Here is a 144179-nt window from a genome sequence, read left to right as displayed (position 1 = left end):
ACCAGCTTCAGGAGAAATGATAAAGAGACTTATTTAAGTGGGAAAGAGAAGACCACCAATAGGAATTAGAAAATTATCAAAAGAAAAAAAGAGGCAATAAAATAACTGATAATGGCAAAAATAAAGTTAGAAGATACCACCTATGAAGAGAATATGAAGGTCTAAAGAAAAGGTGCTGGGGCTGCCCCGCGGCCGAGTGGTTAAGTTCTTGTGCTCCACTTCAGTGGCCCAGGGTTTCGCTGGTTCAAATCCTGGGTGCAGACATGGCAGCATGCATCAGGCCACGCTGAGGCAGTGGCCTACATAGCACAACCAGAGGCACTCACAACTAGAATATACAGCTGTGTACTGGCGGGCTTTGGGAAGAAAAGAAAAAGAAGATTGGCAACAGTTGTTAGCTCAGATGCCAATCTAAGAAAAAAAGTGCTAAAATTCCCTGTTTCAATGATAGGAGGATAATGGATACATGCACACAAAATGAGAGGTTAGATATGATCAAAAACATAAAACGTGGGCAGAGAGGAATAAAAGAGAAGAGCTTTTATAAAGACGTCAAACTAAACAGACCATCAACTCAATATAGATTTCTATATACATAGATTATTATGTATGAACCTCATGGTAATCATAAACCAGAAAACTATAGTAAATACACACATAATTAAAACAAGGGAAACGAACATAATACTAAAGAAAGTCATCGAACCACAAGGGAAGGGAGTAAGAGAAGAAGAAAGGAACAGAGAAGAACCACTAAAACATCCATAAAAAAGTAACAAAATGGCAGTAAGTACATATCTATCAATAGCTATTTTAAGTGTCAGTGGACTAATGCTCCAATTAAAAGGCATAGGGTGGACAATTGGATAAAAAAGTAAGACCCACATATACGCCGCATACCAGAGACACACTTCAGACCTAAAGACATTCACAAACTGAAACTGAAGGGATAGAAAAAGATATTCCATGAAAATGGCAAAGAAAAGAAAACAGGGGTAGCAATACTTATATCAGACAAAATAGACTTTAAAACAAAAACTGTAACAAGAGACAAGGAAGGACACTACATAATGATAAAGGGAACAATCCAACAAGAAAATATAACACTTGTAAATATCTATGCACCCAACATAGGAGCACCTAAATATATAAAGCAATTATTAACAGACATAAAAGGAGAAATAGGCAGTAACACAATAAAGTAGGAGATTTTAACACTCCACTTACACCAATGGACAGATCAGCCAAACAGAAGATCAATAAGGAAACACTGGCTTTAAACCACACATTAAACCAGATGGACTTAGTAGATATAAACAGAACATTCCATCCAAAAACTGAAGACTACACATTCTTTTCACATCCACATGGAGCATTCTCCAGGATTGATTACATACTGGGCCACAGAACAAATATCAGTAAATTTAAGAAGCTTGAAATAATACCAAGCATCTTTTCTAACCACAACAGTATGAAACTAGAAATCAACTACAGGAAGAAAACCAGAAAAGTCACAAATAGGTGAGATTAAACAAAATCCTACTGATGAATGATTGAGTCAATGAAGAAATCAAAGGAGAAATCAAAAAATACGTGGAGACAAATGAAAATGAAAATAAAACATGCAAAAACCTGTGGGATACAGCAAAATTCGTTCCAAAAGGGAAGTTTATAGCAATACAGGTGAAACTCAACAAACAAGAAAAATATAAAATAAGCAATCTAACAGTGCACCTAAAGGATCTGGAAAAGAAGAACAAAAATATCCTAAATCAGTAGAAGGAAGGAAATAATAAAAATCAGAGCAGAAATAAACGAAATGGAGACTAAAAAATATCAATGAAACCAGGAGCTGGTTCTTTGAAAAGATAAACAAAATTGACAAACCTTAGCTAGACTCACCAAGAAAAATACAGAGAAGGCTCAAATAAATAAAATCAGAAATCTAGAGGAGAAATTTCAATGGACACCTGAGAAATACAAAAGATTATAAGAGAATACTATGAAAACCTATATGTCAATAAATCGGATAAAGTAGAAGAAATGGACAAATTCTTAGAATCATATAACCCTCCAAAACTGACTCGATAAGAAACAGAGAATTTAAGTAGACAAATCACTAGTAAGGAGATTGAAAGATTAATCAAAAACCTGCCATGGGGCCGGCCCGGTGGTGCAGTGGTTAAGTGTGCACGTTCCGCTTCTCAGCGGCCCAGGGCTCACCAGTTCAGATCCCAGGTGCGGACATGGCACCACTTAGCTAAAAGCCATGCTGTGGTAGGCGTCCCATGTATAAAGTAGAGGAAGATGGGCATGGATGTTAGCTCAGAGCCAGTCTTCCTCAGCGACAAGAGGAGAATTGGCAGTAGTTAGCTCAGGGCTGATCTGCCTCAAAAAAAAAAAAAAGAAAAGAAAAACCTCCCAGGAAATAAAGGTCAAGGACTCCATGGCTTTCCTGGTGAATTCTACCAAACATTTAAAGAAGAACTAATACCTATCCTTCTCAAACTCTTCCAAAAATTGAAGAGGAGGGGAACCTTCTCAACTCATTCTAAGAAGCCAACATCACCCTGATACCAAAACCAGACAAGGACAACACAAAAAAAGAAAATTACAGGACACTATCACTGATGAGCATCGATGCAAAAATCCTCAACAAAATACTAGCAAATCAAATACAGCAATACATTAAAAAGATCATACACCATGATCAAGTGGGATTTAGTCCAGGGATGCAGGGATGGTTCAACATGTGCAAGTCAATGTGATACACCACGCTTAACAAAATGAATAAAAATCATGTGATCATCTCAATAGACGCAGAGAATGCATTTGACAAGTTACAACATCCATTTATGATAAAAACTTTGAATAAAATGGGTATAAAAGGAAACTACTTCAATATAATAAAGGCCATGTATGACCAGCCCACAGCTAATATCATTCTCAATAGAGAAAAGCTGAAATCTATCCCTCTAAGAACAGGAACCAGACAAGGATGTCCACTTTCACCCTCTTACTTAACATCATATTGGAAGACTTACCTAAGGCAATCAGGCAAGAAAAAGAAATCAAAGGGATCCACATTGGAAAGGAAGAAGTAAAACTGTCACTATTTGTTGGTGACATGATTTTTATATATAGAAAACCCTAAAGCACTCACTAAAAAACTTTCAGAAATAATAAATGAATATAATTTACAGGATATAAAATCAACAAAGAAAAATCGGTTGCAATTCTATACACTAACCATAAAGTAGCAGAAAGAGAAATTAAGAATATAATCCCATTTACAATTATGACAAGAAGAATTAAATATCTAGGAACAAATTTAAGAAAAAGGGGAATGATCTGTACACTGAAAACTAGAAAACATTGTTGAAAGAAGTTGAAGAAGACACAAAGAAACGGAAAGATATTCCATGCTCTTGAATTGGAAGAATTAATATAGTTAAAATGTCCATACTTCCTAAAGCAATCTACTGATTCAATACAATCCCTATCAAAGTTCCAGCAACATTTTTCATAGAAATAGATCAAAGAATCCTAAAAGTTATATGGAACAACAAAAGACCCCAAAGCAATTGGAATCCTGAGAAAAAAAAGAACGAAGCTGGAAATATCACACTCCCTGATTTCAAAGTATACTCCAAAGCTCTAGTAACCAAAACAGCGTGGTACTGGCACAAACAGACACACAGATCAATGGAACAGAATCAGGAGATCATAAATATACCCAGACATCTATGGATTATATCAGCTAATTTTCAACAAGGGAGACAAGAACCTACAATGGAGAAAGGAAAGTCTAATAAACGATGTTGGGAAAACATGCAAAAGAATGAAACTAGACCACTATCTTAAACCATACACAGAAATCAACTCAAAATGGACTAAAGACTTGAACATAAGACCTGGAAATATTAAAATTCTGGAAAAAAACAGTCAGTATGCTCTTCAACATGGGTCTTAGAAGCATATTTTCAAGTATCATGCATGATCAGGCAAGGGAAACAATAGAAAAAATGAACAAATGGGACTACATCAAACTAAAAAGCTTCTGAAAAGCAAAGAAGACCATCACCAAACAAAAAGACAACCTAACAACTGGGAGAAGATATTTGCAAACCATATATCTGATAAGGGGTTAATATCCAAAAAATATAAAGAATTCGTACATCTGAACAACAAAAAAACTATCAACCCAACTAAAAACTGGGCAAAAGATCTGAACAGACATTTCTCCAAAGAAAATATACAGATGGGCAACAGGCACATGAAAAGATGTTCAATATCATTAGCTATCAGGGAAATGCAAATCAAAACTACAAGATATCACCTTACTCCTGTCAGAATGGCTATAATTAACAAGACAGGAAACAAGTGTTGAAGAAGATATGGAGAGAAGGGGACCCTCATACACTGCTGGTGGGAGTGCAAACTGGTGCAGCCACTATGGAAAACAGTATGGAGATGCCTCAAAAAATTAAAACTATATCTACTATATGATCCAGCTATTCCACTGCTGGATATTTATCCAAAAACTTGAAAATACAAAGGCATAAAGATACACACACCCCTACGTTCATCACAGAATTATACACAACAGACAAGATTTGGAAGAAACCTAGTTGCCCATCAAGGGACGAATGGATAAAGAAGAGGTGGTATATATACAGAATGGAATACTACTCAGCCATAAGAAATGATGAAGTCCGGCCATTTGTGACAACATGGATGGACCTTGAGGGCATTATGCTGAGTGAAATATCAGAGGGAGAAATTCAAATACCATGTGATCTCACTTATAAGTACAAGATTTTAAAAAACGACAGACAAAAGCATAGAGACAGAGATTGGATTGGTGGTTACCAGAGGGAAAGTGGGGAAGGAGAAAGGCAAGTGGGGTCATTAGACACATGTGTGTGGTGATGAATTGTAATTACTCTTTGGGTGGTGAACATGATGTAATCTACACAGAAATAAAAATATATAACAACGTACACCTGAAATATGTATGATGCTATAAACCACTGTTACCACAATAAAATAAATAAATAAATAAAAAATAAAAAAAAGAGAAGAATGTTCCTGCTGAACTCTGATTCCTGGTAGGTGTTAAAGGTTTTGTTTCTAGAAGAGATTTAAAATTTTCTTTTAAAATTGCCACTACAGCTGGGACACATTATCTGTAACATCCAGTACAGTGCTGAGAAAAAACTCCTGCTTATAGTTCTTTAGGATGATCTCATAGTGACTTTTGATAAGTTCCTGTTCAAGTTTACACACAGGCTCTCATTTTTATGTGAGGAAGAAAGACTATTGCTGAACTCAGCCTGCCAGGAGCAGGAAGTGAAATTTCCCAGGAGAGTTTTTTCTTTTTAAAGATTGGCACCTGAGCTAACAGCTGTTGTGTTGACAAAAATAATCCATAACCAATCTATAAGTAAAAATTTGACACAGTGTATTCTGAGCTGAAATCTGAGGACCATGGCCCGGGGCCTTTCTTCCCGAAGGAAGAAAGGGCACCAAAGAAGTGGGGTGCACAGAGTGGTTATATACCCCCAGAGAGGATGTTTCACATAGGATTGAAATGTCCCTTTTACAGTAGTCGCGAGACTGCTCTGTCCGCACAGCGATTGATGGAAACAGCAGGTAGGTCTGCTGTCTCAGTGAACGCAGCAGGGTGACAGTCTGTTGTCTGTAGCTGGGTTGTCACAGGTGAGCTGGTGGTCCAAGGTGAGTGCAGCAATCAGTTCCTAGCCTAAGGAAAGATGCTTATCCCTAAGGAAATGCCAATGTGAGGGGAAGTTGCACCTTTATCTCAAGGGCCTTTGTTCTTGCCACAGGAAATGTCTAAGCAGATATGCAATGCGTGCTCAACAGCCACAGTCAGGCCCTTTTGGAAAAAACAAGGTCAGGCCGAATTAGGTTTATACCAAATGGCTTGCTCATATACTCCAATATATCCTATTGCTTGCCATTTTTATTTGTCAGTTGCCAATCTTTTCTTTTTCTTCTGCTTTTTCTCCCCAAATCCTCCCAGTAAATAGCTGTATGTTTTAGTTGTGGGTCCTTCTAGTTGTGGCACATGGGACGTCGCCTCAATGTGGCCTGATTAGCAGTGCCATGTCTGCGTCCAGGATCCGAACCAACAAAACCCTGGGCCACCGTAGCAGAGCACGTGAACTTAACCACTCGGCCGCGGGGTTGGCGCTCCCAGGAGAGTTTTTAACCATTTCTCTACAGCTGGGAGAGAATATCTATAAGCTCCATTAGAGGAAAGTGCACTCTGCAGAATCGCCATGGCTTCTAGCTGCTTCAGATCGCCTAGGTAAGGCTCACACAGTGCAGTTCACCGCTTTCACTCAGGCTCTCCCATGTCATGGAAGCATCTCCCTGCTGATCTCAGTTGCCTGTAGCTGTGAGGGGACTTCTTCCAAGGAGAGATTTAAAAGCACTCACTGCCCCTGGGACAGATGAACTGTCTGTTCATTCAATGAGGGTACGTGGTGGAGAAAATCTCCTGCTTGTGGCTTCTTAACATCTATTGAAAAGTGACTTCTAACACATTGCAGTTCAGTCTACGCACAGGCTGTCACTTGTATGTAGTGAAGGAAAACTGTTGAGAAGCTCAGCTTGCCAGGAGCTGGGATTGACATGTTCCTAGGAGAGCTACCAAAAGTTTCACTACAGCTGGGAGAGAATAGCTATCATATCCATTCAAGGAAAGGACACTGTGCAGAAAATCTCTGGCCTGTAGCTTTTTTGGATCACCTGGTTAAGTGCCTTCTCACACATGGAAGGACAGGGGCTTCACTCAGGCTCCCTCTCCTCTGTCATGAAAGCACGCTCCTGGTGAACTCAGCTTTCTGTAGCTGTGAAAAGTCTACTCCCAAGGAGAGGTTTAAAACCATTCACTACAGCTGAGACAGATTATCTGTATATTCATTCTATGAGGTCACATGGTCAAGGAACTCTCCTGCTTGTGGCTCTTTAGGATTTTCTTGATAAGTGACTTTTAATTCAGTGCCAAGCAGTTTACACCCAGGCTCAAGGACATGTGATGAATGAAAACTATTGCTGAGCTCAGCTTGCCAGGAGCTGGAAGGGACACTTTACTAGGAGAGCTTTTAAACATTTCACCAGAGGTGGGAGTGAATACCTATAACATCCATTCAAGGAAAGCACAGTGTGCAGAAACGCTCTGACCCGTAGCTGTTTAGGATCATCCTGGTACGCTCCTTTACACACATTGCACTTCACGGCCTTCACCCAGCCTGCCTCTCCCCTGTCACGAAATCATATACTGGCTGAACTCAGCAGCCATGTAGCTGTGAAGGGACTTCCAAGCAGATATACAATGCGTGCTCAACAGCCACAGTCAGGCCCTTTTGGAAAAAACAAAGTCAGGCCGAATTAGGTTTATACCAAACGGCTTCCTCGTTTACTCCAATATATCCTATTGCTTGCCATTTTTATTTGTCAACATTTTATCAATACAATGAAACACTACGTAGCCAGTAAAAAGAGTGATATAGCTCCTATGTGTACTTTAGAAAAGCATCCCAGATGTTTTATTAGCTGAAAGAAACCCAAGGTGCAGAATTGTATGCACGGTAGGGTCGTATTTGATATTTTCAAAGGACATTTATATGTCTTGATAAGCATACATGATTTCTGGAAAGATACACATAATATGCCTAGTTACTTTGGAGAGTTTGATAATGGATCAATCTTTTATTGTATAGCAGTCTCCCCTTATCCATGGTTTTGCTGTCTGTGATTTCAGTTACTTAAGGTCTCTCACGATCTGAAAATATTAAATGGAAAATTCCAGAAATAAACAATTAATGAGTCTTAAATTGTATGCCATGCTGAGTGTTGTGATGAAATCTCACGCCATCCTGCTCTGTCCCTCCCCCCGAAAATGAGCCATCCCTTTGTCTAGCGGGTCCACACTGTACCCACCACCTGCCCACTAGTCACATTAGCAATCTTGGTTATCAGATCAGCTGTCAGTATTGCAGTGCTTGTGTTCAAGTAACCCTTATTTTGCTTAATAATAGCAAAAAAGTGCAAGAGTAATGATGCTGGCAATTTGGAAATGCCAAAGAGAAGCCATAAATTGTTTCCTTTAAGTGGAAAGGTGAAAGTTCTTTACTTAATAAGAAAAAAAGTCATATGCTGAGGTTGCTAAGGTCAATAGTAAGTTTCATTACAATATGTTGTTATCATTATTCTATTTTATTATTAATTATTGTTGTTAATTTCTTACTGTGCCTAACTTGTAAATTAAACTTTATCATAGGTATGTATGTATGGGAAAAATCATAGTATATTTAGGGTTTGGTACCATCCGTGATTTCAGGCATCCACTGGAGGTATTGGAATGTGTCCCCTGCAGATAAGGAGGGACTACAGTATACTATTTTATAATGATTAATATTTTAACTATGCAAATATTAAGTAGTTTCATTCAACTTAAAGAAACTAGTTAATAGAAAAAAACAATAAATATAAACGAGTTTGCTTGTTCAAGAAGTGTTTTGGTTAACAAACTGTGAGCTAGTATGGACTACAATTTTAGTTGCTAAACTGTGAAAATATTTGGCTATGTCTAATAGAATATAAGGTTAAAAAAAGTGTGTTTTAACTGGTTTTTTAAAAATAGTGGGAAAACTTTGCACATACTTAGCTGAAAGGAAGCAGCCTGAGAAGAGGAGGAAGGGATGTGCAGTTAATGAAAGAAAGTCTCTGATGACCCGAAAGGAATCTGTTCAAGAGCACAGAGGAGGATCAGCCTTCCACAACTGTGCTCATGGTTGTTGACATGGTTGTCTATGTTGTCATTGTAGCCACTCACGTTTACTGAAGATTTACTATGTGCCAGGCACTCTGTTATATGCTCTACATATGTTTTTTCACTTAATTTTCCAATTATGTTCATCAAGAAATATTTAATGAGCACGTACTATGTGCCAGATGTGATTTTAGGCTCAGGAGGCACCTGGTCAATAGAATAGAAAAGCACCTGCTCTCATAGAACTATGATTCTCTGAGGGCGATGGATAGTGCACAAATCTCTCTCTCTAGTCCTATCTCTATCTCTGTCTCTATCAGGTGGTGGTGAGAAGAGGAAAAGCCAGATCAGAGGAGAGAGAGAGTGATAAGGTGGAGGTGGGGTGAGGGTGATAGTTTCTTATGAAACACATTCTTGTGGGAAGAAGCAGACAATACAGAATAAACATGTAAGTAAAATAACATGATGAGAAGAGAGGCCACTTTAGATGGGGTATTCAAGAAAGGCTGAGGGAGGGGACCTTTGAGGTGAGACCTATATGATAAGAATTAGCCAAACTTAGCAGGTGGGAGAGAGGGCTTACCAGACAGAGGGACAAGTAAGTCAAAGAACCCAAGCTTGTAAGTTTGCCATGTGTCTGAGGCACTGAAGGAAGAAGGCCCCCATAGCTGGAACATTTTGGGCAGTGGAGAGAGGTAGATGGCGCCAGGTCCTGTGGGGCCTTGTGGGCCATGATGAAATGTTTGTATGTTATTCTATTGGTGAAGGGAAGCCTATGGAAGATTTTAAGCAAGGGAGTGAAAATGGATTCACTAATTCCTTCCAACAAGATTTTCCTTTCTATTTCACTATGAAAGTAGAAGCAGCCAGAAGAAACTTTGCACTGACTCCTGTCAGCCTGTCTACCCACCCACTTGTCTGTGCCCATTTCCCTCATCTTCTAGCTTGCAATAAGTTGAACAGCCGTCTTCCACTCTGACAGTCTCCCCACCGGTGCACTGGATCCTACCCCTTCCTGCATACTCTTCTCTCTCTTGCATCATCATTTCCCCTGTTCAATTAAACCAGTCACATCAGCAAACAGGTCTTAATTTCTCCCTTCTTGGATACCTAATAGATACTGCGAACTAAAAATGTCTGATACTAAATTCATGATCTTCCCCTCAAATCCACAGTTTTCCCCTGCTCAATCCACAGTTCTCTACATCTTAATTGATGGCAAGTCCAACCTTCTGGTTACCCAGGCCACAAACGATGGAGTCCTGTTGCTTAACTTCTTTCTCTCCAAGTTCACCTTCAAAGCACCTGAGAATTCTGTTGTGGCTACCTTGAGAATATTCCAGAATATGACCAGTTATCACAACTTCTGCTATCCATCTGATCTCAAACAGCATCATCTCTCTCTGAACTCACCTCCATGTTTCCATCTTTGCCCACCCCCACTGCCAGTCTATTCTCACCACACCAGTTTGAATGATCCTTTAACAATGAAAGTTAGGTCATGTTAATCCTCTCTCAAGATGCCCAGGACCACCCATCCCAATTTTTCTCAGAATAAACCCACAGTCTCACTGTCGCCCGAGCCTCACCATAACCCTGCCTCTTGTTACCCCCTGGCCTTACCTCCACTCTCCCTTTTGTTCTCTCCACTCCAGCCACATCAGGTCTCTTGGCACTTTCTTGAATACTAGTCAGTCTCCTTCTCTTTTTGCTGAGGAAGATTCACCCTGAACTAACATCTGTTGCCAATCTTCCTCTTTTTTTATATGAGCCACCGCCAAACATGGCCACTGACAGATGACTGGTGTGGTTCCACACCTAGGAACCGAACCCAGGCTGCTGAAGTGGAGCATGCTGAACTTTAACCACTAGGCCATCAGGGCTGGCCCGACAGGCTCCCTCTTAATTAAAGGATTTGCACTGGCTATTCTCTGCCTGTTAGGCCCTTACCTGAGATAGCCATAATTTTTTTCTTCCATTTAATTCTGGTATCTACTCAGATGTCACCTTCTCAGAACTCAGTACAAAATAGCAACTCTCTTGTCTGCCACTTCTGTTTTTTTACTCTTCTTTTTCTTTTAAAAATTATAACTTTCAGACACAATATCTATGTATTTATTTGTGTATATATTATCTGTCTCCTCCCACTAGAGTGTCACCTCTATGAGGTTAAAGACATAGTTTTTGTTTACTCCTTATTCCATGCACTTAGAAAGACTCTTGGGGTATGGTAAACATTCAATTAAAAATTTTGCTTATTCAATCACTCAATAAATTTGTATTGATGTAATTTCTGGAAAGATACATAGAATACACCTAGTTTCCTTTGGAGAGGAGGACTGAGTTAGAAAATAGACCTACCCTTGGTGGTGGCACCTGTGACCCCAGCCCACTTGAAGTGGCGATGATGCCTGCAAACCCAGAACCCCCAGTAGTGGTGGTGCCAGCACCCCTAGAAAACCCAGGAACAGCAGTAGAGGCAGCACGAGTGACTCCAGCCCCCCTAGTCACAGTGGCACATGAATCTGCAAAGAGCCAGGTAGAAATGGCAGTGGAGCCTGTGACTCCAGTCCTCTCCAGCTAGAGCAGTGCCTGAACCCTGGCCCCTCACCTGTGGCAGTAGCACCTCTGGACCCAACAACTTCAGATGTGGCAGAAGTGCCCATGTCCCCAGCTCCTGCCTCATTCTCTCCCTGCCCCCATTGCAGGGGAGAACCCACAAACCAGGTAACACTGGAAGCAGCAGAGGGACACGCCAGCCTGGACCTTGGTGGTGATGCCTGCTACTGCTAAGACACCAGCAGCAGCAAGCCACCAGCAACATCGGAGGCACAAGCAGCACAACAAGGGCACCAAGGACACTGCTAACAGAGGCAGTGGAGGGTGAAAGTACCGGTTCTCAAATACAACCAGAAGCAGCTCAGAATCAAAGTGAACAAAGCATTACCTGAATAAGCAAGATACTCACTATTACAAATGCACCAGCAGAGGAAAAACTCCTCAAGCACCATGAAAAATTATGGTGACATGTTATTACAAAAAGAAAATGACAATTCTCCAGAAAGCAAACTTGAAGTTATGGAAGATTGTAATTTAACCAACAGAGAATTCTGAATAGCTGTCATAAAGAAACTCAGTGAACTAGAAGAAAACTCAGAAAGACAGTTCAATGAACTCAGATATAAAATTAATAAACAGAAGGAGTACTTCATCAAAGAGATTGAAATTCTAAAAAGGAACCAAGCAGAAATTCTGGAGTGGAAGAACTCAAAAAATGAGATGAAAAAGATAGACAACACTGGAAATAGAGCAGACCATGTGGAAGGGAAAATTAGAGACGTTGAAAATAGAACTTAGAAATGATGCAGGTAGAAGAGGAGAGAGAACTAAGATTTTTTAAAAGTGAAGAAATTCTATGAGAAATATCCAACTCTATTAGAAAAAGCAACATAAGGATAAGGGGTATCCCAGAAGGAGAAGAGAGGGAGAAGGGAGCAGAAAGCCTACTTAAAGAAATAATAGCTGAAGGGCCAGCCCCATGGCTGAGTGGTTGTGTTCACGCACTCTGCTTCAGCAACCTGGGGTTTTGCTGGTTCGGATCCTGGGCACGGACATTGTGCCACACATTGGGCCACGCTGGGGCGACATCCCACATGCCACAGCTGGAAGGACCTACAACTAGAAATACACAACTATGTACCACGTGGCTTTGGAGAGAAAAAGGAAAAAAAGTAAAACCTTTGAAAAAAAAAAAGAAGTAATAGCTGAGAACTTCCCAAACCTAGGGAAAGAACTGGATATATAAGTATGTGAAGCTAATAGAACACTTAAATATCTCAACACAAAAGGACTGTCTCCAAGACATGTTATATTAAAACTATCAAAAGACAGGGACAAAGAAAGAATTTTAAAGACAGCCAAGGAAAAGACAGTAACCTACAGAGGAACCCCCATTAGGCTATCAGATTTCTCAGCAGAAACTCTACATGCCAAGAAAGAGTGGAACAATATATTCAAAATATTGAAAGATAAAAACTGTCAGCTAAGAATACTCTATCCAGAAAAATTATCCTTCAGGTATAAAGAAGAAATAAAGACTTTCCCAGACAAATGAAAGCTGAAAGAGTTCACCACCACTAGACCTGCCTTACAAGAACTGTTGAAAGGAGCTTTACTACCAGAAATGAAAAGGCAAAGGTAAAACTTTGAGTAAGGTGATAAATAGAGAGAACCAGGTAATTTCAAAGCTATTACAGAATAGGGTGTTAAACACTTAATTGTAGCATAAAAGTTAAAGGAGAAAAAACCATTAAAAATAACTAAAGCTACTTCAATATGGTAATGAACTCACAACATAAAAAGAGATAATTTGAGACAACAAAAACATAAAAGGGGAGGAGGAAAACCTGTATAGGCAAATCAAGATATGATGTTATCAACAGATAAAAGACTATTTTATCTCTGAGACATTGTATACAACCTCATGGTAACCACAAAACAAAAATCTAGAGCAGAAACACAAATACAAACAAAAGGAGAAACTGAGAAACACATCACAAAAAAACCACCAAACTAAAATGGCAAGCAGAAACATAAGGGAAAAGAAACAATGGAAATATAGAACAACCAGAACACAAAAGATAAAATAGCAGTAGTAAGTCCTCATATAACAATAATCACCCTAAATGTAAATAGATTGAATTCACAATCAAAAGGCAAAGAGTGGCTAGATGGATTAAAAAACAAGACCCAACAATATGCTGCCTCCAGGAGACCCATCTCAGCTCTAAAGACAAGCATAAACTCAAAATGAAGGAATGGAAGAAGATACTCCAAGCAAATTGCAACCAAAAGAAAGCAGGTGTAGCCATACTTATTTCAGACAAAATAGACTTGAAGCTAAAAAAGGTAACAAGAGACAAAGATGGACATTACATAGTGATAAAGGAGACTCCTTCAAGAAGATATAACGTTAATTAATATTTATGCACTCAATGGGAGAGCACCAAAATATATAAAACAACTATTGACAGAACTAAAGGGAGAAATTGAAAGCAATATAATAGTAGGGTTCTTTAATACCCCACTAGCATCAATGGATAGGTCATCCAGGTAGCGAGTCAACAAGGAAACATTGGCCTTAAATGACACATTGGACCAGATAGACTTAATAAATATATACAGAACATTGCATCCAAAAGGAACAGAATATGCATCCTTCTCAAGTGCACATGGAAAATTCTCAAGGATAAAACATATGTTGGGAGACAAAACAAGTCTCAATAAATTTTAAAAGATTGAAATAATACCAAGCCACAGTTTTTCTGACCACAACAGTATGAAACTAGAAATCAACTACAAGAAGAAAACTGAAAAAAATCACAAAAATGAGGAGACCAAACATCCTACTGAACAACTATTGGGTCAATGATGAAATCAAAGGAGAAATAAAAAAATACAGAGAGACAAGTGAAAATGAAAATAAGACATACCAAATTTATGGGATGCAGCAAAAGCAGTACTAAGAGGGTAGGTTACAGCAAAAAGGGACCTACCTCAAGAAACAAGAAAAATCTCAAATAAACAGTCTAACCTTACACCTAAAGGAAGTAGAAAAAGAAGAACAAGTCAAGTCCAAAATCAGCAGAAGGAAGGAAATAATAACAATCACAGGGGAAATAAATGAAATAGAGACTAAAAAAATCAGTGAAATTAAGAGTTGGTTCTCTGAAAATATAAACTAAACTGACAAACTTTTAGCTAGACTCACTAAGAAGAAAAGAAGACTCAAATACATAAAAACAGAAATAAGAGAAGCCGTAACTGATACCACAGAAATAGAAGTGATCATAAGAGACTACTACAAATGGCTATACACCAACAAATTAGAAAATCTAGAAGAAATGGATAAATTCTTGGACCATACAACCTTCTGTGACTGAACTATGAAAAAAATAGAAAATCTGAATAAACAGAACACCAGTAAGGAAACTGAAACGGTAATGAAAAACTTCACAAAAAATAAAAGTCCAGGACCAGATGGCTTCACTGGTAAATTCTACCAAACATTCATGGAAGATTTAATGCTTATCCTTCTCAAACTCTTCCAAAAAATTGAGGAGGAGGGAATGCTTCCTAACTCATTTTAAAGGCCAACATTACCCTGAAACCAAAACCAGACAGGGACACCACCAAAAAAGAATATTACAGGCCAGTATCTCTGATGAACATACATGCAAAAATTCTTACCAAAATATTAGCAAACTGAATACAACAATACATTAAAAGGATCATACAGCTCAATCAAGTGGGATTTATTCCAGGAATGCAGGGATGGTTCAAAATCTGCAGATCAATCAACATGAAAGACCACATTAATAAATTAAGGGATAAAAGTCCTTGATCATCTCAACAGATGCAGAGAAAACATTTGACAAGATTCAGCATCCATTTATGATAAAAAAAATTCTGAATAAAATGGGTACAGAAGGAAGTACCTCAACATAATAAAGACCATATATGACAAACCCACAGCTAACATCATACCCAATGGTGAAAACTGAAAGATATCCTTTTAAGAAAAGGAACAAGACAAGGATGCCCACTCTCACCACTTTTATTCTTTTTTATTGCGATAACATTGGTTTATAACATTGTATAGGTTTCAGGTGTACAACATAATAATTTCACATCTGTATATACTACAGCGTGCTCACCACCAAAAGTGTAGTTTCCATTCATCACCATATAATTGACCCCCTTTGCCCATTTTGCCCCCACATCCTTCCCCTCTGATAATCACTAATCTGTTGTCTGCTTCTAAGAGTTTGTTTCTGTGTCGTTTGTTTTGTTTTGGTTAATCAGCTGTGGGCTAATATAGACAAATTTTTCATAGCTAAATTGCGAAGATACTATGCTGTATCTAATGAGATAATACAGAGTTCAGGAAGCTATACTTTAATTTAAATTGAGTGGTCAGGGAAGGCAAAGATATTTGTTAAAAGATAAACTGAGGCACATTAACATTTTTTAGTTTATTTGTGCAAAAATTGATTTGAATCAAGCATCATCTAATTTAGACTGGATTGCAATATCTTCAAGAGTTAAGGAGAGCTTCCTGAACATAGCCTCATTTGCACTTACTCCTAGCCAGGGGAGTAGAGATCTGCTGAAGGAAGTGAACTTTTTAAATCATGGATGCCTCCTGGCAATTCCAATTTTTGTCTGTGGCTCAGGACTGGAAAGTTGACAGCCATGGAGGTGAGTAAAACTTAAGGGACTGTAGACTGCATGGGTGGTTTTATTCTGGTTGCCTTTATCTTGTGTCCCTTTCTTTGTACAGAGCCTAGAAGCAAGGTCCCCTGGGTTTGGAGCTGTTAACCAGAAGCGGGGAAATGGACCCCCAGGTTTGGAGAGTCTGGCATGATAGAGAAAGGAGTCAGATTGTCCCGAGAAATGGAGGCATTGGAAATCAGGGAGAAGTTTGTGAGGGCAGGGTCAACACCACTGTGGCAAATCCAACAGCCATGTTGAGGTGGGAGTACCCTCCTCTGCAGTGGCCTGAGATGTGTGAACAATGATATTATTTTTCCAGGCCAGAGCAAGACAAAATGTGAACAACCGCAACAACAAAAATAAAGACATTCATGGTGTAAAAATTAGGAAAAGGAAGGTCAGAGAGGGGAGGAGGACTGGAAAGAGACGTTCTCGATCTGACATCTTGGGAGGAAGCATCTACCTCGATGTTGGCCACTGCTCTTCCTACTTAGTTTGATTTCGATGTCTCCAGCATTTGCACAGGACCAGATGTCAGGTGGAGCTTTCTTCGGTTGTGAAATGTGCACCCAAGTTTTGACACTTTGTAATTTGGCAGCAGAGTCATGGTCCAAGAGTACTTGGTAGGGTCCTTTCCATGAATCTTCCTTTTGCAAAAGCATTAGAGTAAAATAATATCTGTTTGGAAATGACAAAAGACTTAAAAATCCCCATGGTTAAAGATCTGATCAGAGTTCATTATAATGGAATTGACAAGGAAATTTTGTTATGTCTGTGACCTACGACATTTTAAGACAATTAGTGGAATTACAACTGATAACATTATACCAGGACATATCAGATTTTTAGGAATTTCATATGGCTTCTAGAACACATATTAATAACATGTGTCATACGAATATAATCTGAGTGTTTATCATCTGTTATTTGACAATGCTTCTGCTGTAATTTTTTTTTTTTAAAGATTTTATTATTTCCTTTTTCTCCCCAAAGCCCCCCGGTACATAGTTGTATATTCTTCGTTGTGGGTTCTTCTAGTTGTGGCATGTGGGACACTGCCTCAGCGTGGTCTGATGAGCAGTGCCATGTCCGCGCCCAGGATTCGAACCAACGAAACACTGGGCTGCCTGCAGCAGAGTGCGCGAACTTAACCACTCGGCCATGGGGCCAGCCCCTCTTCTGCTGTAATTTAACATACCAAATAAGCCTATTAGTTTAATATCTCTCTTTTACAAAGTGAAAGACAAATCTTTTGAGATTTTTCCAGGGGCCATCTGAGAAATTTCAAAGTTATGTTGCATTCAAAAAGATTCCACTTAGAGTCTGATTTGGGGAAGTTGTCAAAACATCTAAAAGTTTGAACCATTGACTTGGGATCACAAACCATTATGAAATAACACTTCATTATCCATTTAACCAAAGTGACAATAGAAAAATTTAAAGTCTAATACAGAAGGTTACATAGTTGTAAACAAAACTTAGCTTTTTTAATATTGAGAAGATTGGGTTTTCTTAAGTAATCAAAAACCTAATAAAGACAATGTGAAGCACAGTAAATCATTTTGGTAAGACACAAAATCTTTGCTTTCAAGCTTTCCAGTTAGATTTAACCAAAAGGTAAAACAAACAAACAAAAAAAACCCAAAAAACAAAAACTTTCACAACCTCTTATCAAGGGCAGACCATAGTCTAAGAAAACTTTGTTCTCTTAACAGAGTGAAACCAAATTCTAGTTTTGCACCAGTGCACTTTTGATATTAAAATTCATTGTTAAAAAACTTAAATAAATCCATGCCGAACACATAAAATTTCTTTCCCAAGATTCCTTTTTCTACAAACCTATAGCTTTTGATATCCATTCAGATTTTATCCTATGCTGTTTCCTCTTTCTCGTTCTGGAACAATCAGTCATTTTGCTTTCCTTACCTACTTTTCATATGCATTGTTTTCTTCCACTCTTGTTATTTCTAAATAGTTTTAATTAAATGTATTTATTAGAATTCTTGGCCCTTAGAATCCTTTATTCCTAGTGATAACTTAGAAGTAAGCAATTGTGGACTATTACACAAGCATTCTGTGAGTCGGCAAATTTGTAAACACATTTCATAATTTCTGGAAGTTTATCTTTCTCACAATGAATTTTTCAATGTGGCACAAAACATTGTGACACATTCCTTGCTAATAGACCACAATATCTTTAGTTACTTTGTAAAAGGAAGCCAAAAGTGGATAAACCTATGTTCAGTAATTAATGTTTCAGTATTTTATTTCATTTGGAAATGATCTAGACGTTCAATTAATACCCATTATTTAACATATTTCAGTATAACTTTAAGGTTTCAAGTTACCAAAAAAGATTTTGGAAACTATTTTTAAATAGATATACTATAAAGAATAATTATTGTTGAAAAGTTCACTTATAAACTTTTATCTTATTACATTTATTTAATTCATTTGCTTCCTAAAAATTATGCTTAGATTAGTCATTAAAACTTCACAAGATATTACACAGCTAATCATCATCTTAAGTTATCTTTCTTGCTGACAAATTCTGTAACAGAGAGCACATGAGCTTATTTGACTTTTGCTAAACCTAGGTAGAATAAAAGTTTTATATTTAATGCTGATAACTCTCAAGAAATGCCTGTTTTAATTAAACCAAAAAACTTAAACTAGCTTTTATTTACTGAAGATTATTCTAGATCACATGAAATTGAAAAACATTTGGGTTAGTTTCTATATTTTTGAGAGTACACTTGATTTATATAAACTCTTGTTTGCCTTTAAGCCAACTAAATAGAGCTCTTTACAAATTAATTTTGGCAATACCGATGCGGGGTTGGTGAGCCGAGGAGTCGAAAGAAAGATTTCTTGGATTCTCAAGGTCTGGCAGTAGTGTTCTTTTATTTAGAGAATAGTGTGGAATAGCATGGGGACAGGATCCATGGGCAGTCAGAGCTGCTGTGTGGGGACAGGACCCATGGGCAAGAGGAGCTGCTGCTGCCACTTCTGCTACAAACATGGGTGGAGAGTAAGGCTAAATTTAAGGCATAGGTATGTGAGCCATCTCTTTACAAGACAAAGGAAAGAACATGTAAAAAAGTTAAAATGTTATCAGTGCAGGTGGGGTCTGGCCATTGGGTGGTCCCACAACTTTTAGATAAGAATCAAATCGGATTCAGTAAAGGCCAGAAGCCACCACCCTAAATCAGTTACATGAGGTTGCCAAACAGTAACCAACTTAAGTCCTTGCCTTCCCCATTAAGAGTTCCCAGAGATAAGGCCATCCTGCCTTCTTCCTGACACAGAGAGGAGGCATCTTTACAGATGGAGGTTTCCCTTACAAATGTAAATGTTTCCCAACAAAGGGCAAGCAAACTCCTCTCCTGCTCCTCGGAGCCTGCTTCTCATCTTCAGTTTTAAAATTAACCAGCCTAAAACCCTCATTAATACCATCTGGAGGTAGAAAAAAATACAGATTTAAAACATACATACATAGACAAACATAAACACGCAAACAGATCAAACAAAGATCTCCTAGCTTTTATTTTAAAATTTTAGCTGAGAGACAGGTATGGTAATGCAAGACTCACTAGTTTATAAAAAAATCAGTTTCATCCAAGTTGTGTTTCTGGCAGAGGGAGTAAATTAACTGCTCAGATGGCTAAAGCTTTTTACTATTATTTGTGGAAGAGATTTTCAATAAGCCTAGTTTTCAAAATTGCCTTTTCTTTTTCTTTCTTCTGATATGAATGACCTTGGTTCCTAGAGAAGACCAGGTAGAATATTTACATTTCAAAAGGCACAGAGAAAGAATACAAGTTCCACTTAGAAGGACTTTTGTTTCTGAAGCCCAGATCCTTTAGAATATCTGCAAGCCTTCTGAGATGAATATCGGAGGTTTTGGATTGGTAAAAAAGAGAGATGGGCTTTGAATTGTTTCTAGATCCACATTTCTGTTCTTGTAAAGACTCAATTTGTAAGACAAGTATGGTTGTTTTTAATTTCTCAGAGAATGGGATTGCAACCAGATTAATATCAAGGAGGGACCCCATCTACCAAGCACATTATCCTCAGTTTGCTTCTTTATATCAGGGAGAAGATCATCAACTAAGATGGAAAACAAAAGATCCCTATGTTCTAGAGTTAGAGCTGTGTGTCTTTGGAATATTTTAGTAAATTCTTCCACAAAGATTTCAGAATGTTCTTCTTTCCCTCTGGGTATATAGTTTCATTCTAGCTTAGGGGAGAAGGCCTAAAAAAATTGTTTTCTATCAGGCTCTAAATATCAGCTTCTTATTGGGCCAACTTTTGACCATAGAGATACTTAAAAAAATCCTTTTGAATATCTTGTCAGATTTCAGCCAGGGCAAATAGTAAATATTCCTGGCAGTACTGAACAACTCCATGGACACAAGAGGTGTCCTCAAAGAGGAAAAAAAGATACTACCTTCTCAGGATCCAGAGCCACTCTCCAAGATAATCAAAGCAAGAAAGAAATAATTCCCCTGAGAGCTGGCAACAGTGGGTAGAATCCCAGCTGCAAGTGGAGTGCAACCCACATTTCTGTCCAGCCATGTCCAGCTGCAGATGGGGTGCAACCCACATTTCTGTCCAGCCATATCTAGCTGCAGATGGGGTGCAACCCATATTTCTATCCAGCCATATCTAGCTGCAGATGGAGTGCAACCTACATTTCTGTCTTGCCTTATTGTAGGGGTCCACAACCCGATGATTGCCAGGCCAATTTCTCTGGCCACTAAAGGAGACAAACAATAAGGCAATAGTTATCCCTAGGAGGGAAAGGATCAACAACCAATGGGTACCTGAAAGCAGATTCATACTTTCAGTCAAGATCTAATTCTTACAAATGTTTTGTCCTGCCAATCTGAGTTTGGAATAGAAGGAATAATGTGAAATTTTACCTTCCTCTCTCAACCAGGCACCACAGATAGAGATCTGGAGGGTGACTTTGGTAAGAATTCTCACCCTTTGGCAGCTTCTACCAGTTTTCCTGGATCCTGTCTGCAGGCTCTGGAGCGAGTGGGGTGTCCCAGCAGGCCTCATCCTGGTACCAGACACAGTAGAGGAGGAAAAATAATTTTCCCTCTTCGTGTTTTGTGTTTGGCTGAGACCCCTTTTTCACCAGGGCATCTTCTAAATGGATAATCTTAGCTAGGTTAAAAGTTCTCCACCATGGCCACTATAATTCAAGACTGTCTTTGGCAAGGTTAACTTACTTGCCCATCCTTGAAAGAAAATTTTATCCACTCAAGGCCTCACACTGGACCCAGTCCAGCTTAAGTCACGTCCAGTCCAGACCCAGACCCAGCCCAGGTTTTTTTTTTTTTAGATTTTATTTTCCCTTTTTCTTCCCAAAGCCCCCCGGTACATACTTGTATACCTTCAGCTGCAGGTCCCTCCAGCTGTGGCATGTGGGACGCCACCTCAGCATGGCCCTACCAGCAGTGCCACCGCCGTGCCCAGGATCAGAACCGAGAAACCCTGGGCTGCCAAAGCGGAGGCGTGAACCCAACCACTGGACAACAGGGCCAGCCACCCCCTCCCCCGCCCCTGTACCGCCCAGCTTGTAAGTCGGACCCAATCTGACTCCCGTAAGTTTCCAGACCCAGTCTGGAAAAAGAAATGTTCAAATAAAGTTTGAAAACTCATAATGCAAGAGCTGCAGAGCTAGGATCCCAGAAGGACTTAACAACCACCTCCAGAGGCAGCGAGAAAGCAGTGAGCTCAAGGGGCTCCACACACACCCACCTGGTTGCTCATTTCTCGGGGGCAGGCACCTTCAGGGTCTCCCTCAGTTCCCTCATTTAACACCAGGACTGTCAACAGGTACAGAACTGTTAAAAGACAAACTTAGGGATACTTAAAAATTTTAAGAGTTTATTTGAGCAAAAATCAATTTGAATTGGGCAGCATCCAATGTAGCACATAGAAAGGAGCCCCGAGGGGCTGTACAAGATGAAAAACCTTTATAGGCTGAAGGGAGTGGGGACAAGGAAGTTATACTAGGCAAGCAAATTAGTTATTGAAAAGTCACTTTCCTTTAGAGGATGGAAGGGGCCTATCAGGCAGATTACCTAACTAGTGCTGGTGGGGTGATTCCTGGTTGAATGGTGTAAAGTTCCTTCTCTGGGAAAGCTGAACCTGTAATTAAGTTAAGTCTTGGTTTGATGACGTGGGGCTTAGTATAAGTGACTCCATTTTGGGCCTGTTGTCTTGTTTTGAACAGATTAAAGAACTTCAGTTATGGAACTTCTGGAGAGGGAGGCTTGAAGTTTGGATGCAAGCTATTGCTCTAAGTGGTAATTAAAATTTTTGTTGATTAACTTTTTTCTTGCCTGAAAGATTAATACATGCATATGATAAAAAATTTAAGTAGTACAAGAAGAAGCACAGTGAAAAGTAAATATTCCCACATCTGATCCCTGAGTGCCAGTTTGTCTCGCCAAAGGCAACTGTGCCATTTCCTAGAGTGTTACCCTCAAATTAATCTGTAGATATGGACCTATATGTATCTTTTTCTGTATTGCATATCTTTTTATATAAATAGGTACCTGCTATACAGGCTGTAGTATACTTTGCTTAAAATATGATCTTTACATAAATATCTTCATTCAATTCAAGAAGGTAAAGTGAATTTCTGAGGCATGTTAATTGCACATACTTGCATGTTGGTGTTCTCATTATTTTTTCCCCCAAACTGTATTCATTTCTGCTAAAGCTGCAGAGGGCACCGTGGTCCTTCCAGAGGGAGGCATGGCCTCACATAGTGTTTGGCAGTTCTTGATTATGGTGCAAATTTTAGGGGTCAGAGAGCTCCTGGTATTACAAATATACATGAATTTGAAATACTTACCTGTGCTCACTTACTTTATGAATTTCATATAAAATTAATTGCAATGTATATTTATATCATTCCATCCCCTTCAACAGGAGTAATTTTTGTTTAATAGATAAACAGTGTTTAATTTCAAAAGCACAAGTCTTTAATCTTGCAACAATTATCTGCAATGATTACACACATAGTGTCCCTTTCCTTTTAGTCATGGTTACACAGGAGTTCAGTGGCAGATGGAAACTGTACTGGCTTGGGTCAGTCCAACTCCACCATTTATAAGCTATGCCACACTAGAAAATCATTTATCTTGTAATTCACCATTGTCCCATCCACAAAATGAGAAAATTGTATGAGAATATTTCTAAGGTTCCTTTCAGCTTCAATAAGTCTATGACATCTTCATAAAAAAAGAAACTTGCTAAAATTGAGTATGGATGAGTGTCAAATAGAATACAGATGTATGAGAGGAAGGGAAAAGCAACCTAGGTTACAGAGAAAATCTAAGGTAGTCAGAGTGTTGCAGAGGCTGATGGCAGTCCACCAAAATCCACTCTCCTCTTTCCAACCAGAAAGCGAGACTACATTCCCAGCTTGTGTTTGACAAATAAAAATGGCAAGCAATAGGATATATTGGAGTATATGAGCAAGCCATTTGGTATAAACCTAATTCGGCCTGACCTTGTTTTTTCCAAAAGGGCCTGACTGTGGCTGTTGAGCACGCATTGCATATCTGCTTAGACATTTCCTGTGGCAAGAACAAAGGCCCTCGAGATAAAGGTGCAACTTCCCCCCACATTGGCATTTCCTTAGGGATAAGCATCTTTCCTTAGGCTAGGAACTGATTGCTGCACTCACCTTTGACCACCCAGCTCACCTGTGACCACTCAGCTGGAGACAACAGACTGCCACCCTGCTGCGTTCACTGAGACAGAAGACCTACCTGCTGTTTCCATCAATCGCTGTGCGGACAGAGCAGTCTCGCGACTACGGTAAAAGGGACATTTCAATCCTATGTGAAACATCCTCTCTGGGGGTATATAACCACTCTGTGCACCCCACTTCTTTGGTGCCCTTTCTTCCTTTGGGAAGAAAGGCCCTGGGTTATAATCCTCAGATTTAAGCTCAGAATAAACTCACCCAAATTTTCATTTATAGATTGATTATGGATTATTTTCCTTGACAATGTCAACCACTTAACATATTTATTGGCATTTAATGTGTTTTCAGTCATTTGCTACTGTCAACAATGCTGTAACTGATAGCCTGATATACATGTCCTTGCACAGTCATTCAAATATATGTATACATTCTTAAAAGCAGAATTGCTCGCATAAAGGGTACATGCGCCTTCCAATTTTTGATATTGCCGAATTACCTTCCAAAATAGTTTTATTAAATCAATAGTGTTTTCTACTCCTAAACAACGAACAATTATTAGCAACTGCAGGTCATGTTTTTGGTGAGAGAAAGGAGATAATTCTTGATGCTTCTTAAATCAACTAAGAAAAGGACTGAAAGGAAATGAAATTGCCTAAAGAAAATGTTAATACTTTACTGGGATACATATTTAAAACAAAGGAAAACCAAGCACTATTTCTGGGAAAGAATTCAGAATCACTTTTCCACTTTCGCTAATAAAAGTTTGAGCTCATTACTAAGTGAGTTTTTCCACTCTTCAATAATTCTTTTCCTAAGTCAACCTTTTAGGAACTTACAGCCAATGGGAACAGGAGTTCAAACAAAAAGAAAGAGGAAAAACCTAAAACTCACAGTTTCTAAGGAGCACAAGATTCTTTTGTTTCTGGGCTGGGTAGTAACTTTCAACTCTTGTCGTTTTAAGGGTTTTAGATTAAAACAGGAAAAAGTATGACTGCTTAAAGGTGGTAATTCTCTTTTGATTGTGGAAAAAAATTTCTCTGCCGTGTTTTCCCACCGATTGCGAAGTCTTCAAGGATGGGCGACGGACGGCGTTCGTACCGGCTGCCCGCCCTCCAGAGGCTTCCAGCAGACGGCCGTCGTCTCCGCTGCCGCCAGGACAGCCGCCCTCCGCGCCCCGTGGCCGCCTCTGCTCCAGACGCTGGAAACGCGCCTCCCCCGCGGCGAGCGTCCGGGGACGCAGGGGACGACGCGTGACGCCACGGGGCCGCCGCCCAATCAGACGCGGCGTCGCGGAAATTTTGACCTTTAAGGCTGCGCCGGCGTCGAGCCGGCCGGCGCTCGGCGGGATGGAGGAGGAGGCGGCGGTGGCCGTGTGCGTGCGCCTGCGGCCGCTCAACAGCAGGTAGGCCGTCGGCAGCTCGGCCGCTCGCCCTTGGTGCGCGGTCCCGGCCCGGGCGAGAGACGGGTCGGCCGGGGCTTCTCTCGACGCTGCGCAGCCGGCTCCCTGCGCGCTGGCCGCTGGCCCGGCCGCCCGGTGTCCCGGGGCGCGAGGCCCAGGCTGCTCGCTGCGCCCAGGCTTCGCTCCGGCGGCGGCTGGCTCAGCGTTCAGGACGCTGCGAGCCTGATATTCGCCCATTTGGAATTCTTTCCTTTTGGTACAGTGTAGACACTACCGTCGTTGCCCCGTGGATCTTACATTCTAGAGGAGGAGACACAGAGGTCATGAACCCTATAGAGAGAGCAGGAAGGGCAAGAAATGATGTCTGTTTGCTTCTCTAGTCTCTGCCCCTCCCTCAGAATACTAACACATTTTTGCATTTGAGAAATATGTGTTAAATGTTACTGTGTTAAATAAAGGGGAATATCAAGACGAGGACTTCCCTCTTGTCTAGGAGCTCATTATCTAATGCGTTAGAAGACAGCTCCGGAACAAAACCATCACGACACTGTGACAGGTGCTGTGACGGGCAGGTGGGGAGTGTGCCGGAGGGGTCATTAGCCCCACAGCGAGATGACGGCGTGGGAGACGGGCAGGGCTGGTGTCAGGAAAGTCCTGACACTTTTCAGGGAGAAAGAATAGTTACGTTACTTGATGGAAACGGAAGTCGGGGTATTCCAGGCACAGAGGGATTAAATCTCTTCTCTTGGGGGAACCTTCAGATAGTTGATTTGTCTTGAGTTAGGGTGTATATAGGAAGTCAGAGGAAGCAAAGGTTGAAGAGAGAAATAAACATGATCGAAGTCTCACGTGCCGTGTGTTGAGGATTTCGGATGGTTTTGAAAGATGTTAAGCAAGAAGGATAATCGGAGTTGCGTTTGAATGTATCTTTTCAGCATACAGTGCTGGGTGGGGGAAGGGCGTGAAGACCTTCCCAGGGACGCTCCGGTGAGAGGGCAGGAGGTCAGGGAAGCCCCATTGAAGAGTGGTGACCCCTTAAAGGTGGACTTTCCACATTTCTCCCAATTATAGTATAGGTCATTACCATCCTTTAAAATATTCTTCAGAAGACGAAATCTTTTAAATTATCTTTCATATAACAGACTTCAAAACTAGTTATAAAATGCACTGTTTTTATTCTTTTAGAGAAGAAGCTCTTGGAGAAGATACGCAAGTTTACTGGAAAACTGACAATAATGCTATTTATCAAGTTGATGGAAGTAAATCCTTCAATTTTGGTAAGCTTATAATAGCATCAAAAGTAAACATATTATCCTTTTCCTTTTAAGAGTACAAAAGGCTTATCCAGAATACTGGATTTGACATTAAAGATAAGACTAAGCCGTCTGTAAACTGCTTCAGTGGAAGATTTGAAAAATTGCTCATCCATCCTTTATGATAAGTAAGATAATGAATTGATGTTTAAAACACAGTTACAGTCATAATGCCTTATGACTGAAACTAACATTTTTCCTCTTATTCATTAGTGTATTTGTGGCCTAAGACTCCGTAAGCCCAAAATATGTTGCTTAATGTCAAGTCATCTTTAAGATCTTTCAGTTAGGTATATTCTTTCCACAATTATTTTCAAGAAAACTCTTTAAAGAATAAATAGTGAAGATATTCCTTCTTGGCTAGAATACAGCGGGTACCTACTGCCCCTTTTGTGGAGCTTGTCATATGGTGGGAAGAAAGACTTTAGACTACTAATTACACTTATGATGACATGGCTTTGTGGGAGTTTCTAGCAGGGGATCTAACTAGCTTAGGTACCCGGCACCTGTAGGATGAGCGAGAGCTAGCTAGGGCAAAAGGACTTGGAGGCCCTCAAGGTTGGCCAGGCTGATTTGTGTATTGATTTAGCACATTCTGTATAGTGCTGACCATGTGCCGGACACTGTTCTAAGCACCTCATATATATTAACTCATTTAATCCTCCTAACAAGCCCATGTGATAGGTACCTTCCCATTTTAATGAGGAACTGAAACGCAAATCACACAGCCAGCAAATGGAGGAGTCAGATCTGTGTTCCAGCCACACTGCCATGCTGCCACGTAGGCACCACAAAGCACAGTAAGGTCCCCTCAACAACCTTAGGAGTGAGAGTGATTAGGTTGTTGACTTAGTGTTATGCTAGAAAGCCAATATCTAAGCCTTTAGAGTAAAGATGTATAGAATAGAAAATGATTCCTGGTAAAGGACTATTTGATAGTATCAACATAAATTTTTAAAAGGTAGAACAGTATGTTCCAGAGATGATAAAACCAAGAACAAGGGATACACAGGCATTCTGACTCAAGTGCTGCAGGTTCTCAGTAGCTGTGTATGCTCACAAGGGGTTTGGACTCACCTACCTGTCTGAAGCAGCTGGTATTAAGATTTGAATCATCCTGCCATCTCTCCTTGCCCTGAACTCCTGACCCCTGGCAGCATTCAGATGGCACTTTGGTTTCCCATAGGGTTCTACCTGCAAGTGCAGATGTTGGTCATGGTGCAAGCCGTGTGAGCACTGAATTTCTCAAGACAGTTGATACATTTCCCTCCTGACTGACAAATCCATTTCTTGGGGGCTTTCTAATGTGAGCCCATCACTGAGAGAGTGGTCCATTTTTGATGCACCAACAAAGGAGAGACCACATCCTGGACTGGTGGATTCATCATGGCAAGTGCTACCTAACCCCAGCCCTCAGCAGCCAGCCAACCAGCTGTTCTCTGTAACACTTCAGCTTGGCTCGGTGCTTTTCTTCCAATTGTCTGTGTTTCTTGGTTTAGTTTGAGCCAGGCCTTCTTGCTAGATATGTTATAAACACTAAAATTTCTCAAAGAATAGTAATAGTTTGCATTTCCTAAGTATTAACCATATGTTCACAGTAATTCTCTAAGGAAGATAATATATATTCACTTTACAGGTTAGGGAAGTGAGGCACAGAGACATCATCCACGTTGCCCGAGGTCACATAGCTTGTAAGTGACAGAACCAGGATTTGCAGGCAGTCTGATTCCAGATCCCCAGGTTCAGCCACTATGCCTCACTGCCTCTTGAAAGCACATAAGATAGCTGACTTGTGTTTTTTTGTGTGAGAACCAGCACATTTTACTTTATAGAGAAGTGTATTTTCAGAGGACCAATAAGTTGAAGAAAATATTGTGAGTTAAATATTTTATCATACCATATCCTGACAATTTTATTTCTTTGGGCAGCTACTAATTCAAAGTGAAAACACAGTTGATTTGTTTAGTTTAACTTGTGTGGTTTTTTTTTTAGATCGTGTCTTTGACAGTGATGAATCTACTAAAAATGTGTATGAGGAAATCGCAGTACCAATCATAGATTCTGCCATACAAGGCTACAATGGTTTGTATCCACTGCAGAAACGTTTTATTTAGTCTTGGGTGTGTGTTCAACAGTATTGATAGTTTTACATACTCTCGATGCTTTTTCAATCTTTGTGTGTGTGTGTTTTTGTGTCCCCAGGTACTGTATTTGCCTATGGGCAGACTGCTTCAGGAAAAACATATACCATGATGGGTTCAAAAGATTATTTGGGAGTAATACCCAGGGCAATTCATGACATTTTCCAAAAAATTAAGAAGGTAAATAGCCAAATTTCCGGTACATACGGGTAAAAGCAGTCACCTCTTGTCATGGTGGAAGGAAGCAGGTTTACAGTTCTCTTTCGATTATCCACGGGGAAGGAAGAAAGGCATAGCGTACATTTGCTTTCCCCACAGCCTTGCTTTAGAGCTTAGAGTCCTTTCATTCTTTCCCTTGAATCCTGAAGCAGTGCTGCTCCTGTCACAAAGCAGGCATTGAGGAACAAGAAATCTTAACCCTGCCTTTGAGGAGCTGTCCGTGATCGTTCAGGAGCAGGAGAGGGTAGATGTGGTGAGAAGACCAGGATAGGCAACCTAATCAGTTAAGGCGGGTTTTCAATTTGTTTTTTCCTTACTGTTTTAATGATTTTTAATGTTCTTATTTGAATTGAACATCTGTTTGTAGGGTTTTATTTTAAGCTTAGAGAGTTGGACTGGGCACCCTCTTCTTCGAATTTTATGATGCCATACTTTTCATTATTTCTGAAACAATGCTTTTATATTTCTTTTTTTTTTTTTAAAGATTTTATTTTTTCCTTTTTCTCCCCAAAGCCCCCCGGTACATAGTTGTGTATTCTTCGTTGTGGGTTCTTCTAGTTGTGGCATGTGGGATGCTGCCTCAGCGTGGTCTGATGAGCAGTGCCATGTCCGCGCCCAGGATTCGAACTAACGAAACACTGGGCCGCCTGCAGCGGAGCACGCGAACTTAACCACTCAGCCACGGGGCCAGCCCCAATGCTTTTATATTTTTGTGTTTACTTTTGTCAATATAGAACCATAGGATTTTTTTTGTTTGTTTTACAAAGATAACTTCTCAAAGAATATTTTAATGTTTATTATGAGCACATCAACATTCAGTATTAGGTTTTCATAACTGGGTGATCTCTGATGTTTTTACATATGTTTTCCCCTAGTTTCCTGATAGGGAATTTCTCTTACGTGTGTCCTACATGGAGATATACAATGAAACCATTACAGACTTACTCTGTGACACTCAAAAAATGAAGCCTTTGATAATTCGGGAAGACTTCAATGTGAGTAACAGTGGCTCAAACAATACAGTTACTTATTGGGATTATAGTTCATGAACATTAACCTTTACTTTCCATTATTTTTTAAAATGTCTCCTGTTTCTGTGATTTGTTTTTTGTTTTCTTTCTTAAATGTTTATGAGATCATCTTTTAAGTGATGTGTATCATTTTGAAATGTTGACAGTTGTAATATTTTTGTGTAAGGGCCTCAAAAGAACAAGATGGAAGTATCAGGTTAGAATTTGGTGTGCTTTGGTATAGGATATAAATTGTAAATATCATAGATTTACTTCTTATTTTTATACAGAGTAATATTCTCCATTTTCTACTTTTAACTTCTACAAATTAATTCTGTAATAGTTTGCACCTTCTCTTGAGATGCACACTTTTAAGTGACTTCTATTTCTCTACTCTTCCCATCATTAACCTTGTTTCAGAGGAATGTATATGTGGCTGATCTCACAGAAGAAGTTGTTTATACACCAGAAATGGCTTTGAAGTGGATCACAAAGGGAGAAAGTAAGACTTTATGCTGTATTTCCTCAAAACACTTGTAGAATAGTAAAAACTATTCACTTGAATGTATTTAGGCTTCAAATCACACTTTTCACTTTTAAGCTACAGTAAAAGTTAATGTTTTTCTTTGGATTTTAATATATGCCGCTGAAATATGACTCATTTTTACAGAGAACAGACACTATGGAATCACAAAGATGAATCAAAGGAGCAGTCGTTCTCATACCATTTTTAGGATGGTGGGTAATTCTCTCTCTACTTGGTCTTTCCAATTAAGAAGACACTAATTTTTCTACAAGTTGCCTTTTCTGTCTAGATTTTGGAAAGTAGAGAGAAAGGTGAACCCTCTAATTGTGAAGGATCTGTCAAGGTGTCCCATTTGGTGAGTATTGGTAAACCCTGCTAATGTACTCTATGGGCCAAAGCAAAATTTAATTCAGCTGCTGGATGTTTGGTTTCATAAGAACTGTTAACTAAATAGGGAAAAACATCTATAAATTGGTAGTTTATTCTTATCGGTAGCATGAGATAACTAGTTAAAATATAGGAAAAATTCGGGGGTCTTTCTTCCTGTTATGTTATGGCTGCCATCTCCTAAAATTTAGATGTAATGGTTGTAGGAGTTGAGGCCTTTCCTAACCAGTAACGAAAGAGGATTTGGGTTTTTTTTTCCAATCTACATTTAAAACTTAAAGTAATCTTGGAATTTGGTGATTTTTTTTTAACTTAGTCTCAGCCAGTAGAATTGAGACTTGTGAGATCAACAGAAACCTAGATGGGATGGTTAAAAAATAAATCACATATTCAAGTTCGTTCTTAAGTACAATAAAAAAATACGTTTTATATTATGAGCACAATGTTTTATGGTTTTTATTTTTTTTAATGAAAAAAAATTACATTTATTTAACCGATGGAAATGTTGCCACTGTTGACGATGTATTCAAAGTATGCATTCTGTAGATGGCACTCTCTTTGGTTTACAGCACAGGCCTTCCCATGCATCCTCCAAGTTGTGTTGGATCATATGCTGATTCACCCAGAGTTTCTTTTTGTTTTCAAATGGAGTGTTTCTTCCAATAAACTTTATTTTTCCCCCAAGGTAGTTTCTTTCTTTCTTTTTCTTTTTTCTTACTGTTCTGTTGGACATGCGTGTCAGTGAAAGCAAATTAAAATGAATTGAGGGGGTTTGCGGCATTCTACAGATCTGAAGAATTTATTGCAACAGGAGAAACCATTGTGGTCTTTCTTATCATTTAATTTTAACAGTCCGTAGATACTGGGACTTTTTGTTCCCCCTTAATTGCAATTTTTCTCCCAAATGGTGGGTTGAATTTATTTATTTATTTATTTATTTTTTATTGAGTTAATGATAGGTTACAATCTTGTGAAATTTCAGTTGTACATTACTGTTTGTCATTCGTGTTGTAGGTGCACCACTTCAGCCTTGTGCCCACCCCCCACCCCACCTTTCCCCTGGTGGCCACTAATCTGGTCTCTTTGTCTACATTTTTAAATTCCTCATGTGAGTGGAGTGAATCAGAGATTATCCTTCTCTAACTGGCTTATTTCACTTAACATAATTCCCTCAAGGTCCATCCATGTTGTTGCAAATGGGATGATTTTGTTCTGTTTTGCATCTGAGTAGTATTCCATTGTATATATATATACCACATCTTCTTTATCCATTCATCTGTTGATGGGCACTTAGGTTGCTTCCATATCTTGGCTATTGTAAATAATGCTGCAGTGAACATTGGGGTGCATAGGACTTTTGGAATTGCTGACTTCAAGCTCTTTGGATAGATATCCAGTAGTGGAATGGCTGGATCGTATGGTAGTTCTATTTTTAATTTTTTGAGGAATCTCCATACTGTTTTCCATAGTGGCTGCACTAGTTTGCATTCCCACCAGCAGTGTATGAGGGTTCCATTCTCTCCACAACCTCTCCAACATTTGTTAATATTAGATTTAGATATTTTTGTCATTCTAATGGGTGTAAGGTGATATCTTAGTGTAGTTTTGATTTGCATTTCCCTGATGATCAGTGATGATGAGCATCTTTTCATGTGCCTATTGGCCATCCGTATATCTTCTTTGGAGAAATGTCTGTTCATGTCTCCAGCCCATTTTTTGATCGGGTTGTTTGATTTTTTGTTGTTGAGTTGTGAGAGTTCTTTATATATTATGGATATTAAGCCTTTGTCAGGTATATGACTTGCAAATATTTTTTCCCAGTTAGTGGGTTGTTTTTTTGTTTCAATCCTGTTTTCATTTGCCTTGAAGAAGCTCTTTAGTCTAATGAAGTCCCATTTGTTTATTCTTTCTATTGTTTCCCTTCTCTGAGTAGACATGGTGTCCGAAAAGATCCTTTTAATACTGATGTCAAAGAGCGTACTGCCTACGTTTTCTTCCAGAAGCCTTCTGGTTTCAGGTGTCACCTTTAGGTCTTTGATCCATTTTGAGTTTATTTTGGTGAATGGTGAAAAAGAATGGTCAATTTTCATTCTTTTACATATGGCTTTCCAGTTTTCCCAGCACCATTTGTTGAAAAGACTTTCTTTTCTCCATTGTATGCACTCTGCTCCTTTGTCGAAGATAAGCTGTCCATAGGTGTATGGTTTTATTTCTGGGCTTTCAATTCTGTTCCATTGATCTGTGCACCTGTTTTTGTACCAGTACCATGCTGTTTTGATTACTGTAGCTTTGTGGTAAGTTTTGAAGTCAGGGATTGTAATGCCTCCCGTTTTGTTCTTTTTTCTCAGGATTGCTTGAGCAATTTGGGGTCTTTTGTTGCCCCATATAAATTTTAGGATTCTTTGTTCTAATTCTGTAAAGAATGTCATTGGGATTCTGATTGGGATGGTGTTGAATCTGTAGATTGCTTTAGGTAGAACGGACATTCTAACGATGTTTATTCTTCCAATCCATGTACATGGAATGTCTTTCCATCTCCTTATGTCGTCATCCAATTCTCTCAAAAAGGCCTTGTAATTTTCATTATATAGGTCCTTCACTTCCTTAGTTAAATTTACCCTAAGGTATTTTATTCTTTTTGTTGCTTTTGTGAATGGTATTGTGTTCTTGAGTTCTTTTTCTGTTAGTTCGTTGTTAGAATATGGAAATGCTACTGATTTATGCAAATTGGTTTTATACCCTGCAACTTTGCTGTAGTTGTTGATTACTTCTAAGAGTTTTCCAATGGATTCTTTGGGGTTTTCTATATATAAGATCATGTCATCTGCAAACAGCGAGAGTTTCACTTCTTCCCTCCCTATTTGGATTCCTTTTATTCCTTTGTCTTGCCTGATTGCTCTGGCCAGGACTTCCAGTACTGTGTTAAATAAGTGTGTACAGTACTGTGTTAAATAAGTGATGATACATGTCTCGTCCTGTTTTCATGGGGATGGTGCTCAGTTTTTGCCCATTGAGTATGATGTTGGCTGTGGGTTTGTCATATATGGCCTTTATTATGTTGAGATAGTTCCCTTCTATGCCCATTTTGTTCAGAGTTTTTATCATAAATGGCTGTTGGATCTTGTCAAATGCCTTCTCTGCATCTATTGAGATGATCATGTGGTTTTTATTCCTCAGTTTGTTGATGTGGTGTATCACGTTGATTGATTTGCGGATGTTGAACCATCCCTGTGTCCCTGGTATGAATCCCACCTGATCATGATGTATGATCCTTTTGATGAATTGCTGAATTCGGGTTGCCAAAATTTTGTTTAGAATTTTTGCATCTATGTTCATCAGTGATATTGGCCTGCAGTTCTCTTTTTTCGTGGTGTCCTTGTCAGGCTTTGGTATCAGCGTGATATTGGCCTCATAGAATGTGTTAGGAAGTGTTCCATCCTCCCTAATTTTTTGGAATAGCTTGAAAAGGATAGGTATTAAATCCTCTCTGAAAGTTTGGTAGAATTCCCCAGGAAAGCCATCTGGTCCTGGGGTTTTATTCTTTGGGATGTTTTTGATTGCTGTTTCAATCTCTTGCCTTGTGATTGGTCTGTTCAAATTGTCTGCTTCTTCTTGAGTGAGCTTTGGGAGATTGTAGGAGTCTAAGAATTTATCCATTTCCTCTAGGTTATCCATTCTGTTAGCATAGAGTTTTTCATAGTATTCTCTTATAATCCGTTGTATTTCTGCAGAGTCTGTTGTTATTTCTCCTCTTTCATTTCTGCTTTTGTTTATTTGAGCTTTCTCCCGTTTTTTATTTGTAAGTCTGGCTAGGGGTTTGTCAATTTTATTTATCTTCTCAAAGAACCAACTCTTTGTTTCGTTGATCCTTTCTACTGCCTTTTTTGTTTCAATAGTATTTATTTCTGCTCTGATTTTTATTATTTCTCTCCTTCTGCTGACTTTGGGCTTTGTTTGTTCTTCTTTCTCTAGTTCAGTTAGGTGTAGTTTAAGATTGCTTATTTGGGATTTTTCTTGTTTGTTAAGATGTGCCTGTATTGCAGTGAATTTTCCTCTTAACACAGCTTTTGCTGTATCCCATATGAGTTTGTATGGCATGTTATCATTTTCATTTGTTTCTAGGTATTTTTTCTTCTTTAATTTCTTCAACGATCCATTGCTTGTTCAGTAGTGTATTGTTTAGGCTCCACATCTTTGTGCCTTTCTCAGCTTTTTTCTCCTAATTAATTTCTAGCCTTATAGCATTATGATCGGAGAAGATGCTTGTTATTATTTCAATTTTTTTTAAATTTGTAGAGGCTTGCCTTGTTTGGCAACATATGGTCTATCCTTGAGAATATTCCATTTGCACTTGAGAAGAATGTGTATTCTGCTGTTTTAGGATGAAGTGATCTATATATGTCTATTAAGCCCAATTGTTTTTTCATTTAGCTCCACTATTTCCTTGTTGATTTTCTGTCTGGATGATCTGTCCATTGATGTGAGTGGGGTGTTGAGGTCCCCTACTATTATTGTGTTGTTTTTAACATCTTCCTTTAGGTCTGTTAATAGTTGCTTTATGAATCTTGGTGCTCCTGTGTTGGGTGCATAGATATTTATAAGTGTTATTTCTTCTTCATGAAGTGTCCCTTTGATCATTATATATTGTCCCTCTGTGTCTCTCTTTACCTGTCTTATTTTGAAATCTGCTTTGTCTGATATAGGAATTGCAACACCTGGTTTTTTTTTGCTTGCTATTAGCTTGAAGTATTGTCCTCCACCCTTTCACTCTGAACCTGTGTTTGTCCTTGAGGCTGAGGTGTGTTTCCTGGAGGCAACAAATTGTTGGATCTTGTTCTTTAATTCATTTTGCCACTCTGTGTCTTTTTATTGGAGAGTTCAGTCCATTTACATTGAGAGTGATTATTGATTCATGTGGACTTAATGCTGTCAATCTGTTGCTCGTTATCTGGTTTTCCTGTGTTTGTCTTCCTGTGTGCTTTAGCCTACCCATTTAATACTGCACTTTCTTATGCTGGGTTTCTTAGCTTTTTCCTTATTTATGTTTTGTGGCTTTGTTGTGTTTTTTAGTTTAGTGTCTACCCTGAAGTTTGTATTTTGAATCTCGTGTATAATATAGTCTATTCTCTGGTGGTCTCTTACTTACTTGGCCTAGACTAATTTAGTCCCTTTGCTCTTCCCCTCCTAAATTATTATTTTCATTTCTTTTTTTTTTTAAGATTTTATTTTTTTCCTTTTTCTCCCCAAAGCCCCCCAGTACATAGTTGTATATTCTTCGTTGTGGGTCCTTCTAGTTGTGGCATGTGGGACGCTGCCTCAGCGTGATTTGATGAGCAGTGCCATGTCTGCGCCCAGAATTTGAACCAACAAAACACTGGGCCGCCTGCAGCAGAGCACGCGAACTTAACCACTTGGCCATAGGGCCAGCCCCGTTATTTTCATTTCTTATTCCAACTCGTGTTATGAGTTTGTAGTTAGAGTGATAAGATCCACTTTGCTTTGGTAGTTTCCTTACCTTTGTCCTAATGCTATAGGTGAATATTTGCTATCCTATTCTGGTTCTATTTATCTGTCTCCCTACTCTGTGGATTGTGTCCCCTTTCTCCCTTTTTTCTTTTTTCAGGTATGAGAGCCTTCTTGAGGATTTCTTGTAGTGGAGGACTTTTGGTTACAAATTCCCTTAACTTTTGTTTGTCTGGAAAAGATTTAATTTCTCCCTCACATCTGAAGGATATTCTTGCTGGATAGAGTATTCTTGGCTAAAGATTTTTATCTTTTAAAGTTTTGAATATGTCACTCCATTCTCTCCTAGCTTGTAAAGTTTCTGCAGAGAAATCTGCTGAAAGTCTGATAGGAGTTCCTTTGTAGGTTATTTACTTCTGTCTTGCTGCCCTGAGTATTCTTTCTTTGTCTTTCATTTTTGCCATTTGTACTACTATATGCCTTGCAGTAGGTCTTTTCACATTGACAAATCTAGGAGATCTGAAAGCTTCCTCTACACACATTTCTCCCTCAATCCCTAGATTTGGGTAGTTCTCTTCTATAATTTCATTAAGAACACTTTCTGCTCCATTTTCCTTTTCCACGTTCTTGGGAATTCCTATTATCCATAAATTCTTTCTTCTCATTGAATCCGCTATCTCTCAGAGATTTTCCTCATTTTTTTTAACTCTTAGTTCTCTTTCTTCCTCTGTCTGGAGCCATTCGGCCTGTATATCTTCAATTATGCTAATTTGCTCCTCTCTGGTGTCTACACAGGCATTCAGGGAGTCCGTATTCTGTTTTATCTGGTCCATTGTGTTTTTCATCTCTAGTTATTCTGTTTGATTCTTCTTTATAATTTCAATCTCTTTTGTGAAGTAACTCCAGAACTCGTTGGCTTGTTTCTCTATCTTTCTCTCTATCTCATTGGGTTTTTTGATTATAGCTGCTCTGAACTCATTTTCACTTAGTTTACCTATTTCTAAGTTCTCAGGACTTAATTCTGTGTTTTTATTGTTTTCCTTCTGGTCTGGAGCTTTTATAAATTGCTGGATGGTAGAGGAGCGGTTTTTTCACATGGTGGTAGAATTGAGTTGCAGTTACAGCCTGTTGCCACTATATGGGGGTTGAGAGCCACGTGTTTTGAGCTCTCCGCCTTCGGACAAGATGGCAGCACCCAGCATTGTTTGCCAGGGGGAGGGGCTGTTTTTCTGGCTCGCCGATCTGGATTTGGATCAGTTCTGTTTTCTGGTCTCCTGAGGCCCTGGGTTTATGGGGTCCCCACACACGGAAGCTTTCCCCCATCAGCGGGTTTCCACTATACCGGCGGCAGGAGTCCTGGGCAATCCCCCGGTCACGTGGCCCCTCCCCGACTCCTTCCCTCACCTGCGGCAGTGATCCCAGACTCTAGGGGAGGGAGCGAAGTTCTCTCCTACCCTGTTCCAGCTCCTCTGAGGCCAGCAGCAGGGTCTCTGTCCTCCGTCTTTTTGATACTCTAGGTCTCTGATCTCCTGGCATTAGGTTTATTAGCTGAAATTCAGTTTTTTTTCAGTCCTTTGTTGTAGTTTGGAGGGGAGCGAGTCCCAGGTCACCTCACCCCGCCATTTTGCTCCACCCACCCCGTCCATGAGCACAATGTTTTAGACTGTAAATCGCTTGAAGGGAAGAGTAATGTCTAATTCATCTTTATAGCCCCAACACATCGTATGTAGTTTATATTCAATACCTGTTTGTTGAATGAGTGAACATAAGCATTATGCAAACACTCCTTACCACATAAGTAAACCTCCCATTTCCTTCTTGCTGCGCTGTATCAATTCTCTCTGTTTTTGTGCTTCCTTCCTATTCCTTACCATTATTACTTTATTCTCTGTCTTCAGGACCTAAATTCTTTAGCTTGATGTGGGATATGATTTAAGATTATTCTGTTTGGGAGCTGGCCCCGTGGCCAAGAGGTTGAGTTCTCATGCTGCTTTGGAGGCCTGGGGTTTCGCCACTTTGGATCCTGGGTGCGGACCCAGCACTGCTCATCAGGCCACGCTGAGGTGGTGTCCCACATAGCACAGCCAGAAGGACCTACTACAACTAGAATATACAACTGTGTGCTGGGGGGCTTTGGGGAAAAGAAGAAGTGGGGGGGAAGATTGGTAACAGATGTTAGCTCAGATGCCAATCTTTAAAAAATAAAGATTATTTTATTTGAAAACTTCAGGGAAAAAACGAGTAAATCTATAATATGTTTATTCACTTTGAGATTTTGAAAAATCACTCAAGTATCTAATTCTAGTTCACCCCAGTTATTTTACTACACAGTATAATGTCTATTATAATAGCCTATTCTTTCTTCAGTTTAACAATAAAAAACCCCACAAAACCTAACTTCTGTTTTGTTTTCCAAACCTGGCCTGTGATATTTCACTGCAATTTTTAACTTTTCTCTTAATAATGTAGCTTTAATACTCTTGACATATTCAGTGATCCATTTGGTGACTTTTCTTGTGTTCTTTGATGTTCTATTATCTGGCGACCTTAGATATCATCAAGTCCAGCCCTCCAGCCTCCCGCTCACTCTAAGTATCTTCTTGGAAAGAAGTCTTCCCCAGAGTCATTTTCTGGCTCTTTGGAGGGAGTCTCTGAGTGTCTCCTGGCCTTTCTGGGAGAATAATATCCAGGTTCTCTTAGCTCTGCTCCGTCTCTGTTCCCTTCTGTGGCTTCTTTTCCCTACCTTTCTAACAAAAACTCAGGCGTGTTCTGTGGCCTTTCTTACTTCCCCGTTGCCCTCTGACATTTGGTTCACATTTGTCTTTTGATGACAGCCATATATTTATTTTGTCTAGAGCTCTGAGTTCTAATTCATATCTTCCTAAAGATTGTTATAATGGTGTGTCTCACTGATATCTCAAATTTTAGTGTGTCTAAAACCAAGTTATTTCTTCCTACCATGGTGAATATTCCTTTTTTCCAGTATTATCAGTGTTATCCTGGTCACCTAGGCTGGAAACCCAAGTCAGTTTCACCTCATCTTTTTCTGCCTTCTCTTTTGTCCCGTCATCCCCGTTTTTTATTGATGCTACCCTTTAGCATTCCATGGGTGTCATACTCAAGTCCTCATCTCTTGAATTACTGTATCATTCCCCTGGACCTGGCCCCCATGACCTGGTTTTGCTTCTTCAGTCTGTTATGCAGATTTCTGATGTCACTAAGCTTGTGTCGTGTCACTTCCTTGGACAAGATCTGGCCACTCTTAACCAGTCTAACTTGACGTCCTTCTGCTCCATGTGCACTCCTCTCTTAAGGATAGGTTGGGCCACTTGGTATCTTTGAACACTAATGCTTATTCCCATCTTTATACCTAAGTTCATGCTGCCTTCACCACCACTTCACCCCTTTATTATGTATCTAGGCCATCTGTGGTAGATACTACACAGGAAAGGTGAGACTTCTTTGAATGTTTTAAAGAAAGAAGTATCTGAGACAGGACTCCAAAGCAGAAGTGTGTAATCACCTGCTCATCACTGGAGGTCTCCACAGAGACAAATAATTTAAATCTTTGACTTTCTTTTAATGCATTAAGAATATTTGCGGAGGCTTTACAGTGTTCTGAGCCCAGGACTGGGCTCTGAGATTAAAAGAGTAAAGAAGACATCCCTCCATACTTACTGTCTCCATGGCAACCTCCCTAGTCCAGGCCGCCTTGTCTCCATTCACATTCCTGCCCCAGCCTCCTAACTGGGCTCCTGGCTACGGTCTTGCCCCTCTCCAATCTGTTTGCCCCCCAGGGGCCCAGGTGACCCTTGAGGAAGTTCAGTCAAGCATGTCACTCTTGTCAAAGCCGTCCAATGGCTTCCCATTGCATCCCAAAAACCCGCTTCTGTACCCTATCTTGTCCCATCTCTCCTTCACCAACTCTGCCACACTGCCCTTTCCATTTCTTGAACACACCAAGCTCATTTCTGCTTTGTGACTGGTGTGCTGGTTGTTCTTTAATCTGGAGTATGGTTCCCTTGGTCTTTGCAGGGCTGGCTCCCTCTTCTCCGTCCTTCCAGATCTTAGCTGAATTGGGGGACTTCCCCTGCCATCCTGCCCAAAGAGCCTGTCCTGTCCTTTCCTCTTCCCACTTCTAACACTCTGTTTAAATTGTCTGTATTACGCTTAACATGCTATGTTTCTTATTTGTTTGTCTTTTTCTCTCCTCTCACTAACTTCCTCCTCCCCGAGTCCCACCCTGTGCAGAACATAAGCTGAGAGCAGGGTCCTCATTTGCCTGTTGCGCTGCCATATCCCTAGCACCTAACGTGCTGCCTGCAGCACGACAGGCAGTCAGTTCTTTCCAACAATATTTGTGAAATGGAAGAGAGGCCCATGGTTTTAAAGATGCTACAGTGTGGTCAGAGACGCAAATAACTAGCTCAACACAGTAAGTGCTATAATAACCAGTCATATCTATAAAGACCTCTGGGTACACCGTTGAAAGGTCAATTCATTCACGGTATAGGGAAGGAAGGATCAAGTTGACAAAGCTACACTGGGAAGGTGGCAGTTGCCTTTGGTCGTGAAGGAAGAGTAGGGGCAGACTAGAACATCAGAATCAGCGAAACACAGGGAATGGCAAAGGGTAGCTGTGCATGGTGTGGAGGGCATAGTCCGTAGTTCAGCCAGAGTTAAGAGTAACTGATGGACAGAAATGAGGCTAGAGCAACACAAGTGCCGGATTATAAAGAATCGTATTCACCATGGTAAGATTTCGAACTTTGTGTAGGAAAGTGAACCTATTCTGGCAGCATTATGGAGGAGGTATTATAAAGAAGGAACAAGATGTTGAGCTCAGTTTGACTCAGACAAGGGAAGGCTTAAATAGTGAGGTGAGAAACAAGGAAACAGATGGGGTGTTCAGATAAACCATGGGTTAAAAATGTTCTTCCAGTACTTTGGATTTTATTATTTCAAGTTACACTTCCTAAAGGTTTATTTTCATCTCCTGCAGAATTTGGTTGATCTTGCAGGCAGTGAAAGAGCTGCTCAAACAGGTGCTGAAGGTAATGAAAACTCATGAAATATTTTGGTCTGAAAGTCCTCCTGTTCTTTAACAGAGTAAAAGTGCCACCATGCATTTTAGAGACTAATAAAGTAATGATAATTTTGTGATAAAAGTCTTTAACAGAAAAAGCAGCTTCCTTATCTGGCTTATTATCTGCTTTGTGCTGCTGTAGCGTTAGTTAAAAAGATGAAACTCTGTCGTTGACAGGATTTATAGTTGGAAAGCTCCTGAGAGTCCCATGAACACCATAATCAGTAAGGAAATTCAGAAAAGTGGCAGGATACAAAATTAATCTATAGACATGAGCACCTCCTAACACAACAGCCGGTTGGAATATTTAATGTACGAAAAGACCCCCTTTGCAATAATGACTTAAAAGGAATAATACCTAGGAAGAAACTCAACAAAAATTGTATAAGACCAAAATAAGGAAAACATTAAAACAGACCTGAAAGAGGTAACCAAACACTGAGACAAATGAAAACGCATACTTAGATGGGAAGTTTCAGAACCATAAAGATGTCAGGCCTCTCTCTGTGTTAGTTTCCTGCAGCCTGACATAGAGACACTCAGCTGAGTGTGGCCTGTACCCACCACACCAGTGGATCCTCAGACCTGTGAACAAGAAATAAATGCCTGTTGCTTTAAGCTGGCTTGTTAAACAGCAGTATTCCAGCAATAGCTGAATAACGCACCTGTGCAATAACTGCTGTTCAGAAGGATTTGTTGCAGTATTTTTTGTGTACATGGCAGATTGAACACCTGCATGTCCCTCAGCAGGGTGCTAGGTAAATAAATTCTGATACATCCATACAATGGAATTCTATGCTGTAAAAAAGAGTGAAAAAGACCAATGTTTACCAATAAGATAGATGATATATTGCCAAGTGAAAAAAGCAAAGTGCAAAATAGTGTGTATAGTATGTTACTATTTATGTAAAGAAGAAAGGGGAAAAATTAATACGTATGAACTTGTATTTCTAAAAATCTCTAGAAGAATAAACTAATAATAGTTCTTGGTTAGAGCGATAGGAACTGGTTGAAAGGAGAATAAAGTGAGAGAAACCTTTTTCAGTAGACTTCCGTTTAAGACATGTGAGCATATTAACAGTTTAAAAATAAGGACTTTTGGTTGTGAACCTCTAGGAACTAACTTGGTTGCACGTCATTAGTTGCCTGTATTGGAGGTTTGGAAAAATAGATTTGAATTGAGGAGTTCGAGGAGCTCTTTTAGGACGTGGTGCAGACATGGGCTTTCCTGCATTCTTATTCTTTTCTTAGTCGTCTTTTTCGAGCTGTTTCTCTTGGGTGAGAGCCTTTCTGCTTCACGTGATGGGTGGGAGGAAGGGAAGGGCGCCTGTCAGCAGTGGGAGGAAAGGTGGGCGCAGATCTAATTTGAAGCACAGACTGTAGCATCTGACCCTGCAATTTCTAATTTCTCCCATAAATTACTGATAAATAAGTTCATCATCTAGTACGGGGACCAATTTGTTTTCTTATTTATTTAATAAATGCAGGTGTGCGACTCAAGGAAGGCTGTAATATAAATCGTAGCTTATTTATTTTGCGACAAGTGATCAAGAAACTTAGTGATGGACAAGTTGGGTAAGTTTGTCCCATTGTACATTTACCTATTAATGCTTACGTTTTTCATTAGGTTGAAAATTATGATATTTCAGTGACACTCAAATAAATGTACTGATACCCCTGTATGTTCAAAAGCTTCTGTGATTCTATGAGCATGCGTTGCTTCTTATATGTATGACCGTGACCTACTAAATTTACTTTATATTTTAAATATTTTCTAGTTAGTAGTTTTGCTCTGCCTCAAGTAACCAGTAAAGAATGAATTTTTTAAACTGTAGCAAATTTAAGGTTCTGCGTTAAAAATAAACCACTTTTGTTATATAAAAAGTTTTACTCTTTTTCTCCCCAAACTCATCTCTCACTAAGTGGTTTCATAAATTATCGAGATAGCAAATTAACACGAATTCTCCAGAATTCCTTGGGAGGAAATGCAAAAACACGCATTATCTGCACAATTACTCCAGTGTCTTTGGATGAAACCCTGACTACTCTCCAGGTGAGTTTGATTTTTATCTCGAATCAATATGGGGGAAATCATCTTTCAGAAGGAAAAATTAGCTACTAAAATTAGGTGTAATTTTTTGTAATTGACATAACATACCTGTTAAAATAAAATTGGTGTGTCTACTAAATAGCATTCCTTAATCTTCCCAAACTTCAATCATTCATATCCTGCCTCCCCAATTTTTGCCACATCCAACAATATTTTATTGAAATTGACTTGATTTTTTCTTAAATAACTCACTTTTTAAATTTAACTTATTATAAAAGGAAACTTTCTATCAGTCCCATAAATGAAAAACTGGTTATCACTTGGAACAAACAGAAGGTGACCCAAAAAATGGGTGTGCGTGTTTATAACAAAATAATTCTTAAGTTCCTGCTAACAAATTGTTGCCTGCCTTTGCCTTGAGCCTAAGGCCTGTATTTTCTGTTTTCAAAAGAAAAGAAGAATGAGAACTGTCAGTAGAATAGCTGTCTCAATGAAGGGTTCAGTGTTATTTAATGGGCACCCTCACGTACCCAGTTAAAGTTACTTTTGACACTCATGCTCTAAGAAACATCACTTTAAGTAGCTATTGAGCGCTGGATCAAGGTTCTGTCAGAGAAACAAAGGTAGGAGATAGCGTTCCTGGCTTCACAGAATTTATAGTCTTATAGTGAAGATAAGACCTGTCTTCCAGCGTGATTTCCTTGGATTAAAAGTTAAGTGGCTAATAAGTAGGACAGAGTTCAAAGGAAGGAGAGGTGCTTTTGACTGGAAGTGAAGCTTCAGCGCAGAGGGAGCATTTGCCCTGGACTTTGAGGAGTAGATGGATTCCAGTGAGCCAGGGTGTGTAGGCTCTCTGTTGGCATCTGTCTTCAAGATATTTCTCTGACCCTCCTGAAGACTAGTGGCAAAGGTAAGTTATGGACATTGTTACAGGGACGTAGAATGCTGTGTGTTCAGAAGCTGTAAGCCACCTGGGAAGCTTTTACTGATGTTTCTTTACAAAAGAAAATTACAAGAAACCTAAATATTAATTAAACTAATCTTTTGGTGTCAACGTTTAACACTCTTGTATTTTTTCCCAGTTTGCCAGCACTGCTAAATATATGAAGAATACTCCTTATGTCAATGAGGTGTCTAGTGATGAAGCTCTCCTGAAAAGATATAGAAAAGAAATAATGGATCTTAAAAAACAATTAGAGGAGGTATGTATGAACTGTGTATTTCAGTAAAGAATAGAGATGGATTTAGAATTGAGATCTGCCTACATGCCCAGAGACTCTTAAATCCTCAATATCTGAGTTCTACAATCTAAATTTAAAACAAATAGTTTTTAACTAAGGAGAAATCAACCCGTAAAAACTTTACTATAAACTGCAAGATTTGGTTTCTTGAAATTATTTTAGATTTTGTTTTTCATTTCCAAAGGGCAAAATTTGAGATTTTCAAATGGGCCAAGTAGAGATACGTTTTTTTAAGAGATAAAAACTGTCACAAATACAGAGAATTAGGTTAAAAAGAGAGACCATGAATAGTGTTTAAAACTACTTTGTTTCATTTTACATTATCTTGAATTCCTCTTCTAGCCCTAAGATAGCAATCTAATAAGATAGCATAATTGCTTGTCATTACCATTTGTTTGTTTAAACCATCATGGTCCCCAGTCTGTAAAAAACTTACATTTTACTGATCTTTTTAAAAATGACCTAAAATGTCAAATGGCGGTCTTAGAAGGATCTCTCTTCCTTTGCTATAGGTATTCAAGTCTCTGCTTTATGATTTCTCTGCCTATTTATATATTTTTAGTCAATTAATAGAATTGCTTTAACAGCATTGATATAATCTTATACATGGCATATAGAATAGTGACAGGAGAAATGTATATTTTACCCTATTATAAGTTTGAGAAATTATTGATTATGGTAACTGCATATTGGTGTTCTGCAGGTAGGGCATATTTTATTTCAATAAAATTAAAATTCTCAGGCCAGCCCTGTGGCCTAGTGGTTAAGTTTGTTGCACTCCACTTTGGCAGCCCGGGTTCAGTTGCCATCCGCAGACCTACACCACTTGGCGGCCATGCTGTCCTGTTGTCCCATGTACAAAATGGAGGAAGATAGGCACAGATGTTAGCTCAGGGCAAATCCCTTTCAAGCAGAAAGAGAAAGATAGGTACAGATGTTAGCTCAAGGTGAATCTTCCTCAGCAAAAAAAAAAAGAAAAGAAAAATTCTCAAAACTCACATACAAATTTATATTTTTTTAAACTATACTTTCAAGGTTTTAAAACCTACCTACATTTATTAACGTAACCCAATATTACATTCTTTAGGTTTCTTTAGAGACTCGGGCCCAGGCAATGGAAAAAGACCAATTGGCCCAACTTTTGGAAGAAAAAGATTTGCTTCAAAAAGTGCAGATTGAGAAAATTCAAAACTTAACACGAATGCTAGTGACCTCTTCTTCCCTCACATCACAACAGGAATTAAAAGTAAAATTTAAAAGACAACAGCTTCTTTTCTTCTTCTTTTTTATTATTTTTTTTTTAATTGCAGTAACTTTGGTTTATAACAGTATATAAATTTCAGGTGTATATCGTTATATTTCAATTCCTATGTAGATTATATCATGCTGACCACCAAAAGACTAATTACCATCACCACACATGTGCCTAATCATGCCTTTCAACCTCTTCTCTCCCCCTTTCCCCTCTGGTAACCACCAATCCAATCTCTGTTGCTATGGGATTGTCTTTTGTTGTTTTTATCTTCTATTTGTGAGTGAGATCATACAATGTTTGACTTTCTCCCTCTGACTTTTTACTCTCAGCAGCAATACCCTCAAGGTCCATCCTTGTTGTCACAATTAGCCAGATTTCATCCTTTTTTATGGCTGAGTAGTATTCCCTTGTGTATATATACCACATCTTCTTCATCCATTCATCCCTTGACGGGCACCTAAGTTGCTTCCAAGTCTTGGCTATTGTGAATAAGCCTACAGTGAACATAGGAGTGCATGTATCTTTACGCATTCACGTTTTGACGTTCTTTGGATAAATACCCAAGAGTGGAATAGCTGGATCATATGGTAGGTCTAGTCTTAATTTTTTGAGCCATCTCCATACTGTTTTCCATAGTGACTGCACCAGTTTGCACTCCCACCAGCAGTGTATGAGGGTTCCCTTCTCTCTACATCCTCTCCAACACTTATTGTTTCCAGTCTTGTTAATTATAGCCATTCTGACAAGAGTGAGGTGATATCTCATTATAGCTTTGATTTGCATTTCTCTGATAGTGATGTTGAACATCTTTTCATGTGCCTGTTGGCCATCCGTATATCTTCTTTGGAGAAATCTCCATTCAGATCTTTTGCACATTTTTGAACTGGGTTTTTGGTTTTTTTGTTGTTGAGATGTATGAGTTCTTTGTATATTTTGGATATTCACCCCTTTTTTGATATATGGTTTACAAACATCTTCTCCCAATTGTTAGGCTGTCTTTTCCTTTTCTTGATGGCTTCCTTTGCTGTGCAGAAGCTTTTTAGTTTGATGTAGTCCCATTTGTTTATTTTTTATATTGTTTCTCTTGCCCAGTCAGGCATGGTATTTGAAAATATGCTGCTAAGACCGATGTCAAAGAGTGTACTGCCTATGTTTTCTACTAGAAGTTTCGTGGTTTCAGGTCTTAGATTCAAGTCTTAAATCCATTTTGAGTTGATTTTTGTGCATGGTGTAAGGTAATGGTCTACTTTCATTCTTGGGCATGTGGCTGTCCAGGTTTCCCAACACCATTTATTGAAGAGACTCTACTTTCTCCATTGTATGCTCTTGGCTCCCCTGTCAAAAATTAGCTGTCCATAGATGTGTGGGTTGATTTCTGGACTCCTGGACTCTGGATTCTGTTCCATTGATCTGTGTGTCTGTTTTTATGCCATACCATGCTGTTTTGGTTACTATAGCTTTGTAGTATATTTTGAAATCAGGGAGTGTGACGCCTCCAGCTTTGTTCTTTTTTCTCAGGGTTCCTTTGGCTATTCTGCGTCTTTTGTTGTTCCATATAAATTGTAGGATTCTTTGTTCTATTTCTGTGAAAAATGTTGTTGGAAATTTGATTGGGATTGCACTGAATCTGTAGATTACTTTAGGAAGTATGGACATTTTAACTATGTTTATTCTTCCAATCCAAGAGCATGGAATAGCCTTCCATTTCTTTACATCTTCTTCAATTTCTTTCAACAATGTTTTATAGTTTTCAGTGTACAAACCTTTCACCTCCTTGGTTAAGTTTATTCCTAGATATTTTATTCTTTTTTGTTGCAACTGTAAATGGGATTATATTCTTAATTTCTCTTTCTGCCACTTCCTTGTTAGTGTATAGAAACGCAACTGATTTTTGTATGTTGATTTTGCATCCTGAAACTTTGCCGTATTTGTTTATTAGTTCGAGAAGTTTTTGGTGGGTTCTTAAGGGTCTTCTATATATAAAATCATGTCATCTGCAGCTAGTGACAGTTTCACTTCTTCCTTTCCAATCTGACCGCTGTTTATTTCGTTTTCTTTCCTGATTGCTCTGGCTAGGACTTCCAATACTATGTTAAATAAGAGTGGTGACAGTGGGCATCCTTGTCTGGTTTCTGTTCTTAGAGGGATAGCTTTCAGTTTTTCTCCATTGAGAATGATATTAGCTGTGGGTTTGTCATATATCAGCTTTATTATGTTGAGGTACTTTCCTTCTATACCCAATTTATTTAGAGTTTTTATCATAAATGGATGCTATATCTTGTCAAACGCTGTCTCTGCATCTATTGAGATGATCATGGGATTTGTATTTTTCATTTTTGTTAATGTGGTGTATCACGTTAATAGATTTGCAGATGTTGAACCATCCCTGCATCCCTGGAATAAATCCCACTTGATCATGGTGTATGAAATTTTTAATGTATTGTTGTAGTTGATTTGCTAGTATTTTGTTGAGGATTTTTGCATCGATGTTCATCAGTGATATGAGCCTGTAATTTTCTTCTTTTGTGTTGTCCTTGTCTGCTTTTGGTATCAGGATGATGTTGACTTCGTAAAATGAATTTGGAAGCTTCCTCTCTTCTTCAATTTTTTGGAAGAGTTTGAGAAGGATAGGATTAAGTCTTTGAATGTTTGGTATAATTCACCAGGGAAGCCGTCTGGTCCTGGACTTTTATCTTTTGGGAGGTTTTTGATAACTGTTTCAATCTCCTTACTGGTGATCGGTCTATTCACATTCTCTACTTCTTCTTGATTCAGTTTTGGAAGGTTGTATTAGTCTAAGAATTTATCCATTTCTTCTAGATTATCCAGTTTGTTAGCGTATAGCTTTTCATAGTATTCTTTTATAATCTTTTGTATTTCTGAGGTATCTGTTGTAATTTCTCCTCTTTGATTTCTGATTTTATTTATCTGAGCCTTCTCTTTTTTTCTTGGTGAGTCTAGCTAAAGGTTCGTCGATGTTGTTTATCTTTTCAAAGAATCAGCGCTGAGTTTCATTGATTTTTTTTCCTGGTTTTTTTTAGTCTCTATTTCATTTATTTCTGCTCTGATTTTTATTACTTCCTTCCTTCTACTGATTTTGGGCTTTGTTCTTCTTTTTCCAGTTCCTTTAGGTGCACTGTTAGACTGTTTATTTGGGATTTTTCTTCTTTGTTGAGGTAGGCCTGTATTGATATAAACTTCCCTCTTAAAACCGCTTTTGCTGTATCACATAGACTTTGGCCTGTCGTAGTTTCATTTTCATTTGTCTCCAGATATTCTTGATTTCTCATTTGATTTCTTCTTTGACTCAATTGTTGTTCAATAGCATTTTGTTTAAGCTCCATCCATTTGTGGCTTTTCTGATTTTCTTCCTGTAGTTGATTTCTAGTTTCATACCATTGTGGTCAGAAAAGATGCTGGGTATTTTTTCAGTCTTCTTAAATTTATTGAGACTTGTTTTGTGGTCTAATATGTGATCTGTCCTGGAGAATGTTCCATGTCCGTTTGAAAAGAATGTGTATTCTGCAGGTTTGGGATGGAATGTTCTATACATGTGTACTAAGTCCATCTGGTCTAATATGTCATTTAAGGCCAACGTTTCCTTATTGATCTTTTGTTTTGATGATCTCTCCTTTGGTGTAAGTGGATTGTTAAAGTCCTCTACTATTATTGTGTTGCTATTTCTCCTTTTATGTCTGTTAATAATTGCTTTATATGTCGAGGTGCTGTTATGTTGGGTGCATAGATATTTGTAAATGTTAAATATTCTTGTTGGATCATTCCCTTTATCATTATGTAGTGCGCTTTGTCTGTTGTTACAGTTTTTATTTTAAAGTCTATGTTTTCTGATATGAATATTGCTACCTCAGCTTTCTTTTCATTGCCATTTTCATGGAGTATCTTTTTCCATTCCTTCTCTTTCAGTTTGTGAGTGTCTTTAAGTCTGAAATGCATCTCTTGTATGCAGCACATATATGGGTCTTATTTTTTTTATGAAAGATGACAGCTTAAACTTGATATATAGGGAATAGAATTGGTATTCTTATATGCTTATTATATAGCTATGTGTTTCTTATCCTTTGATACAGTATATTTTAGGAAAGAACCTTTTGTGTATTTGCCTATACCTCAACAACACCTAGAACGTTCATTAAAAATACTTAACCCTGATTCCCATATGAAGAGATCCTAATTCAGAAAGTCTGGGATGTAGTCAAGGAATCTATTTGCACTATACTTCTTATGAAATTCTAATGAAATTGATTAGGTGATTGGAAACCACAGGTGTCTAGAGTATGTGGTAATATTTTCTATTTAATGAAACAGAAATAGTAATCTCAGGAAAATTTATCTAGACTATAAATCAACATAGTAATCAAAATTCTGGCTTCCAGTCTGTGTGCTTTTGTTTTTACCAGAGTAGGGGTTTATTTATCCAGCAGATGTTTTGGGGAGTGATAGTGTCATGGTTAAGAGAATGGCCTCTGGAGCTGGACTTTCTGGATTTGAATCCCAGTTCTGTCAATTCCTAACTCTCGACCTTGGGCCCTTTCTTAAATACTTTTTGCTGCAGTTTCCTTATCTGTGAGAAAGCTTGATCCTCACCTCATAGGACTGATGTGACAATTAAGTGAAGTGATATATAGAATGTGCTTAACACTATACTCTCCATACAGCAAATCCTCAATAAGTGTATGCTGTTAAGATTATTATTAATAGACGCTACCTTTAAGTCCACCATACCAGGTAAATGGAAGGCATCAAAACCATCTGTTGGCTCAGCCATGAGTAGGAAACAGCCCAAGGAAAGGGGTAGGGAAAAGTATGCCGGTTAGACATCTACATGTACAAAAGCTTGGAGTCGTGAGAAAACATATTTCTTGGACTTAAAATATTCTGGTGGCAGGGGCATTTAAACCACATTGTAGGATTCGAACATTGCATTATGCTAAGGATATGGGAAAGCCTTGTAGGTAACATGATTGGAATTGCTGTTTAGAAAGATGTGGCTACTGTGTACCTACAATTGATTGGGCCTCCACAAGGCTTGTGGCTCTGGAGATGGAAAAAAATGGGTAAATTGGAGAGCTATTTGGGAGACAGACTCGACAGAACTTTGTGATTGTTTCAACATGGGGACATGGAAAGGGAGAAGGAAGCATCTAGAATGACATGCACACATTACTGGGCTTGCTGGATAGCTGGTAGCAGTATTTGTTGAGTTAAGGAACATTGAGTGAAGAGCAGTGGAGCTGTCCAGTGTTTTATTTGGGTCAGCTCTAGTTTAAGGTGTCAGGCAGTTGAAAATGCAAATATATGAAAATCAAGTGAAAGATCTGGGATGGAGATATCAATTTGGGCATTAACTACTGCAAATCCAAATTAAAGTCGTGAGAATGGATGAGCTTGCTCTGGGAGCATGTTGAGAATGAAAAGAACAGAGGGCCAAAGATAAGATCCTCCCAAACAACTTTTTAGGTAAAAGCAAAAAAGAGGAATGCCTAAAGGAGCCCAGGTTTAGCTCTAGAGTTAAGAAAGAAACCAGGTGAACGTGGTAAACTAAAAGAAGAGAATGTTGCATAGAGAGGTCACATTCTATGTCAGTGATGTCACGTTCTGCTGAGAAGTTAAATAAGACAAATATAGACTAAAACTTTTTGGATTTAGAAACAAGAAGCTCCTTTGCAAAAACAATTTGAGTTATGTATTGGGAATGAAAGCCACCTTGCAGTAGGCTGAGATGGCCCAAAGGCGTAGGATCTTGAATACAGTAGAAGGGTCTGGCCTTAGATAGAAGGAGAAACACTCCTTCATTATAACAAGGACAGAGGAAAAGGGTAGGAATCAATGCAAGTAATGCTTTTGTAAGTTTAGGCTTGTATTTTCTTTGTGAAATAGGAGGTTTAATTTTTCTTCTGTGGTGGCTGGAGATGGTAGAGACACAGTTTGTAGACCTGCTAAGGGTTTGAAATAGTCTCGCCTTTGTAGGGAATGGAAAAGAAAGCCAACGAGGGGGCAAGGAGTCTTGCCAGGCAGCCTTAAGGGCCCAGGTGATGTTGGTAGCCAGTCTTCTGGCTGTCCACACAGTGTTCAGGAGGCTAATAAAAGCTCAGATGGCAGTGTAATTCATCTGAGTGTACATTGTGATAGGATAGGTGTGGGGAACACAGAATGGGTCTAATAGTTTGAGACCATTGACCCCAAAATGTGATTGAACTGGTGATCTATAGAATCTAAGATGATGGGATGAGAGCCCAAAGGTAGCTGGCAGAAAGAAAACAGTGGATCAAGAGACTAGATGTCCCTCTTAAGCTAACTAGCTATAATGGGATTAACTGAATCACTGGGGTGGAAGGAGTTCTAGGTTTATGAGTTTCAGATGACAGGGTCCAGTGGCTTTGGGAGCGAATGGAGTTGAGCTGAAGGTCATGGGAATCAAGGATTTATATATGAATGTGCTTTTGCAGAGCAGGCTGTGGAAAGGGCTGGCCATTTCAAGCAGAAGCCATATATTCTGGGGACAACAGATAATCTTGACAGGCAACGCAGTGGAATGGGTGGTGGATAAGGTCTGAAGTTACAAGCATGGGCTCAGCCACCAATTGGCTGTATGACTGTACACAACTCATGTAAACTTTTTGGACACTCAGGCATCTATAAAGTGGATGTAGTAAGAGAGGATTGTTGAGAGGATCAAAAAAGATGAGATAATGCTTGTTCTAGTAAAGGGACAAGAGAGGAATATACCTGTAAAATATGGAAAAACACTTAGGCGGTGGTCAGAGAAAGAGAAAGCAGTAAAGCCAAGTGAGTGATGAGGACAGCTAGCTGGGTGGGACAAGAACCAGGAGACAGAGGTATCCCAGGAGGGATGAGGAAGAAGTAGAGAGACGAGGAAGAAGAGAACATAGAAACTAAAAGAAAATGTTGGCTAGAGAGAAGGAAGGAGTGAAGGGTTTGTTTTTGAAAAAATCAAAAGCAGAAAACAGAGGCTTGAGCATTCTTAAAGCCCAGTGGAAGAAGGTAGTGAAGACGACAGATGAACAGATACCTGAGGGAACAGAGTCCCAAGGGAGAACGGAAGGAACAAGATTAGGAGCGCTGGTTGGATCGTGAGCTTTATAAACTGGCAAAGAATTGGCATGGGAATGGCCCTGTGGAAGATTTACTTGCTGAGGGAAGTTCAAATGGGCTGCCTGTCTGTTCCTTCCCAGTTAAGGCTGGGTTCCCAGAAGTGCTTTTGGTCACTATGTTGGTGGCTGTGCTGTCTTCTGTAACACCAGATTACTTGAAGGATTGATACTTAACTAATTCCTTTCAGTAAATTTGCAGAAATTCTTGTAAGTAAGCCTTCAAATACAAAATGAAATTTAAATAATAGTTTCATCAAATTTATTATGAAGTTAACACTAATTTGAAAAGTTTGAATATGTTTTCTTATCTCAGGATGTCCTTAGACTGATAAGATATTAAACTAGGCTGAATAAGAATTCTACCAAGTCAATGGTTGTTAAAAATGGAAACTAGTTCCCTTGTTTTATGATGTTTGAGCCAGATGTGTGTGAGGTAATTTTGATTTCTTCTTCTTTAGGCTAAAAAAAAACGAAGAGTCACTTGGTGTGTTGGCAAAATTAACAAAATGAAGGATTCAAACTATGTAAATGAGTTTAATGTACCAGAGAATGTAACAACAAAGACACATAAGTCTGCTCTAACTTTAGGAGGAGAAATTGATGAATGTGAGTTCTTCTTCAACTACTTTTAATTATAAAAGTATCCCCATAAAGAGAGACTTTATTTATAACTCAGTTAATGTGATAAACACAGTTAAATAAAATGTATGTATTTTAGATGTGATTACGATGATAAAAATAAGTAATTTTAAGAAAGTGAACATTGATGAAGTTCTCTATTTTTTCCAGATCTCTTAAGAATGATGTGCTGTAGTTGAAACATTTGAGACAGATATTTTTATTTTTTGTTTTTGTTTTAATCACTGCTCATTAAGTTAGTACCCATATAATGTCTGGCTTAAACTTTGCTAATCTTGAAAGGGTAGCATTTACACAGGAATCTGTTGCAAAGTTTGTCTCTAACATTATAAGTATTTTTTAGGGGCATTTAAAAATCTGCTTACAATGATTAAATCTCAAATTTAGAATTTGTCCTTTTAACCTATACAGTCGCACGTTGATTAATGATGGGACGTGTTCTGAGAAGTGCATCTTTAGGCAATTTTGTTGTGTGAACATCACAGAGTGCACTTACACAAACCTAGGTGGTACAGCCTGCTACACACCTGGGCTCTGTGGTACTAATCTTGTGGGACGCCTGTTGTATATGCAGTCCGTCCTTGACTGAAACGTCCTTATGCCGTGCATGAATGTGTTGTACTAAGGATCCTACATTTTATCACTAATTCTAACCAGTGATCTTAATTCACACGAGTATATAAATGATCACATCTGTTTATATATTCTTGGCATTCATACTGTGAGCACATATTAACTAATTTGAGCTTATTACCTCAGATCAGAATTTTTTTAATCTTTAATTTGAGTTTTAGGAAACTTAATAACATGTTTATGGATAAATTTCTTTTCCCCCTAATTATAGCTCTCTATTCAGAGTCTGATATTTTCAGTAACACTCTTGATACATTAACTGAGACAGAGTGGAATCCAGCAACAAAACTACTAAGTCAGGTAACTTAAATGTATTTTACAGAACATTATCCTTTTACTCTTCTTTAAATTCATTTGTTATTGATGTTTGCTGTTGTGGCACATTTCTAGCTCTGACTGTTTCAGTAGTAGTTGAGGTTCTTATTAAGGCTTCCCCAACTTGTTACACTCCTCGTTGGTAACTGTGGCATACAGAGAGAGGCTAAACATTTCCTAAAGTATGGTAATAGGTAAACCTTTGCTTCTAGTTTTTACCAGCAGATCTTGGTATCTATGATTTTTTGGTAAGTTTCTGTTTTGCCTTGGGCCATCCCTTGAAGGTAAAAAGGGCTGATTTTAAAAGTATCAAAATTCTCAGGCATAAAGTAGAATGGTGTATCAGGGAAGGGTAATATTGCCAAATAATGCTGAAAAATGAAAGTAAATAAAATTATATAGTCTTATGAAAACTTTAAGAAATAAGGAATACTGTAGTGAATACTTTAGTAAGTTTAGATTCCATGTTTGCTTTCTAGGCTGCTAATATTCAAAGAAATATAACATAGTCATATAAATGTATTTGTTAAAGAAAATTTCATTTTAATTTTGAAATAAAATTGCAGTGATTCTTGGGAATTGTTATTATCATTAGCTAACCATTATAATTAGTTGTAATGGTTCTTATAATTAATTATTATGGGGAATTATATGCTTTTGTGTCCCTAAAACACTCTGGAAGGTTTGTTGTTTTTTTCAAATCCCTAGTGTTGGTTTAGTTTCTTTTAACTCATGGCTTACTCTTCCTCATGATGGAACAGAAAGCAGAAACAGGCCTCTGCTCAGCACGGTGAGGCCTGGCAGCCGTTGGAGTTTTAGAAGTCAATAAATAATGGCTCCGTGTCACTTCCTAAATTCAGAGCTGTCTGAGAAATTAAACAGGAGTCAAGCAGGTGGAGAATTACATTATTAGCTTTATTACCAAGGAGCTTAAGGATCTGTGGTCAGATGACTTCCCATTATGTGCCCTACTCCTACTCCCGACTGAATTTTAAGTCAGGCACAGGCAGAGCATTTGTTTATATGATCTTTCTTTCTTTCTTTCTTTCTTTTTTAATTCTATCTCTTTGAAAATAGTCTTCCTCTATTCTATGTTAGCTAGTTTACCAAAAGGCAGACCTTCTGTTATGCTGTGGATCAAGCTAGACCATTGGGAAGATATGGGAGAATGGCCCAAACTACCAAATGATTCAAGGTTAAATGAATTATTTGACTAATCCAGATTTTAGTTAACAAAACAAAGAACTTGAATCCTCTCTGACTTGAAAATCTGGTTTTGTTTATAATAGGAAAACTTAGAAAGTGAGTTGAATTCACTTCGTGCTAACTATGATAGTCTGGTACTAGACTATGAACAACTAAGAAGAGAAAATGAAGAAATGGAATCGAAATTAAAAGAAAAGAATGGTTTGCATGAATTTGAGGCTCTAGAAAGAAAAGCGGAAAAAGATCAAGAGGTAAAAGATGAAAAGATGTGGAAACACAAAACTAAACTAAAACTACACTTTGTGTGTGTGTGAGGAAGATTGGCCCTGAGCTAACATCTGCTGCTAATCTTCCTCTTTTTTTTGCTTGAGGAAGATTGTCCCTGAGCTAACATCTGTGCTGGTCTCCCTCTATTTTGTATGTGGGACACCATCACAGCATGGCTTGACGAGTGCTATGTAGGTCTGCACCTGGCATCCAAACCCATGGAGTGCACAAACTTAACCACTACACCACCAGGCTGGACCCTAAAACCACACTTTTAAAAGTATCATTTTCTTAAAGATGTTTATTTCTAAGGTTGATATATTGAAAACCCAACCATTTTCCATTTGTACACACAATTTAGAGAATTTAAGAAATAATCAGTTCATTTATATTGCTTTAAAAATAGTTAAATCATAATTGTTTCACTTGTGCTTGTGTGCAAGAAGAGGAAGGAATCAAAAACATCTTTGAGCAGGTTTGGTGAATCTGCATATTGATGAATTAATCTTGAAGAAATTATTTCCTGATAATTTGTATGTTATCAATAATTTATTGAGTATACCAGAATTGCTGCCTAGAGCATAGCTGTTTCCTTCTGAGACCAATATGAATTTTAATATCTAGTGAATGTTTTATGTATGGATACTACATATTAATGGACTTCATTTTCTTTAGAAAGTATGTACCTAAGTAGTTAGAACATTATTAGAATAGCTGGGAAAGCTGATTTTGCATGTTTCTTTTTCCATAAGAGAGTTATTGTAAAAATTAGTATAACTAATATCAAGTAGTTTTAATGGAATTTTTAGAAATGAAACAGATTAGTTAAATTTTCTCAGTGTATAATGTTAGGCTACATGTTAAGAGAACCTAATCCCCAAATCATCAGACTTTGGAGACAGAAATTGTCCAAAAGATTCAAGAGATTTCTTAGTGCAGAGAGTCGTTAACTTAGAGTTTATAGACACGATGAAATTATTTTGCAGAAGTTTTGAACTCACTCATTTTTTGGGAACGAGAATCCATAGCTGTTATCATACTTGTGAAGTGATCTGTGATTCCCTCCAAAATTAAGAGCCAGTGTTTGGTGTGGTTAAAGTATGAGTTAATTTGCAGCTGCTTCTCAGATTTCTGTATGAATAGCCCAAAGGGACACAATCATTTTTCCTCTGTGTCATTGTTTAGTTTCTCACCCTCTTTTCCTTTTTAAAAGGAAAAAAAGAATCCTGTGCCAAATATGTTATTTCCATTCTACCTACAAATTAGTTAATCCTACATTTCATAGGTATTATATCCTAAGACGCAAAAGTTTGTAAGTTCTCCAGAGTTTCATTTACCTTTTTTAATATTCTCATATTGACAAAATGCAAAATGTCATGAAAAAAACAGTGGACTTCAGTCAGTAAAACTGGATTTTATTGAGAGGAGGTGGTCTGGCGTCGTGGTTAAGAACAGGTTCTCTGGGGCCAGACTCCATGGATTTAAGCCCCAGTTTTGCTGCTCCCGACCTCACTGCGGATTCAAGCCTGGCACGCATTATTGACAAGGCCTTGAGCAAGCACCGAATTTCATAGGGCTTCCTTCCTGCGTGTCTCCACCCCTGAGGTTAGATCAGGTGCTTGCCAAGGCCCCTTCGAACTCCAAAATTTCATCTAAGTTTTTGTGTATTTCTTATTATAAATAATATGATGTAAAATTAACTTCGGGCATAAGTGTAGCAGTAATTTCTCTAATTTTTTATTACGTCATTTATATGTTCAATTAGTAAAAACTGAAGCTCACTGAATTGTCACACTCAAAAAGATTACAAAATAACAGAATGTATGACTTGAATCTCACATCTGGATTTTTTTTTCTTTTTTAACCACAGTCAAAGGGGAAAATAATCCTATTCTCTTCAGTTTTTCTTGGACATAAATTGAAATTCTAGGTTCTGTAAGGTAACATAAAAGATTAAGTAATAAAAACTTATTCTTTTCAAAGACAGTTTTACAATATCCATTCCATTTTAAACTGAAAATATTGTAAGTTTATGTGTATGCAGTAAAATATGTTCCAAAACATATATTTTGGGGAAAAGTTTAACCAAAAAAGAGTAAAAGTCAAATTATGGCTTTAGGACCTATGTCATTGCTCTGGTTTGCCAAAGGGTTTCACCAAAAATCACCAAAGCTGTGGATAATTCTCAAGTGGGAATATCATAATATAGGATGTTTAAATAGTGATTTTAGAGGGAGAAATAAGGTCAGTATCATCAAGCTCAGGGAACAAGAGAAATTTCAGTCCTGCTGCTTAAGAAAACAATGCAGATTTCAGCTCTAAGTTTCAGCAGGTGAAATGAAATACTTAAGTTCTTAAGACAAAAACTTGATTTATTTAATTTTATAATTTTCACAACTTGGAGATTTTTGTCTTAAGAACTTAAGTATTTCATTTCACCTGCGGAAAATTACAGCTGAAATCTACATTGTTTTCTTAAGCAGCAACAGATTAACTTTTGATCGTATTGTACACTTTATGCTCAGCATCTTAAACAATATGTTATTGGAAGGTTACACTCAGATCTTTACAAAAGTTGCTTCATCTTTTTCTGTTTATGAGAACCAATACTTCAAATGAAGTGCTATTTCAAATGAGAAGTGGGAGAATTTTTCCTTCTAAATCTTTATTTTCTAAATATTTTCCAAAATTAAGAATGATCATTTAGTTCTTTCTTTTTGGTAAATGTGCTTTTCTTGCACAAAAATTAGAAATAGGCAGCTTTCTTGCACGAAAGTTAGAAACAGAGAAGAAGAGGTAAAAGATGAAGCCAGTTTAAATTACAACCTATACAAATGTCTAAAACTTTGCCAAACAATTGGGCAGCCACTCACCACATGTGGCAGCTGGGCACTTGAATTGGGGCCAGTCTGAATTGACTTCAGTATGAAAAAAGAATGTAAAATATTTCATTTTTTTTTATATTGATTACATAAAGAAATGACAATATTTTGGATATATTAGGTTAAATAAAATGTATTATTAAAATTAATTCTACCTGTTTTATTTTTTAATGTGGCTACTAGTAAATTTTAAATTACAAATTTGGCTCACATTATATTTCTGTTGGATGATACTGCCCTAAAATAAGAACGTCAACACTAGTCTGAAATCTGAAACTAGTTTAGGATGGAAACAGCCAGTCGCTTGCATTCTACTAGAATTTGCTTTTACTCTTTAAGGACTCATCTGATTATTAAGATTAAATAATTCTAAGGAAAAATATGTTTATCTTAGGAAATTGTAGTTTACTTGTTTTGAACACAAAAGTTTATGGTACTGAGATAGTTAATGCTATAGCTATTTTGATAGAAAGGAAACTTTAATAGAAATACTTATATCTTTAAGTATTCTTTATACTTTTAGACAGTTGGACAATGTAAAGCGATAACATCATCTTTCCAATATTCCCTGTGGAATAAACCAACAGGGTAGATAGTTGGTAATGCTGTGCATACCTCTGTAGCTTTGGTGAGCACCACATGGAACCAGCCTAATCCAAACCTGCATTCCAGATCACAACGCATTAACAAGCACGCCAGTGTAAAGCTAAATGGCTAATTCATGGGAAGAAAAAATCTTACGGGGTAAATACATTTATGCATTTAACTTACCCAAAACAAAAATCTATTCAGAGAATGTTTTTTAAAAGTTTGATTACAGTTCATCTCCTCCAAGTGATGCCTACTAATGTACTTTTGATGTTATTGTAACTTTATTAACAGATGATGTAACTGTTATTTGGGTTATGCTGAGGTTTTCTTCTTTGTTTTGTGGGGTTTTGGGATTTTTCGTTTGGTTAGTTGGGTTTGGTCTTTTGGGAGAGTTTTTGTATTTTTAAATAATGAGGTGCTCTGCTGCAGTAGCTTGAACAGTTATCTCTCAGCCCTTCTTACTGTGTTAGGTGATTCTGAAGCAGTGAATGAATGCTGTCTTTTTTTTTTTTGCTCTGTTTAACTATTGGTTTGCTCTGTTGCCTGTTCACATGCTCTTACAGATGCAACTAATTCATGAAATTTCCAACTTAAATAAAGAATTTAGTTAAGCATGCAGAAGTGTATAATCAAGATCTTGAGGTGAGCTTTTATGTTGATATTTCTGTTGATAAGGGACTAGAGCTATAAAATATACATCATATGTAATTGAACATGATTTCAGAAAAGAGAAGGAATTATATTTTTTAAGTATCAACTTTTAAATTTTACTGTCTAAACTATTAAATGTAAATTCTTTTTAATCCCTTAGAATTTAGATCCAATTAAATTGTGTTTCACTCTCCTTTGATTCTTTTAGAATGAACTAAGTTCAAAAGTAGAGCTGCTTAGAGAAAAGGAAGACCAGATTAAAAAGCTACAGAAATACATAGACACTCAAAAATCAGAAAATGTGAACATGGACTTGTCATACTCATCGGTAAAAATCAGGTTTATTTTGTTGTGTAATCATGTTGGCATTTATAGTGTACCATCACCATCATCATAGCAAATGCTTACGTTGAGCCTACTGTGTGCCGAGCATTGTTGTAGTTGTTTTACATTTAGTATTTTATTTAATCCTATCAGTAACCCTATGGGAAAGGGACTGTTGGTATCATTGCCATTCTACAGATAAAGAATCGCTCAGAGAGTTGAGGACATCATTCTTTGAGTGCATGTAAGTAAGTTAGGAGTGAGCTTCCATTAAAAACCAGTAATTCAAAAAACATTTTAATTTTTTCAATTGTTTTATACAAATGCATGAAGAAGTATGTAGTTGATCTCAGCCAAGATATCAGATCTTGGCATTAAGTAACATTTGAATCTCATGGTGAAATTGTTAAATTTTTTTATTTGCTTTCAATCCACCTGATTACTTCAAGAAAGTATCTGTTTGATTCTAGTTTTTAACACCCTTTTTTAAAAGGCAACAGTTTCTAGCTAGAATTTTTTTCTTTTTTTAAAGATTGGCACTTGAGCTCACATCTGTTGCCACTCGTCGTCATCATTTTTTTTTTCTTCTTCTTCTCCCCAAAGCCCCCCAGTACATAGTTGTATGTTCTAGTTGTGGGTCCTTCTGTCTGTGGCATGTGTGATGCTGCCTCAGCATGGCCTGATGAGTGATGCCATGTCCGCACCCAGGGTCCGAACCAGCAAAACCCCGGGCCACTGAAGCGGAGCTCGTGAACTTAACCACTCGGCCACGGGGCTGTCCACTAGCTAGAATTTTTTTAATCTTAGTTTCTGTTGTTCTTTTGTTTTCATTTGAACTTGTCAGAGTACTTTTTGTTACCTTCTATTAATCACAAATGATTCTTTTTAAAAGTGTTGTTACTGTTTGGAGGCCCTGGGAAGAAAGGTACTTTCATATAATCTTCGAGTGTCTACTGACAGAGTGGCAAGCAGAATTGCCCACTTTTTAAAAGTTGTTCTTTATTTCTTTCTCTTTATTCATTCATTCATTCATTCATGCATTAATGTTTTCCCAAGGACATATGGTTGAATTCATGTCAGCTAAAGTCATGTTAAAATGCTGCTTCTCTTTAAAAATGACACAGTGGATCTTTTTATGTATTTATCAGTTATATTTTCTCTTCTGTGAGTTGCCTGTTCGTATCTTTTCTCTCTTTTGCTTTTGGATTGTTTGTCTTTTTTTTTTCAGTTTGTGATTTAATATTCTTAATTTTAACTATTAATTGCTCACCTGTCATGTTTTGGAGAGAATAATTTAAAAATACGTAGGAAACTTTAACAGGCTAGCTGAGCAACAATTGTGTTAATCTTTTTTAAACAATAACAGATTTCTTAAATTACAGTACTTCTATATATATAGTGCTTTTATAATTTGGAAAAAGATAACCAGAATTTTTAAAAATATTTTTATTTTCGAAAATGTCATTTCTTTTCATCTATCCTAAAAAAAATTTGGTGATTAACGTATTTTCACCATTTTTGATTTGTTAGGAATGACATCTGTGTGTGTGTTCTCTAAAGTCTTTTCCAACTCTAAGAAAGTTAGCTTTCAGGAAATCCTTTTTGTTGTGTGTATAGGAAAACATTCAAGACCTCAAACAGATGAAACAGACTCTGTTCGATGCTGAGGCTGTAGCCCTCGATGCCAAGAGAGAAGCAGCCTGTCTCAGGAGTGAAAATCTGGAGCTGAAAGAGAAAATGGTAAGTGATTTTTGTTATATTTATAATAAAGCAGTTGTAATGATCACTACATTTTTGTGAATTTGTATTGTTTCTCTCATAGAAAGAACTTGCAAGTGCATGCAAGCAAATGGAAAATGATATTCAGTTATATCAAAGGCAGTTGGAGGCAAAGAAGAAAATGCAAGTTGATCTGGAGAAAGAATTACAATCTTCTTTTAATGAAATAGCAAAACTCACCTGCCTTATAGATGGAAAAGTTCCAAAAGGTATTTTATAATTTCAGACTTACCTCTTTGCAAATCCAACTGCCTAAAGGATTTTGCACCTCCATTCCAATGATTAAAAGTCCATTGTTCTCTGATGTTTGTAAGTAGCCTAATATTAAATTTCAATATCATTTGGTGTCAGTATTTATAAGTGTTTCCATGGACTTCAAATTATAAAGGTTTAAGAATTATTTTTCAAATGAATTGGACCCGATCTTGAAAAAGGCGATTCAAGAACTTTTAACAATTGGATTACCTGTTGACCAACACTGGTTCTTTCTTTAATAAATTTTATATAATCTGATTAAGTAATCTAAGTTTGTATGTAATTTAAATTGTCCCAATAACTGCAAACTGTTTAATTTACCAAAAATATCCTAGATTTGCTCTGTAATTTGGAATCAGGAAGAAAGATTACTGATCTCCAGAAAGAACTGAATAAAGAAGTTGAAGAAAATGAAGCTTTGCATAAAGAAGTTAATTTGCTCTCAGAGTTGAAATCTTTACCCTCAGAAGTAGAAATGCTAAGGAAAGAGGTAAATATGTTTTTAAGCAAATAACTCTTACTTTGAAATAAAAACCCTTGCAATATTGCCTTAAATATTTTGCCATAGTTTGTTTTAAAGTAACAGTGAAGAGACTGTAAACATTTGACCCTGCTTGTTAGGAACATTTTCAAAGAATATGTAACAGTATACTTAGTAATGAGATCCATGTAGGGGCCATTTCTATAGTCCTCAGATGTAGTGCTTTTCAACAGAGATTGATGGCCCACCCTTAGTCTTTATCTTTTTTGGTGCTGTTGCTGTGGTCATATCACTATGTTGAATAAAGGAGAGTAAGGAGGTAAAGAGGGTGGCATTGATGAAGTTTTAGAGGTTGACGTAAATATTGCAGCCTAGTGAGCAATTCCGGAAACCTTCTGCCAGCCTTTCCTTTTTCTGCCTTTCTGAAAGAAATAAAAAGGACAAGAATTTGAGTACTTACTACATGGTGAGCATCATGCTAAACAACTTTAGCAACGTTATTTAGTCATCCTAAAAACTCTTTAAAGTACATGCTGTTTTTTAGCCCAACACATAGTTATGGATCTAAAAGCTGAGTTACACAGACCTGCCTCCTACCCTGAGCCTGTGGTTACAAGAGCTCTACTGTCTCGCTCCCTCTCCTTTGTCTCAACTTTGGCTCTCCTCTCTTTTTCCCACTTCCTTCTCCTTTATCTTTCACAATGATTAAACTATTTATAAGCTGGATGTTGTTGGTTTAAATTAATTACTTAAATAATAGTTTCAATTTAAGTTATTTAAAATTTAAATTATTCATGGATTAAGTTTTTGGAAATCTGAGCTGCATTCAAAGCCTTTAGAAAGAAAATAATAAGTCAAATTCTAAGAAAAACCATAAGATGCCTGAAACACCATAAAGTTAGAAAACACTTTAGAATGATAGATAAGGAAATAAAGACATCCTAATTAAGTGTTTCTTCTCCACTCAATCCTTACTAGAACCCAAACAAAACTTTGATGGTAAAGTTAAGCAGGATAATATATTGTTATAAAGATGTGACAATAAAAATATTACCTTTCCTCAGTCAAATCTGTGCTTAATTTCAATGTCTTTTTTCTTTTTTGCAGATAAAGCTTTTCTTTTCCTGATAACTGCTGTAGTGGATCTTATATTGCTAACATAGCTAAATTTTATTTCTTTTCCGTAGATAAATGACAAATCTGAAGAGCTCTGTAAAATAACATCAGAAAAAGACAAATTGTTTTCTGAAGTAGTTCATAAAGAGAGTAGAATTCAAGATTTACTTGAAGAAGTTGGGAAAACTAAAAGTGACCTAGCAGCTAGCCAGTTGAATTATAAAAGAACTGATCAAGAATTCCAAGATTTTAAAAATCAACATGTTGAAACTGAGCAAAAGTATAAGATGGTCCTTGAGGAGAATGCAAGAATGAGTCAGAACATAGGAAATCTCTCTAAAGAAGCTCAAACACTTGGTTTAAGCTTGGATGCTTTGAACATGGAGGTTGGTACAACACACCCTCTATGGAAATGGTCTTTAGTTTTCTGGGGTTTGGCTTCTATATAGATGCCACAGAATGCTCTGCTTCTCACAGTAACTTTTTCTTATTTTAAAGCTTTCTTACAAAACCCAGGAACTTCAGCAGAAAACAGCTGAGAGTCAAGAAAGGTTAAATGAAGTGAAAGAGCTGAAGCAACAATTAGAAAGTAGAGATTCTAGGCTGCAAACTGTCGAAAGGGAGAAAGCACTGATTACTGAGAAACTTCAACAAACCTTAGCAGAAGTAAGAACCTTAACCCAAGAAAAAGATGGCCTGAAACAGCTCCAAGAGAGCCTGCAGATTGAGAGGGACCAGCTCAGAAGTGACATTCAGGACACCGTGACCATGGTGAGGCTTTGACAGAGTAAACTGAAAACTCAGAGCCTCTTCAAGACGTTCAGGAGCCATCAGTTATTATTTATGATCAAGCAGTAACTATAAAGTTATTTTCATTGTTTCACATTATTCTAATTGAAATTGTGTTCCCTTTCTCTGACAAAGAACATAGATACCCAAGAACAATTACAAAATGCTCTTGAGTCTTTAAAACAACACCAAGAAACAGTTAACACACTGAAAATGAAAATTTCTGAGGAAACTTCCAGGAATTTGCGTATAGAGGAAAACATAGGAGAAAATTCGGATGAATTTCAGGAAAAGGTAAAGGGTATTTCTGTTCGAGTTTTCATATACTATATGTGAGCTTTCTCCTTAACTTCAGACACTTAAGTACATAATGGTGACCTCAATCTTATTGATTATTCACAGTGAATAACTAACAACAGTTTACAAGATTAGCCCTAGTGTCTTTGAAATAACTTCAGATATAACTGCTTACAATCAGTTGGAAAAGGAAAAGGCAAAAATGTTAGTTCAAACTTTGAGCTGATATTTTCCGAGGCCTGGTGTATTTTAAACATCTTTAAAAGCCCCTCTGAATTCTAAGAATGTAAGAAAGATTGAGTGCTTATTATTACTTATGGGTAAAATATTTGTTTTATATCAGATTTTGTGTACTAGTTGAGAGTTCACTATCGATGTGTGTGTCGTGTTCATGTCTGTTTCTAGAGCTGTGCTGTGCTTAAATCTCAGCTTATTCTAGGCAGCATGGTTCGTTTTGTCCTGAAACCTGGGGAGAAGAGCTGCTTTGTTATTTAATTATATACAAGAAAGGCTAGGATGCTAATGATGATTTTTTAAAAGGGAGGTATATTAGTCTGCCATCACAAAATATCATAGACTAAGTAGCTTAAACAACAGAAATTTACTTTTTCCCAGTTGTAGAAGCTAGAGGTCCAAGGTTAAGGAGCTAGAAAATTCAGTTTCTTGTGAGCCCTCTTCCTATCATGCAGATGGCACCTCTCCTCACATGGCCCTTCTGTGTGTGAGCCGAGAGAGCTCTGGTTCTCTTCTGCTTCTGGAGTGGACACCAGTTCTATGGGGTTAGGGCCCCAGCCATATGATCTCATTTAACCCTAATTACTCTCCTTAAAGGCCCTCTCTCCAAATACAGTCATTTTGGGGCTTAGAGCTTCAACATGTGGATTTTGGGAGGACATAATTCAGTCCATAACGGGATTGCCTGTAATTTTATATAACTGATTTATTTACAATGCATTTCTACTTTTCAAAAATGCCTTTTATATGTCAGAATTTTTTATACTATTTTTCATTGTTATTATACTTAATACTATTTAATCCAGAATAATTACTACTGGGAATTTAAAACGTTCACCAATAGGAGAATGGTGAAATAATCTTTCATACATCCATAGCTTGGAGTAGTAGTCATTCATATATATATATATATATATACGTATAAATTTATTTTTGTTTGTTTTGTATCTTTAATTGTGGTAAAATATACATAGCATAAAATTTACCATCTTTATCATTTTTAAGCAAACAGTTCAGTAGTGTTAGGTACGTTCACGTTGTTGTGCCACCAATCTCCAGAATTCTTTTTATCTTGTGAAGCTGAAACTCTATACCCACTAAACAATTCCTCATTCCCTCCCTCCTCTAGCCCCTAGCAACCACTTTTCCACTTTCTATCTCTCTTAATTTGGCTACTCTAGGTACCTCACATAAGCGGAATCATGCAGTATGTTGTCTTTTTTTGACTGGCTTATTTCATTTAGCATAGCGTCCTCAAGGTTCCTCTATGTTGCAGCATACATCAGAAATTCCTTCCTTTTTAGGGCTGAATAATATTCCATTGTATGTATATACTACATTTTGTTTAACCATTCACCCATTAATGGGCAGTGAAGATTGCTTTCACCTTTTTGCTGTTGGGAATAATGCTGCTATGAACATGGTGTACAAATATCTCTCTGAGTCCCTGCTTTCAATTCTTTTGGATGTCAGATTTACTGGATCATGTTTTTTATCTTTTGAGGAACTGTCATACTGTTTTCCATCATGGCTGTACCATTTTACATTCCCACCAGCAGTGCATAAGGGTTCCAATTTCTCCAAGTTCTCACCAACACGTATTATTTTCTCCTTTTTTCACAGTAGCTATCCTAATAAGTGTGAGATGATATCTCATTGTGGTTTTTATTTGCATTTCCCTAATGACTAGTAATGTTGAGCATCTTTTCATGTGCTTGTAGGCTATTTGTATATCTTTACAGAAATGTCTGTTCAAGTCTTTACTCATTTTTAAATTGGATTGTTTGGTTTTTGTTGTTGAATTTTAGACATTCTTTATATAGTCTGGATATTAACCCTTTATCAATTGTGTGACTTGCATATATTTTCTCCCATTCCTAGGTTGCCTTTTCACTCTGTTGATTGTGTCCTTTGGTGCACAGAAATTTGTAGTTTTTATGTAGTCCAGTTTATCTCTTTTTGCTTTTGTTGTCTGTGCTTTTGGTGTCATATCCAAGAAATCATTGGCAAGATCCACTTTATGAAGTTTTTCTCCCATGTTTTCTTCTAAGCATCTTACAGTTTTAGTTCTTATGGTTAGGTCTTTGATCTACTTTGAGTTAACTTTTTTATATGATGTAAAGTAAGGGCCCAACTTCTTTCTTCTGCATGAGATATCCAGTTTTCCCAACACCATTTGTTGAAGATACCATCCTTTATGATTGAATGGTCTTGACATCCTTGTTAAAGATCATTTGACCATATGCAAAGGTTTATTTCTGGGCTCTGTTTTCTATTTCATTGGTCTATATATCTGTCTTTATGCCAGTACTGAGCTGTTTTGATTACTATAACTTTGTAGTAAGTTTTGAAATCAGGGTGTGTGAGACCCTCAGCTCTGTTCTTTTTTCAAGATTGTTTTGCCTGTTTGGAGTCCCTTGAGATTCCATATGAATTTCAGGGTGGATTTTTCTATTTCTGCAAAACACTATTAGGATTTTATAGGGATTGCATTAAATTTGTAGATCGCTTTGGGTAGCATTGACTTCTTAACAATATTAAGTCTTCCAATCTGTGAACATGAGACGTCTTTCCATTTATTTGTGTCTTTAATGTATTTCAGATACATTTTGTAGTTTTCATTGTACAAGCCTTTGCCATCTTGGTTAAGTTTATTCCTTAATATTTTATTCTTTTTGATGCTTTTGTAAATGGATTGTTTTCTCTATTTCCTTTTTTAATTGTTTATTGTTAATGTATAGAAATGTAATAGAGTTTTGTATAGTCATGGAATTTCTTTAAAGTAGACATTATCTACAATTGGAAAATTTCCAGGATACATTATTAAATAAAAACAGATACATACTAAAGAACAATTCAGTAAGATCCAACTTATGTAAAGAAACCTCTATATACCTTTATATACTATTACTCTATATAATGAGCTTCTTTTTTCCCATTTACTCTGGGGTACAATATTCCTGCCTTGGAAAAGGAGCTTTCTCTTCCTCTCTCCCTATGCTTCAGTCATTCTTTCCTAGAAAGCATTTTCACTTGCTCTGTATCTTGTATTCTCAGTTTATCTATATTTTGGGTCAACTATGGGCCAAAGGCACTTGACCTTGATTTAAAATTTATGACTTCCACTTTTATAAGGGGAAAGGTTTTTCAATAGTTTTTTGAAAATAAATGCACAGTCAGTAGCCGCTTTTAAACAAATGCAAAATGCAGTCACAGGGCCCCATGAGAAGGAGCAGTAGAGGCGGAGTGAGGGAAAAGGAGAGTTACACTCACCGGACCAGCCAGTCTGTGGTATTAAGTTCATGCTGGAATCATCTGTGTTGATAAAAGGGTCTAACTGGAAATTCTCCTGGGCCATTCTGTTCATCAGGGTTTCTGAAATCTGGGATGCAATGCTGAGGTGAGCTTGGTCTTGTGAAATCGTGTTCATGCTGGAATCACCCATGAGGATAAAGCAGTGGGTCTAGGGATTTCCAGATAAACCTGTTTATCAGAGCACCAGAGGGCAGCCTATGATAGCCTAGTAGGTCTATCATGAAGCCTCTAGGAGTGCCCGTTTTCAATCCTGCTTGATGTGTCTCTCTCTGGAAATGAGTTTCTCTAGTGTGTCTCAACAGAAATTTTAAACTTTGTGATTAGTAGGCTTATTCTCATATAAAGGACACAATTTTTTTCCTTATTTAATAATTAGACCTATTAGATTTGCTCATAACCATGGTAGCTGGAATACTTTCTAGGCTGAGTTCAGTTTTGCACTTTGTCTCAATCTGCTTTGTTTTGTGTACATTTCCATATTTAGGAGTAAAGATGCAAGATTCTGAATTATAGTAGCTGACTGACTAATCCCAAAGACTCTGTGTTCCTGCCTTAATTTCTCCTGTAGTTGTAGTTAGCTCTCTGCTCATCCTTGTAGAAGCTCATGCAGATTGCCAAAAAGAAGGGGCTAACCAAATGAAATATGGTTTGTCTGTATCCACTCTAGAGAATTGAGCAACTACTAAAAATTATAATTTGGAGATTATGTAACAGCATGGGAAAATGCATATCATCTAATCTAAGTGGGAAAGAAAAACTAAAAAGGATCTTATATGTAAAGTAGTCATAATTGCAATGTTAAAAAAATTCTTTTAATAGAAGAAACTCTGGAAGGAAATATTCCCAAATTCTAATAGTGGTTGTGTGAAGTTGGTGTCATTGGATGATTTTTTTTCTTTTTCTTTTTTTTCTAATTAAATATAGATTATTATAAAAACTTTTTAAACATCTGTGACCAATATTCAGCTGAGTGTTTTTACTGGGCTAGTATAGGATTATATGGTGATACCCTAATTTCATACTGGTAACATCAATCTTTGTCTCCTTTTACCAAGGAGTCCATGTATCAGGTTACCTTTGGTTAAGACTTATTTATGGATAAATGGATTTATATAACATGCTTTTCTTAAGCAGTATATGAAAAATATGAAAAGGTGAATTATGCTACTATAATATGAAATATGTTTCTAACAAAACTCTTTTGCCCTCTTATCTATAATAAAACTCTGAAAATAAAGATTTGTTAGTAGTAGGGCATAAGTTATGGTTTCCAGCTTTTGAAGGAAAGAAATAAAGAGGGAGAGTTTAAGCTGGCTTACTCCTTCATAAAGCCAGGTTAACCCATCGTACATGAAGATAGTTGTGAATTATCTATAGCTGTCCACATAGCTCTTACCAGTGAACAGGCACAAGAGCACGAGCTCTGGAACCAGACCACTTGGATTCAAAGTCTGATAACTTCTCTGAGTGACCTTGGGCAAGTGACCTACCCTCTCTGGGATTCAGTTTCCTTGCCTGTCAAACGGAGATAGTAATAGTGCCTACCTTGTAAGGTTATGGGGAAGATTAAATGTGTCACTGTGTGAAAATAGTGCCTGGTACATAATAAGTAATAGAAGTTTGGCTATTTTTATTATTAAAACTGTTACTAAGAAATTCTTCTCTAATGTATTAATATTTTAGATGGTTGGCATAGATAAAAAGCAGAGTTTGGAAGCCAAAAAAACCCAAGTGCTGATTGCAGATGTTGATAATGAGCTAACTGAACAACAGAGAAAGATATTTTCTTTAATACAGGAGAAAACAGCACTGCGACAAATGTTAGAGAGGGTTACTGCAGAAAAGGAGCAACTGAAGACTGACCTGAGGGACAGTATTGGAATGGTGAGATTCAGCAATGTGTTTTTGTCTTTGTATGTTTTAGATTTTTACAACTTTATTGAGGTATAATTTACATGCAATAAATGTATCTGATGTGAGTGTCCAGTGTGATGACTTTTGACAAATGTCTCTACTTGTGTTCTCTCCACCCCAGCAAGTTCCCTCCCACCTCCACCCAGGCAATCCTGATCTCATCCTCTGCCCCACATAGTCACTGTCCTGATGTTTTCCACCTCAGCTCACTGTCTCTTCTAGAACTTCACACAAATAGAATCACACTGCATGTGCTCTTTTGTCTCACTTCTTTCTACACTCCTTTTTACTGCTTGGTAGTCTTCCGGTGTATGAATAGGCCACAATTTGTTTAGCCTTTCTCCTATATTGATGGAAATTTGAGTTATCTCTACTATTTGGGTATTTTGAATAAAGCTGCTATAAACATTCTCATACAAATGTTTTTATGAACATATATTTTTTATTTCTCTAGAGTATGGATCTAAGTGAAATAGCTGGGTCATAGGGAGATGTATGTTTAGCTTGGTAAGAATTTACTAGGCTGATTTCCAAAGTATAGTTGCACCGTTTTACATTCTCATCAGCACATTAAGAGAATTCTGATGGCTCCACATCCCCACCAACACTTCATATTATTGGTGTTTTTAATTTTAGCCATTTCTATTGGGTGTAACCTTGTTTTGATTTGCCTTTCCCTAATGACTAAAGATGTTGAGCATCTTTTTATGTGCTTATTGTGTATCTTTCTATAAACTGTTCTCTCAGTGATGTGTTGTATAGATTTCAATGTACAGATCTTGGACATATTTTGTTAATTGGTTCCTAAGTGTTTCTATTTTATTTATGCTGTTGTAATTTTTCTTAAATTTCATGTTTAATTGTTGTTAATGTTTGCCAATATTTTCAAACCTACTTTAGTTTTTGTTTCTATATGTGGGGGCAATCTAATGTGTAATAGATTGAAATTAATATTTTCAGAAGTTTGCTATGGATCACAGTAGACCCTGACCTTTTGTGTAATTTTCCATGTTTCTTAGGATTGTCTGTTTGGTCAAAGAGCTGAATGTAAATAAGAGTACAGACAAAAGTTGTATTTTCTTCTCGGTATCTGTCTTGTAATGTTTTTTGGTCTTGATACTTGAGAATGTCACTCTTTAAGCATAATAACTAAGATTAGTCCAATTCATGCTAGCAAAGGACGGCTGCTGTTTTGAGCTTGCTCAAAATCAAAGCCATCCCAGCATATGAAAAGCCTATAACCTGCAGTCTCATCGTCTATCGATGAAAGCTTAGAAACAGTCTCTTTTGGCTTCAGGGTAGAAAACAAGCAAACCTCTTATGATGGAATACTAAATCCAGTTCTAATTCTCGTGGTAGGAATGTAAGTTGAGCAATAAAGAAACAGCATAAGAAAGCAGATTCTTGGCATTTACATGATCAAAATAGACTCACTTTCTTTTTAAGTTAGTCTTTTCCAATATAGTTTGCCATGATTTCTCCATTTTCAGGCTGAGGTAAATGCTGATTTTTACCTGATTTCCTAAATGTAAGCTAGTGTCATTTAATCTCAACTTTTTAAAAATTCTAGACCATTGAAAACCAGGAAGAATTAAGAATTCTTAGAGGTGAACTTAAAAAGCAACAAGAGATAGTTGCACAAGAAAAGAACTGTACCATAAAGAAAGAGAAAGAGCTTTCTAGGACCTGTGAGAAACTGGCAGAAGTTGAAGAAAAGCTAAAGGAAAAGGTGAATTTTTAAAGTTATCTTCCTGGCCATATTTCCTGACTAAACTTTTTTTTTTTGGTGATAAATTTTGGTTCTAATAGACCTAAATTCCAGAAATAGAATGTACCTCCCAAATGAACAGCTCTCAATGCTAATATTTTGGACAGTTTGAACTCACACTAGGATCTTAGCTAACCTCTTTTGTGTGTATTATATTATCCTAGAGTCTTTCAATGAGAGGGGGCCTTGGTTCATCTAAACTACTCATGATGTATTCATTCATTCATCAAATATTTATTGAGCATTACCGTGGGCCAGGCACTGTTCTGGGCACTTGATATACATTAGTCAGTAAAACAAAGCTCCTGCCCTTATATAGAGCTATATTAGTCATTCTCTAAACTCTAAGATTTGTCACTATTACCATCTCTTAGATGTTTGCAAGTTCCTGAATTATTTCTTTTTTAGAAGTAAGGTGCTGTTGTAATATAATTGTGTAAGAGCTAAGACTGTTAGAACAATTGTACTGCTCTAGTAATTCTAAAATGGACCCACTGATATCTTTCTGTTTATCCTAAGAACAGTGCTACATGCATTATAAATAGCGTAGTGTTTCCATTGTGCTTCTGTGGAATGTTTTTTTCCTAATATATGTTCTCTTAATTCTCATCCCTTTCACTATAACCTAATTGAATTTACTAAAACCTCCTGTCTATTTCATACTCCTCCCAAAGAGGTGATATCAATAGGCTTATGTAAAAGTTAATGCCTCAGTGTTTGTGTGGGCCATCCCCTAAAGACCTTATTGGAACTAAAAATAAATTATCCAAAAAGGTTTTAAGAGATGAGGAATTACAGTTTATTTGCCAGGTACATCTATATATTTAGTCAGTCTCTTTTCTTTTTAAATTTTTCGCATTTTTACTTTGCCTCCTTGATTAACCAAGTGACACTATGTTAGTTTCTTAGGACTTCTGTGTCAAATTATCATAAACTTGCTGGCATAAAAACAATGGAAATTTATTCTGTCACATTTCTAGATTCTCGAATTCCAAAATCATGGTGTCGGAGGACCATGCTTCTTCTGAAGGCTCTAGAGAAGAGTCCTTCCTTGCCTTGTGCTATCCGTGGCTCCCGCTGTCCTCGATAGTCCTTGTTCTGTAGCTGCATCACTTCAATCTCTGTCTCCATCTTCACAGGATCTTCTCTGTGTCTCTGTGCGTCCTTTCCCGTCTCTTATGAGGACATTCTCATTGGATTTAGGGCCCAACCCTAGTCCAGTAGGGTATCTTCTCAATCCTTAACTAATTACATCTGCAAAAACCCTCTTTCCAAATCGGATCACATTGAGGTTCTGGGTAGACTTGAATTTTGGGTGGGACCCTCTTCAGCCCAGTACAGACACTATGCCTAGAAGCTGCTTTACTTTCAGTGCTGCTTGTCTGTTTCCACTAGGGTAGTGTGCAGGGCTGTGATAATGATTCTCTCAGTTTGGCAAAGTACATTTTACATAAGAATTTTAAGATAATATGGCAAAATGGTAATAATAAAAACTTTATTTCTTAAGAGCCAACAACTCCAAGAAAAACAGCAACAACTTCTTAGTGTACAAGAAGAGATGAGTAAGATGCAGGAAAAGATGAATGACGTGGAGAATATAAAGAATGAATTAAGGAACCGAGAATTAACGTTGGAACGTATGAAAATGGAGAGGCTAGAGTTGGCTCAGAAACTCCGTGAAAATTATGAGGACATAAAATCCATAACCAAAGAAAGAAATGATCTACAGAAATTACAAGAGTCCTTTGAAGTAGAGAGAGAGAAACTTAAAGAATACATAAGAAGAATTGAAGTTAAGGTCAGTTAGACCCTTTTCTTCATCTGTTGTGTTTCCTTAAAACTGAGCCAATTGGGAAGGGGGGCAGTGTTGAGATGATGTTGTTAAAATATTCTTTAAACTTCACATGCTAATAAAGGGTCTGGAAACAAAAGAAGAACTCAAAATTGCTCACATGCATCTGAAAGAACACCAAGAAACTATTGATAAACTCAGAGAAGTTGTTTCAGAGAAGACAGATGAAATATTAAATATGCAAATACATTTAGAAAACACAAATACTGCCTTAAAAGCACAGGTATTTTTTTAAAGTTGTTATCTGAGTAGCTGAGAGTTTGAATCAGGTCTTTTGTGTAAAGAAACAAGATATGAGTTAGCCTAAAATTGGAGACAAGTAAAGATTTGCCTATTAATTTAGAAACTATTATTTAGCTTTTTATCAAATCTATCTATATCATAATTTATTGTATGCTTATCTCAAGATCCAAGAACTTCAGGAGAAAGAACATCAACTTCTTAAGGCAAAAAATGATCTCAAGGAAAATATGCATCAAACAGAGCAATTGAAGAAGCAATTAGAGGCCCAGAATTCAACTCTGGAAACTATAGAAACAGAGAAGTTCAAATTGACTCAGAAACATCTTGAGAACCTTGAAGAAATAAAACTTGTTGCTAAGGAAAGAGATGGCCTCAGAAGAGTGGAGGAAACCCTCAGAACGGAGCGAGAGCAGCTCAGGGAAAGCCTGCGAGAGACGGAAGCTACAGTAAGCGATACTCCTTCCCTCCCTCGTGAGGAAGCGTGGGCTTTGCTGACAGCAGTGAGCCCTGCTTTCACATGATGGTGCTGCTGGTGTGAGTGAACTGATAGAAACTTTTAGGCACGTAACTTGGTATTGTTCTTGAAAATTGTAAATTCTGTAAGCAATATTTTCTTCATAGACTTTATCCTACATGTATACTTAATCAATTGTTAAGATAAAGAAATATATATATATATACATACACATATATACACCACAGTGTTGTTCATTGTAGCAATTTGTAATAAAAAATGGGATACAATCTGAATGTCCATCAGAAGGAAACTGGGTAAACAAGAGCAATATGTCAGAATACTATGCAACACCTAATAAAAAAATGGAATAGATTTGACCGTCCTAATATGGAAAGCCCAGAATGACTCTTAGGAGGAAAAGCAAGCTGTAGAATAGTGCACATATAACATGTTTGCCTCTGGAAAGTGGAAGCAGGCTGTGGGAGGTGGGGACAGGGAGGAAAAGCTTATCACTTTCTAACAACAAAAATACAGAGTAAGAAGTAATAGTTTTATTATTTTTACTAAGAAAATATGTTATTTTCATTAAAAAAATACTAACATTTTAACATTAAGATATGTCACTGTTCTCAAAATTTCTCTAATGATGAAGAATCTGGAAAAACAAGAGGAACTAAGAATTGCTCACATGCATCTGAAGGAGCACCAGGAAATTATTGATAAACTCAGAGGGATTGTTTCTGAGAAGACAGATGAAATATCAAATATGCAGATGGATTTAGAAAATTCAAACACTAAATTACAAGAAAAGGTATGGGGGGAGGGGAGGGTTATTTGATTGGCTGTCTGACTTATTTGTGCCTATAATCCTCTGGGGATATGAAATAGTTTAGCCACATTGGAAGACACGTTGGCAGTGTTTACTGACACTGAACATGTACATGCCTGTGGCCCAGCGATTATAGGTATGTACCTGAGAGAAAAGAACGCATACTTCCACATAAAGATATGTACAAGAATGTTCATAGCAGCTCTAATCATAATAGTGAAAAACTGAAAACAACTCAGATGCCTTTCACTGGGAGAATGGATTTACACCTTGTGGTTTATAAGTTCAAAAATAGGCAAAGTCACCTAAGATGACCAAGGTCATGATAGTGGTTGGCTGTAGTAAGGGGGCACACAGGAACTTTTTGGGGTGCTAGAAATGTTCTATATTTTAATCTGGGTTGTTATTACATAGATGTAAACATATGTCAAGAATAATTGAGCTATACACTTAAGATTAGTGCACTTATGTGTATATGTACATGAGTGCATCTATATACATGTGTATATATGCACAAGTATATATATGTATATATATGTACACTTGTGTGTATATGTACATATGTACACACTTGTGTGTATATATATATACACTTACGTATATAATCTCAAAAGAAAATAACTTCTGTGTGGAATTATGCAGAATATTAATGAGTGACATTAGAAGCCTATTGTCTTAATCAATTTAGAAACTATTCTTTATACTTGTCTTAAAAACCATCTGTATCCTGACATGTTATTTTATGATTATCTTGATAAGATCCAAGAACTTAAGGCAAATGAACATCAGCTTTTTAAGTTAAAAGAAGATGTCAGTGAGACACAGAAAAAAATGTCCGAGATAGAGCGATTGAAGAAACAATTCAAGGCCCAAAGTTTAACTCTGGATAAAATAGAAACGGAAAACTTAAACTTGGCTCAGAAACTTCATGAAAATCTTGAAGAAATGAAATCTGTAATGAAAGAAAGAGATAATCTAAGAAAAGTGGAAGAGGCACTCAAACTGGAGAGAGACCAACTGAAGGCAAACCTACAAGAAACCATAGCTAGAGTGAGTTATACTCTTTCTTCCTGTCCAGCACACATATTTTTAATACAAGAAGCTTCCTTCTCTTTTAAATAAATGATACTGTTGGTGAAAAAGTAAATGTTAGAGCCTTTTAGGGAGACAGTTTGACAATATCTTATTAAAAATTTATCAGCATATACGTTTGTTACAGCAATTCCATTCCTAGGAATTTATCCAACCAATACATTCACACATTTGGGCAGAAATACAACAGCATTCACTGCAGCATTGTTTGTGGTAAACAAAAGCTAAAAGCAATCCAAGTGTCCGCCATAAGGCACTGGCTAAGTGGGGTTTGTCTGTATAAGGGAACACTAAGCATAAGAATGGGACACTTTTTCTGTGACGTTGATCTAGAAGGGTGTCCAAGGGGTCTGAAAGGAGAAGAGCAAGCAGCCAGTTCAACAAGGAGCAGGACTAGGATGGGCGAGGTGAGGGACAGGGTCTGTACTCTCTATCCTTCCATACTGTTCTGATTTGGGGGTGGTGTGTTGGTGGTTTTTAACTGTGAGAATGCATTTTTTTACTTTAACTAGTTCATCATTAAGAAAAGATAATGTGCCTTTATATTATCATATTTCTCAATTTCTTCTAATAATAAAGGATCTGGAAACACAACAAGAACTGAAAATTGCTCGTATGCATTTGAAAGAACACCAGGAAACTATTGATAAATTCAGAGAGAGAGTTTCAGAAAAGACAACCCAGATTTCAAATATTCAAAAGGATTTAAATAAGGCAAAAGATGAATTACAGGAAAAGGTATTGTTGTTTTATTCTTTTGGGAGTAGTTGTGTCCAAAATTATTTGTAGACTCAGCAAGGAGATAGAAATAGATATATAGACATAGATATGTGCTTGTATGTAACAAATAGACTATTTTCCGTCCTTGAAGGAGTTCTGTTTGCATTCTAACTTGTTTTATAATTATCTCAAGATCCGAGAACTTCAGAAAAAAGAGCTTCAACTTCTTAAAGTGAAAGAAGATGTCAGTAAAACTCATTAAAAAATGAATGAAACGGAAGGATTGAAGAAGCAGTTTGAGGCCCAAAATTTATCTATGCAAAATGTGGAAATGGATAACTTACACTTGACTAAGAAACTTTATGAAAGCCTTGAAGAAATAAGAATTGTAGCTGAGGAGAGAGATGAGCTAAGGAGCATAAAAGTCTCTCAAAAATGGAAAGAGACCAATTCAGAGAAACCTTAAGAAAAATGATAGCTAGAGCGAGTTCAGAATCTACCCCTATCTAGTAACTATTTATAAGAAACAAGCTTTTTTGAAAAGGGTAGCAATGTTTTTACTTTTTTTTTCCGGGAAATTTCTACAAACGGAGGATAATGGGAAAACTATTACTATAACTTTTCACACAAACAGGCAAGTACAGTTTTAAAAGAAGCTAAAATCTATTTCAGAAAATACCATTTTAATTCTTTATTTTTAAGAAAAAATTTGTTAAATAAGCAGACTATTTTCTTTAATGAAATTTTAAAAGAGTTTTTAAACCAAGAAATAGCATTATTCTCAATGGAGAAATAGTTGAAGGATTCGATTTACAAAAGATTAAATAGCCCATCTCTCTATCTCTACCTGATAGGGTTAGACGTGGGCTCTTGTTAGTGACATTAGAAGGGAAGAAGGCAAGATGAATACAAAAAAAGAAATTGAACTGAATCCTCTAAAAAGTAATGTAAACTTCAGATCAATAAGAAAGTTTATGAAATCTATAAAAATCTTTTTCATTCTCATATTTCAATAGTGAAGAAAGAATAAAGTGGAAAACAGTATCATTTGCAATCTCAATAGAAACATCAGACACTTGGGAATCATATTTATGTGGACCCTAACTAAATTTATAAAGAGATTTAATTCATTCAACAAATATTCATTGAACAATTAGTCTTCTGGGTACTGCAGTAAATAAGATAAACAAATGGGAGAAAATGTTTTGTTTTGTACTTGTAGTCAGAAATACAAAATGTAGGCAGGGTATGAATTTTCTGGTCCATGGTGCTGGGAAGAATATATGAATGGAGCTTGGAGCACCATGGACAGTACAGACAGTCGTGCTAGCATGTTTAGTTGGCAATAATTATTCTACTGCAGAGATCTGGAAGAGTAGGAACCAGAGATAAATCTAAAACCTAATTTGCAGCTATGAACGTTACAGGAACAGATTCTGTCTCCAAAAAATATGTGGTTCTCCCACTTTTTTCCCCAATGAGTTGAGGTTACTCACTAAAAGACTTCATGATACTATTATTCATTTTCTGACCATTTTTTACATTTTTTTGTGTTACAAGTATAATATTTGATTCCATTATTGAAATAATGTACAATGTGTAATTGAAAAAGTAAATGATTAGACATTATATATGAATGGAGTTATAGCTGAAGCCTTGTTTATTTCTTTCCATCCAAGCAGGACCAACAGAACATCAAAGAGGTATTAAAATATGAAAAAATGTTGCTATGTGATGGAAAACAGCACCTTACAGAAAGCCTGAGAGAAAAGTGCTTTAGGATAAAAGTAAGTGCCCCTGTTCAAATTACAAATAAATATTGGGGCCCTTCCAAAGGCCTGAGGAGTCACAGGCACCTCTATGGAATGAATAGATAATGCTCAGTATTCTTCTAAACTTCATAATCTAGTACAGATATGTGTGTGCATACATGCATACATACACAAACAAAACAGTGGGGTTTGGGGCCGGCCCTGGGGCCAAGTGGTTAAGTTTCTGCTCCCGCTTCGGCAGCCCAGGGTTTCCCCAGTTCAGATCCTGGGCACAGACATGGCACCGCTTGTCAGGCCACGCTGAGGCAGCATCCCACATAGCAAAACCAGAGGCACTCACAACTAGAATATACAATTATGTACTGGGGAGGCTTTGGGGAGAAGAAGAAAAAAGATTGGCAACAGATGTTAGCTCAGGTGCCAATCTTTGAAAAAAAACAGTAGGGTTTATGATTTTGAGGCTTCACTGGAAAGGTGGTATTTCAGCAGATACCTGAAAGGAGTCAATGGTTGAGACATACAGGTATCTGGTGGAGAGCAGAACAGGCAGGGAGAACAGCAAGGACAGAGCTCCTGAAGCAGAAGCTGCCTAGTGGGCTCCAGCAACATCAACAAGGGGGAAAGCTAATGAGAAACGAGGTCAGAGTTAACAGGAGGAAGCAGGCTGTGGGGCTTTTAAAAGACTTTGGGTTTTACTCTGAACGAGATGTGGATCCACTGGAGAGTTTTGACCACAAGAGAGACATGGTCTGACTTACATTTTAAAGGGATAGCTCTGATTGTTGTGTTGAAAATTAAGTGATAGCAGGAAGACTATTTGAAAGACTAATTTCAGTAATCATGCGAAGATGGTGATGGCTTGGCCCAGAGAGGTAGTAGTGGAAGCAGTGAGAAGTGTGTGGATTCTGAACATGTAGTGAGGGTAAAGCCAACAGGATTTACTGTCACCCCTATTAGAACACAAGATCCCTAAAGACTTCTGTGTGTTGTTTATGGCTGCATCACTTAGCACAGTCCTGACAGAAGTCAGCCTTCAATATGTATTTATTAAAAGTACAAATGAATGACTAGACAGTGCTGCTCCAACCATAAGGTGATTCCTCCTAAGACCAAAGGCAAGAATCCCCTCTCCAACATCCCAGATTAATGAACATCTATCTAGGTTTTCCTTAAATTATTAAAAGGAGAGCTCATTATTGTCAGAAGCCCCTTACTCTATTGTTTAGCACCCTGAACTAAATATGTTAATACCCGATTGAATGTAAAGTGTTCTTCCACCTGTGCCCTGACCAGCTTGTCACCTGTCTGGTCTCTAGAAAGTTGAGCTGCTGGGCCTAGGCCTAATGGGTGTCTGCCATACACAAGGCACTAGACTGGGTGCTTTACCTCATGAGACAGAGTTTATTGTTCCATTTATAAACAAAGAAATTGAGGCCCAGGAGGAAGTTTAGTCATTGCCCAAGGTCACACAGCTGGTAAATTGGTAAAATTAGGATTTGAAACCAAGTCTAAGTTTAAAACTTGGGTATAGAAGCATTTCTACAAATGTAATTTTATTTCCTTTAATTTATAGTGTCTGTATGTATTTTATAGGTTATATTTAGATATTATCTAACATTTTACTTAATTCCCTAGAAAACTTTGTGGAAATTATTGTACTCTTCATTTTGTAGTTGGGAGAATGGCTCAAGGATTTCCCCAGTCAGGAAGTGACAGGGCTAGAACCTGAACTCTAACTCTGATAAAAGGTGAGAAATCTCAGATTCTAGGCAGATAATAGAACGTAGGTCATGTGATTTGTTGTCACTCGTTTTGATGCTGGCTCAGTGAGCTGAGGAGTCGAAAGAAACATTTCTTGGACTCTCAAGGTCTGGCAGTAGTGCTCTTTTATTCAGGAAGTAGCATGGAGTAGCATGGGGACAGGACCTATGGGCAGTGAAGAGCTGCAAACATGGGTTGAGGGTAGGGCTAAATTTATAAGGCATAAGTATGTGAGTTGCTTCTTTACAAGACAAAGGAAAAATTAGGTAAAAAAAGTATCAGTGCAGGTGGAGTCTGGTTATCAGGTGGTCTTATAACTTTGGGTAAGAATCAGATTGAATGAGGTCAGGATGTCCCATGCTTCTGTGAGGATGATATAGATTGGTATGTAGGCCAGGAAGCCTTGGGCTTTTCTCCCTGAGGCATCCTTGATCCTCATCAGTTTTATCTGCTCACTCACACCACCTATTGTCAACAGAAGCTAGCATTCAGCCTTGAGCTACAATACATACTAGATTGAATTCATGCAAATTTCTCTTCCAACTTTGTAAATGTTCATTCAAATCATGGATGTTTAGAAGACTAAAAGAAAATGTATCAAAATGATAACAATGGTTGTTTCTGGTTTTCTTTGTTATAGCTGTTTTATAGAGGATTAGAATTGGCCACCCCAAGATATATCTCTTTGGCATGAAGATTATTTTGGGCTGGTTACTTTCAAAAACTGCAGACATGAGAGAAACTCTGAAAAGTAGAAGTTACCCTTTGTAAGAGACATTTCCATTTGTAAGGGAAATCTCCATCTGTAAAGATGTCTCCCTCTCTGTACCAGGAAGAAGGGGGATGACCTTACCTCTAGAAACTCTTATCAATGCGGAAGGCAAGGACTTAAATCTGCATAATAACCTTACTCTTGTTTACTGTACTTGTCTGGTAACCTCCCATACTGACTCCCCCTACCCACAACATCCTCCTTTGTCTTTAGCTGAAGATGATATTTAAGGTGAGAGCTTCCGCCATTTTGGTGAGTTGCTCAGTTTTCCTGGGTCTCTCCCATGTATACATGTTATAAAGCTTTGTTTAATTTTCTCCTGTTATTCTGTCTCATGTGAATTTAATTTGCTGTCCAGCCAGAAGGACCTAGAGCGTGTAGAGGAAATATCTTCCTCCCCTACAGTTTAAACTTCTTAAATTTCCACAATGATTATAATTATTTCTATAATCCAAAATCGACAATAACATTTTCTTTTTGTTTTTTATACACAAATGTCTCAATTTATTTCTGCCCTATAGAAAGTGTTAAAGCATAAATTTTGTTACAATTCCAGAGCTAGGACTACTTATTGTTAAAGTAGAATGAATTATTAAATTGAATGAATTCTCACTGCCTTTAGGAGCTTCTGAAGAGATACACAGAGATGGATAGTCATTATGAGTGCTTAAATGGACTCTGTCTTGACTTGGAGAGGGAAATTGAAACCCAAAGAGAGCTTTCAATTAGAGTAAAAGCAAACCTCTCACTTCCACATCCACAAACCAGACAGATTCAGAAACTTCTCACTGCCAACCAGAGATGTTCCATGGAGTTCCACAGAGTCATGAAGAAACTCAAGGTACCACCTGTTTTAGTAATATCTTTGTAAATATTGCCATTAATTTCAGTTACAAACCAGTATATTTAAGTCCTGCTTTGGGAGTTGGTGTATTTGCTAATTAGTACATTTGCTACTGAATTAAAGATGGCATGGGTCTGAGAATAGCATGTGCAGGATCCTCAGTGCATCTAGGACCTGCTCATTCAACAAAACCTGAGCTCTGCCTTTGGCCTTAACAATGTGTCAGGGTGCTGGGGAGACAGAGATGAGCAAGCGCTAAATCTCTCCTAGTCCAGTGGGTGAGGCAGACATTTGAACAGGTGAGAAGTGCAGTAGTGGACAATGTCCTGGAGAACAAGTTGGACAAGACTGGACTGGAAGCTGGGCTCAAGCAGTAAAGCTTAGAGTTCATTTTAGAGATGAGGAGGGGTCACTGGACAGTTATTTTAAGTGGTGGCAGTAATGTGATCGGGTTGCCATTGTAGAGACTTCACTACAGACAAAGAAGAAATGAGTCTGCAGGGGATGATAAGCCTGGTGGCAGAGAGAAGAGACAAGAGGCAGTTACAATTGTCCTGATGAGATGTGATGGGTGACAGTACTATGGGGGAAGGATTCATAGGGATGGAAAGGATGAAAGAAGTTAAAGAAATATTTGGCAGTTTACAATAGTAGGTCCATGTGCTTGACAGTGGAGGGAGGGGAGGGAAGTTCAGACTGAGCCCCAGGATTTGGGCTTAGCCGGGTTTGTGGATAGTGGTGCCATTAACTGATAGAAAGAAAAAACGAAAGGGAGAAGGCAGGTGAGGCAGGAGGAGAGATCTGGTGTTTAATTTGAGATGTTTTGAGATAGAAATACCTATAATGGAACATCCAGGAAGAGAAACCAAGTAGGCTTTTAGTTGTGAATCTGAGGTTTGTCAGGAGAAAAATCAGGACCACAGATAAAGATGTGGGATCCATCAGCATTTGGTGATAGATAGTACAACAGGTGTGAATGAGGCCACCCAGAAGTATAATAGAGTGAAGATAAAAGAGAACTCTGGAAAAGATCAGTTCTCAAGAGGCAGTAGCAGAAAAGAGAGCAACACATGAGTTTGAGGTTGGAAAAGTCAGAGAGATAAGAGAGAACTGAGCAAAAGTGCCATTGGTCAAGTCAGTGGTGGAGAGTGTGTCAAAGATGAAGTGGTCAAGAGTGTCAGATGCTTCAGACAGCCAGAACATGAATGAAGAGATCCCCTCAATTGTTGACAATAGAGCTTACTGGTGACCTTTGTCAGAGCAGTTTTAGTTGAGTGGTTAGGAAAGAGGCCAGATTGTAAATTGTTAAGGAATGGTGGAAGTTGAGGAAGTAGGAAGCGGTATCTTCCCTACCTAGGTAGATTGCCCCTCAGGCTCTAATAGTCTTCAAAAGCCTAACAATCAGATATCCAGAACTTATTCATGAGGTCCATAGAACCAGGGCATTCAAATTCTTGTCCCCTTTAAGCCACACTTGACAGGTAAGTCCTGAGGCAGGGCACACTCACGTTGGCCACCCAGCTGACATAGGCAGGAGAGGATGTTGAAATGAATCTCACTGGGAAAACTGCGTGATATAATTAACCAAAAGGAGGCAATAGAAAAAGGTGGGTTTATAGGGAAAGGCATCATGTTACATTGTAAACATATTGAATCTGAGGTAACTGTAGGACATCCCTGAGGTAGCTCCAGAAGGAAGTCAGAAATAAGAAACTAGAGGTCTGGAAGTCACTCTCTGAAGACGCTGAGAGTAGAAACTTGGGAATAGAGAGAGGTTCTTCCCTTCTTCCTCACTCCTCAGAGGATAGAGACAAACAAGACAAGCCGCCCCACCTCTTAGTCTTGAGAGTTTAGAACTTCCTCTAAACGTGATAAAAGTTTCATTTCCCAATTTGTTTCATGTTTTCCTGCAAGTATGTGTTAAGCCATGTTACAAAGATAAAGGAAGAACAACATGAATCCATCAGTAAACTTGAAATGGTTTTTATTGATGAAGTGGAAAAGCAAAATGAACTGCTAAGTAAAATGCAGCATCTTCAACAAGATGATGATGTACCATCCAGAGAATTAGGGGACCTCCAGTTGAGCCAGAAAATGGATCTACATATTGAGGTATGATTTATTTAAAATGGATTTAATTAGATTTTAAGTCTTTTTATCAAATAGAAAGGTACCTCTTCATGTGCTTAGAGTCATTTTCATTTATGAAATTAAAAACAGCTTGCAGAGGGGCCAGCCTGGTGGCGTAGCAAGTGGGTTCCTGTGCTCTGCTTTGGCAGCATGGGGTTCGCTGATTCAGATCCTAGGTGTGGACCTGGCACTGCTCATCAGGCCATGCTGTGGCAGTGTCCCACAGAGAAGAACCAGAAGGACCTAGAACTAGGATATACAACTATGTACTACTGGGGCTTTGGGGAGAAAAAAAATAGGTTGCAGAATGACAGCTGGCCAGATGTAAAGAGTGCCAAGTCATAGACTAGCCTCCTTTCAGAACTACACAGATATAGAAAAGTAGACTTAATATCAGCAAGTAGGATTTCTTGGAAGGCCAGAATAAGTTTCCAAATGCCTTCTAAAACTTCCTAGATCTGTGACTGGGAGTCACAGACATTTGTATTGTAGCAACCCCACATGGAGTGTCCTGCTCTCACCCAGCAGTGTGAGGCCCCTGCAGTTCCCAGTATGCATGCAAGGCCTGCTGTATGCACAGAAAAGCTGCATCCAGAAGCACTTCAGACACTGTCACAGATTCATTGTTTCGAACAGGTTTTAAAAATGCCAAAAGGCAGAATTTGTAGATGTGCCTCTGTTACATAGCCTATACTGCCAAAATTTTATTATTTAAATTAGAATTATATTTCTAATATAATGAGGATAAATTAGAATTATGTTTACTTCAAAATATTAGAAGTGAAAGTTCAGTAAGGTTATTTTCCCCTTTTTATGATATTTGTCTGATATTTAGATAAAAACTTTCCTAAGATTCAGGAGATTCAATGCTTATTTTTCACACAGGAAATTCTCAAAGATTTTTCGGAATGTGACTTCCACAGCGTAAAGATGGAATTTCAACAAGTACTGAGTAATAGGAAAGAAATGACCCAGTTTTTGGAAGAGTGGTTGAATACTCATTTTGATATAGAAAAGCTTAAAAATGGCATCCAGAAAGAAAATGATAGGATTTGTGAAGTGAATATCTTTTATAATAAAAAGATAATTGTAAGTAGTACTTTTTTTGTGCTCATTCTTTTTTTTTGTTTGCTTTAATTTTTCTGCCTCATTCTTAAAAAGACTTAGAGCAACTTAATTTTAAGTATATTTTCTTTCATTTATTTGTATATGCTTCTTTATTTTTTTATTTGAAAAAGAGTGACTGTAAATGTGTTCTTCCTCTAACACATTTTGCTTCCTTAAGGTAATTAAATATATCAACTTGTAAAGAAGATAATAAAATGTTGCAGTATAACAATCCATTTCCACTGGTGAAACCTCAAATCTTGCCATTTTCCTCTGTCCTTTCTCGCTTCCATAAGACCTGAGCCTTTTCCCCCAAGTATCCTCAAACAAGGTGAGATGCTAGCCTGTTTCAGGGCTGTGGGCAGCACCTGTGGTCAAGCCAAAGACAGCTCTAGTCCACTAATTAGTGAGGCCTTGTGCTTCTCACCTCGGTGCTGTTGCTATCATACGTGCTGATCCTTCAACTGTGAGGTTCAAACATGTGGTTTGTATCATTGTTCCCAAGGTGACCAGCCCTTGTGGACAGATTCATATGAACCAATATTGCTTGAGATCAGTTTTATTAATTTGTTTTACTTTCCACTGATGAGAAGATTCATTCGGCTTTCTGAAGTAATCTCTACCTCATACACCTGGTAAAATTGTCATTAATCAGAAAGTTGCTTGTTATATAGGCAGTTGGAGCAAAGGGAGCTAGATTAATATTATAGCTCCTAAGACTGGTTTTATATTTCATTTGTTTGGGTAGTTCTTTCCTGACACTTTAATTTCATCTGGAAACTATACTTAAATCACATTGAAATGTAGATAACATTTTTAAAAAAAGGTTTTCCTGTGGATAGTGAATCCCATTTGTCGAATACCCCAAGCTAGCAAAACAGTAAATGAGCTTTTAAAATAAAAAAAAATGGTCCACAATCAATGAAGAAAAGCATAAAACCAGTGTTTGGGATAAGATAATTTCCATATAATTCAGTGTTTTTCTCATAATATTGAGGGCTCACTTGTGGTTAGAAAGTAGAGATTTCTGCTCTGTGGATCAGCATGGATATGTGGCTTCTTCCACCATCTGAGCATAGCAATTGATAACTTGGTGTGGTGTGGGGTCAGTAGTCCAGAACCAAGGAGAGTCCAGGGTGCCAGCAAGAACAACTAATTTAGGATCCGCATCTCACAGAACTACCATAAAGCCACAAAGAAAGATACAGGTAAGGCCAAGAAGGCATTCATGATGAGAGCAAAAAGTACATCCCATAGGAATAGGAAGTAAAAAGATGATAGAAGCAATTTCAGAGTGAGTCAGCCTTTGATGTAATGAGGGTATGGATTGGCTGTTACTCCCTGCACGGAAATAGAAGATTTTCAGATTACGAAAAGTCAGTAAATTTTTTTCCTTATAAACACTGAGGTTTGAAATGAAAGAGGAAAATAGATTGTTATTAAGTTTACTGGGTATGCTCTGCTATTAGATGTCAGTTAATGTTTATATATGACATTATATATGTCATAACATACATAATGATTTTAACCTGACCAGTTCTTCAGATTCCTCTTCATATGTCAGTGCTGATCTAATAGAATGAGATTATCATCTTGCAGATCAATATGAATCCTCTCTAGTCCTTTTTCTTCTTTTATTCTCATAATCAATATCCAGCGTCTTCTGAAATGTCAGGAACTGGTGCAAGCCACAAAGAATGTTCACATTCTTTTAAAGTACTATTCTAGAATGTTCTGAATAATGAATTTCAACATATGCCTTGTCCTAGAACTCTAGTATTTTCCATAGTGGTTTTTTTAATACGTAATTCATTTTAGAAGCTATAGTGTTGTCTTTACTACTCAATAGGCTATAATGAATGAATCAACAGAGTTTGAGGAAAGAAATGTGACCATCACCAAAGAATGGGAACATGACCTGAAATCAGTGAAAGAGAAAAATGAAAAACTGTTGAAAAACTATCAAACTTTGAAGATCTCTCGAACATCTGGTGCCCTTGTTAATCCTACTACACAAGGCGATAAGAATCTTCATGTCACATCAAGAGCTACACAACTAACCACAGAGGTATGAGATTTCTTATAAGATGTTTTTCAATTTGCAGCTTCATTGTAGAGTTAAAGATGTATCATATGTAACATTTCAGAGCAAAATCACAGTATTGAAGGTATTAGGGAACATGCATGATGGACTTGTTTTTTAAATATAGTTCTATTGGGGCGCTCACTCAACTAATTATAAAGCTACATGTTACATAAGATCTTACCTTTGAATTATAAAATAGAAGTAACTCATGCCTTAATTTGATTAATAGGTATGTATACCACTTAAGGTGTTATTACCATACATTATAAGTTTTCTAAATCATGTGACTTTCTATTAAATTATAATCTATGTCTATAGTACCAAACTAGTTTAGAGAGAAAGAGCAATTTAGCTTTTCTCTAATTATCATCAGTGTCTTTAATATTGGTTAATGTGATCAAAACAAAAATGGAAGAGGCTAAAAGTATAATAAATTTCTTATACAGATTAACCTGTGCCCAAGAATCAGTACATTATTTGAATAATCCAATAACTGTATTAACTGCCCTTACTTGGGAATCTGTACAGCAAACATGCTGTTTTATTTTGTTAGCACACACGTCTTAGTGGGGAACCCGAGTGAATTACAACTTAGCATTTTTACCAAAATAAATATTTATAATAAAACATCAACTGCCAGTTTAATAATTATTACTAGTGGAAACTAGAAGATCACTAATATAGAGTTTATTGATTTGCTGATCACTACAGACCTCAGTCAGCTGTAGAGGTAAAAATAGTGGAAATATGAAACCCATCTTCCAAAGCAATAAGATAAACAAGCACAAGGAAATCCCATTTTCAATGACCCCAGGAAATACCCCATCAGATAATAAATCGTATGTTATTAGTTTGATAATTAGGCCAAATCAGAGTAGCACAGAGCAGGTCAGTGATGTGGAGGTAGAGCAGTGGGGCAGGCAGAGAGTTGGGCAGTCCACCCAAACAAGTAGGAGAATTCAGTGCATGACAGTAGGAGCAGTCAACTCGGGGGAAAGATAGTCTGCTTAATGTTTGAATCAGAACAACCAACTAGCCATCTTAGAAGAATAAGTCTGGACTCCTACCTCATTCATTAAACAAAAGTAAATTCCAGGTGGACCAAAAAGAAACATTTTCCAGGAAAACCTGCATGTGTGTATATGTGAACAGTCTTATATTATGAACAAATTAAGATATTTTTGTATTTATAAAAAACTGGAAATAACCTAAATGTTCATTAGTAGGTGACAGGTTAACTAGTTTATAGTACCTCCATGAAATAGGATATATTTACCCATGAAAACAAAAATGCGAGAGATCTATGTGTTGATAATGAAAAGATCTGGAAAATATATTATCAAGTGAAAATAAAATTTTTAATTTTTTAAAAAGCAGGAGGCTAGCCCCATGGCATAGTGGTTAAGTTTGCATGCTCTACTTTGGCGGCCCAGTTCATGGTTCAGATCCCAGGCACGGACCTACACCACTCATTGGCAGCCATGATGTGGCAGCAATCCACATATAAAATGGAGGAAGATTGACATAGATATTAGCTCAGGGCTCATCTTCCTCAGCAATAAAAACCCACAAAAAACCAGAAGTATATATTTATTGTTGTTATGTGCTGTAGAGTCAGCTCTGATTCCTGGCAACTCTATGAATGAGTGATGTCCAATATCCTGTCCTCAAGAGCCCTACTCAGCTCCTGTAGACTCACGCCTATGGCTTCCTTTCTGGAATTACTCCATCTCGTATTTCGTCTTCCTCTTTTCCTGCTGCCTTTTACTTTTCATCATGTCCCCAAGGTAGGATAGTCTCAGTTTTACAGTTTTTGCCTCCAGAGATAGGTCAGGCTTAATTTGCTCTTGGACCCACTTGTTCATTTTTCTGGCAGTCCAGGGTATCTGTAGAGCTCTCCTCCAACACCATATCTCAAATGAGTCCATTTTTTCCTGTCAGCCTTCTTCACTGTCCAGCTTTCGCACCCACACATAGTAATTGGGAATGCGAGGATGTTGATAATCTTGGCCTTGGTCTCTAATGATACTCCCTTACTGTTGATGATCTTTCCTGATTCTTCCATCGCTGCCCTTCTGAGTCACAGTCTTCTCTTGATTTCTTGGCTGCGGTCTCCATTTAAACTGATGACTGAACCAAGGGAAACAAAACCTTTAACAATTTCAGTGTCTTCATGGTCTACATTAAAGTTGTATAGTTCTTCTGTAGTCATATCTGTCTTCTTCATGTTTGAATGCAGTCCTGCTTTGGCTCTTTCTTCTTTCACGCTATTCTGTGTGAACTTTCTTCTTACACACTATTGTGTGTGTGACTTACTGTTTTTGTAAACTGTATATTCACATGCGTAGATACATATAGAAAATTTCTAGAAGGATACACTTGAAAGAGTTTAGTAGTCATCGCTTTAGAGTCAGTGGGGGTTCTGAGATGGGGGAACTTAATCTTAATTATATGCCTTTGGATTTTTCCACATACTTGTATTTTTCAGCATAAAAACTAGGTAATAAAAATAAAGGGAAAGATATGTTACATGTATTCCTCTAAAGTGTCAATTAACAAATATACTTTCTGTAATTAGTGTTAATTTAAAATGTAAGTGCCTATTTAATATGCTTAGCACCATGCTAACTAGTAAATAAAATAAGTACTAACCTTATATAAAATCTGGGCCTCTTTTAGTCCTAAATGATCAGCTTCTAAATGAAAAAAATAATACATGTATAAATTGAGTGACATTTGGAGTCTCCATCTATCCTATGTTGATGCAATCTGAAAGATTAATACCTATATATGATCTTTGTTTCATATAAACTGTGATTCTGTCTTCAAGGCACACCTTATATATGTGTGTTTTTTTTAATAGAAGATTCAAGAGCTGGAAACTTCACTACGTGAAGCTAAAGAAACTGCCATGCAAAAGGAAGACAAGATTATAAAGATACAGAAAGAGCTTGAGATGACTAATGATATAATAGCAAAACTTCAATCACAAGTTAATGAATCAAATAAATGCCTTGAAAAAACAAAAGAAATGATCCAAGTACTTCAGGTAACTTAAAACTCATTTTATAAATAAAGGCATAATTTTATAAATTATGCATAATAAATATAAATAAATGCATACGTTTATTTTCATGCCAAATAATGATTGTTTTCATCTTCCTGTAAAAATTATTTTTAAAAAACATAAATATTCTTGACAGTTTAAAATATATCTTATTTTTTTAATTTTTTTTAATTTTTTTACTTTTCAAAGTAAGGAAATTTTTTATTTTCACTTTAATTTCTGAATGCCAAAAATGTAGAGGATGTATGTTTGTATATCTCTAGTAGTATATTGCAACATTTTTTCATAAATATGTTTTTTTTAAATTTTTTATTATTGCAGTAACATTGGATTATAACATTATATAACTTTCAGGTGTACATCATAATATATTTCGAATTCTGTGTAGATTACATCATGTTCACCCCACAAAGACCAATTATCCATCACCACACGTGTGTCTAATCACCCCTTTTGCCCTTCCCCCTCCTCCCTTCCCTTCTGGTAACCACCAATCCAGTCTCTCTTGCTCTGTGTTTGTTTGTCATTTTTATCTTCTACTTATGAGTGAGATCATATGGTATTTGACTTTCTCCCTCTGACTTATTTCACTTAGCATAATACACTCAAGGTCCATCTATGTTGTCACAAATGGCCAGATTTCATCATTTCTTATGGCTGAGTAGTATTCCATTGTGTATATATACCACATCTTCCATTCGTCCCTTGATGGGCACCTAGGTTGTTTACAAGCCTTGGCTATTGTGAATAATGATGTGATGAACATAGGGGTGCATATATCTTTTATGCCTTTGTGTTTTCAAGTTCTTTGGATAAATACCCAGCAGTGGGATAGCTGGATCATATGGTAGATCTATTCTTAATTTTCTGAGGCATCTCCATACTGTTTTCCATAGTGGCTTCACCACTTTGCACTCCCACCAGCAATGTTTGAGGGTTCCTTTCTCTCCACATCCTCTCCAACACTTGTTGTTTCCTGTCTTGTTAATTATAGCCATTCTGACCAGAGGGAGGTGATATCTCATTGTAGTTTTGATTTGCATTTCCCTGATAGCTAATGATGTTGAACATCTTTTCATGAGCCTGTTGGCCATCCATATATCTTCTTTGCAGAAATCTCTGTTCAGATCCTTTGCCCACTTTTTAATTGAGTTGTTGGTTTTTTTCTTGTTGAGACTTTCTTTTTATTTTTCAAAAAAATATGCTTCTTATCTAAATATTTAATACTCTGTTAGATAAGTACATTTTAAAATTATATTTTTTTCTACTTAATCCCCTGTTATTGAGTCCCACCTGGTAGCCTATGGGCTTAATCTAACCTGTTTTCTCTAGAAAGAGCAGAGTTGAAATGTTTTTGAGCTTGAATGCCGTTACACAAGTCGCACCCTCCTTCATCACAGCCTTCCTTCCTCGTCTGAGCCACAGCTACTTCTCACTCTTCTGCTACTTGGGTCGGATCCTAATAGGCATTTTGTTCACTGTTCCTGCTCCAGTGTCTCTTCTCTTCATTCAAAAATTAGAAACAAGCCAAGAATGCCTACTCTTTTCATTATTTAACATTGTTCTAAAAATTCTGGTTCTTTCAATGAGACATGAAACAGAGAGGCAAGAGAAAATAATCTTAATTTTGTTTTTAGAAATTGTTAGTATAGCTAAAAACCAAGAAAATCAACTGTAAAGCTTTAAAATCCTTGAGAGTAATTTTTTAATACTTTAAATAACTAAATGATCACATTTTTATTCATTCAGCAAGTATTTGTTGAATACCTACTATGTGTTGGTCATTGTTCTAGATGCCATGTGTACTACAATGGAAAAAAAATAAAGCCTCCTTGAAGAGGCTTACATTCTGCTTCATGAAGTCAGAAAATAAACAAGTATATATGTTTGTTAAACGGTGAGAAGTGCAATGGAAAAATATTAAGCCAGACAGAGGTATATAGGTGCAGGGTGAGAGTGGGTGTGAGTAGGAGTGTGATTTTGTAAGGGGAGTTGAGGAGAGCCGCACAATTAAGATGACGAAGTGATGGTGTGAGCTGTCTGGTAGGGAAGGGCCTTCTAGGCAAAAGAAGTAGCAAATGCGAAGGCCACAACACAGAAGTAGTTGAGATGTATTCAAGGAAACAGCAAGAAAGCCAGCGTCTCCTGAGCAGCGTGGGCAAGGATAGAAGGGGAAATAGGTGAGAAGTAGCAGAGAGCCAAATCATAAAGCATCTTGAAAGCTATTTGTAAGCACTTTGGGTTTTATTCTGGATGAGATGGGAAGTCATCAGAGGATTTTGGCAAAATGATATAGTCTGACTTAAATTTTTAAAGGCTGCCCTTTGAAAATAGAATCCAGGAAGGCGTGTTTGTTAGTGACGTGCCAGCTCCTACAACAAAGGGAACCACAAAATGCAATGGCTCAAACAAAACAGAAGCTTATTTCACACGTAAAAGTGTGGGTTCCAGCTTGGCAAGTGGCTCCTTTCCACATGGTCATTCAGAGGCCCCCGTTTCTCCCATCTTGTTTCTCCAGCACTTCCTTGGTGCTGTTTTCATCTGCATGGTTAAAGCCCAGTTGTAAGCTGTCCGTGCTCAGGCTCACAGAAAAGGGACAAGATGGAGAAGCTAAAAATTGTCTTAAAATCTGTACTCATAAAGGCTCTGGCCCAGAAGTGGCACATGTCTCTTCCTCTCATATTTCTTTTTTTTTGCAAAATATTTAGATTCAATTTATCAAAGAGAAAGCCAAACACGTACCTCTCGTATTTCTTGGAGTCAGAGATGATTCCAAAGTTTTTGGCCTGAGCAGCCAAGAAGATAGAGTTGCTACATACGGAAATGGGAAAGACTGCCAGAAGAGGAAGTTTGAAACCAGGAAAGTTCAGTTTTGGACATGCTGAATTGGAAATGCCCACTGGGGACACCCAAGTTGAGATATGACTTAGGCAATTGAATATCTGAGTCTGAGCAAGATATAGGCGAGAGGTTTAAGTTTGGGGAATCATCAGCGTATAAAAATCATGAGACTGGACGAGGGCATAAGCATAATGGAGAGGAGATGTGGAGTAACCAAATGATACTGAGATGGAGCAGCCAGTGAGTGAAAAAGAAAAGGGGGTCTGGGCAACAGAGTGGTTCCAGTTTCTTCATATAAGTGAAGCTAGTGTTTCAAGAAAAAGGGAGTAAGCGACAAATTTCTCCACACTCAGTATAGATTGGTACAGGTGTCTATGGAGAGAGGAATATCTTTCCTGCATACTAAAAGTAACCATTTAGATAATATAATAGAGTATGCCATTGTACAGCATCCATGAGGAAAGAAAGCAAAGTATAGGGTATCCATAAAATCTTTATACAGTTTGAATTTTTAAGAATCTGTTTCTGTATTTTATATAAATATTCTATAAAATGCAACAGTATATTTAACTCGAGATTTGGCATAGTAAAATGCAAAGATATTAACTTTTAACCTATTCACCACTATTTTAATTCACCTGGATATAGCTGTCCAATATAATGTAGGGTTTATTAAGTGAATATAGAAGAAAGTAATTTGAACAAATGACTCATTAACAGTTTTGTTTAAATCTTGATACATTTCCTCTGTTGTATCTTTACAAATTATTTATATCAAGTAGCAGTAAATTTGTTAAAAATTCAAACTGTGCTAGTACTTTAGGGACATCCTGCACAGTGGGAAAAAAAGATCTTATTTATAACTGGCACAAAATATAAAATGCTCAAGTGACTAACCTTAACAAAAAATGAGGCAACATATATGAAAAGAACAACAAAACTCTAAAAGGAAATATAGGAGAGCATGTGGTTTAAAATAAGAAATATGCCATTTCCTAGGTTGTAACCTAAATACTGTACAACCATCAGTTTTTCCCAAATTAATTTCTAAAGTTAATGTAATTCAAATCAGAATCTCAAAGGAATTCTTTTTCTGGTAGAGCAAAGAAAGTTTCTCAGCAGACTCCATCTAAAATAGGATGAGCAGGTGCTGTTCACTGAGAACACAGGCGCTCAGACTCCTCAGGCGGCTAGAGGATGTTTAAGGCTGTCAGCGCTTCTGAGTGCAGCTTGGGCACACGTCATGTGTTTGAAATAAGGAATTCTCACTGTCTTTCATTTCTAAGAGAGTATTTCCAATTTCAATTTCTTTTACTCAAGAATTGTTTTAAAACTGTTATATATGACTAATTTATTTCATTATATTGTGGCAAAAAAATTACTGCAATTTCTCCATTTTTAGAATATATTGAAATTTTCTTTTAGGTGTCATAAATGAATAAATATTTTTAGAGTTCTTTGAACTTTTAAATCAAAATGTATACAAATAGATCAATGGAACAAAATAGAGAGCCCAGAAATATATACACACAAATATAGTCAGTTCATCTTTGACAAAAGAGCAAAGGCAATTCAATGGAAAAGGGTAGTCTTATCAACTAGCGGTGCTGAACAACTGGGCACCTTTCACAAAAATTAACTCAATTGATTGTAACCTAAATCTAAAACACAAAACTAGAAAATGCCTAGAAGATAACGTAGGAGAAAATCGAGGTGACCTTGGGTTTGGCATTGACATTTTTTTACATACAACACCAAAAGCATAATCTATGAAGGAAAAAAATTGATAAACTGGACTTCATTTAAATTAAAAATGTTTGCCCTATGAAAGACAAGCCACAGACTGGAAGAAAATCTTTGCAAAACACATATCTTTCAAGAACTGTTATCCAAAATATACAAAGAACTCTTAAAACTCAATAATTAGAAAGCAAACAGCCTGATTTAAAAATAGGCAATGGATCTGAACAGACACTTCACCAGAGAAGATACACACATGGCAAATAAGCATATGAAAAGATGCTCCACATCATATGTCATTAGAAAATTGCAAATTAAAAAACAATGAGATACCACTGTACATCCACTGTATCTCAAAATATAATGGCCAAAATCCGGAACACTGACTACACTAAATGCTGGCAAGGAGTGGGGCCAGGAGCTCTTGCTCACTGCTGGTGGGAATGCAAGTGGTACAGTAGCCACTTTAGAAGAGAGTTTGGCAGTTTCTTACAAAACTGACACCACTCCAGCCAGTCATATGCTCAAGGAGTCCCTGATATCAGCATCTGGTCCAGAAAGCCAGGGTATTTTACTGGTGCCATGACTGAGCAAATACTGGGCTCCTCCCAGAATGGGCTTATCTGACCTAGTCAGCAACCTCCTTAAGCTGAGCATCTCAGCTATGGAAGCTTGCATCTTTTTAGTCTTTGCTAACTACGTGTGTGTGCAAATGTTTTTATAGGCACTGGGGGTAACGCCTAGAGGAATGAAGAGCTCTCTGGGTCCCTATTTAGATGGTTTATTTTTGTATTCAATATATAATAGTAATCCATAGTATGGCTGTGGTAACAGCAATAAAAGAAATGAATGATTTATTCAGCAATAATAAGAAATGAGCCATCAAGCCACAAAAGACATGGAGGAACCTTAAATGCACATTGCTAATTTTAAAAAGCCCATCTAAAAACACTGCATACTGTATGACATTCTGGAAGAGGCAAAACTAGGCGAACAGGAAAAGATCAATGATTACTAAGGGTTCTGGGGGAGGGTGGAGGGATGGATAAGTGGAGCACAGGAGATTTTTAGGGCAGTGAAACTATTCTGCATGATACAGTGATGATGAACACGTGTCATACATTTGTCAAAACCCATGGACTATACAATGCAAACAATAGACTCTAATGTAAACTGTGAACGTCAGTTAATAATGTATCGATATTGGCTCATCATTTGTAACAATCATACCACACTAAGATGTTAATAATAGGAGAAACTAGGGGAGGACACGGGTATTACCGGGACTCTATGTACTCTGCTCAATTTGTCTATAAACCTAAAATTGCTCTAAAAAGTTAAACCTATTTATTAAAAAAGATTTTTGTATATGTTTGTATGTATATATGACTGATTTTTTTTCTGAGTCGAAGTAGATGTATGGCTAGATTGAACCAACCTTGAGTACAGAATATCCCCAATAATGTTATATAATATTTTGTGCCTTGAATTCAGTTCTACTTTGATATTTATATTACTGTTCATCTCTTGTCTTATTTTCCTGATTTACCTTTATCTACCCATTTCATTCGTTTCAACCTTTCTGTTTCATTTTGTTTAAGTATATTGTTTTTTAATTGGGAAAAATATTTGTTTTAAGAAATAGAAGTCATAGGTTTTCTAATTACACATTAGCTTCCAATAGCTTCACATGTACTTCACATCAAATATCTATTTGTTACTCATTTTAGGGTTAAAATTTGTGCCTTTCCTCCTTTTCATATGTTTGGAGTTTGCTGTTTTAAAATGTTCCTACTATATTAGGTAGTTAACAAGTCTTTGAAACTGCTCTAAAATTACTTTATTTCTCTTTTCTCTAAAACCTTTAGGACAAAGTTGCTTTAGGAGCTAAGCCCTATAAAGAAGAAATTGAAGAGCTCAAAACAAAGCTGGTGAAAATAGACCTAGAGAAGATGAGAAATGCCAAGGAGTTTGAAAAGGAGTATGTCTTTGTCTTAATTGAATATGACTTTAGTAGCTTAAACTTCCTTTCTAAACTGTATAAATTTAAAATATATTAAGATATTGTTATTGCTTTTTATAAAATAAATACAAACATCTACAGATTTTAAAGTTATTAAATTCTCATTATGTATGCAAAGGTTTTGAAAACAAGCACAATTCTGATCAATTACTGACATACTATGTCTTTGGATACTTCTTGTTCAATCATATAGGAACAGCTTAAAAATGGCCTTTTTTGTTTGAAAGTGAATATTAAGAACGTGTGTGTGTTTTTAGCAGTTTGTCTAAGGTTTCTGTTGGTTCTCTTAATTTCATTTGTTCTTCCTATTGTATTTTTGTGTAAGGTTTTATTTCCTTTTAAATTGTAGTACTTAGTGCCCAAGAGCATATTCCCTTTTTATTGATTTATTTATGTATAGTACCATATACAATAGCATGCCTAAAGTTCTTTGTGGTATAGCATAATGAAAAGAACATTAAACAGAGAGTCAAGGAAACTGAATTAGAAATATAATGTTGCCACTTATTAATATGTCACCTCTGACTCCTCACACTTTTTATTCTTCCTGTAAATGTTTAATAAATGTTTAATGATGATATCTAATTTTGCCCAAAAAGTCGCACTCTGAATCTTCATGCATTCTAACCAGCCTTCTATTGATAGGACTGTTGGTTTTAGTGGAGCATCATTAAAAAGGCAATTTTAGTGGCCAGCCCAGTGGCACGGTGGTTAAGTTTGCACATTCCGCTTCGGTGGCCCAGGGTTCACCATCCTAGGTGTGGACCTACACATCACCTGTCAAGCCATGCTGTGGTAGGCATCCCACATATAAAGTAGAGGAAGATGGGCACCGATGTTAGCTCAGGGCCAGTCCTCCTCAGCAAAAAGAGGATTGGTGGCAGATGTTAGCTCAGGGCTAGCTAATCTTCCTCAAAAGAAAAAAAATTTTTTAAATAAATGCAAAGCAATTTTATATAGAATAGAATCAGCAGATACTTTCAGTCTCTAAGAAAGGCAGAAAGTCTCATAATTTAGCATTGCCAATTAACACTCAAGCAAATAATTAACAGAATGTCTTTTTCTCCTGGGTGCAATGAGCAGACTGTGACCTCTGACTGTGTCACCTCAGATCAGAGCTGCAGTCGAGTGTGCTTTCCTTACAGTGTATACAGAAGGTGCTTTTGGTTTTACGCTTTGGTAATTGTTGTACCTTCAAGAGGTTTCTAGGACCTCATGATAACAACCCAATTATTTGTTTTATGGTGCCCCTGAATGTAATTTTGCTCAATATCCAGTTAATGATACCTATTGGGCTTTCAGAAATTTTAAAAGAATTGGTTTCTCAATGTTAAAAAAAAATTGCCCCTGCAGCCAAACAGAACACTTCCAATTTGATGGTGTTATTTATGGCTATAAAGTGCATGATACCAGGGGGTATCGTGAGGGCTTACCTACTGCTGCTTATGCATATCATATCAATGTGATGTATCTTATCAGAAAATTCTTGACAGCAGTTCTGTTTATTCTTCCATTAAAAATTAGTTGCTGGCCTTTTACATATTTCTGTTGTTATTCTTAATAGAATTACTTGTACAAAAGCCACTGTAGAACATCAAAAAGAAGTTATAAGGCTATTGAGAGAAAATCTTAGACGAAATCAGCAGGCCCAAGATACTTCAAGTAAGTAGAAAATGCTGATATTTCCAGATCTTTTTCCATCTTACTTCTCAGTATACTTACACATTTTGAAGACTGCTACTATATATATGACAGTCAAGAATAAACCTGTTAATCACTAATTTATAAAGAACTATTTTTAAAATGAATTCATTGAGATCATATTTATCCTGTGATACCTCCTTAAGTTTCCTGTAATCTCAACTATTTATCCATTATAGATTCTTAAAAACTATGAATGTAACCTGTGCACTATCAGATCTTTACATATTAGTGAAGATACCTTCAGTAGTATACAAGAATGACTTACCTGTCAAGGTAGACATACCCTTCCCAATAAAACACAAGCATATCTTAATAGATTTTAACCATGTGCACTGTAAAAACATAGTCAGTATACAGTAAATATTATCCTACTTGTTGTTGGTACTGAAAATACAGACTTGATGCTTACTGGCAAACTCTTTGAAACTTATCTTAGATACAGTTTTCAAATCTAATCATCAAATTTCTGCATATACATTCCTCAAACTGTATCTTTTCCCATATTTCTGTCTCTTATGTTTCATTTGAAAAGAGAGAATGCTGAACAGTACTTGGGGCAGCTTTGTGTAGTGGGTCCAGCATCGAAATAACGTCACGAACAGTTCTCTAAGCTGACTGCCCTCACTTAACAGCCTGTGAAATCATGAGGAGAATGCCTGACCTTCTAGATTGGATATAGACTTGTAAGGATCAGGCTAAAAGTTGTGTGTGAAAGCACACTGAAAATTCTAAATGTCAGGCAAATGCAAGATGATGTTTGTGTGTATTATTGTCCATGCATTGTCTGGTGCTTGTTTAGTTTGAACTGCCCTAGTGTCCATTGCAGGATAATTGCAGCTCCTACCTGGAAAACTTCAAGGGGTAAAAATAGAACTTTTGTTGTTAGAGAAGGGTCAGGATGATTCCTTCTAATTTGTGACTTTCAGGTACGTGTTGTACCTGAATTCAGAATAATTCAAAAGGAAATGGACATTGAGTGTCTTCCCCACACTCATCTTGCCCCTCCCTTGTAAACAGTCAGTGACCCAGTGGATCATTCCACTTTCTAAGCACCTCACACTTTTATGCAATTTTACCTAAAATTTACAAAACAGTTCTTTACATTACTTGTACACATATGGTGTAAAATACTGGATAGTATATTCTTTAATAGCAGTCTAAGGTTTATTTAGTTAACAAATACGTGTTGAGTATTGGGAGCACATTGACTGCCTTGGGGTGGACCCCACACACGCTGTGTGGTGGAAGCAGCCCTCCAGGGGACCCCACTGGCGTCGAGAGTAGACAGTGAAGGGCAGCTCCGACTGCTGCCGTCACCGTGAGTGATCCTAGCAGGTGGTGGTGGTGGAGATAGTGGGTGGAGAGAAGCAGGGGTTCCGCAGATACTTAGAATCCATGATGGAATTGGCATAGGAGGTGAGGGAAGAGGAGGAAGTCAAGGGTGACGTTCAGGGAGATGGTGCTGAGATGTTTTGTTTTTTATAGTGATTTATTGAACTTACTAATGTTTCCTTTATTGTGAACTTTGGAGATAATTAAAATTATCACCTGTCTGTGTGTTTGCCTCCCACAGTGATATCAGAACATACTGATTCTCAGCCTTCAAGGAAACCCTTAACCTGTGGGGGTGGCAGCGGCATTGTACAAAGCACAAAAGCTCTTATTTTGAAAAGTGAATATATACGGCTAGAAAAGGAAATTTCTAAGTTAAAGCAGCAAAATGAACAGTTAACAAAGCAAAGGAATGAAATGTTAAGGTAAGATCTGCTTACCTGATACAGGAATTATGCTTATGGTGGTATGTGTGGGAGAGGATGATGCCTACACATGCATATATATTTTTTGCAGTGGGCAACCCCTCACACATATAGGGGAAGTAAATTTTAGAGCTCATGTAATGTGTCTTTTTGAAAAGGAATGAGAATATGGTAGCACCATTCCAGAGGTTTGCTATCCATCAACTGACCTTTTTTTTTTCCTGAGGAAGATTCGCCCTGAGCTAACATGCCAATCTTCCTCTATTTTTAGTATGTGGGCTGCCAGCACAGCATGGCCACTAACAGAGTGATGTGGGTCCACACTCGAGAACCAAACCCAGGCTGCCAAAGTGGAGTGCCCGGAACTTAACCACTAGGCCACAGGGCTGGCCCATCAACTGATTTTAGCTAAGCCTGTTTTTAACTAAGCCAAGAACCAAAAAGTAAACCAAGATCTTTGAGGGGAGCTTAAATATGCCACAAATATGCCCAAGTCAGTGAGGCTTTACTCAAAGGAGAATCCCTCAGGTCCATTATTGTAGCCCATTAACCTTTATAAACAGTTGTAAAAAATTTAATTAATTGGCTTCTACCAAAGATTAGAATCTTGTGCTAATCTTTACTAATGATGCAATAGAAGAAAAATAGGCATTAAATAAATATGCAAATAGCTACTGTTCTGTGTGAGGCTATTAAACAACAAAAAAAGCAAACAGGACATTATGAAAGGGTCCAACAGAGGGATCAGACCTTATCTAGATGTGGGGAGGGGCGGTGATCAAGAAACTAATATGTAAGAGTAGATCTGAAAATGAGTAGCAGTTAGGCTTGATGACAGTAGAGATGGCTAAGCCTTCTAGGCTGAGGGAACAGCATGTGCACAGGCTTTGAGTCAAAGAGGAAAGTGGAACAGAAAGACATGCAGTGTGGCCAGAGCATACAGAATGAGGCAGAGTAAGTGCAAGATGCGATGCCAGAGGCCACTGGTCCAGATTACACATTGCAGGTCATTCTGAGGCAGCTGGGGTGGTCTCCTAAATGTAACGGGAGGATTACCACCACTGGAGGATTTTAAGCTGGGGCCTAATGAGCTCATACGGCGTCTCTAGCTGCTAGAGCAGAATGGGGGGGAACCCAAAAGTGTGAGGTTGTATCAACACACTTGGCTGACTGATCAAAGAAAGGAGAGCAGGGCCTAGGATTGCTTCCCAGGCTTCTCTGAAGGAGTGAATAAATGCAGGCAGCATTTCCTGTGGGAAGCAACACTATAAGTAATCCAGAAAAGCACAGTGTAATATATCTTTTAAAATAACAAAGGTACATTAAAGATTCATCCATCCAGAAGACTAACTTATCAAATTATTGCCACAGAGTATCAGTAGATAAACCATGCTGGACGACATCACTGATTCATTTGAAACCTAATATCATACTTTTCAAGATTCTGTGATCACGGAGATTTAGTACAATTTTTCAATTTATATTGACCTCATTTCATTTTCTGAACTGTGGAAATAATCCAAACTTAGGAAGCATTAGGTTGAAATTAAAATGTAAATATGATAAAATGGTAAATTATATGTCACATATATTTTACCACAATTAAGAAAAAAAATTTTATGTAAATATGAATATATTTCTGGAATTGAGCAGTCTTACAGTCTCTTTTATTTTTCCCCACATTTAAGCAATAATCATCATCTTTCCAATGAGGTCAAAATGTGGAAGGAGAGAACTCTTAAAAGAGAAGCTCACAAAGAAGTGACTTGTGAGAATTCTCCAAAGTCTCCTAAAGCGACCGGACCAGCTTCTCAAGAGAGACAGCATACGCCTTCTCAATGCAAGGAACGGAATTTACAAGATCCTGTGCCAAAGGACTCACCGAAATCTTGGTTTTTTGATGGCCGATCAAAGTCTTTCCCAGCACCTCACCCAGTTCGCTATTTTGATAACTCAAGTCTAGGCCTCCGCCCAGGTGGGTAAATATACTGGTTACTTGGGGATCGGGGATAACGGTTGGAACTCATTTGTCCCCTGTGGCCCCAAAGGGCAAGTTTAGACAAGAGAAGATGTCATGGAGAAGCTGCACTGCAGAGATGTCATTTGCTGTCTCTGTGAGAAGTTTCTCCAAAGCACAGCACTGAAGTGAAATCACTTTTTACCCCGAGGGAAGTCTTATTCTGCCTCCTGAACCTTCAACTTTTCCCTCAGATAGACAAGCAGCTCTCGAGGACACAGAGAGACACCATCCTACAAACATAACTACTTTTACTGCAAAAGACCTTCTTATCAATTCAATGGGCCAGTATTTCCAGTAGCATTATATTCATTTTACACAAGCCAGATCATAGACTTATATCATTTACATATTCATTCAATGAACAGAAATTTTTGGTCTCCACCTATGTGTCACATATTGCACCCTGATGGTACATTGATAACCAAACCAGATATGGCCCCTGCCTTCCTGGAGTTCACAGTCTAGTGGGTATAGACGGTGATCAAGTAGTCAAAAAAGGTACAGTTCTAGAGTTCAAAAGCCTATGAGTTTTTAATAGGTTGTTTTAGGAACATAAGGAAGTCTTCCTTGAAGAAGGGGACTGAGATCTAACAGGTTAAGGTGAGTTAGCTTAACAAAGAGGGGAGGGGAAGGCGATTCAGGCAGAGGGAACAGGGTCGGCCCAGCTGGGAGAGACCGTAACCAGGGGAAGGGTTGGAAAACCACGTGTGGCCAGAGCGCAGTGCACACAGGTTCCTCTGGGTGAAGTCGGTGAAGCCAGAGAGAGAAGAGCCAGATGCGCAGGACTTTGTGGGTTGTGGAGAGGAATTTTTACTTCATCCTGGGAGCATGCTAGAGGAAGCCGTTGAAAGATGTTAAAGAACAGCAGGAGAACATAATGGGTTATCAATTTGAAAACATTACCTCAGCTGTAAGGTAAACTGTATATAAGCTGTATGTTGTGTTGCAACCAAACGTGTTTTTTAATAAGATGACTTTTGCTTTCTATTTTTTTCTCAGAAGAACAAACTGCTGGAGCAGAGAGTGTGGATCCTCAGCCAGGCCCTTGGCACGCCTCCTCAGGACAAGCTGTGCCCGAGTGCAAGACTCAGTAAACTCTGCTGTCACTTTTCTAGGGGCCTAGTGTTCCTTATTTAGAAATGACTGTATTTGTTACTTTATTTTTCTATCCCTGGCAATGATGTCACAGTCCAACTTAATTTCAATTCAGTTTGCACTTTGCCATTAGAAATTGAGGCATTCCAGTCATTTAGAATGGTGATAGACTGCCTTCTTCCTGAATGTGATAATACTTTAGAAGTTGAATTGTTTTATTTATTTATATATTTTGTGAAGAATAAAGTTATTGAAGGAAATTTCCAGTCTTTCCGTGTATACATAAAATGTATACATTTTCATTAATCTCGTTATCCACATGTGACTTAGATAATACATAAATTAAAGCATCATTTAATTAACAAAATTCCTAAACCTGGGCTCCCCGCAACACATAAAGCATCTATGGATGGGCTTCACACAATCTGTAAAACCTCTGAAATTTTATCTTTTGTGTGTGGATTCAGTTTTCTAGGATACTAGGGTCCCTACTTTCTTATAACATACTCTCTGAGAGGTCTGTTACTCTATAAGAGGTTAAGAACTGTGGTTTTAGAGAGTATCTGATAGTACTTTTATATCATATGACTTTGAAAAACCATATAAAACAGCAAGTTGCATAAGGTTTAGAACACAGTTAGTGATTTCAAGGCATTCTTGGCTCTTTGGTAAGAAGACATTCAAAGGGAGAGATTATTAATTATATCATAGCCATCACTGTTAAAGTCTATGAATTGGTTATTTCCCTTACCTTAACACACTGTCACAGGTTCACTAGGGTGAAGTGAAACTGTGCCTTCCTATAACGCTGTCCCTCAGGCCTGTCCCTTGGGAGTTTGGTTTCTCCTCTGCACCCAAACCAGACATGATTACAGAGCTGCAGGTTGATTCTCTACGATGTTCACTCCTCCACTGAATAAGAGTATTGCAAAGTAGTAGGTATGTTCACCTGGGTAATAAAACGACTTTAAGGCCATTAAAAATATAATCAGTCTTAAAAATAGATGATGACATAAAGAGATGGAAAGAGATTCCACGCACATGGATTGGAAGAATAAACACGGTTAAAATGTCCATACTACCCAAAGCAATCTACAGATGTAATGCAATCCCAATCAGAATCCCAATGACATTCTTCATGGAAACAGAACAGAGAATCCTAAAATTCATATGGGGCAACCAAAGACCCCAAATTGCTAAAGCAATCCTGAGAAAAAAGAACAAAGCTGGAGGTACCACCATCCCTGACTTCAAAGTGTACTACAAAGCCATAGTGATCAAAATGACATGGTACTGGTACAAAAACAGACACACAGATCAGTGGAACAGAACTGAAAGCCCAGAAGGAAAACCACACATCTATGGACAGCTAATCTTTGACAAAGGAGCTGGGAACATACAATGGAGAAAGGAAAGTATTTTCAACAAATGGTGTTGGGAAAACTGGACAGCCACATGCAAAAGAATGAAAGTAGACCATTATCTCATGCCATACACAAAAATAAAATGGATCAATGACTTGAAGATAAGTCCTGAAACCATAAAACTCCTAGAAGAAAATATAGGTAGTAGACTCACTGACATCAAACTTAAAAGGATCTTTTTGAATACCAGGTCTTCTCAGACAAGGGAAACAGAAGAAAAAAAGTGGGACTTCATCAGACTAAAGAGCTTCTGCAAGGCAAAAGAAACTAGGATCAAAACAAAAAGACAGCCCACCAAGTGGGAGAAAATATTTGCAAATCATATATCTGACAAGGAGTTAATCTCCATAATATATAAGGAATTCACACAACTGAACAACAAAAAGACAGCACAATCAAAAAATGAGCAGGGGATATGAACATTTTTCCAAAGAAGATATACAGATGGCCAAGAAACACATGAAAAGATGTTCAACATCACTAATCATCAGGGAAATGCAAATCAAAACTACACTAAGATACCACCTTACACCTGTTTAAATGGCTATAATCACTAAGACTAAAAATAACAAAAGTTGGAGAGGGTGTGGAGAAAAGGGAACCCTCATACACTGCTGGTGGGACTGCAAACTGGTATAGCCACTATGGAAAACAAGATGGAGGTTCCTCAGAAAACTAAAAATAGAAATACCATATCCAGTTATTCCATTACTGGGTATCTACCTAAACAACTTGCAATCAATAATCCAAAGAACATATGCACCCCTGTGTTGATAGCAGCACTATCCACAATAGCCAAGACCTGGAAGCAACCCAAGTGCCCATTGACCAATGATTGGATAAAGATGATGTGGTATATATACAATGGAATACTACTCAGCCATTAAAAGAAGACGGATCCATCCCATTTGCAACAACATGGAAGGACCTGGAGGGAATTATGCTTAGGGAAGTAAGACTGAAAAAGACAAACACCAGATGATTTCACTCACATGTGGAATATAAACAAACACATGGACAAAGAAAACAGTTCAGTGGTTACCAGGGGAAGGGGGGTGAGGGGTGGGCATAGGGGGTGAAGGAGAACACTTACGTGGTGACAGACAAGAAACAATGTACAACTGAAATTTCACAATGATGTCAACTCTTATGAACTCAATAGAAATTATATATATATATAAGATCAGTCTTCAGATATCCAGTCTAGTAGAATGTTGCTTAACTCTTGAATTTGGATATCTTTCATTCCTCAGATTTGGGAAGTTTTTGGCCATTATTTCCTCAAATAAATCTTTTGTCCCTTTCTCTTTCCTTCTGGAAGTTCCATGATGCATATATTGGTCCACTTGCTGATGTCCCATAAGTACCTTAGGCTCTCTTCACTTTTCTTTATTCTTTTTTCTTTTTTCTTCTCTAACTGAGTAATTTCATATGACCTGGTTTCAACTTATTGATTCTTCTGCTTGATCAAGTCTGCTATTGAACCCCTCTGTGAATTTTTCATTTTAGTTATTTGTATTCTTCAGCTCCAGAATTTCTGTTTGGTCCTTTTTTATAGTTTCCATCTCTTTAATATTCTCATTTTGTTTGTGCATCATTTTCCTGATTTCATTTAGCTGTCTATTGGTGTTCTCTTGTAGATCATTGAGCTTCCTTAAAACTATTATTTTCAAGTGTTTGTCAGGTATTCATAGGTCACCATTTCTTTGGAGTTGGTTTCTGGAGATTTAGTTTGTTTCTTTGATTGCATCGTGTTTCTCTGTTTCTTTGTGTGCCTTTTGATTTTTTTGCTGACTTTTATGCATTTGAAAAATAGCCACCTCTTCCAGTCTTTATGGGCTGCTTCATACAGGGGAAGACCTTCATCAGTCAGCCCAGTTATAGATTGTGGGCCCTCTGAAAGCTTTTGGGCAGATGTGACTCTCTAGGCTTGTGTGTGTGATTTGCCAATTAGAGAGGTTTGCCAGTTTCTTTTTCAGGAGCTCATAATCTCTTGCTCCCTCTAATATCTGTCTGTAGTACTGCAGCTTCTTTGGTGCTGCAGCAGGAAGCCACCCCACTCTCCTTTGTTCTCATTGGCCCCCAGGCATCCAAATTACGTCAGCTCCCATCAGCACCCCAAATCAGGTGAGATAGAAACCAGTCCCAATGGCAGCCCTCCAAAACGCTGGCACATAAGACACACGCTCTGTTCTCCTCCCTCCCTCCCTCCCGAGGATGAAGCTTCGAGTTGGGCACCTACTCCTGATGGTGCTGAGCCACGCTAGTCTCTGTCTGGTGCCAGACCATGCCAGTTCCATCAGCAGTTCGGGTCAAGTGAGACAGAAACCAGTCCTTCAGGCAGCTCTCCAAAAAGACGGAACTGTGAATGAATTTTCCTCTCTTTTCTTTCCCCTGCTCCTCACGATGGAGGAGCTGTAAGCAGGGGTGAGCTGTGCTGGCTTGGGGGAGAGGTGGTCGCAGGGAAAATGAAAGGGCTCTTCTGCCTAGTTTCAGGGTGGAAGTTGTTAGCTTTGCCCTTACCCAGGGGACTGCAACTTCTTACCTGGCTTCTGAAGTTCTCACAAAGATACTTTGGTCCATGTATTGCTGTTAAGACAGTGTCTCTGTCAGGGAAGAAGAGCTGGGACTTTGTATTCCTCCATCTTGCTGATGTCTCCCTCAGAATGTTGCTTAACTCTTATGACCTGAGTTTCAGTGTCATGATGAAAGATTGTGAAGGAACAATGATGAAAGTTAGCAATGGAAACTTGCGAGAATGTTAAAAAGCAGTAAGATGGTCAGACGACGCTAAAATCTGAAAAGTCAAGTCAGGACCAGAGAAGACAAAATACAGTATTGTTCATAGGAAACATTTTCTTGAGAGCCTAGCAGAATCATGTTCAGGAAACTTATTGAGAGCCTGCCATTCATACTCAAATATTTAACTACCTTCTACTGTGTGCTGATCACTGGTCTAGGCACCGAAAGGCACTGACTTTGTGGGACTCATGTAGCTGGAAAACAAATAACTCATACTTTTAATATGAGCTGATCACAATGTAAGGGTGAAAAAGATATGGTCCCTAACCTTAAACAAATTTAGTCCACTGACTATACAGAGGGGTAAGCAAATATCTGCAATACCATGTGACTTAGGCGGTCGTAGAGTAAGCATAATTGTTGAAGATCTGTGAATAAAGGGAGGCTGAAGACAGCTGCATCGAGAAAGAGGTACCTGAGTTGGCCTTGATTAGGGAACTCTCATATTCATAAAAAGTCTATTCCAAAATCCTCAAAAGTCAAAGGAAAGGTATTGGCGCTGGCCCCATGGCCAAGTGGTTAAGTTCGCATGTTCTGCTTTGGTGGCGTGGGGTTCACTGGTTCAGATCCTGAGTGTGGACCTACCACCGCTCATCAAGCCATGCTGTAGCAGTGTCTCACATAGAAGAGCTAAAATGACCTACAACTAGGATATACACCTATGTACTGGAGCTTTGGGGAGGAAAAAAAAAAAAGGAAGATTGGTAACATGTTAACTCAGGGCCAGTCTTCCTCACCAAAAAAAAAGCATAAAAAAAAAAGAAAGGAAAGATGTTGTTAGGAACACAAGGAGCACAGCTGCGTGTGATTACAGTCATTAGACCCAGTGTTAGAAGCTACAGTGGGGCAATGAGAGACAGTTTTACCAAAGACCTTATGTGAACACAAGCAGAAACTAGGGCAGGGTTTTAAAAAATCTTTAAGGGTAATTTTTACCATCCATTATAATTGAATTTCTAATAATCATTCACATTTTTAAGTACAAATGTAACAACTATTGTACATGCCAAGTCCTTCCTCCTCACAACATCCCTGAGGTAGGTGCTATGCCTACCTTCATTTTACAGATGTGAAACAGGTTTGGTCAGCTGGGTAACTTACTCACTTAGCTGGTGAGGGAAAGATGTGGGACTTACCTGCATCTTTCTGACTCCACAGTCTGTTCTTAACCACTGTGACTGTTACGGATACACTTAGCTCCAGGAACAAAAAACCTGAAAAGTGACTAAAGTTTATTTTTCTCACATAAGAAGTCCAGAGGAGTTACTTTAGGGATTTTGTCTTAAGCCTGTCTTCAAGGAACTAGGTTCCTTTTCTTCCCTATTGTCCTTAGTGTGTGCCTCTGACCTCAGACCAAGTCACAAAATGGCTGCTAGGTCCCAAGGCATCATATCCACGTTCCAGGACTGCCCCCCCCCAAAAAAGGAAGGAGCAAAAGCCAAAGGCCTTTCTATCCAAGAAGAAAGGCCTCCTCAGAAACTCCAGCCCACATTTCATTGGCCAACCCTAGCAGCAAAGGAAGCTGGCAATTTGAGAGTTTTGTTTTCAGCCCCTTGACACAAATAATCCACATCAATCTACAAATCAAAATTGGGGTGAATTTATTATGAGTCAGGTCTGAGGACTAGCCTGGGGCCTTCCTCCCCCAAGGAAGGAAGGGCACCAAAGAAGTGGGGTGTACCGAGTGGTTATACACAGTCTTGGAACAAAGAGCATCCATCATATATGGCAGGAATATCCCTTTTACAATTATCGTGAGATGCTTTGCTGGCCCAGCAGGTCAGAGGTCAGTAGGTCAGTGGTCACAAGGTGGGTGGTCACACAGTGAGCACAGCAGGTCCATAATTAATCCTTAGTTTAGGGAGAGATGCATATTAAAGGAAATGCCGATGTGGGGGGAAGCTACCTCCTTATCTTTAAGGGCATTGTTCTTGTCTTTGGGACATTGTAAGCGTTTAAAGCAGATGTACAATGCATGCTCAACAGACCTTTCTGGAAAAACAAGGTCAGGTCAAATTAGTTTCAAACCAAATGGCTTCCTCATATCCTCCAATATAGCCTACTGCTTGTCACTTATTTATCACCCTTACAGTGTAGGAGGCAGGGGAAAGTGAGTTGGGTGGGTGCTGAGTGAACCCACTTAAACAGCACGTGCACAAACAACCTACACACTCACTCTGCTCAGTTACCTGCCTGAGAAAGTTGGAGTTACGAAGCCTAGTGTAGAGGGCTCACGTGACCCAGTCCTTTCTTTTCCTTCTTGTGTCTCTGTTCTCTTCAGCCAGACTTGGCTTTTTGCTCTTACCCAGCATGTTCTTTCCTTGAAGCCTCCACACTCCCACTGAGGCTCAACCTGCTCCCTGACGCCACCGCCAGTGCAGTCAGGACGCCTGCATTCCGCCACTAAGCGTGTATTAGTGTTAGAAGAGACGGCGCGTCACAAGAGAACCACAACCATACCTTCAACGCGAGAGAACGTGTGCTGCCCTCTCAGCAATCATGTCAAGGGCCAGGAGAGAAGGCTCTAGTATCTTCAGTGACCTGGGCTCCTTCTGTTTCGCGGCTCTGCCGTCTTCCACATGCGACTTCTGCCTCATTCCATCTTGAACACCGCAGAACGGCACGTAGTAGACACAAACGACAGGGACTGAGAGGGGTCAAAGCCAAGGGAGTGGTTTCCAGTCCTGAGCATGCTGCGGGGGCTTTTTCCGCTTTTCACCGTTTACTCGGAGTTAGCAGTTCGACCTGAGCTCCACTAGACGGCAGCACGTACACACATTGAGTATACCAATGTGCGAATCCTTAAAAACTCAAGGAAACAGAACCAGCAAACTCGGAAGAAACCTGAACTACACATCCCAGCATTCATCATTAAGCGCCTGACTTGTCTGCACGAAGGTCGGTCTCCGTTTGCCGCTCGCGCAGTGACCTGGAGGACGCCATCCACCTGCTGCTACTCTAAAGTAAGATTTCCTGGTATTTTTTCAATGAAACTTTAAATGGACTGGGAAAAGGAAATGTTTAATTTTTATGTGTTGCTTTGCTCTGCACGTTACTTATTTCAGGAAATCTTAGCAGTTAGATCAGGATTAGGGTGCATTTGGAAGTCTGGTATCTTAAGTTTTTCAAAATAACCAAAGAAGAGAGGATTTTTCAGTGAACATTTTTCTTCCGGGTTCATGAAGACAGAATTCCCGAAAATGCTCTGCCTCTGATAACGAAAAATTAACACTTTGATTCCAGTGTTTACAGTAAGAAAGCCATCACGTTTGCTTTTCATGTTGGAATTTACCATTTCAGGCCATGTTTGCAACTCATTTTCCCAAAAACTCTGTTTTAGCGTGGCAGTGCAGTTGACCTAACAGTAAACCTTCGGCTCCAAACTCCGGGCCCAGAAAGGCGGGGAGGCCGCCCGGAGCCCGGCGCCCAGAGCCGCAGGGCGCACGGGCTCAAGTCACAGCGTTTGATCCGCACGCTCAGGACTGGGGGTGGGTAAAGGTTCCTGGAGTCTCTCATTCCTAAAGTACATATTGAAAATATCTCAACTCTCCCCAAGTTTAAAGTGAGTATGAACCTCTCGTGTAAGAAGGGGGAAAACCAGTGAAAATTTCGTTGCCTCAGAGTGGCTGGGCTTCTTGGTGGCTGGCGAGGGCGGCCGCGGTCGGAGCGCCTCGGGCAGCGGCGAGCTGGTCCCGGAGTCGGGCGCCGGCAGCTCGGGGCAGCGCTGGGAGCAGAGGGAGCGAGCGCCCGGGCAGGGGCGGGGACGGCGGGGCACCCCCTGGAACGCCCGCCTCCTGTCCGCGCGTGGACGCCGCGGGCCCCGGGCAGCCGAGGGCTGGACGGCAGGGGTCCGGGCGACACGAGGCCCGCTGGACCGGCTGGTGGGAGGCCCGGGTGCGACGCCGGCTGGGACGCGGGAAGGAGCGCGCGAGACCGGGCCACACCTCGGGCCTTCGCCCCGCGCCCCGCCTCCCCCGGCGCGCCCGCCCCCGCCTGCCTGACGCCCCCCGGCGCGCCCGCCCCCGCCTGCCCGACGCCCCCCCACCCCGCCCCGCCCCCCCCCGGGCGCGCCCGCCCCCGCCTGCCTGACGCCCCCCCGCCCCGCCCCCCTGGCGCGCCCGCCCCCGCCTGCCTGACACCCCCCGCCCCCGCTTGCCTGACGCCTGCCCGCGTGAGCGCCCCCGGCGGGCGGAGCCGCGCGTGGCTGAGGAGCACGGAGTGGGGCTCAGGAGGAAAGGGCTTAGGGGCCCAGGCCGGAGAAGCCGCCTGCGCCTTCTCGGGCGCGGTGTGTGTGCGCGCGTGCTGCTTGAGTGCGTTCGCTCAACGCCCTCCCAGCTCGTTTCCCTGCCTTTCCCATCCTGAGGGGGGAAGACGGCGCCCCCACATGCCGGCCCCCGCGGCTGCTAGGGCTGGCGGGTGAAACGTGGGCCGGGGTTCTGAGCAGGCCTTCCTTCTTGGGTAGAAAGACCTTTGGCTTTTGCTCCTTCCCTTGGTGTTTTTTGGGGCGGATGCAGATATGGTGCCTTGGGACATAGCAGCCATGTTGTGACTTGGCGCGAGGTCAGAGGCACACGTTGAGAACAGCAGGATGGGGGAGAGAGCCTGGCTCCTTGAAGACCACCTCATTTGATCATCGTTTGACTCCTCGCCACCCCGACCTCAGCGCTAGCCGTTCCGCGCGCCCTGCAGTCGGCACTGGTCAGACCTGATGCACGCCACCTTTCCCCCGGTCACAGTGTCTCAGTCCTGCCTGTCAGAAGTGACTGACTGTGGCTGTTAAAGCGTTAACTCCCGCCGGCTTAAGCTTGAGAAGAGGATCGGCAGCGTTATGGGGAGGCCTGCGTTTCGTCTGTCTCTCTCACCTGGACCAGGCCACATCAGTTTCCTCATCTGTAAAATGGGGGTATTGGACATGATTTGATTTTCCGGTTCTTTTGTTCAGTGACTTTCTGAGGCCGATGGTGAAATCTTTCCAAGGGACAAGGAAAAACCACAGATGAGAGCCAGCCCTGATGGCTTAGTGGTTAAAGTTTGGTGCACTCCACTTCAGCCTCCTGGTTCAATGTTAGCTTAGGGCGAATCTTCCCCTGCAAAAATAAGAATATAAATAAACAAACTAGAAATGATTGATGGTGCAAACCCAACGGAAGTTTACAGGACAGAAAGCAGGAAGGACATGCCCAGTGGCATAGCAGTGCGTGCGGGCACAGCGGGGAGGATGGGGAGGGGAGGACTCCACCCCTTCTGGATCAGCATTGGGTTCTCAAAAAACCGAAAGGTGGGTCAAGTCCAATGTCTGTCTCTTACTGAGTATCAGTTGAGTGGGCTGTGCCAAATGGTTTTGATGTACAAAGCTAGGTATCTAGAGTGGGCGCTCTTGGAGAATTCTCATGGTGGGAATATTTGTGCTGAGGTGCCATCTTCAGGTTCTTAAAGGAGTACATTGAACCATTCATTCTAGATGTTACTGCATAGGACCATGTCTACAGTGCATGCCATTAAATACACGTGTCTGTAGATTAAACCGCAGGTTCCGTTATGGGTCGACTTGATGGGAAGGTCATCGTCCTGACAGCTGCTGCTCAGGGGATCGGCCGGGCCACTGCCATAGTAAGTTACTATCTCTGTTTGCTTCCTGCCTTTGGAGGTGTTGAATCACGTGGACAGATCCCATGGCTGTTTAATTCTGCTCTACTTCTTTTTTTTATTGGCTTTTGTGCTTCTGTTGTCTTAAGTTACAAAAATAAAAGTTGCTACTCTTGATCCCAGGCAGATGAAGCAAGGCTTACCTCACATATTTATTATGTGACGTCTCATAACTTTTGACGCTGAGAACTTATTTCTTTGCCTCAGTTTCTCTGCACTGTAATAAATTTGTTACAGCGGGCCTAAAGGAGTACATAGCCCTCTGAAATCACCTCAGTTCAGACATAGGACTCCAGAGTTCTAAGACTATCAGGTTACCTTTACCTTGTAATTTATAGCAGCTTCTTGCACATTATAGTCCTCACTTGAGCTAATAATGCAGCTTAACTGTAACGGTAGGATTAGTTTGATATTTGTAAATACACTAGTATACTCTTAGGAGGAAAAGTGTTGAAATAACCCATTTTTCTCATTATTTTGGGTTTAGTCACCTGCTCAGAAATGGAATAAAGGCTGTCAAATCACAGAATAGTAGTATTTTGAGAGGTGTTAATAACAGAATCCTAGTTTTTTAAAAACACGATTGTATTTGATGTTACTAAAAGGGATAAAGTCAGATGACAAGCACAATGTATGTCATGTTGTACTAATTAATGATAAAAATAACAATGGGAAGGGCTAAGTGAGACTAGATAGTTTGAAATTCCACCCATGTATAAGGAAAACAATGAAAATAAGATAAAGGGAGAAAAGGCTAAAGGATTTTCTATTCATGAGAGCAGCTTAACCAAGTAAACAAAGGATTCATTTGTGTGTTGTCTTCCAGGCTTTTGCAAGAGAAGGTGCCCAAGTCATAGCCACAGATATCAATGAGTCCAAACTTCAAGAACTGGAAAAGTACCCGGGTAAGCAACTCAGCAGCTTGAACTTGGGATTCAGAGTCCATAAGGTATTATAAAAAACAGTACTCGTCTGCTGAAAGAAAATTACTTGGCTGGTCAGCTCCACCGGCCTTCTTCTTAGAGCCTGATTCTTTGATATCAAATCTATATTCTGTGAACCTACAGACAAAAATCTGTATACTTAAATATATAAAAGTTGTATACTTAAAATTTTTTTTATCCAGCATGTTGAAGGATTTTGTACCTAATTACAAAGTTGTATGTGAAATTTAACAGTTGTTGCGTTAACTTTTAATGACAACTTTCACTTCTGTGCCCTACTCAGCACAGTGCTGTCCAGTAGGAAAATGATGTGAACCACGTGTGTGATTTAAATTTCCTGTGGCTACATTTAAAAAGTAAAAAGAAACAGATGAAAATTAATTTTAGTAATGTATTTTATTTAACTAAATATATCTAAAATACCATTTTAACATACTCAATATAAAAAAAATTTATGGAATATTTTACATTCTTTTTTCATACTAAATCTTTTAAATTCACGTGTGTTGTACACTTACAGCGCATTTCAGTTCTGACTAGCTGCATTTCAAGTGCTTAGTAGCCACATGTGCCTGGTGGCTACCATATTGGAGACAGCTCAGCCCTAAAGTCACATATGATCAGAAACCCTAAGAGAGTATGCAAATTATTTCGCTGTGTATCACCCCTTACTGCACCACACTGAACTCAACTCCAGCATCAAAGGACTTCAACTAGAGTTCCTCTGAAAGAAATCAGAACAGACAGCTCATTTGAAAGTTAATTCTTCCAGCAAAATAGAACAGGTTATATAATCAAATGCAAATTAGCACATTGAATTCATGAACGGAATTAGACTATGCTATTTTAATTATTGGATTGTTTATTTATTATTGGAAAATTATTTAATTTTAATAATAGGGAATTTTAACTCCAAGTCAGAAAAACGCTGTTGTACTGAAAAAGTATTGAAAAAGTACTAAGGGAAGAAAGTCCTCCCAAAACTTTCTCCCCTTTCTCTCCTTTTCTATGTTTATAATCTTTTCTTTCTATATCTATAAAAGAATAATAAACCATATTTTTTTTAAAAACATTAAAATAGTGACTTTCTTTTATTAGAGAATGTTTGGGGTTTTTTAGTAACTATTACAGTGTGTCTCTGAGATCCAATGCTGGATCTCTCATGTCTAGCTTTCAAGTGTTTCATCCCTTCTCCTGGCCCCTCATTTCTTCTCCTTGCAATTTAGTGCAGAAATAAGTGATTATACCCTTGACTGACAAAGTTGTTTCCAATAAATAATGGAATTGACATGAAGGTAAAGTGCACAAATGGAAACAGTCTCCTGTCTCACTGCCCTGCCCTTCCCTACCCCTCACTCAGATAGGATTCAGTGTTCCTGGGGCAGTGACTCGCCTCTGGGGAAAGAGCAAGCCTGCGCTCTGTTATTACTGCTGGCTCACTGAGAAGCATCTAATATAGATCATTCATACTTCACTGTAAAGTCTTTTCTCAGAAAAGGCCTTTAGTATTCAATTTAGAGAGTGAAGAGAAAGGGAGGGAAAGAGAGGTGTGTTATTGGGAGTTCAGGATGGGGAGGATTTTAAGATTTTTATTAATGAGATTCTTAAGATTCTTAAGACCCTACCAATGGTCAACAATCCTATGAAGGCAAAATGGACAGATACTGTAATCTTTGTACTTCAAAGCAGCTACATCTACAAGACTAAACATTTTTTATGGGTATAAGTAAATAGTTTCCCTTGTTTTATGTTTCAGGTATTCAGACTCGAGTCCTGGATGTCACAAAAAAAAAAACAAATTGATGAGTTTGCCAATGAAATTGAGAGAGTTGACATTCTCTTTAATGTTGCTGGGTAATTCATAACTTTTTAATTTCATTCTCCTCACAGAAAGTTTTCTATGTCTTTTATTAAAAGAAATTTGATAATATGGCCAAATTATTCTTTGTGAACCCTAATATATTCCTTAGGAAATAAAGCTGGATTTTGGACAGAATTTTTGTTACAAGTAAGATTCAGCAAGTAAAACAGCCATAGAAGTTGACATGTGCTTGGGGCCTAAAGGCACTTAAGGATACTCAAGACAACTGCTACCAATCCAACGCTGTTGATCTACCTAAGGCTGGGGACAGGCTCACACCAGTGGACTTGTCACTGATGTTCCACTAAGACTTATAAAATAAAATTAAAAACTGTTTTCCAGGAGTGTCTTTAAGGCAAAGTATATCTGCCAAAAACTGAGTACTCAGTTTATTGAAATGCGAATGTTCCCCATTTGTTGGCACAACATTCTGGCAAGTTCTTTCTACCTCCCAAGCGCAGCATTTCTTATTAGGGCAATTAATCCCAGCAAAAGAAGTTTCACTCTGTTGCTTTATATACAGCACAAAGAGAATGGCTTAATTGAACTTGATAGAGTAGTACCAAACTTGCTGAACCATGCTTGAAGGATGAGAGACTGGAGCTGGAGCAGCCCCATGTGGAGCAGCTAGTGCTTGTGCTCACTCTCCCTTTTCAGGCATGACAGTAGAGATGAGGACAGTTGAGGCTTACGCAGGACTAAGTAGATAGAGTCTGATGTTCCACTTTTCTTGTGTGGTGTTAACGTTTATACTGTGGCATTGATAGAAAAATCCTAGAGCCTTCTTATGTATTTTTATGATTCTTCCTAATCATGTTTCAGTATGAAAAAAGTCTGTCTATTCATAGTTTATCATGTGTTACAATGTATGGAAATTAAAGCAACAATTTATGATTATCTATTTTATAAATAATCTGCTCATCTTTCATAGAAGAATATATTCAGAACCATGAAAAAATCAACTAGCAAAATTATTTTTTGAGCATCTATTAAATTTTCAGCAAAGTAAGGGATATAGAAATATAGCATGTGGTTCTTGCTGTCATTTGATTGAACTGGAAGTACAGTGGTACATGGGAATCACAACTGACAATATTTTATAAGTAATTACATAATCTTGGTCCAGGGGACAGTGAAATCAATTAGGACCCCATTGTTATAAAGCTTCCTTGAGGAAATGTGACTTGGAAAATAGCAAAGGCTATTTTGAGGGTTTTCTTTTGTTCTGCTTTGTTTACTCAGTATGTCAGAACTGTACAGTAGCGATATTACTTTGCTGCCCTGAGATGGTGAGATACTTGTTTTCCCTGCAACTTTGATTTCCCTTGAGAATGATAAGTTCTTGCCACCTGAGGGCACTGCTGCTCTTGAAATCAGAGTCCACTGGGGCAAGTGTCCTCAGTTGTTTGTAATGGCGTTGATATTTCCTGTGCATTTGGTATAGAGCTTCTTATGTTTGGGGGCTCCAGACACTTGCCGCCTTCTTTTAAAAGAAGGATCTTGTTTTCAAATAACAAATTTTTTACCTTAAGTTGTTGAGACACTTACTTACCTAATGTACCAAGTGATACTATGTTTGAATTGTTAAAAGTCTTGGTTAGGGAAGGGACAATGGTCTAAGTCAATAAATGAAAATAAAAATGAAAAGGAAGTGGAATAGAAATCGTTTTTAATGATAATTTTTCCCCATTGTTTAATTACTCTTCCAGTTTTGTTCATCATGGAACCATCCTGGACTGTGAGGAGAAAGACTGGGACTTCTCAATGAATCTTAACGTCCGCAGCATGTACCTGATGATCAAGGCCTTTCTTCCTAAAGTAAGGTGACCACCACCAGGATGACCACCACGTTAGTCTCCAGGTCTCCATCCTGGGCATCCAGAAAGAATCCTCACATGTGCTGAAGAGTAATGGTAGTTAACGTAATGACTAACATGTAGTGAACATAAATACCAAGGCATTTAGTATAAATTAATTCGTCTGACCTTCCAGTTCATCCATTCAAAGAATATTTATTAAGCACTTTCTACATGCCAGGCTCCATTCTAGGTGCAGAAGACAAATCAGAGAACTAAACAAAGTCCCTTCTGTCAGGGAACTTCCATTTTGGAGAGGTGAGACAGGATAATATGTAATCAAATAAACATATAACATGTGAGGTAGTTATAAGTACTATGAAGAGAAAAAAAGCTCAGTTATTAGAGAGGTCCCAGAGGGCCTCACTGATAAGGTGAGATTTTCATAGAGGCTGAATGGAGCAACGGAGCTAACCATTCAGGTGTTTGGGGAGAAGCTTCCAGGGAGAGGGACAGCAGGAGGCCTGTGGGACCAGAACAATCCGATGAGGTAGGTACTACTTTGTCCCATTCACTGTACAGAGAAAGAAACTAGGAGGTTAAGTAACTTGCCCAAATCACATAACTAGCAAGTGGTTAGAGCTAAGACTAGGCACACGCTCTCAGGATGGATGTACCCCACTGCTTTTCTGTACCTTGAGTACCCTCCTTACTCTCCTGTCTTTAGCTGAGCCACTGAAGTTCCAGAGAGGTGAGAGACAGCATGTGCTGAAGAGAGAGTATTCCTCCTGAGTCTGCCACCCTTGAATTCTCCAGCCTTCACACAGCTCATCAATGTTTTTCATTTTGTTATACAAATAAGCTTTAAGTACCTTTTGATACAAAGCACCACACCAGGTGCTCTAGGGGAGACAGGTGTAAATATGAAAAATGTTGACTTCAAATGAGCTTGTAAGCCAGCAGTGGCAGACAGCACGGGCTCAGACAATGGACGGGTTGACTGAGTACAGAACCAGCTCAGTTCAAGGTTGTAAATTAAATCCTAGTGAAATGCAGAAGAGCCATTCTTTCCATCCATCCCTGCTGGATGAGATGACTGGAGTACTGAATGCTGCCCTGTGCGGGGCAGGAGAAGAGCTTTTTAATGGCGCAGCAGGACTGATACTTTGCTCTGAACATTCAACCTAATGTCAAGAAGGATGCAGATGAATGCTAAAAGGAAAGTTAGAGAAATTGACTTAGTAACAAAGGAATTTGTTTTTAATCTATTTGTTTAGTGCCTAGAAGGGATCTTTGGGTGGGCCCACAGATTGTTGAACTAGCAAATTTTTTAAAAATATAAATTGCCTTTTTTACCTATCTGGAGGTGATGAAAATCTGTTATTTGGAACTTGGATGCATTTTTTGAAGGCTGGTCCTTAACACAGGATTTGGGGAGAAGCAAAGGCTGTGGTAAAAGGGGAGAGCGTCCGTCACAGCTGGTGAGACGTGTGAGACTCATTTGTAAAATGAGCTTGTTCGTGTCTGCAGTGCTTCACGAGTATCAGTGAGGAACGTAGGTGTGAGGCACAGTGGAGCTGAAATTTACACTTGTAAGTGTTAACTTTTAAAATATCGAACAATAACTTGCAAATTAGTGAGTTTGCCTGTGATTTAAAGCACCTTAACAATAATCCATATGAAACAATGACACTCGTTTGTAAAAAACGAAAAGAAAAAAATCCCCCAAAATATTAACCAGTGGGATGGGGAATCAAAAGGAGTCAGTGCCACTTGTTAAGGTGACCCTAACCAACCTGACCCCAAGGTCAGACTCTGGTGTCAAAAAACCTTCGGCACAGCCTGAGCTCTGCCCCTAATTCGCCAGGTGCCCTAGGAGATGGTACTTAGGCTCTCTCAGCATGTGTTTCTTCTATTTATTTATTTACTTTTTTTTTTCTAAGATTTTATTTTTACTTTTTCTCCTCAAAGCCCCCCGGTACATAGTTGTGTACTTTTAGTTGTGGGTCCTTCTAGTTGTGGCATGTGGGATGCCACCTCAGCGTGACTTGATGAGCAGTGCCATGTCCACACCCAGGATTCAAACCAGCAAAAGCCTGGGCCACCGAAGCGGAATGCGCAAACTTAACCACTCAACCGCAGGGCCAGCCCCATGTTTCTTCTGTTTAAAATGAGGGTGATAGATTACACAATCCCTTCCAGCAGTAATTGTCTAGGATCCTCTTGTGTTCGTTAACCATGACACACATATACCCAGTTAGAACTTTCCAGAGGAAGCCAGGATTTGGAGTCCAAGCAGATCTGCAAGGTCAGGTGGTCAAAATATAGGAACACTTGTAGGAAATTTCTGTTCATGGATAGACATTCCAAGACTGAAAGATCGGTCAAAAGGCAGAGGACAAATTGAAGATTCTGTAAGAGGTCAGTGCAGAATCCAAGGTCCACTAGAAAAGAAGATCCATTACGACAAGGATCTGGGGAGGGCTTGGATGTTTGGGGATTTTTCCTCCTTTGCTGTATTGTAGAAGAGTCCCTAGCACACGGAAGTGCTTAGCAAATGTTGGTTGAATGAGTAAGTGAATCTAGGTTATCAGTCCAGGTTGGGGTCAGGCATGGAATCACTGAAGACCCAAGGAGCCAAGGTCTGCCAAGTTTAGGAGCTGAGTTCTGGTTGATGGGGACAGAAGAGCTGAGTCAGAGTGGGACTGACTAGATACAGCTAGAGGAGATCTTTAGAGACCTTTGTAGCCCTGCCTGAGCTTCTGGAAGATCAGTCCTATGTGGCCTTACTATGTACAGACACTCCACTTTATGGGCCACAGAGGGCTGCTGCTTGGCAGGCAGAGGGAGCATCACACGGGACAGCAGGTTCTGAGCTGGGGGTAGGAAGGCAGCATGGAGGGAGGCAAGGACTTTGGGCTGGAGAATCAGCAGACAGGCCCAGCCGAATGTATGGTACCAGTGTTGGGGCAGCAGTAGCATCTCTAGGCGCGAAATTCTAGTTTGCCTGAGAGATTATTGCATTTCAGAAGATTGGAGACTGAACTCACTTAATAGCCCATTTTTATATATTAAGTTGGGCTGTATGTATTAAAAATAGATTATGTATGTTAATTATATTTCAATAAAACTGGAACAATAAAGTAAAATGGGTTATTTGCTAAAATGGATAAGAAAGAATAATTTTAAGGCTTAGTTTTCAACACCATTCTACTCTACTAATTTTCCTAGTGTTTTTTATGAGGACCCCATTTCATTATGATTCTCTTTATTTTATAGACACACAAGTTGAGTTAAATATATTCTCCCCTCCATCTTCCTTGACTTGGTGGGTCACCTCAGCCTCTCCCGGTGTCCTTCGCTGTCTCCAGCACCATGCCATAGGCTGGTTTCAGACTCTCTGCTTTTAGTATGATTGGTAGCTAAGTATCAAAACGGAAAGTAGGAAGATGACCATAAAGAGATGTATAATCTTGGCAGCCTCATCCCTGATCCATTCGATCATTCACCGTCTCCATTCCTGCCTCTGTCTGAAAGCTACTGGAGAAACTCACCCCAACGGAAGTGACTTTTTTCTCTAGACCCTTTACACTGCCTCTCAAGACTCTGCTCTTTTAGAAACTTCACTTGATTTTCATGATAGAGTATATCCTGGTTTTCCTTCCTCTGTTCTCTAGTTGATATTCTCCCTTTTCCTCCCGGCAGTTATTTGAACTCTTCCCCACTCTCTCGTGGCCACCATCTCCCCTTGTTCTCTATAGTCATCCTCCCAGCCTCTGACTTCCATGAAAAGTTAGTGCCCATTAGGCCCATTCTCTCAACCTCTTGCTTCTTCCTCCAAAACGTTTATGAGTACCCATGCCCTTGCATGTACATAATATTATCTTGAAAACATACGTATATGTTATAATTAATAAAGTGTAAGTTCATTGAAAACAAAACATTTTTTAAGTCATAGCAGCCTGTTTCATTATATATTCTTTTAGGTCTGGGGCAGGGCCCAGTAATCTGCACTTTAAACTAGCACCTCAGGAGATCTTAATTCATCAAAACGTATTGACCGCCTACTGTGCCCCTTGTCTAGGAGGACAACACAGCCCCAGACCCTCCTCTCTCAAAGTTCACAATTGAGTGGGGAAATCCTGCAGGACGTATTTTTAGGAAACACTGCCCTTGACAGGAGGCTGCCATCAGTGCATGTGGCCATGGACTGAGCTCTGCCTGCTGTGTCTGCTTTTACCACTCCTTTCCCGAACCACTACTGCAGCTTCCAGTCGTCTCCAGCATAGGCTGCCAGAGGAACCTGTAATCCCCGGATCTAGACATACCGCTCCTCCTCTGCACTAAGGCCTGCCTTATCTTCAGGGGAAATCCCAAATTCCTAAATTTAGTCCCTGTTGGCCTCTAAGGCCTCTTTCCTCCCAGGGCCTGCCTTCCAGCCAGACCCATCCCTTCCCCCCAGTTCCATAATAGAACCTTTATACCTATGGTTCTCATTCCTTAAAACACGCTTCTCTTTTGTTTTTCTGACTGTTACTCCACAAAAATGGGGTTCTCCTACCCAATGCACGTGGAAAAAAAAACAATTAATTACAGCATCAGATTTGGGGAAAGAAAAAAGCTTTATTGCTAGCTTGATCTGCAAAGAGACAGGAGGCGTATTCTCTCAGATCTGTCTCCCTGATCAAGGACTTGGGGCAAAATTTATGGGATGAAGGGCAGGGTGGTCTGAAGGGTGGAGACGGATACTTGGAGGTGAGAAATGAGGTGAGTGATGATCTGTGCAAGTGCAGTCAGCTCCATGGCTCTTCATAGGACGCATATTCACAGAATGGTGATGTTGGCATGATCTGAGGGTGGAGTTTTCAGCCCTTTGATGTCAAAAAGATTACTTAACAGGCATTTGCGCAGGCCCACTTGATGGAATGGTGGTCTTACCTGGCCTGAACTGGACAAGGGGGGACTCTCAGTTCCTGAAAACCCACTCTTATTACTCTGTTGGTAAGACGGGGTCAGTTGAACTGGTCCTGGAGGGCCCACGGTTACACTAATACTCTAGTTTTCAAAAATCGACCCACATATTTCCTCCTAGGAGCCCTCCTCTGAGTGTCCAACAGTGGATTGGCCCCTTCCTACCACCCACCACCTGTTCTCTGTGAAGGCCCATGCTGTCTCTGGATGCTGATTATGTCAGCCACCCAGTCAGACTGGCAGCTCTCCATAGGCAGGGACTGTGTCACTTATCTTTGAATCTCCTGGACCTACACAATACCCAGCCACTGTAGGTATTCATCAAATAATGTGTTCACTGGAGTAAGAGTTTTCTAACATCAGGAACACAGTAAATATGAACATTCATTTGCACTGGCTTAGAGTTCATCCTCGGTCTTGCTGATACTCTTGTGACAGGGAAGGTGGTAGTCCCCCTGGGAGATGTTCTTGCCAGTGAGAGTGTACTCTGCCATCAGTTCCCAGCAGTGATGAGGAGGTTGTTAAGACTGCTTAATAGTACTTCATGTTAACAGCTAATAAGATGGTTCTGCAAACCCAGAGTAAATGCAGATCTTTTAAAGAGGTAGTATTTTTAGCCTGCAGAGTGGCATTTTTTTTTTTATTATTTGTTTTATTTTGGCAGATGCTCACAAATCTGGCAATATTATCAACATGTCCTCTGTGGCTTCCAGCATCAAAGGTAAGTCTGTTTTCCTCTGGGGGTTGTGATGAACATACTCATAATCTTCACAAGCTAAGGGTTTTGGAAACAAGCATAGCAGATATGATAAAACTTACCCATAACTTCAAAACTGCTCTTTTAAAATTAGTATTAAGTTCCTTGTCTACCAGTCCTTTCACCTTACATGTGATCCAGTGACATTAAATGAAAGTTTGTTTTTTGTGCTCTCCCGTTTAGTTCTTCTAATGGATATGGCAGTGGAGATCAAAGTGGGAGAAGGAAACATTTATTCATTTGATTAATCAAAAATGTATTGAACACCTACTGTGTGCCCCTGCCCCCAGAGAGTTCACAGTCCAAAACGGGGAGAGGGGAGAGGCTCAGGCAAACACACGTCTTCCACCATGTGATAGTTCCACTAAAGCGGAACACGCGCACTTAACCACTGAGCCACCAGGCTGGCCCCAGCTATTTCATTTTAAACTTGAAAATCCATGTGTGCCAGACTGTGCCCTTATCTCCATCTTGCACTGCAATCCTGGCCCTTCAACTTGACTTCTCGTTTAGGGCCCAGATCAACTGTCTTTGTGAAGCACCCCCCCAAGCCCACAGGCAGAGTTACTTCCCGTATTGTCACAGCACTTCATACAAAGCTCTGTTACAAAAAAAAAACAAAAAAAGAAATAGCCACTGCTGAGAGAACATTCCTTCTCTTTGCGAGGATACACACATTAAGCCTGCATGAGAGAGAAATGCAAAGAAATGCCTAAGCTTCTTGGTCTTTTGTTTTGCTTTGCTTTACCCTAATTTTCTTTTCTTTTCTTTCTTTTTTTTTTTTTTGAGGAAGATTAGCCCTCAGCTAACATCTGCCGCCAATCCTCCTCTTTTTGCTGAGGAAAGCTGGCCCTGAGCTAACATCCATGTCCATCTTCCTCTACTTTATATGTGGGACACCTGCCACAGCATGGCTTGATAAGCGGTGCTGTGTCCGCACCCGGGATCCAAACCGGCGAACCCCAGGCTGCCAAAGCAGAACGTGCAAACTTAACCACTGCGCCAGTTTTCTTTTTTTATCTTTTTTATTTTATTGAGGTCATAATAGTTTATAACACTGTGAAGTTTCAGTTGTGCATTATTATTTTTCAGTCACCATATGTTGCCCGCAGCCGCAAAGGGCAAGGAATGACAGGCACCGCCAAGGCTATTTGGTTGTTTCAGCAATCAAAGGTTTTGGATAAAGGGAAACAGAACAAGGAGTGGGCATAAGGGAGAACAACAAATCGGTACTTACAACATCCACACCACAATCAGCTGGGGAAGTCCCAATAGTTTGTACGGCGGGTGGGAGTGCCGATTGTCCGGGTCTGAGGCAAGGTGTCCTTTCCTCAGTGAGACTCCCAATTGTTCTATGCCTGTGACTCCCTTTTACCCTAAGGTTTCTCTGGGTTCTGACTCAGGGTTTTAGACATTTGGATATTTTGAGTTATTTCTTCTTGTTCCCACAGATGGGGTGCTTCTATCTTTTTCGTTCCCATGGATAGGATGTTTCTAAAGTCCTGTCAGGTGCCCGTCAGGGTGGCCAGCCCAGACAAGGAACATGACACAGGACTCATTCTTTGTAACTTGTGCCTTAGAGTCAGGGCCGAAGTGGCCCTGAGCCCAGACACATTCCTTTGTGTAGGGCCCAGGCCCAGTATCCTTGGAAGGTGGGGAGGTCAATGAACTCTGTGCACCTTATAAATGGTGCCTCTTCACCCCTTGTGCCCACACCCTAACCCCCTTCCCCCTGGTAACCACTAAACTGTTTTCTTTGTCCATGTGTTAGTTTTTCTTCCACATATGAGTGAAATCATATGGTGTTTGTCTTTCTCTATCTGGCCTATTTTGCTTAGCATATTACCCTCCAGGTCCATCCATGTTGTGGTGAATGGGACAATTTTGTCTTTTTTATGGCTGAGTAGTATTCCGTTGTATATATACCACATCTTTATCCATTCATCAGTCGGTGGACTCTTGGGTTGCTTCCACATCTTGGCTATTGTGAATAATGCTGCAGTGAACATAGGGGTGCATATATCTTTACACATTCATGTTTTCATGATCTTTGGATAAATACTCAGTAGTGGAATAGGTGGGTGGTATGGTTATTTCTATTTTTAACTTTCTGAGGAATCTCCATACTGTTTTCCATGGTGGCTACACCAGTTTGCATTCCCACCAGCAGTGGATGAGGCTTCCCTTTTCTCCACATCCTCTGCAACATTTTTTGGTTTTTCTCTTGGTAATTATAGCCATTTTAACAGGTAAAAGGTGATATCTCATTGTATTTTTGATTTGCATTTCCCTAATAATTAGTGATGTTGAACATCTTTTCATGTGCCTGTTGGCCATCTATATATCTTCTTTGGAAAAATGTCTGTTCGTGTCCTCTGCCCATTTTTGGATCAGCTTGTTTGTTGTTGAGATGTATGAGTTCTTTGTCTATTTTGGAAATTAACACCTTGTTGGATTTATGATTTGCAAATATTTTCTCTCAGTTGGTGGGTTGTCTTTTTGTTTTGTTCCTGGTTTCCTTTGCCTTGCAGAAGCTCTTTAGTCCAATGAAGTCCCATTTGTTTATTTTTTTCTTTTGTTTCCCTTGTCCAAGTAAAAATGGTATTCGAAAAGATACTGCTAAGACTGATATCCAAGAGTGTACTGCTTATATTTTCTTCTGGGAGTTTTATGGTTTCACATCTTAGCTTCAAGTCTTTAATCTGTTTTGAGTTAATTTTTGTGTGTGGCAAAAGATAATGGTCTAACTTCATTCTTTTGCATATTTCTGTCCAGTTTTCCCAGCACCATTTATTGAAGAGACTTTCCGTTCTCCATTGTATGTTCTTGCCTCCTTTGTCGAAGATTAACTGTCCGTAGATGTGTGGGTTTATTTCTGGGCTTTCAGTGCTGTTCCATTGATCTGTGTGCTTGTTCTTGTACCAGTACCATGTTGTTTTGATTACTACAGCTTTGTAGTATATTTTGAAGTCAGGGATTGTGATGTGTCCAGCTTCATTCTTTTTTCTCAAGATTGTTTTGGCTATTCGGGGCCTTTTGTTGCCCCATGTAAATTTTAGGATTCTTTGTTCTATTTCCACATCATTGGGATTCTGATTGGGATTGCATTGAATCTGTAGGTTGCTTTAGGTAGTATGCAAGTTTTAACTATGTTTATTCTTCCAGTCCATGAGCCTGGAATATCTTTCCATTTCTTTATGTCATCATCAATTTCTTTCATTTAACGTCTTAAAGTTTTCATTGTGTAAGTCTTTCACCTCCTTGGTTAAATTTATTCCTAGATATTTTATTCTTTTTGTTGGGATTGTATATGGGATTGTATTCTTAAGTTCTCTTTCTGTTAGTTTGTTATTAGAGTATAGAAATGCAACTGACTTTTGTAAGCTGACTTTGTACCCTGCAACTTTGCTGTAGTTGTTGCTTGTTTCTAATAGTTTTCCTATGGATTCTTTAGGGTTTTATATATATAAAATCATATCATCTGAAAACAGCAAGAGTTTGACTTCTTCCTTGCCAATTTGGATTCCTTTTCTTTCTTTCTCTTGCCTAATTGCTCTGGCCAAAACCTCCAGGACTACGTGGAATAAGAGTGGTGAGAGTGGGCACCATTGTCTCGTTCCTGTTCTCAGAGGAATGTCTTTCAGTTTTTCCCCATTGAGTATGATGTTGGCTGTGGGTTTGTCATATATGGCCTTTATTATGTTGAGGTACTTTCCTTCACTACCCATTTTATTGAGAGTTTTTATCATAAATGGATGTTGGCTCTAGTTAAATGCTTTCTCTGCATCTCTTGAGATGATCATGTGGTTTTTATTCCTCATTTTGTTAATGTGTATCATATTGATTGATTTGCAGGTGTTGAACCATCCCTGCATCCCTGGAATAAATCCCACTTGATCATGTTGTATTATCCTTTTAATGTGATGCTGTATTTGGTTTACCAATGTTTTGTTGAGGATTCTTCGTCTATGTTCATCAGCAATATTGGCCTGTAATTTTCCTTCTTTGTGTTGTCTTTGTCTGGCTTTGGGATCAGGGTGATATTGGCCTCATAAAATGTGTTAGGAAGTATTTCATCATCTTCAATTTTTTGGAATAGTTTGAGAAGGATAGGTATTAAATCTTCTTTGAGTGTTTGGTAGAATTCTCCAGAGAAGCCATCTGGTCCTGGACTTTTATTTTTTGGAAGACTTTTGATTACTGTTTCAATCTCTTTACTTGTGATTGGTATATTCAGATTCTCTGTTTCTTCTTGGTTCAGTTTGGGAGGTTGTATGAGTCTAAGAATTTATCCATTTCTTCCAGATTGTCCAATTTGTTGGCATATGGTTTTTCATAGTATTCTCTTATAATTCTTTGTATTTCTGTGGTATCCATTGTAATTTCTCCTCTTTCACTTCTAATTTTATTTGAGCCTTCTCTCTTTTTTTTAAATTAGTGAGTCTGGCCAAGGGTTTGTCAATTTTGTTTTTCTTCTCAAAGAACTAGGTCTTAGTTTCATTGATCCTGTCTACTGTTTTTTTGGTTTCAATTCATTTATTTCTGCTCTAATTTTTATTATTTCCCTCCTTTTGCTGACTTTGGGCCTTTTTTGTTCTTCTTTTTCTAATTCTGTTAGGCGTAATTTGATTGCTTATTTGAGATTTTTCTTATTGGTTAAGGTGGGCCTATATTGCCATGAATTTCCCTCTCAGGACCACTTTTGCTGCATTCCATGTGAGTTGGTATCGTGTATTTTCATTTTTATTTGTCTCCAGTTGTTTTTTGATTTCTCCTTTAATTTCTTCAATGATCCATTGGTTGCTCAGTAGGTTGTTGTTTAGTCTCTGCATGTTTATCTCTTTCCCAGCTTTTTTCTTGTAGTTGATTTCTAGTTTTATAGTATTATGGTTGGAAAAGATGCTTGATATGATTTCGATCTTCTTAAATTTATTGAGGCTTGCCTTATTTCCCAACATGTGGTCCTTCTTTGAGAATGTTCCACGTGCACCTGAGAAGAATGTGTATTCTGCTGGCTTTTGGGTGGAGTGTTCTATATATATCTATTAAGTCTGTCTGGTCTGTAATTCATTTAGTTCCACTATTTCCTTGTTGAGCTTCTCTCTGGATGGTCTATCCATTGATGAAAGTGGGGTGTTAACATCACCTGCTATTACTGTGTTGCTGTTAATGTCTCCTTTTAGGTCAGTTAATAGGTGCTTTATGTACTTTGGTGCTCCTGGGTTACATACACATATGTGTTAAATCCTTTTGGTGGAGTGTCCCTTTTGTTGTTATATACTGCCCTTCTTTGTCTCCCATTGCCTTTTTTTTTTTTTTGGGTGAGGAAGATTGGCCCTGAGCTAATGTCCATGCCAGTCTTCCTCTTTTGTATATGGGATGCCACCACATCATGGCTTGATGGGCAATGTGTAGGTCCACGCCCAAGATCTGAACCCATGAACCCTAGGCCTCCAAATCAGAGCACGTGAACTTAACCACTACATCACCAGGCTGGCCCCATCTCATTGTCTTTTTTATCTTGAAGTCTACTTTGTCTGCTGTAAATATGGCAACACCTGCTTTCTTTTGTTTGCCATTGGTTTGGAGTATTGTCTTCCATCCTTTTACTCTAAGCTTGTTTGTCTTTAGAACTGAGACGTGTTTCCTGGAGGCAGCATATTGTTGGGTCTTGTTTTCTAATTCATCCAGCTATTCTATGTCTTTTGATTGGGGAATTTAATCCATTTGCATTTAGAGTGATTACTGATATATGAGGGCTTAATGCTGCCATTTTATCACTTGTTTCCCAGTTGTTCTGTATTTCCCTTTTTCTTATCCCGTGTATTTCAGACGGATGATTCAGTTTGGTGGCTCTCTATGATGGTTTTCTCAGTTTTCTGCTTATTTATCATTTGTGTCTCAGTTGTGATTTTTTTAGTGGTTAACCTGCACTTTGTGTACAAGATCTCATAGATGAGATAGTCCATTTCTGATAGACTCTTATCTCTTTTGACTAAGCAGTTTCCATCCCTTTCCCCTTCGCCTTCTGCATTATTGTTGTCACAACTTGTTCCATTTTGTGTTGTGAGTTTGTGGTTAAAATGATGAGACTATATTTATTCTTGATATTTTCCTTCCCTTCATCTTTAATGTTATGCTAATCTGTTCTGATAAAGAGTTGCAGTTTTCTGATTTTGTCTGCCTGTTTATCTCCTTGCTGAAGGCTGTGTAAACCCTTTCTTCTTCTTTTCAGGTATGAAGGCCTTCTTGATCAAATCTTGTAGGGGGCCTTGTGGCAATGAACTCCCTGAGCTTTTGTTTATCTGGGAAAGATTTTATTTCTCCATGATATCTGAAGGATATGTTTGCTGGATAGAGTATTCTTGGCTTAGAGTTTTTGTCTTTCAGAATTTTTAATATATCATTCCAGTCTCTCCTAGCCTGTAAGGTTTCTGCTGAGAAATCCAATTAAAGCCTGGTGGGGTTTCCTTTGTAGGTGATTTTCTTCTGCTTTACTGTCCTTAGTATTTTTTCCGTGCCATTAAGTTTTGCCAGTTTTACTAATCCATGCCTTGGAGAAAGTCTTTTTACATTGATGCAATTAGGAGTTCTCTTAGCTTTTTTTACTTCTAATTCCAGCTCTTTCCCCAGGGTTGGGAAGTTTTCAGCTATTATTTCTTTGAACAAGTTTTGTGCTCCATTCTCCTTCTCTTCTCCCTCTGGAATACCTGTATTTCTGTTCACTAAATTGCTAATTTTATCCTCCGTAATATCAGCTCTGTCATTCAAGGTCTCCAAATTTTTCTTTATCTCATTTATTGTGTTTTCATCTCCAACATTTCTGATCGTTTTTTTCTTTATAGTTTCAATCTCTTTTGTGAAGAATTCTCTCCGTTCATTAATTTTGTTCCTGATTTCATTGAACGGTCTTTCTGAGTTCTCATAACTTATTGAGTTTTTTATGATGGCCATTTTGAATTCTCTGTCATTTAGATTGTAGACTTCTGTGCCTTCAGGATTGCTTTCTGAGTATTTGTCTTTTTCCTTCTGGTCAGGAGTATTAATATACTTCATACCATTCAATGGGGTGGATTTGTGCATTTGCATACTGATAGTATCTGGTCATACATTCCACCTGCCACCACTGGAGAGGGGGCAGCACCTGTGTAATCTGAGCCCACCGTGATCCCTGTCAGCCCTGCTTGTCCGAGCCTGGGCCACTTGTTGGGACTGCAGAGGCCCTGTGGGCTCTCCCACCAGACAAGAAAGCGATTATGCAGGAGCTCAGGGCTGCTGCCTGCTCCCACAGTCCCACTGAGTTGCAGTCCACCCCTTGGGGCCGCAGTGGTACTATGGGCATTCAAGGCAGCTGGGAATTTGTTTGCCTGGGTGCACAGCTCCACTGCCATCTGCTCCTAGGTCACACCAGCCATTAGTGCTTTGTAGGCAGGGCCTCCCCACTGGGTCTGAGCCTAGCCATTCCCTGGGACTGCAGTGGCTCTGGGCTCTCCCACCAGACGAGAAAGTGATCGTGCGGGGGCTCAGGGCTGCCATCACCTGTTCCTGTGGTCACGCCGAGGCACGCTCCCACCCTTGGGGCTGCAGCAGTACTATGGGCCTCCAGCTGGGAGAGCAGCTGCATGCGTGTACAGGTCTGCTGGGGGACCAGAAGAGTACTCACCTATCTCCACCACCTCTCCAGGGGTAGTCCATCCCCCTTCAAATGTATAGCTGCGCAGGTCTCTCAGGCATCCTGAGGTGCTGTGTGGGTATCTTCTGCTGATCAATGAATGACCATTTAGTTGTAGTTCGAAGAGGGAGAGACAAAGGGAACAGCTCACTCCACCATGATGCCGATGTCACTCCTAATTTTCTTTTGGAATCTGCCTAAGGTTTCTCCCAGCTGATGATGAAAAACTAAAACCACTTGTCATTTAAGTGCAGCATCTCAACACCTGAGTCTCAGTTGAGTTGTGCCGATAATGATACTATTTTCCTAAATTCAGAAACTCACCCTATTAAGGGAGAAAACCTGATATCAATTTTTAAAAAACAGTGGGGTGAGAGGAAGCATGACACTGGTTACTGGGGACACTAATTTGTGTTCCCTTTCTAGAGGAGACTGTGTTTTTCATTCCTTCACTTGTCGAACCTTCTCTTCATCCTCAGGAGTTGTGAACAGATGTGTCTACAGCACAACCAAGGCAGCCGTGATTGGCCTCACAAAGTCCGTGGCTGCAGACTTCATCCAGCAGGGGATCAGGTGCAACTGTGTGTGTCCAGGTGAGTTAGGCTCCACAGGGCTATGAAATTGTCCTTTGTGACATCCCACTTGCCACTGTGAGAGAGATCTCCATAAGCTTGTTTACTACCTGTTACTGTGGCCTGTCATTGGGACAAGTTCAAAAGGGAAAGAGTCCCATCCTGTTAAGGTAACAGTCTAACAGTCAGTTGGGAGAGAGATCCTAAGTCATCAGGAATAAGCCACTGAGGCAAACAGTTTACATGCTGCTCATGCACGTGGCGGCAATTCTAAACCACTGGGTTAAGAGACATGAGTCACCAGGGCTTACTGTTTTGGAAGCAGACCAGGGATGACTGTGTCGGGGGGAAGATGAAAAGTAGCCCATGCTCACAGGACAGCGGAAGAAAGTAAGAGGAGCCTCCCAGAACACAGGGGCTCTGCCGTGGAAATCACCTGGGTTGGCCCAGGGATAAAAAGGAGGGATTAATACCTTCCTTGATGCTATACAAAGTGAGTCAGCAAACTATGGCCTGCAGGCCAAATCCAGCCCACCGCCTATTTTGTAAATATAGTTTTATTGGAACACATCCACACCCAGTTTGCTTCTTGTATTGGCAATGACTGCTTTCATCCTACAACAGCAGAGTTGAAAACAAATGGTTCTTAACACCAAGAATATTTACTGTTTGGCTCTTCACCCAAATGTGCTGACCGCTCATAAAAGAAAGGAGAAAAGCAGAACTTATTAGTAGCAAGGACATTCAATGTGTCCAAACTAAAGCATTCAATAACCTATTTCTTAGGAATGACTTCTCATTTTCTTAATATCTGTAGGTGTGTCTATTAATTAGATATGCCCTTTCACCTGGTTCCACTGACCAAAATGAATATAGGCTACCTAAGAAGAATTACTAACTTCCTCTCTGGAAAGAAATGAAATGAACATCCAGGATCCAGGTTTTTCTCAGTAGTTCACAGCTGGTGTGGGGATTGAGGAGGGGAAGCATTGCAGTTCCCTGTGGGACCTTTCACGACCTGGAGGGTATGCTAGGATCTGGGGGGGAGTTGACGGGGAATAGGCTGGACAGCCCCACAGGAGATTCTGATGTAATCCAGCCTGGTCTCCCCTCAGGTTGAAAACCACTGATTTATTAAAGAGGGAAGACGACTATATACCTTTTGTTGACACAGAATAACCAATAACCATTTTATAGATAAGAAAGATAAGGTGCGTTTTACTTGAATCAGGCAGTCTCTACAAAGGAAGAAAGCGTTCCAGAGAGGCATGGTTTTCAGTACAGTTTTATACCTTTTTAGAACACAGAACATCCATAAAACACACCCAGGATACATATTCATCAAAGTTTCAGAGAGATACTCAGTTGCAAATTAGCAAGCAGGTCAACATGACCCTGATGTCAGGAAGGGGAACTTATCTTTAAAGAGTTCTGATAGTGGTGGGCACAGGAGGGGAAGTGTGCATCCTTATCTTCAAAGAGTGCCTTCTTTTACTTTGAGATAATGCATAATGCCCTCTTTAATGGTTAAGGCAGATGTTTGATAGGCTATAAGTCAGGTGTCTTTAGTTCAAGCCAAATCAGTTTTAAACCAAAATAGCTACCCCATATACCTCAATATGTGAAAATTTCTTGTCACTTTCAAGCTACAGCATTCCCCTTATGGAGGTGTTGTGTATAATTTTTCTTGGACTAAAAAGGTAAACATCGGTAGCACTAAGAAACAGGAGGATACAGAAGAGACAGTTTCACTTGGTTTTAACATACAAACTGGTGATACCTGAGCCTATCTGTTCTTGGTACCATTTACCCGGTGGAATAAATGGCAAAATGATTTGGAAAATGTGATTGTTTTAGCAGCTAGCCTTTTCAGAAGATTGGAAAATATGTTATCAAATTCTCTGGGACAAGGAACTAGCTGTGACTCACTGAGCCAGTCCCAGAAGGAAACATGATGGGGAATGAGTGTGTGTGGGATGGTGCTGATGGCTGTAGAGTCACAGCTGGTCAGCACGACTTGGGTAGACAGTAGCATGGTGTGTCAGCCTGTGCCATGGACACAGCAGAGTCAGGTGACAGTGGAATGAAGCAGAAGGCATAGGCTTGATCCACAGCTCTCATTTAATGGCCATTCATACTGGCCACATGTAAGATGTGACGCTCATTTTCCTCAGTGGGAGGAAGCTGTAGAAGCTGTAAGGATTTTGAGGAGAGTGTTAGAGAAGCTCAAGGCATCTTGAGCACACTGCTGGTGAAATTTTGGACTTTAAGGAGGCTGTTGATGAGAGAAGTAAGCAAAATGTTGTCTGAGGGGCTGGCCCCGTGGCCGAGTGGTTAAGTTCGCGAGCTCCGCTGCAGGCGGCCCAGTGTTTCGTTGGTTCGAATCCTGGGCACGGACATGGCACTGCTCATCAGACCACGCTGAGGCAGCGTCCCACATACCACAACTAGAAGGACCCACAACGAAGAATATACAACTATGTACCGGGGGGCTTTGGGGAGAAAAAGGAAAAAAATAAAATCTTTAAAAAAAAAAATGTTGTCTGAAACTGGATACAAGGGGGTCTTTGTTATGTGGTTTCAGAAATTTTATCAGCACTATTGGCTGCAGTGACATGGAAGGTATAAAATGTTTCTAATGAACCAGGCAATGTAGCGAAGGCAATTTCCTCCCAGAGTGGGGAGAGTGCCGCCCCTCCGAGTAAAATGTGAGAGGAGAAAGAAGCTAAAGAAAGGGTTCTTAGACAGAAAAGTGTCAGAAAGTGCAAATTTTGAAGCTTCCCAGCCTCTCCAGAGAAATGGCAAATGGTCATAAATTTAAGGAATTATTTCTGAGCAGACCTCAAATCTGCAGTGCTGTGAGGAGCCCGCTCTAAAGATGGACCTGAAGGATGACTGCAGATCATTTTCCGTGACCGTAGGAAGACCGTGTGGCCTCCTGGAGTACTGTCAGTCAGAAAGAGGCTTCCTGAGAATTTACAGGTTACATACGTTAACAAAAAAAGTCTGGGGAACTTGCTCTGTAGGAAGGTGAACTAAGTGGGGTTGTAAAAATTTTAGTGTCATTCTTATTTTTCTTTTTTTAAGTAAAATATTGTAAATTATATTTTTCAATGAAAAACATGAAACAATGTTAAAATAGGAATTTGAAGCCAATGAAAACTGGCAAGATAATGAGGAAAATTTAGAACCAAGGACTGTGACAAGCATGGAGCTGTCCCTGAGGATTCAGAGTGAACGTGACAGCAAAGAATGGTTTTGAGATCATTGAGACAATGTGGGTCCTTGTACTGGTAAAGAATTGTGTGATATTACCTAGCCCTCAGGGTTGTTGTGAGGATTACTGAGATAATACCTGTAAAACTGCATACAGTCCATAAAGTATCATGTCAGTGTAATGCGACTAAAATGCTGGTGTTTCACTCAGAGTCCCTGCCTAGTGTCATAGTGAATTGTAGTCTGTGCTTTTAAAAATCATGGAAATGCTGTTGAAATAAAAGGGCAGGCAGAAGAGGTGAAATTGCTGTTCCAAGTTATGGACAGGATTTCTCTGGTACCTGTATCCTACGGAAAGGAAGTTTAAAGTTGAGTTGCCAATTTCTTTTTCAGTCTAAGTAAGTAACCAAGCTGAATGTCACCCTTTGATTTAGGAACCGTTGATACCCCATCTCTGCAAGAAAGAATACAAGCCAGACCAAACCCTGAAGAGGTATGTCTCCTATTTTAAATGTGTTTAAATCTTTTAGTTAAAAAAAATGCCCTCTTCCTTACGCAGAGTAGACAAATGCATAGAGACAGAAAGTAGAAGGGTAGTAGCCGGGCCTGGGGGAGGGGCCTGGGGAGTTAGTGTTTAGTAGGCATAGAGTTTCAGCTTTGCAAGATGAAGAGACTTCTGGAGATTGGTTGCACAACAGTGTGAATGCACTTCATGCTACTGAACTGTACACTTAAAAATGGTTAAGATGATAAATTTTATATTATGTATATTTCACCACATTTTCAGAAAAATTTAAAAACCCTCTACTTTAAGATTAACTTCCTGATCTGTCACAGTGTCTGTAGGTTTTAGTATAACACAAATAGTTTGAGCAGCGTAGGAGTCACCATAGTCCTGCGTGGCCCACAGTTAATAATATTAATGATACTCTCATGTATCATGCGTGAATAATCGAGGCAGCAGGCCAGTGGCCTCTGTAGATCTCTCTTGCTTTGCCTCCTGAAGGAGCTGCCAGTGAGTTCATACTTTAGCTCACACCACTGATGTCTGGTGTGGTGTCTGGTCACAGGCACGGAGCGACTTCCTGAAGAGACAGAGGACGGGAAGATTTGCAACCGCAGAAGAAATAGCCCTGCTCTGCGTGTACCTGGCTTCTGATGAAGTAAGCGCTATTCTTCCCAGGGAGGTCATTATTCTCAATCACATTGGCCCGCTATTTTTGCTCATCAAGTAATGTCATTTTACAGAGTTACAGCATATGATCGTTAAGTTGCTGCATTTACGAGGTAGGGATAAGTTCTGATTTAATTTGCTCAAAGAAAGACCACTTTGATCTGAGCCACTAACTCTTCCTCATTCAAGTTTATATGTCACCAAATCTTGTAGCAAATAAAATGGAGGATGGAAAAAAATTAAATCACTCAATTTTATGAGAAACAGTTACTTTCAAAAATTACAGTTGGGGAAGCCTTGATTAAGTGTAAATCAAACGAACCTCCAAAATCATGAGAGCTTCAGGTGAAATGGGGAGAGAGTTAACCAGATATAATTGTGTCCAGGAGACACAGAATTGGCATCTGGTGTTCTTAGTTTTACTGGAAACTTATTTAGAAGAATCCCACTGACTCTTTTCCTATGAATTTTTACTGTTTGTCATCATATATGGAAATTCCTAATTCTGTCTCTTTCCACTTTGCATCTATTTAGTAACCAGTTTCTTCCTTTTTTTTTTTTTTTGAGGAAGATTAGCCCTGAGCTAACTACTGCCAGTCCTTCTGTTTTTTGCTGAGGAAGCCTGGCCCTGAGCTAACATCCGTGCCCATCTTCCTCTACTTTATATATGTGGGACACCTGCCACAGCATGGCATGCCAAGCGGTACCATGTCCACACCCAGGATTCAAACCAGCGAATCCCGGGCCACTGAGAAGCGGAATGTGCGAACTTAACCACTGCGCCACTGGGCCAGCCCCCCAGTTTCTTCCTTAATGGCTATTGTATATTTTTAAATGGCTTACAACTGTGAAGGCAGAAACTACATTTATAAGGAATAGAGCACAAGAATATCCCCCTATGTTATGTCTTGAAATGTTACATGCCCTGGAAACTAACGTGTGAGCAGAAAGAAGGAAAAGGGAGCAGGCAGGAGAGAGGTGTGTCACTGGCCACTTAGCTCCTCTTTACAGTGATTTGGTGCACATGAGGTGGTTGATGAATGTGGCAGATAGAAGGGTTGAAATGTTTTAGTGACAGAGCAGTTACTACTTGTCAGAACTATTACAACAGCTGTTAATTAATAGCTGGGGAAATTGCTAGGCATTTGATTAATGGAGCATACATTGGCTTTTGTGATTTCTCTGAATCTATATCTTCAGAAGAGCTCACTTGATTTTGAGGTACTGCTGATAAGCTAAATTGTCCTTGTTTAGCCAGAACTTAAGTTACCAAATATTTAGAAATGTTCTGGCTTGAAATGTGCAACAAAAGGACCATTGGCCTTTTAGAGGAGACCAGAGGAGTCCATATATAAAACAGAGAACTTGCCTTTTTAAAAAAACTTGAGGGAATTGGGGTTGTTTCTTGATAAACTGATTTATCTGCTTTATATGATCCGTTTTCATATATTGAACTTGGGGCCAGCCTGGTGGCGCAGCAGTTAAGTTTGCAGTCTGCACTTTGGTGGCTAGGGGTTCACTGGTTTGGATCCCAGGTGTGGACCTATGCACCGCTTGTCAAGCCATGCTATGGCAGGCATCCCACATATAAAGTAGAAGAAGATGGGCATGGATGTTAGCTCAGGGCCAGTCTTCCTCAGCAAAAAAAAAAAAAAAAAAGAGGACGATTGGCAGTAGATCTTAGCACAGGGCTACTCTTCCTAAAAAAAAAAAATTTCTGTTCTTCTATTATGATGTCTTTCCTTCTTGCCTCTTCCATTGTCTCAGGCTTTAGATGAGTTTAAAACTAAGAACACAAATTAGAGTCTTTATTATCCATGTTTAAGTTAAAAGACTGTTAAACCTCTACCACAAGGATCACTTCACCTTGAATTATTTAGAAAATGAAAAATTCTGTGGGGAAAAAACAGTAATATTTTTAACTCCTTTAGTTTTACACAGATTTAGATGTCTGAAGTTAGTATAGAATATTTTTTTGTAGTTCAATAGATAATTATTAGTATTCACATAAATTTTAAAAACACATTTAGCATGCTCCAGTTCGTGGAATTACCTGTGTATGTTGACCAACTAAATATACACCATCTTTTAAAACAATTCTATTTGTAAATTGACACCACCACTTTATGACTGACACACTTGATTATGTTCAAAAGTTTATTAGTGGCATAAAACTCAGCTAGTTTAGAATAGTTCTGAGTCTCAAAATTAAAGTGTACTATTTTAGCCTCGACTTTATCCTAATTTGGAGAATGGGTATATATCACCAAACTGCTTAATTTTCTGATTCTGAGACCAAATACCTAATAGCCCCTGCGTAGAATGTGATACATGCTCAAACACCAGCTAGAGGCCACTTAGCTCTGGATCACAAGAACACTCAGAAGTTTTAAATCACCCGAAACTTAATTCTAATTTTCCTAAATTCTGTTTGTTAAGTGAAGTTTCCTGTTACCAGGAGAGTAAATTGTTTAGTTATCTCAGTCATACAAAAATTGAAGAAACACAACCTGTGTTAAACCTGGCTAATTGTTGGGTCTCCTTGTGTTTATCACTACAGTCTGCCTACATCACAGGTAATCCTGTCATCATTGATGGAGGCTGGAGCTTGTGATTCAGGATCTCCTTGCTGGGAAGGCAGGCCCTTCCTATACACTGTAAACCCGGCTATGAAGAAAACTCACTCATCATCTCTTTCGTATTAATGGAATATTAATGAAAACAAGCCCTTTTTAAGGATGTCATTGTTCACAAGAATTTGATTCTTTAAATATATTAATCTCTTTTGAAATCATTGTAGCTTAATAACATCACAGCAAAAGAATAGTTTTTAAAATAAGCCTCAATTTGTAAGCATATAAAATTAAAATATGAAGGAAAAAAGTAAGTTTTTTAAAAGAAAAGTGTATTCATTTCTATTTCCCAATATTCAGATGTTTTTGTTCAGGTCTGCATTGGTCTGTATGTGGATACTAATTTAAAATTTTTACACCGTTATAAATGAACAGCAAAGGTAGGAAGGAGTTTGGCTTCACTAACTTATGTTAAAAGAACTATAGACTATTCAGAACTATATGTTGGTCTGTTATATAAAATAAAAATAATCATCAGGTGTTTATACTTAATGGATGTTATCACTTGTAATTAAGTACTATTTTCTTAGTCTAACTAAAAGATCTTTATTAAAATAAACAATGACATTTGACATGAGCCTAAGAAACATAATAGTTAACTAACGCAGTGATGCAGTCTTGGCGAGCCGAGGAGTCAAAAGAAAGATTTCTTGGACTCTCGAGGTCTGGCAGTAGTGCTCTTTTATTAAGAGAATAGCATGGAGTAGCATGGGGACAGGACCCATGGACAGTGAAGAGCTGCAGGCATGGGGACAGGACCCAGGGGCGGTGAAGAGCTGCAGCATGGGGACAGGACCCAGGGGAGGTGAAGGGCTGCAATGGGTTGACGGTAGGGCTAAATTTATAAGGCATAGGTATGTGAGTTATTTCTTTACAAGACAAAGGAAAGATCATGAAAAAAATGTTAAAATGGTGTCTTTGCAGGTGGCTCTGGTTATTGGGTGGTCCTAGAACTTTGGGTAAGAATCAGATCAATGAGGTCAGGATGTCCTGTGCTTCCCGGAGGATGATGTAGATGGGTATGTAGGCCAGGACGCCTTGGGCTTCTCTCCAGCGGGCAGCCTTGATCTGCATCAGCAGTATCATCAGTTTGAGGGATATTTTTTAGATTAAGTATAGATTTCTTCACCAAATTCCAGGATAACAGACAGGAGGATATAAAACTTAGAAATAGTCTCTGGATAAATAAATATAAATGAATCATATAACAGGAAACAAAACTAAAGAAAATAAAAGTTCCAAGAAAAAGTTCAAGTAAATTCATGTATGAGAGAGTACTAGGAAGTTTTTTCTTGTTCTTTTAGTTTTAGCGTTTTGTGTTTGTTTTTTATTTGTAGCTACCTCAAAAGACCAAATGGTATGATGCACATATAGATAATAAATGAGCAGTCTTTTCTCTTAGAATGTTAATTAATATTAACAAGGAAATTTTTAATGGACAATGAAAGGATAACATTTTGTTATAATAATTGCAGTGGATTCTAACATTAACACATGACCCTCAGGGTCAGTTCTCTCAGAGCTAACTGTGAACTATAAAACAGTGTCAACAATAAAAGTAAACTGGAGCCCAAAAGTTCATGTTCTCTAAAGTAAGGTTAATTAATCAGGTTGATGGATCAATGAGGAGCATATGACTGAAAGAAAAGGAAAAATACATTTCACTCCTGTGGTAAGAGGAAGCTGGATGTCACCAGAAGCCTTTCAAGCTTTAGGGAGGAAGAGTCAGTGTAGGAAAATAACCATTGTAGACGGCCTGAGCCAGGTCATGGGACGGGACTTGGGTTCCTCCATCCTGTCCACAAAGGAGCACCTGAGAGACGAGGAGGAGCGGCTCCTGTCTGCTGGGGACGGTCCTGGACACTGTCTGTCTCGCCTGAACAGCGGTGATTAAAACTGGCAGTTGCTTAAAGGAGTAAAAAACAGGTAAGAAATTCTTTATTTCTGAAGGACATGGAAATGCCCCGGAAGGGGCGCGCGCCCAGGCTCACACTCGGGTGGCGGGGTCGATCAGGGAAGGCAGACCTGAAGCAGAAGGGAGGGGAGGGGAGGGGAGGGACGCGGGCTGCCGCCGGCACCGCAGCATCCACGCGGGCCAGCGGGAGGCTCGAGCCAACACGCGGCCGAGGGGACGAGCCGCCCGCCACGCCGCTCGCTGCAAGGGTCCTGTTCTCGCGGCGCCTTGGAGAAGACGCGCCGCGGTGCGCCCGGAGCGCGCGACGGCCCGGCCCGGGAACCGGGCTCCCCGCCGCGGGCTGCCGGCCCGCCCTCCCCGCGCGGCCTCGCCCGACCCTTCCCGCCGGCTCCCCGCCCGCACAGCGCCTAAGGCCGCCAGCGCCGCGCCGCCGAGCCCCGGACCCGTGGAGGCCGCGGGCCCGCCCGGGTCTCCCGCGCCGAGAGGGCGGGGCGCCGCCTGGGGCGATGCGTGCGGGCGCCCGCCCGGCCGTCCCTGGGCCGCGGCGCAGCCGGGTCCCCCGCGGGCCCGCCCGTCCCTGAGCCGCGGCGCAGCCGGGCCCCCCGCGGGCCGCGAGCTGGGCCCCCGAGACGCCAGGGTAAGCGGAACCGGCGGGGCCTCAGGGCTTGCGGGCCGGGGGCGCGGAGGCGGGCGCGGCCCTGGGGTGCGTGGCTGTGTGCGCGCTCACTTGTTAGTTGTTGCTGCCGTGGGTTTCTCTCGTTTATTTTAGTTCTTAAAACAACCGGAGGGTGTGGCTCCTGTGGGCCGAGGTGCCGCTGCGCCCAGACGCCGCCGCTGGAGCCGGCACCACTGTCGAGTTGGGGGCGGCCGTGCTGCCCGGGCCTCCCGCGGGGGCGTCAGCGGCCCTGCAGCCGGCGGTGCGGGCTCTGCCGCCGGGGCTGCGTGCGCGCTGCGGGGCGCGGAGAGATGCTCCTCTGCCTTCCGGCTCTTCTGGCCGCTCTATGATCAGATCGCCACGAGAGACTCTAACGGGAGAAGGAAAGCCTAATAGCGTGTGTACACGAGAGAAACCCAGGAAAACAAGTAACTTGCCAAAATGGCCGAGGCCCTCGCCTTAAATGCCATCCTCAGCTGAAGACAAAAGATGTTGGGGGTGGGGAGAGCCAGGGGCTTCAGAGGGTAGGAAGGCAGTTCACAGGTAGGAGAAAAGGAGCAAACATTTGGAAAACAAGTGTTTGGCCACGCAGAAACAGAAGACAGAGGGGAGCCCAGCAAACAGGCTTTTCTAGGCTCCTCCCGCTCTACTGCCTCGTTCTTGTCACACCAAGGTGACATAGCTCGCTTCCTGAGACAGGTTTTTGTATCACTTTTAGGCGCTTAAAGTGAAGGTAACAAGAAAAACCTCTGAGTCTTTTTTTTCTTACAAATAATCCTAAAATAATGTTCATGTTGAAAGAACACATTTTGGGGTCACACATTTTGTTCCGCTTCAGTACACTCTGATGCTTGCACAACAAAATTGCCCGAGAACGCATTTCTCAGAACTATCAACATGTCAAGTGACTGTACTTCCCAGGCAGCAGCCTGTTATCTCACCCTAGAAGCTGGTGTACTTGTTGCCCTAGAAGATTAACAGCAGGAAGCCACATTTCCTTTAGCCTCCGGTCAAGAAATGGATAACATGAGTGGATAGAGAGAGGCAGATACCCTACTGAGACAAGTCAACCTCTGTTTCCACTGAAAGACTAAAAGCCCTTTTCAACCCCACTCCATCTCTCTAATGGGGCCTCCGCCTGAAGTTATTGCTGCTACAAAGTGCTCTCGTGAAATTCTAGTTTACTGTTTCTCTCCAAGTCAAGAATGTAACGTTTCAATTCAGCAAGTACCCGTGTGTCTTCTCTGGGCCACGCAGGCATGGGGACAGGAGATACAAATATGAATTAAATAAAGTTTCTGCCATTCAGTAACTCAAAATCCAATGGATCAGAATATACCTAACAAAAAATTAGGTAGTGGATTCATGGTATGCTAATGATGTGAGCAAAGTGACTGAATCGCATAATATATTTTCCAGCATATTTTGCCTGTATTTTTATTTTTTAATTTTTTCCTTTTTTTAGGATTTCCCTAGAAGGCATTGTAGAATAAGTGGGAAAAGGTCGATGATGTAGGTCTGAGCCCTGGGGCCTACACCAAAAGTTGCTATCCTGGATGTGGAAGTTTGGCCCTCACATCCATTCCTGCTTGCTTCTTGTATGCCTCTTTGTACAGGCGAAACTGGAAAGCTAAAGTATTTCCTAGACTCCCTCGCAGGTAGAGTTCTGGATGTAAAATTAGCGTCTGGCAAGTAGATGACTTGCCTGAGATTTCGAAGGCAGGGATGAGGCAG

General features: G+C 39.1%; 1 protein-coding gene, 1 long non-coding RNA gene and 1 pseudogene across 12 annotated transcripts; 2 read left to right on the top strand and 1 right to left on the bottom strand.

Annotated features, from left to right (window-relative positions):
• The first annotated feature begins 25103 nt into the window (after window positions 1–25103).
• Window positions 25104–105127, top strand: LOC139044384 (centromere-associated protein E-like; annotated as a pseudogene).
• Window positions 61984–111473, bottom strand: LOC139044388 (uncharacterized). 2 transcript variants are annotated; one of them, XR_011501335.1, is made up of 5 exons: window positions 110823–111473; window positions 109770–109847; window positions 64117–64272; window positions 63311–63484; window positions 62135–62272 (listed from the first exon to the last, which is right to left on the bottom strand). It is a non-coding gene; the product is annotated as an uncharacterized lncRNA (long non-coding RNA). The 2 variants fall into 2 exon arrangements; XR_011501336.1 differs by lacking the exon at window positions 109770–109847 and having other exon boundaries at window positions 61984–62272; window positions 111094–111242.
• On the top strand, window positions 110999–142577 carry LOC139044387 (dehydrogenase/reductase SDR family member 6-like). Of its 10 annotated transcripts, XM_070503902.1 has the most exons (11): window positions 110999–111596; window positions 114152–114243; window positions 115106–115184; window positions 116980–117077; window positions 118794–118907; window positions 124516–124572; window positions 132760–132873; window positions 136503–136561; window positions 137139–137231; window positions 141683–141801; window positions 142560–142577. In XM_070503902.1, exons 6-10 carry the CDS (start codon window positions 124545–124547, stop codon window positions 141767–141769), a joined length of 381 nt encoding a protein of 126 aa, XP_070360003.1. In that variant the 5' UTR covers window positions 110999–111596; window positions 114152–114243; window positions 115106–115184; window positions 116980–117077; window positions 118794–118907; window positions 124516–124544; the 3' UTR covers window positions 141770–141801; window positions 142560–142577. The 10 variants fall into 10 exon arrangements, with proteins under 10 accessions (XP_070360003.1, XP_070360004.1, XP_070360006.1 ...); XM_070503903.1 differs by lacking the exons at window positions 141683–141801; window positions 142560–142577 and adding an exon at window positions 139803–141123 and having other exon boundaries at window positions 118794–118902; XM_070503905.1 differs by lacking the exons at window positions 141683–141801; window positions 142560–142577 and adding an exon at window positions 139803–141123.
• The last annotated feature ends 1602 nt before the right edge of the window (window positions 142578–144179 follow it).

This window comes from Equus asinus, unplaced genomic scaffold, assembly GCF_041296235.1.
Source record: "Equus asinus isolate D_3611 breed Donkey unplaced genomic scaffold, EquAss-T2T_v2 contig_803, whole genome shotgun sequence".
Taxonomy (NCBI): Eukaryota; Metazoa; Chordata; class Mammalia; order Perissodactyla; family Equidae; genus Equus; species Equus asinus.
Note: the sequence above shows the minus strand (reverse complement) of the source record. Positions and strands in the feature narration are given on the sequence as shown.

Coding starts and splice junctions, on each gene's coding strand:
- LOC139044387 (XM_070503899.1), top strand. CDS start 132,663: ATGACACTGGTTACTGGGGACACTAATTTGTGTTCCCTTTCTAGAGGA. Junction 136,562..137,138: donor CCAGACCAAACCCTGAAGAG/GTATGTCTCCTA, acceptor GTCTGGTCACAG/GCACGGAGCGACTTCCTGAA. Junction 137,232..141,682: donor TGTACCTGGCTTCTGATGAA/GTAAGCGCTATT, acceptor CTGTCCACAAAG/GAGCACCTGAGAGACGAGGA.